Genomic DNA, 128,185 nt, shown 5'->3' with positions numbered 1-128,185 from the left:
TAAAGGCAGTGGACACTATTGGTAATTACTCAAAATAATTATTAGCATTTAACCTCACTTGGTAAAGAGTAATGGGGAGAGGTTGGCAGTATAAAACATCGTGAGAAACGGCTCCCTCTGAAGTGGAGTAGTTTTCGAGATAGAAGTAATTCCACGAATTTGATTTCGAGACCTCAAGTTTAGAACTTGAGGTCTCGAAATCAACCATCTAAACGCACACAACTTCGTGCAACTAGGGTGTTTTCTTCTTTCATTATTATCTCGCAAATTTGATGACCTATTGAGCTAAAATTTTCACAGGTTAGTTATTTTATGCATTATTATGTTGAGAAGGCTAGTCTTTGACAATTACCAATAGTGTCCACTGCCTTTAAAACTTAATTGCCCCTGTGGTTAAAAGTAACAAAATGCATTTGAGGACACACATGAAAAGGCAATTTAAACAAAAAAATAGCAAGGGGCAAAAACTATTTTTCAAGCATGATCTTGGTTAATCATAATTATAATAATATTATTTCTTTGTTTTTTTGCATCTTTGTGAGTGACAACTTTTGTAATGTTCTAGGGATTATTTAAAGGCAGTGGACACTATTGGTAGTTACTCAAATAATTATTAGCATAAAACCTTTCTTGGTGACGAGTAATGGGGAGAGGTTGATGATATAAAACATTGTGAGAAACGGCTCCCTCTGAAGTGCCATAGTTTTCGAGAAAGAAGTCATTTTCCACGAATTTGATTTCGAGACCTCAGATTTAGAACTTCAGGTCTCGAAATCAACCGTCTAATTAAACGCACACAACTTCGTGTGACTAGGGTGTTTTCTTCTTTCATTATTATCTCGCAACTTTGATGACCGATTGAGCTCAAATTAACAGGTTAGTTATTTTATGCATATGTTGAGATACACCAACTGTGAAGGCTAATCTTTGACAATTATTATCAATAGTGTCCACTGCCTTTTAAACAAAATTTAAAGCGATTTTGATTTAGTAGTTGGAAGGGACTTCTCTCTTAGATAGTGACATGGTGTGGTTCGTATTGGGGATAATGTTTGTTTAATTTCACTGTTTATTCTGTTGCGATTTGTATGTCTAACCAGAATTAATCAAAATCACCCAGCAGGTGGATCTAATAATTAATTCCAACTCAATTAACTTTGCGCGGGAGACTCTACAATCCGCCAACAGAGGGCGCGATTCCTATTTTAATACCTAGTCAGATACCCTAAACCAAATTCAACGCTGAACGTATAGGTGAAGTCAGGCTTGATAAGTCCCATTCAGAAACGCATGCTGGATCAGAATTTCTCAAATACATGAGCGGAGAAAAGTTATTTGCTTCTTCGAGAGAATTTTGCCCGCAATTTGGCTCCATTTTACCGTTTCCTGAAAAAGGAGCGGTAGCTATGAAATGCAAGACATGTCCTCACAAAGTAAATGCAAAAAGTAAGTTTGGAATATATATATTTATTGTGGAAACCGGAGCTTGTAAATTTGTGTGTGACTGATAGCCCCCTTGACTTGTGCGTTATTTATAGAAGGGGTAGGCGGGGTCGGGACGTGGCCAAGGAGGCGGTGGGGGAGGATGCTGATGCATGATCGCAACACTCAGACTTTGAAGTTTAAATACATTAAATACATTAATGCAAATTCAGCTTAAATACTTTTAGTCTGATGATGTAAATGACCTGTGACTGATAATTTTATAGTTTTAAAACAAAACAAAAATGAATATTTTTTTAATAAAAAAAAAATATTTATAAATAATTTTTTTAGTAAACAAACTTTTCAATATTAATTTTGTACTTTACATTATATCGACCTACTTCTACTAGGCCTGTCTGTAGGATTAATGATTGCCTTTTATATCATCCTTTGTAATGATTGCATCCTGGTGGATCCTAGTGGATCATCCGCCGTTGTTTGGTCATGTTATTATAATTTATATAAAAAAATTATTTATAAATAAATTCAAAATCTTTTTTAGTTGTGGTTAAAAAACCTAAAAGAAATACCCTTGGCACAACCACTTTTTGATTCGATAAAAATTAATATAGTATCTAATTTACCTCAATGAGATATCCCTATTTGTAAAAATTAGTAAAAAAGTGATGGCACCATACGGAAAGTTATCCCCATTGACTGTCTGACTTGTCTTTTTTGGAAATGAATGTTACAGATTTTCAAATCTTGAGAAGGCATGGTTTGTGCTTTGCAACCTGCTGCGCTGTTGCCGGACACTCGTGATTACAAAATCGATCACCAACACATTTTTTTTAAAGTAAAAATTACATTCCTTTCACAGATTTTCAACAAAATGTAACACTTGTGTAAAGTTGTGTTTATTAATATTATCAGTGAATTTATTCTTTGTATCAGTGGTGACCGAATTTAAAAAAAAATTTTTTATTATTTATAAATATTAATTTATGTTTCCTTTCCTGCAAGCTAGGTTTATAATCAAATCGAAACAAACTAATCAAAGAACACAATAAAACTATTTGTTTTATCCTAACAAAGGAAATGTTATCAATATTCTAACATTTTGAGGTGCAAAGCAATGAAAACTAGGCTTAGAACTAGCTATAAAGGTAAATTAATCAAAACTCGCCTTTTTGTAAAGACAACAACTATCATAAGCACAGACAGCATATTTTTGAATGAATGAAAAGTCACTTATTGCCTTCCTTCTCATTACAGCTGCATTACATGGTGTGGTCTATCATTCATACCTGCGTCTCAACTCTCGCAAGACTGTTGAAGGTCGTCACAAGCAGCCACGAGGTCGTCAGCCAGAAAGACCTAGGACCACTGGTGAGTGAAACACTGGAGTTTTATCTTAGGAAATATCCAAATTGTTTAGGTTTTTATCTTGCTGTTCAGGCCAAGTAAAAAAAGAGACATGTTTAGCATCCTCACCCGCTTCATTTTTACAGGCCGCCTCCTTTTTTTTGTTTTATTTTTTATTTAATTTTTTTATGCACATTTTTATTATTATTATTTTTTTTTTTTTTTTAAGGGTTATTTTAAACGATCTCAGCTTAAACAATCTGAACGTCTTGTCTGAATGTCTTGACCAAAATGTTTCATTTATGTATTGTGTGTTTCAGCAGTTGAAAAACAATGGATATTTGACATTTAAAAAAGAATGGCAGCCATCTTGAAAAAAAAAAAATAAAATAAAAAGCCCCTCCTCCTCCCTTTTTTTGAGAAACCCGGACGCTACAAGTTTCTTTTTTTTTTCTCGGCCTAACCTCCAAAACATTTTGTTTTTATTTTTTCTTTCAGAGGTTTCATCATTTATATTTAACTCTGAATGAATAAAAACAGATGTACTGTTAAAAATCTGTGAAAAGGGTTCACCACCCACAGGGAAACCTCCGCCATTTTTGAAATCGGTTTATGACAAAAAAGATGCACAAAAGATGAAATTTATTAGGTGATTTATTTCATGTGGTTTCTTTTGAAGAATATTACCTCCAAAATATTTAGGTGCACAGTTTTATTTTATTTCAGGAAAGAAACAAAAACAAATCATTGTAAAGGGTTTGCCACCTGTAGGGGAACCTCTGGTCAATTATGAAATTGTTTGAAAGTAAAATGCAAAACTTTGTTTTGAACAAAAGGTGGTTTATCATTTGGTAAACTTTGAAAAAAAACCAACCCTCATAGTTCTTTGTTTGTGCTTGTTTATTTTGTTTCAGAGGTTTTATCCCTCTGAAAACATCAAAATTGAGTGACAATGGGTTCGCCACCCAAAGGGAAACCTCTGACCAATTTTCTAACTGTGTTGAATTGAAAAATGTACCACTTCATTATAAAAGGCGATTTTTTTGTAATTTTTTGAAAATTACCCTCCCCCCAAATATTTGGTTAGAAATAGTTGTTTTATTTCAGAGGTTTTATATTTAGCTCTTAAGACATGTAAGCAAAATTCAGTGATATGGGTTCGCCACCCGTAGGATAACCTCTGGCCAATTTTCTAACTGTTTAATTGAAAAATGTACCACTTCATTTAAAAAGGCTATTTATTATTTTTTTTGTAATTTTTGAAAATAACCCCCCCCCCCCACCGAATATTTGGTTAGAAATAGTTTTCTTTTATTTTAGAGGTTTTATTTGTAACTCTTAAGACATGTAAGCAAAATTCAGTGATATGGGTTCGCCACCCGTAAGGAAATCCCTGGCCAATTTTTTAACAGTGTTTAATTGAAAATTGCGCCACTTCAAATCAATTGGAAAAATAATGTAAACTCCACAAATATTTTGATGTACGAATAGGTTCGTTTTATTTCAGAGGTTTTATATTTTACCTGTGAAAACAGGAGCAAAAATGAGTGACAAAGGGTTTGCCACCCGTATGGAAACCCCTGGCCAATTTTTTTTTCAATGTTTGGAAAAAGCAAATCTAATTTGTTGATGTATCGAGATCTTTACTTCGGATGGATTCATCGCTACTGTGACAGGGTTTTGCTTTGTGTTTTCTCAGCAAGTAGAACCAGTAGACCTATTTTGCTAAACTTTCACAGTTTTATTTCATCTTTCTATATTTTGTTCATTAATCATTGAAAAAAAAACAAAAAAACTTATGGCCCTACTTTTCATCACTTCTTAACTTCATTTTTGTAAATTGTCTAGATACAAAAATTTCAAAATCTTCGTCCCTCTAATAATAATAATAATGGAGTCTTATATAGCGCCAGTATCCGCCACAAAAAGGCGCTCATGGCGCTCGCTCAGGATACAAAACAAACAGTTCAAAAGAAAGGAACAGAAAAAGTTTGTAGAGAGTCGCTGGTCATTGTTTAACTGCAAAGAGGTGGGTTTTGTGGACAGTTTTTAAAGAAGATGTTGTATTTGCAGTCCTGATGTGGTAGGGAAGACTATTCCACACCTTCCCCGCAGTAACCAAGAAAGAACGTGCTCCCCATGGGTTCTTTGCCATATGTTCTACGAGGAGACGTTGATCGGCTGATCTTAGGTTACTGCGGATGGCGCCATGTTGTGCGATGATTTGAAGACCAGGAGACCGAGTTTGAAGACTATCCTTTGCTCAACTGGAAGCCAATGGAGTTGCTTTAGGATAGGGGTGATGTGTGAGCTCTTGGGTGACCGAGTTACCAGTCTAGCAGCCATATTTTGCAAACGTTGCAGCCGAAAGAGCTGTGATTTGTTTACACCATACATGAGGGAGTTGCACATGTCCAGCTTTGACATGACAAGGGAGTGAATGAGTAGTTCCGCAGTCTGTGTGTTTATGTACTTGCGAATTAACCCAATGCTGCGAAGAGACAGACAAACTGCTTGCGAAACAGCCGAGATGTGATTATTCATTTTGAGCTCCGAATCCATGATGACACCAAGATTTTTCACCTTTCCAGATGGGGTTATGATGGCTTCACCAATCCTTAGAGTGGGGTCTGTTATTTTAGACCGATGTTGTTTGGATCCTACAATCATGAACTCTGTTTTGGTTTCATTGAGTTTGAGGAAGTTGCTTTTCATCCAAAGGCATATCTCATCTATGCAGGCTTCAACACGCTGTATAGCTCTTTCTACTTCTGTTTGGGAGGGGTCAACAGCTAGGGGCCACTCACCTTGCAGTACAAATATTTGGCGCTTTGTATCCTTTGGAACAGGCGCGTTATAAATACGTTTGTTATTATAATTTTTATTATTGTTATTATTAAAGCACAATATGGGTACAAGTGCATCCATCAGCAAAACAGAAACCAACAAAACATGCAATTGGATCTTGCGAAGGATCTGCCGTGAACTTTACAAAGAGTTAAGACTGGTCTTATGTTGTTAGGATAAGTTACTCGTCTACCTTAGGACTAGCCCTAAGTTAGGACCAGTCCTAACTCTTTGGGAAATCAACCCCAGGATCGTTAGGTTTAAAGGTCCATTTTTAATGTAAAAGTAATTTTTATTTATTTACAGGCATCAATAAGTTTGAGTACTCCAAGAGAATCAATATCTTCAGATCAGTCTACACTGAGAGGAACTCAAGGCAAGAGGTCACTGGAACAAGGAGATGAAATTACCACCGACGACGACGACGACCCGATGCCTGAGAGATGTCTTACTGATGAGGAGGCAAATTTTTTGGCTGTGTTTATTCATTGAAAAATGCACCACTACATAGAAGGTGATTTAAAAGTTTTGAAAACAAGCCCCCAAATATTTGTTTTTTTATTTTTAACTCTGAAAACAGAAGAGCAAAAATTCAGTAACAAAGGGTTCGCCACCCGTATGGAAACCCCTGGCCGATTTTTTAACTGCGTTTGATTGAAAATTGACAGTTTACATTTAGTTAGGGTCAAAGGTTCATTTTTGATGTAAAAGTAATTTTTTTATATATTTTTTTATATTTACAGTCATCAAGAGATTGAGTACTCCTGAAGAGAATCAACATCTTCAGATTGGTCTTCACTTAGAGATCTCAAGACAAGAGCTCACTGGAACAAGGAGATGAAATCACCACCACCGCCGACGACAATGATGTCTTACTGATGAGGAGGCAGATTTTTTGACTGTGTTTATTCATTGAAAAATGCGCCACTTCATAAAAGGTGATTTATAAGTTTTGGAAAACAAGCCCCACACTACTTGGTTTTATATTTTTAACTCTGAAAACAGAAGAGCAAAAATTCAGTGACAAAGGGTTCGCCACCCGTAAGGAAACCCCTGGCCGATTTTTTAACTGTGTTTGATTGAAAATTGCGCCACTTCAAATTGAAAGTTGACATTAAAATTTTGAAAAATAACGTAAACCCCTCCAAATATTTTGACATACAAATAGGTTCCTTTTATTTCAGAGGTTTTATATTTTACCTGTGAAACAGAGCAAAAATCAGTGACAGTCTGTAAGGAAATCCCTGGCCAATTATTTTTAAATGTTTGGGGAAAAATGCAAACATAGTTTGTTGATGTATCGAAATCTTTACCTCGGATGGATTCATCGCTACTGTGACAGGGTTTGCTTCTTTCTGTTTTCTAAGCAAGTAGAACCAATTAACCTATTTTGCTGAAACTTTCACTGTTTTATTTCATCTTTCTAACCATTTTGTGAAATCGACCCCAGGATGGGGAGGGTCAAAGGTTAATTTTTTTATGTAAAAGTAATTTTTTTATATATTTTTGATATTTACAGGCATCAAGAGATTGAGTACTCCTGAAGAGAATCAACATCTTCGGATCGGTCTACACTTAGAAGTCTCAAGACAAGAGCTCACTGGAACAAGGAGATGAAATCACCATCGGCGACGACGACAACGATGACGACCTGATGCCACAGAGATGTCTTACTGATGAGGAGGCCGATTTTTTTACTGTGTTTATTCATTGAAAAATGCGCCACTTCATATAAGGTGATTTATAAGTTTTGAAAAACAAACCCCACACTATTTGGTTTTATATTTTTAACTCTGAAAACAGAAGGGCAAAAATTCAGTGACAAAGGGTTCGCCACCCGTAAGGAAACCCCTGGCCGATTTTTTAACTGTGTTAGATTGAAAATTGCACCACTTCAAATTGAAAGTTGACATTGTAAGTTTTGAAAAATAACGTAAACCCCTCCAAATATTTTGATATTCAAATAGGTTCCTTTTATTTCAGAGGTTTTATATTTTACCTGTGAAAACAGAGGAGCAAAAATAAGTGACAAAGGGTTCGTGTCCATATGGAAACCCTTGGCCAATATTTTTTTTTAATGTTTGGGGAAAAAGCAAACATAATTTGTTGATGTATCGAATTCTTTACCTTGGCTTCTGTGACAGGGTTTGCTTCTTTCTGTTTTCTCAGCAAGTAGAACCAATTAACCTATTTCGCTGAAACTTTCACTGTTTTATTTCATTTTTCTAACCATTTGTGAAATCGACCCCAAGATGGTTAGGGTCAAAGGTTCATTTTTTATGTAAGAGTATTTTTTTATTTACTTATTTTTTTATTTACAGACATCAAGAGATTGAGTACTCCTGAAGAGAATCAACATCTTCAGATTGGTCTACACTGAGAGGAACTCGAGGCAAGAGCTCACTGGAACAAGGAGATGAAATCACCACCGACGACGACGACCACTACCTGATGCCAGAGAGATGTGTTACTGATGAGGAGGCCGAGCATCCACCCCAGTATGGGTACTTAAATAAGATAAGGATCCTTTATTACTGACAGTGCCATCAGGATTGTCTCAAGAAACAAAATGAGGCTTGACAACAAAATTAAGTCTGGTTCCTTTTTGTTAAACTTTGAGCGTTTCGAGCGGAATTTGATCGGTACACGGGAACCAGACAAAATGGCCGAACTGTGGTAAAGGTGTTTTTAAACTGTCAGTGTTGCTTACATTAGTTTGCGATAACTCGTGCTTTATAGCTTGTTTCAAAAAATGAGTGTATGAAATTGAATAGTTTACCGTCATCAATTGTTGTTATTGATTGATCCTCCCCTAACCCCTGGGGTGGGTTGATCGATTGAAAGAACGAACAAGAAACTTGAATGCACACCTTTTATGATAAATAGCCTTCTAGCTCTGGTTAGGATTATGGCAAACTTAGTAACTTATGGGTCATGACAAGACTAAAACTCCCTTTTTCCTGAGAGTTGGTCATTGCACAAATGTCATCCTCGATACTGATACTACAAAACGCCTGATGCATTACGGAGGCAACATTGCCACTGGTCATTGCCTGGGTGCCCCTTGAAATGTTCTTGCAATTATTCCATAGAGGTGCCCTTTACCAAGAAAAACCACCTTGGTGCACTTGCCCCGTTTAAATGACTGAGCTGTCCTTTTCTGCTAGGGGTTTGCGTCATAGCAAACTAGGAACCTATCAACGTGTTCTCTAGCAGTGGCTTACTGTTGTACCACTACCATGGTGCATGACTTTCATCCCTTTCTGCAAGGGATTGAGTCACAGCAAACTTAAAAAAGTTTTACATTAGTGGCTTACTGTTGTACCACTACCATCACACATGACTTTCATCCCTTTCTGGGTCACAGCAAACTTAGTAACGTTTTATATTAGTGGCTTACTGTTGTACCACTACCATCACACATGACTTTCATCCCTTTCTGCTAGGGATTGGGTCACAGCAAACTTAGTAAAGTTTAAGTTTAGTGGCTTACTGTTGTACCACTACCATCACACACGACTTTCATCCCTTTCTGCAAGGGATTGGGTCACAGCAAACTTAGTAACGTTTTACATTAGTGGCTTGCTGTTGTACCACTACCATCACACATGACTTTCATCCCTTTCTGCTAGGGGTTGGGTCACAGCAAACTTAAAAAAGAATAACATTAGTGGCTTACTGTTGGACCACTACCATCACACATGACTTTCATCCCTTTCTGCTAGGGATTGGGTCACAGCAAACTTAGTAAAGTTTAAATTTAGTGAATTACTGTTGTACCACTACCATCACACATGACTTTCATCCCTTTCTGCTAGGGGTTGGGTCACAGCAAACTTAAAAAAGAATAACATTAGTGGCTTACTGTTGTACCACTACCATCACACACGACTTTCATCCCTTTCTGCAAGGGATTGGGTCACAGCAAACTTAGTAACGTTTTACATTAGTGGCTTACTGTTGTACCACTACCATGGTGCATGACTTTCATCCCTTTCTGCAAGGGAGTGAGTCACAGCAAACTTAAAAAAGTTTTACATTAGTGGCTTACTGTTGTACCACTACCATCACACATGACTTTCATCCCTTTCTGGGTCACAGCAAACTTAGTAACGTTTTATATTAGTGGCTTACTGTTGTACCACTACCATCACACATGACTTTCATCCCTTTCTGCTAGGGATTGGGTCACAGCAAACTTAGTAAAGTTTAAGTTTAGTGGCTTACTGTTGTACCACTACCATCACACACGACTTTCATCCCTTTCTGCAAGGGATTGGGTCACAGCAAACTTAGTAACGTTTTACATTAGTGGCTTGCTGTTGTACCACTACCATCACACATGACTTTCATCCCTTTCTGCTAGGGGTTGGGTCACAGCAAACTTAAAAAAGAATAACATTAGTGGCTTACTGTTGGACCACTACCATCACACATGACTTTCATCCCTTTCTGCTAGGGATTGGGTCACAGCAAACTTAGTAAAGTTTAAATTTAGTGAATTACTGTTGTACCACTACCATCACACATGACTTTCATCCCTTTCTGCTAGGGGTTGGGTCACAGCAAACTTAAAAAAGAATAACATTAGTGGCTTACTGTTGTACCACTACCATCACACACGACTTTCATCCCTTTCTGCAAGGGATTGGGTCACAGCAAACTTAGTAACGTTTTACATTAGTGGCTTACTGTTGTACCACTACCATCACACATGACTTTCATCCCTTTCTGCTAGGGATTGGGTCACAGCAAACTTAGTAAAATTTTAGTTTAGTGGCTTACTGTTGTACCACTACCATCACAATTGACTTTCATCCCTTTCTGCTAGGGGTTGGGTCACAGCAAACTTAGTAAAGCTTTAGTTTAGTGGCTTTCTGTTGTACCACTACCATCACACATGACTTTCATCCCTTTCTGCTAGGGATTGTGTCACAGCAAACTAAATGTTGAGGTTCATATGTACATACATGACCTTTTCCCCTTCCATGGGGGAAATGACTGGTACTTTATGTCAGAAATGGCCACTTGCCAATTTACCTCTGCCCCCAACCTTCCCACCTGGGGTATTTGTTGCAATAACACAATGATAAATCTTGAATCATGTTTTGTGAATTGTTTCTATAGACCAACAGGCCTGTATGCTTCTTTTTTGAAAAGGCAAGGGCACCAGAGCATTTTCTCCTTGGTAAAACGCACCCTACGAGGAAATTGTAAATCTGTACTGGATCATTTCAAGGGCACCAAGGCAATGACCAGGGGCATTGAGGCTATCGCCTTCGTTGCCTCCGTGAAGTATCAGGCCTGGATTTATTCATGATTGTGCATTTGACTGCATCTGTGATCCAACTTCACAAAAAGAAGAAGACAAATCATTACGTGAAACATTTCGCTTATCATTCTTTGTGTTGGCCACACATGCAAAATAAATTGTTGTCAATCAAAGCTGTGCTTAATTTTGGCTTTAAACTTAATTTTGGGAGAGGAAATGCGACAATGCGAAAAGATTTGTCCTTTTTTGGTAATTTGGGTCACAACTGCAAAATAATTGTGTATTTTACATAAATTATCTTAACACTTTATTGAGACATTCCCACGAAATGAGTTCACCTTACTTTGTATACAAAATGCGTACATCTTTTATATAGAACGTTCGACTTTACTTACCAAAATAATTTTATTTTATTTTTTTTTTTTTCCTACTACTTTTAAAACTTTGCTCACTTTGAAAACTCTTCTTTTCTAGATTTTTCCCAGAGTTGGAATATCTTAGCAAATTTTACAGAAATGTTTGTTTTCCTGTTTAGGAAAACAAAACTTTCTGTAAAATTTGCTTGTGACTCAAATTGTGGGAGTGTCTCTGGTTCTATATTGATACTTTGATGATTGTGAAGCGAAGTACAACCTGCACTCAATACAATTAATGCAAGCGGAACACATCCTAAAGTTGTATTCTTGGGACCAATTTGACATACAAGTATGTCATCATTTTAACTGAATTTATTCTATTTTGGCACGACATGTTTTGATAAGTGTGATGCATGCACACCTCTCTAAACTCAAAATGAAATACGAGTACGTTGTCAATTTAACCAAATTTATTCATTTTAGGCTTGACATGTTTGGACGAGTGTGATTTACACCTGTCCAATTTCAAAATTCAAACAGTCACAAACTTCATTTGAAAATGTTGTTTTTCTTCTTTGCATTGCTGCGACAGTAATAATTAACAGTTCTAAATTTTATTGAGTTTTTTTTTGCATCAGCTGATACAAAAAAAAAATTATTTCAGAGATAACTTTATTTCAACTCAAGGATTGTAAATGTTGTACTTGGCTGTTTTTATAATTTGAAAAATGATGTTGTAAATTAATTGGTTACCATTCATTAAATGCTGTAGAAAGCACCACTGAACTGTAGAAGCAGCAGAGTTGTGCAAACGTGTGTGCCGGTCGGTGTGGCCAACTACTATCTGGAAAGTGTGACGACCTAATGATCCAAGAGTTAATGGTTGGGTAAGCATTTTATTAAGTGAAATCTTGTTAATGTGGCACTGGTAGTCTGTCTTACCGGTGTCCTACCTTACATGATTGACAAACTATTTCAACTTTCTCGATCTCCGACAAAAAAACGAAACCTAAGAAAGAAAGGATTTGGTTGCCTGTTGAAGTCTTTGGGGGCCTGTATCAAAAGTGTCAAGGACTGAGGACCATTGCACTTTTTTGCACATTTTTTACCTGATCATTTTGTTATCCTAAGTTGGTACCCGTCTCTCTATACTGTTCCTGTGTAAACGGGTCTACTTTTTGAGCAACTTCTCTACACTTGACATCCTCTTCTGATCTGAGGGAGCCTCTGAACTTGACGGATGACGGAGACTTCTACCCAGATGTTGGTGCGAGGGTCAGAGAAACGAGATTCTGAACATGGCTATTCACATTTCAATCAGGTACTCAGGCTTTTACATTGGTTTCACTTGTGTTAAGTAGTTTTGACTGTATCAAAAGGAGATATCAAAGATGAAATTGGGATTGTGTATGAAGTTAACAGGGTCCTTTATAGAAGAAACATCGTCGCTTAGATAGATGCCGTTGTGCATTAGGTAATTGTGACCGGTTCAATTCTCAGTCACAGTAGGTTGTATGTACACTCCTTCGTCAGTTAGAATAGTGTTTAGATTTAGTTAAAACCCCTATTGAACTGGTTGACAATATTCAGTCTATGACGTTAACTATTGGTCTATTTCAGTGACCAATTAACTAGGTTGTTCATTGTAGGTTTTAAGTGGTCAGCTTTATGACAGATTCTACAGTAGGTATGTTAACGACAGTCAGTTGAGGAAATGATTTACAAATGATGTTGACCAATAGACATTGCTTTTTTAACAAATACTGCCACTGTGGTGTGCATGATTTGTATACATTTTTCATAAACATAGTAGTTTAGCTGCAGTAGGTGTTTTCAATCCTTCAGGGTATTAATTATTGATAATTGTAAACAGTTTTTACAACTGGTTAACCCTTTTCCAACTGAACATGGAGACGACACTCGGGCGATTTACAAACACTCACAAAATTTGTTCAGCCGCAATGTTTGAATCTTGTTTCTCTAGTTATTTAGGCTGTTAAAGTGACAAAGACACTTGGTCATTAATATTTTGACCGGTTCTAAAAAGAGTTGGCAAGTTTAAGATATGTAACCCATAGAACTGTTGGGAACAAATGCAACCTACTAGTCAGTACAACAATTGTATTTTTTTTTTTTTTTTAAGATCTCTTTGAAACGAGACAAATTTTGTGCGATGTCCATCAATTATTTTATGGTTAACATGAGAATGTCTTAACATGTACAATAGCGAAGTGTACAATGGATCAAACTAGGTGTTTATTAGCGTATTAGCAGTATTAGTGTAGACTTATTCAGTTAAATAACCTCAGAACAAACATAGTAATTTGTCACATGGCTAGGTGGTTATAGGAAGCATAAACACTAGTCCAGTATTAGTGTAGAATTATTAAATAAATAACTAAATTAGTTATTTCTCAATTTGCTTGTTAGATTGATTTTGTTATGAATATTATGCCAAAAAGACACAGCAGGAATAGGTAATCTAAATAAGACGTCACTTTGTTACTTTAGTCATGCACTGTTTGCAGAATCACAGGTGTCTTTCTAGATGGAAAATACACCAAGTTATCAGCGATCTTATCGTCACTGATAACACGTTAATTTTCCGTCATCGACGTCAGACTCATTTTTATGCAAAAACATTGTAGTTTATAATTGGTACGAAATCATTAGTATGCAGTGGTTGGTTTGCAGATTTACATGAAGTTAATCAGTAGGAGTAGTTGTTGATCCTAGATGTTCAATACTTTATTGGGACTTCATCAGTAATTGGTAGTTCCGTAGGATTTGAAACTTTGTTGTACTTAGGATCTTATCGTCACTGATAAAACCTAAATTTTCCGACATCGACGTCGGACTCATTTTTATGCAAAAAACATTGTAATTTATAATTGGTGCGAAAATCATTAGCATGCACTTGTTGGTTTGCAGGCTTACATGAAGTTAATCAGTATGAGTAGTTGTTGATCCTAGATGTTCAATACTTTATTGGGACATCATTAGCAATTTGTAGTTCTGTAGGATTTGAAACTTTGTTGTACTTAGGAGTTTAGAATTTGTTTAGAGATAGGTTATTTTTTTTTAAGAGTTTTTTTTTCTCAGTCTAGTTATCCTCCATAAACCCAATGTCATCTACAATATCTCCTGTAATGATACTCAATGCAATGAAGATGCAAATCTGATGTTTGTGTATAACCTCATTTTTGACTTTGAAATTTGACTTCATTTGAACGTGTAATCACACACACTGTTAAAATGTTGCGATGTTTTAACAAATCCAAAACTTATGATTGATTTGAAACAAATTTATGAAAAATTTTAGTACTTCTAATGCAAGTGAAACCAATACATTCCTGAGTATGCTGTTCTGTTTTTTGTGCTTGTCACAAAAATTCACAAAATTTTTCAAGTTCAGTCGCCATGTTGGAATCTTGTTTCTCTGATCAGCGCATCATCATCTGGGTTGAAGTCTTCGTTATTCTGATGGTACAGGACACAATCGGTGACGGAGTGGAAGCGTCCTTTTACACTTCAACCAAAATTCAAACTTGAAACTTTACTCCAAGAACTTAGCGACGTGTTTGCCCGAACAGGGGGAGACGTCCGATGGTACACTTGATACAGATTCATCAAACATTTTAACGGGCAACAGAATCCTTTCCGACTTTTGTTTTGGACTTTGAAAAAAAAAATCTTTAGTTTGTTTTTGGCTTCGGACTTTTAAAAAACAATCTTTTAGTTTGTCAATCATGTAAGGCAGGACATTGGTAAAACAGACTATCAATGAAACATTAACTTGATTTAACTTAATAAAATGCTTTCCTTCCATTAATACTTAGATCATTTAGTCGCTTCACTTTCTAGATAGTAGTTGGCCACACCGACCGGCACACACGTTTGCGCAACTCTGCTGCTTCTACAGTTCAGTGGTGCTTAAAAAAATCAAAAAAATCCCTTAAAAAACGCCTTTTTTATATAGACTAAGTCAGCCAAAAATATTTCTCGTGCCGTTGTACGGTTCGAAATTAACTGCGTAAAAAGTTTGGCCCTACCCCCCCTATTATTAAAATATTGATCAACCAAGTGCACCCCCTATAGGGGTGCAGAAGAGACTGTATCCCAAAGTAATGTACACCAACAATGTAATCAACTAGAAATTTGCACATGACACTTATACAAGGCGTCAAATTCAAATTACCATTAGATTATATAGCTAGGTACATCAAAATGGAATACAGCCCCTTTTTAAAGGTATCGTCTTATAGCTTGTTGTGACTTTAAATAACAATAAAATGGAGTCCCATTGTGGACTTAGTCATTTTTTGACCAAATCACTAGCCATTGTTTGTACTTAGTCATTTTTTGAGCAGAAACTCATAGTCAATGTTTGTACTTAGTAATTTTTTGGACTTAGTCATTTTTTGGACAAAAACGCTTGGTAATTATTGATTTTCTGTGTCCTATTGTGGACTTAGTCATTTTTTTGACCAAAACACTAGCCATTGTGTGTACTTAGTAATTTTTTGAGCAGAAACTCATAGTAAATGTTTGGACTTAGTCTTTTTTTGGACTTAGTCATTTTTTATTGTGGACTTAGTCATTTTTTTGACCAAAACACTAGCCATTGTGTGTACTTAGTAATTTTTTGAGCAGAAACTCATAGTAAATGTTTGGACTTAGTCTTTTTTTGGACTTAGTCATTTTTTGACAAAAACACTTAGTAATTTTCGACTCTCTGTGTGGACTTAAAAAACTTTCCAAGATTGAGATTATAAAGTCACAGAACAAGCTATAAGATGCGGCCTTTACAGAAGATACAACATTGGTAGTTACGCTATTGTGAATTGAACTTATAAATTTAATGCGGGAATTTAGTGAACATGCATTACCTTCAATTTTGGTAAGCATGCAAGTAAACATTCATCTAAATGTCCACTTGATGTAAAAACTGTATTGAGTTAAACATTAAATAAAGAAATGTGTTTTGAAAACGCTGCAAGTTTGAGATAACGTTTTTTGTGTCAAAATTTGTGCACTCTATGCAGTATATGAATACCAATGTTGTACCTTCTTTATAAGTAAGAAATGCAACCTGTAAACCATAAAGGAGTCAAAATTAATTAGATTTGTTAAAAAGAAACAAAAAAGCGCTTTGATTCTGTAAATATTCTGAGTTCTTGTAAAATGAAGAAAAAGCAAAAAAAAATTGTTTGCAAGTTTGCAGAAACCAAATAGTTAATTCATAAGACTAGTTTTTTTGTTAGCCATGTGGACTCCTTTTGGATAAAACAGGTTACATTTCTTCCTTGGTTGATCATTTATATTTCTTAGCTATGGTTGTCATTTGCCAGCTGATATTTCTTCTCGAATAATTTGGGGATTTAAGTTGAATTTTGAAACTACACATTTTCAATAATTTTAATTAATACAAGTATGAATTAAAAGCTGTATTTGTTTTTACAAATACAATTTTTGAATTGTGGCACTTGACAATTGCATTACAAAAAAATGACATTTTGAAATAATTTCAATGAGGTTTTCAAAAAGTAATTATACATCAACTGGCATATTTCCAACCATCAATTTAAGCAACTATCAAAATGAATAGTAAGGAAGCAATAGGAGTGCCAAAGCACCCACAAAAACAAAAATTGTTTTAATTAAAACATTAAGGAAACATACAGCATAGTCATAATCAAGTTCTTGAGGTTGGGGTGGGTGGGGGTAATGTCTAACAGTGTGGATGCACTAATTGAGTGTTATTGTTTTCTTTCTTTGGAAGACACTTAAAGTTTTTTCAAATAAAGTCTTGGAAATTCAAATAAACAATCTAGTCTGGTTTGCTTATTATTTTCGGATGAATCCTAATATTTGGACTTTTCTTGGTGTTGATGAACTAATTAAAAATAACTTTTAGAAAATAATTAAGAATGGGGATACTTTTGGTAATTATCAAACAACAGTCTCATCACTTGGTGTGCCTCAATAAATAAAAATAATAATTATAATAAGACTTGTAATGCGCACGTATCCACCCTAATGGGTGTTTAAATGCATAAATAACAAACCAATGGAAGTTTTGCCTCAAATGGTCATCAAAATTGAAAACAAATTATCAAAGAAAACCTCACATTCCATGCATGAAATTGTGAGCTTTCAGATGCATGAGAAAGGCTTCATTGGGGGGTGAAAAAAAAATACCACTTTCCCTAAAACTACATATTACTTTAAAGGGTGTTTTTCCAACAACATTTTTGTAACATCAACATGACCAGTGCTCTAACGTTTTCATGGTAATTAATTTTTGGAGTAACTACCAAGTATCAGATAAACTGTACTGCTATTTAAAAGGATGCATTATTATAAAGCTAATTTTTTTTTCAAAATCCTTGGGAGCTGACCTAAATGAAAGTTTTTAATAGAAATTTAACTGATTCTTCGGAGGCCCCACAAAAACAGAAGAAGTCATAAATAATGTGGGTCTTAGGAGAAAAAAAAGGTACTGGAGAGAAATTTTGCCAAATGTGTTGGTATAAATTATTCTGGCCCTACAGCTAGTAATAGAAAAGGATAACTTTCCGTATGGCGCCACCACTTTTTTACTCATTTTTACAAAAAAGGATATCTCAATGAGGTAGATTAGATACAATATTATTTCATATCAAATGAAAAAGTGGAGGCGCCATACGGAAACTTTTCCATAGAAAATTATACATTTTGGTTGCCTTACAGAATGGTTGAGGCTTTGTACCTCAGTGACTGCTGTTGTGGCTGGAAAGACTGCTAAGATGCAGGGAGAGGCGGCATACACTTGATGAAAGGGAAACATCAGATTCCACGAACTCTGAAAAAGAACAAAATTATATTTAGAATTATGGATGTAAATTAGTGTTCATACAAATGAGGGGATATAGAAAGTATAAGGCATTGGGAAAATTACTTCAGGACAGCATGTTCAGGGGGCCTTTAAATTGTCTCCACATATACATGACATGTACAGTTCATGTCGTCAAATCTAATTCCCAACACACAAGAAAATAATTCAAAGAAAACTATGTGCGCCTTGTGATTTTACTCTAAACACTTGCATTGAAGGAAGAAACAAAAAACGTGTAGTGCATGGCAAAGCGTTAGAATTCATCAGCAAAATCGATGTGGGTAAGTTTCAACAACAATAATTGTCCTCACTTGTATTGAGCGAGAATTCAGTGGTTGAATAAATTTTAACACAATCTACGTTTCTTCGATTTGTCTTGGGTTATATCATTAGCTGACAATAATTAATTTGACTGTATTGCCAAGACAATCTTGTCTTTAGAAACCCCCTCAAATTTCCTCATTTGCATCAACACATGAATCACTTACCTGATTTAGAAGATTCTATGAACATCTGTGCGGTTATCATTGTGGAAGTTGTTGAATTTTGATGTCGGTTTGCGATGTAAAATGTTGCAGAAAATCTGCTTTTTCACCACACACGTGGAGCTATAAACATACGATGCCCGCGCTCAGAAAAAAATGGCGCGGGGCGTAAAGGGGTGCACCAACCTCGTTCCCAGGGGTGATCGAGCATGCCCCAGCATGCCTTGCTCGATGTGCATGCGCGTGACGTAGTACGAACCGCGGCATCCTTTTATTGGCCGAAAATTTGAAATAATCATCACTTTTATCAACTTATGCCAATTTTGTTTAAGGTGCGATGTTGTGCTCTCATGATGCAGTAGGCTTTTTTGAAGCCCTTTTTTATTGAACAGAAGCCAATAACAATAATTATTTGAAGCAATAATTAGGAAGTTGTGATTTTGAGACTTGCTCAATCTATAACTAAATGTTTATTTATATTTTTCTAAGAATCAAAGTGATTGGACAAGCAGACTACAAAAGTCGTTTGTTAATATCCAGTTTCATGAACTTTATTGTACATTGTAACAATAGCTTGATAATTTGGTTAATATTAAAATTACAAGTGTGCACTGAGCAAAATAGTTACTGCAAATGTTATTTTTGTCAAACCCGATAGGTTTGCAAAGTATTTTCATTTTGGAAGAACTCTTAAAAAAACAGTTTTAATTTCATAAATAAATCAAATTAATTTTTCAAATAAAATTTAACAGGTATGTTAAAGGAACACGTTGCCTTGGATCGGTCGAGTTGGTATTTAAAAAGCGTTTGAAACCGTTTGTTATAAAATGCATACGGTTAGAAAGATAATTTAAAAGTAGATCCACACAAATTTGCCTCGAAATTTTCTTTTACTTTGCTTACTAACACGGTCTGCCATTTACACGGGAGTCAAAAATTTGACTACCCCGTAGCTCTCTCCCCAAACCCATCACCTCCAACCCCCCCAAAATATCCTTCCTTCCAAAAATGTGACTCCCATAAATGGCCGACCGTGTTAGTCGACGAGGTACAAGGAAAACCATGCAATTTCGAGTGAAACTTGTGTGGATCATTATATTCTACTTTTAAAATATCTCTCTAATCATATGCATTTTATAACAAACGGTTACAAATGCTTTTTAAAGACCAACTCGATCGATCCAAGGCAACGTGTTCCTTTAAGAGGAATCAATAATAGACGTACATTTTTGGAAATGCTTCTTAGAAAAGAACAAAATCAATATACAAGTAGCAACATAAAGCCCTCTAAATGTAACAATTTTGAAACTTTTTGTCTCTGAACATCTTAAATGAAACATTTTAAAAACCAAGAGAAAAAAAGGGATCTGAACATTGGACCAATGGATAACTGTAAGTGTTGTACCCCTAAACTAATTGAGCCCTGTTGTACTAAGGCGTCAATGTTTGTTTACTGCATTACTTACATGCTATTACTTGGTCCTGAACTATCTGAAACGCAGGACTCCTGCGTTTCAGACAATTATGCAGAGGTGTGGCAAACATATCAAAGTGGCAAAGAAACTTTGGCATGAGTTTAGCAGATAATAAATTTGCATCAGGTTAAAGAATATTATTTTATTTTTACCTGCAGACTGATGTGTATCATCATCAGAACCAAGGTCTATTATTACTAGAGAGACAGGTCTGCCAGCTTCATCCAAAATAGTTTGGGCAGAACTAAAATAACTAAACATGAAACTTTGATTTCAAAGCCAGAGTGATACATTTAATTAAGTAAAACAACAAGCATCAGACACTAAAGTAAACTTTAAAAACCGTAACTTAACTAACCAGATATTGAAGGGGGAAAAACAAACAAATGTTACGATTAAAAGAAAAGTGACAATAACTATACCAAGTCCAAAAAAACAAAAAATTATTACTAGGGTTCAAATTGTACATTTGACCACAGAGCTATTTTAATTCAAGCCTTGATTGATGAAATCAATTTGTGTCTACTGCATTTACTCTTCTGTCTGAACAGGGCCCATTTTCATAGATAGAGAGATGCTTAAGCAGAAAATATTGCTTACAAAATTTCTGCTCAGCAGAAGTAGGCAGAATACCAGTTACAAATTGTACAATGTGACATGGTAGTTTGATAGGTAGCCTTATTTTGGTAAGCATGGTTTACTTGGCCTACTTTTTGTTGTTTACATTCAATGTGTTGGAAGTCATTACAAATCTCCAGTTTGGAACTTATATTCATATGTGACGTAGAGTCGTCTACAAAGTAGCAAGACCATAATAATGGTCAAGAATACCATCAATACTAGCGCCCATCTACCTCCAGAATTGTCCTGATTACCCCTTGGGTTTCTCTGGGGGTCCGTCCGGGGTTGTGTCGTCTGGTTTGCACCCTGACTCGTCACACGTTGTCTTAGCTCATTATTATTCACCACTTGGGGTGCTGTGCTCTGTGATTGGTTAGCTGCAGTTGAGCTGTTTTCTGATTGGCTAGGTTGGTTGGTCACCTGACTGGAAGGAACAGTTGGTTGATTTGGAAAGTTCTGTGGATATTGGAACATTGGTTGCTGGAATTGCATTCCCATAGCTGCAGCTTGTTGACTGAACGCAACGTAGGGATTAGTGGTACTGGGGTTAGCTGGCGAGGTACTGGGATTAGCTGGCGAGGTACTGGGATTAGCTGGCGAGGTACTGGGATTAGTCGCTGACTGAGCTGAGGCCGAGGCTGAGGATGGATTACTGGAAGCATTCCCATCAGACTTCTTGTCATCTTCTTTCTGTGAGGGAGGGGATTAAAGAGTTAACATTTAGAGATGCACATTGTCTTAGAATTTGTAAAATGTTGGTTCTGGAAGAAATTTATTTAAAGCCACTGGATGGACACCTTTGGTAATTGTCAAAGACCACTTGGTGTATCCCAACATATGCATACAAAATGAATCTGTGAAAATTGGTCATCAAAGTTGCAAGTGAATAAGGAAAGAAAAACACCCTTGTTGCACAATGTGTGTGCTTTCAGATTCCTATAAAAGTCTTCAAGCATTTGAGTGAGAAATTATTTCTTTCTCAAAAACTATGTTGTTTCAAAGGAGCCGTTTCTCACATGGTTTTTATACTATTAACAACTCTCCATGGCTCATAAGCTGTAAGTCTTTATGCTTATAGATATATTTATTTTGACTAATAAACATGTCCAGTGCCTTTAAGAAACATCTTAAAGAAAGCAAATCTTACCTTGAAGCTGATCTGAGAAGCAATCTCGGCGGCTTCTCTCTGAGTCTCTCGAGACTTCTCTGTTGATGTTTCTTTTGGAAGGATTGCTTTATTGGCAAGCTTACAGGCTGGGCACATCCATTCCTGGGATCTGTAAAATCAATAATAATAATAATAATAATAATAATAATTCACTGGGATCTGTGTAAGAAGTATGGTGTCAAAGTACTTGCGAAATGGTACGACCATGTTCCGGAGAAAGTTGTAGAGAACGACCAGGTCAAGATCCTATGGGACTTTAACATTCAGACCGATCATGTTATACAACATAGGCGTCCGGATGTTGTGCTATTAGATAAGACGAAGAAGATGTGTCATCTCATTGACATAGCGGTGCCAGGTGATATAAGGGTAGCTTCGAAGGAGATGGAAAAGATCGAGAAGTACCAGGACCTGGCCAGGGAACTTCGTAAGATTTGGCAGGTAAAGGTAAAAGTAGTCCCCGTGGTGGTTGGAGCACTTGGCACCATTCCCAAAGCACTGGGGAAACATCTAGATGAAATAGGGACAAATGTGAGGGTAGATCTATTACAGAAGGCAGCGCTTTTGGGAACAGCGAGGATCCTGAGAAAGACCCTTGAGATCTAAGGCTACGGGACGTAGCCCGGCTCGAGGAGTTACCGGCACAAAGGAAAATGAGATCTTTCTTTTGCATGCTGTGATAAAATGAAATAATAATAATAAGACTTGTAATGCGCACATATCCACCCTGCTGGGTGTTCAAGGTGCAGTAAAACCAAAAACCAAAAACCTAAACAAAAACACAAGAAGATTATCAAATCATTACAACAAGAAAGATGTCAGAACAGTAAGGGGTTTCATTTGACATTGTCACATTGTGCAATGCCTTAAAGGCAGTGGACACTATTGGTAATTGTCAAAGACCAGTCTTCTCACTTGGTGTATCTCAACATATGAATAAAATAACAAACCTGTGAAAATTTGAGCTCAATTGGTCGTTGAAGTTCCGAGATAATAATGAAAGAAAAAACACAAAGTTGTGTGCGTTTAGATGGTTGATTTCGAGACCTCAAATTCTAAATCCGAGGTCTTGAAATCAAATTCGTGGAAAATTACTTCTTTCTCGAAAAACTATGGCACTTTAGAGGGAGCCGTTTCTCACAATGTTTTATACCATCAACCTCTCCCCATTACTCGTCACCAAGTAAGGTTTTATGCAAATAAATATTTTGAGTAATTACCAATAGTGTCCACTGCCTTTAAATAAAAGCTTGTTACTTTATTGAATATTATTTTTGATTTTACTCATGTGTGTAAGCACTATATACTTGGTACTTTCCCCAACTCTGTGAAAGAAATAAGGTGAGACTCGAACCCACAACCTTTGCAACTCTAGAGCAGTGTCTGACCAACTAGACCACCAGATTGCCCGGTAGTTAGAGGCAGTTCGGATCCTATATTTCACAGTAGTGGGTACCATCTATTAAAAGTGAAGCAAAGTTTTCAAGTCAAACTGGCCAAACATCAGACCAAACTACCCTAGCCAAAGAGATCCAAGTATGGCTATGACTACTGGCTTAACAGTTATATTGAAAGTCATAGCCATTTATAGCTTCATTCTAATGTCACCTCTTAGCCAGAAGTTTCCGTTCCTCTGGAGTGTAGTCTAAAGATCCAATGGCACCTTCTCCTTTAGTTGGCATAAACCCAATAATGGCAAGCATAACGGTCCGAACTGAAAAACAAACAGAATTTACATCGGATCAAATAACTTGGATCAAAAACAACCTTGTTCAAAACAACAAAAGTAATTTAACAATAAATATTGTTATTAAGAACTTACTGCTCCAAGATGGCTGCCATGTTTCGGGATGATGTCCAGATATTGACAAACAGATCTTGGTATTCACTTCAAATCTACCTGTCGGCTGAGAAATAACAAACATACAAACATCAATCAACGCTGCAATTATACCACAATAAAGCACTTTACAGCAAGGCTCCCCACTATATCTCAGAACTACTTCAAGTTTTACACTCTGTCAAGGAATTTTCAATCCAGTTCCATGCTTCTCAACAATGAACCCAAGTCTCTACACTCCTGGCGTGACAGGTCTTTTTATTCAGCTGTGCCTCGCATCTTGAACTCTCTACCAATTCATCTTAGATCTTGTCTATAAGGTGATGTGGTTTCCTACTTACCGTTAGGAGCATGATACTTGGTGGTTTCATGGGGTAGTCTGGTGGTAGAGTGATCCGTCCATGGTAAACCCCGCCCTGGAAGTCCGAGTCTGGTGTACCTCTCACTGTAAAGTGCCATTCAAATAAATTGTCCTGTACAATGGAAAGAAAACAAAAGTACTAGAATGATAGATTTCCTTGTCACAGATATGAAAACCAGGGACATGTTGCCACCTACTCCTGGGGCTTACTGCTGGAGTTACCCCCTTCACAGTCAGTCTGTATTAAGTCACAGTCTGTAGGAATGTAGGCATGGGTTTAACCACTATATGAGCCTGGTTGGTCAATTGGTAGAGAATAACGCACTACCTTCCCTACCGAAAACTAATTCCCAGTACAGCACCATGCAATGCCTCTAACTCTATTAAGCCATGTGGGTTAATTTATTTGTTTACCTCCAACGGTTGTGCAAAACATTGTTCTGTCGGTTCACTCAGCTCTTGAGCTTCCTTCATTAAACGCTTCACAGCTGGGAATAAAAAGAAAGCATCCATTAAATCTTTACTACAATTTATCCAAATGTTTTTGTCTGTGCCTACTACTCATTCCTAAATTCCTACCTTCGATCGTTTTCACAGTGTTCAGTTTTTTTAAATTTGTATTCCCTGCAAGATTAATTTTGTATAATCCAATAAACGATAAATCATCATTTAAACAAATTGTATAATTTTACATATCTTATTTCGTGTAGCCCCCCTACCAACTTCTGTGGAAATCTGGCACTGTAATTATGATTAATCATGTTATATTGTTAATGATTAGTTGAATTTTGAATGATTTTGTAACTTGTTTGATTGAATGAAGTGTATATGTACAGATGTATGCAACCAATCAATGGGCATGATGATGGGTGGTCGTTTGTTTACAATTATTACATGTATCATTTACAGTTTTGGGTGTGTACTGACTGTGGTGTGGCTGACTTGTAATTGATTTCGGTTTAAGATCTGAACATCCCTTGGCCATAAATTATAATCAAACACAAATGCATTATTACCTGGACTTCTCCTTGAATACTGCCTGTCCATCTCTGTCCTTTTGGTTTCTGGAGTTGTGACAAAATGACAATTAATTACTTGCCCATCGTCATTCCGTCCATTGGTTTGTGTACAAATTTGACAAAATGAACAAGTAGTCTGCTACTCAACAATGTATATTATTTACTAAATATCCGTACACATAAAATGGGTACCAGACATACTGTAAATAAAATGACGTGTCGTAGCGTTCTATAACGCGGCTGTTGATTGGTTGGTTTGGTAAACGTCAGGGAAACTGGAGAAGTAGGTTAAAGTGTAGAGGTCAAAACAACAGACACAGTGTGAACACGTGTTTTATCATCTCTCCTTGAGCTCGGCTTTCTTGATCTTTTGAGGTCACTGGGTCAGAATGTCGTTGTTGCGGTATGGGGCAAGTTTTCTTCAAGGAAAAGGAAAAGCTTGTCATGTGATTCATGTTCCAAGAAGGTGGAAAAAAACTAAGAAGAAATGGCATGTTGTAAGTCTTAAGTGTTTTTTGTGGTTTGACTTTTCAATGCATTGAATTCGATTTGTTTAGGTAACACACATTGAAAGTAGACAAATAATGACAACTTTAAAAAAGTCACCCATCATAATCAATTCTAAGTAAACTAATTATAAAAGTAGACCCGGTAACTTGGGCACTGTACTCCTTTTTTTTTAAAGTTTGTCATTATTATGGAATATCTGATAATGATCAATTTCATAAAAAGGACAACAGCGTCCCAGACTCCCAGTTACCAATACCAGTTACCAGTTACTCACCTCTCATACATACGGGGTCTATTCATGGAGCTATAAAATAAAAGTATACTTTCACTTTTTTCAGCTGTGATTTGAACAATGTTAAAGGACTTCGGGGTTGAACAGAGACCAATTGACTACAGTGGGACTCGAACCATATCAACAACCTCCAGATTAAACTTGCCAGCATTCTACCATTTTAACCGGGTCGCACTAAATACCGACAACTCACGACCCCTCACGACAACTCACGACAACAATTTTTAAATGCACTTTAACAGAACAGTTGAACTGTTAAATATATGCGCAAGAGTCATATGCACCCAAATCACTTTCAAACTGTTGATTAATTGTCTTTTTAACTGTAAAAAAAGGTGTTTTTTACCCCGAATTTAGTAATGAGTGGTAATATCCGCCATGTTGTCTTTCAACGCACTTGGACAATTCTATTATATCGCAGGGGTGATACAATTTTATATGCAAGATGATTATTTACCTTTTAAAAAAATGTATTTCATGGAGTTTAAAACAATATTATATTTAAGTTTCCCCTTTTAACTTCGAATTCCAGAGTGGCGGCTTAGTTACTAACAAGAAAGAAAAAATCAGCAGCTAAAACCAAAACGAAAAAATAAAACTCAGCCCTCAGAAATTACCTCGCCCCCTGCGGTGTAATAGAATCGTCCAGGTACGTCGAAAGACAAAATGGCGAATATTTCCGTTCGTTACTAAATTTGGGGTAAAAAACACCTTTTTTACAGTTAAAAATACGATTTTTTCAACAATTTGAAAGTGATTTAGATGCATATGACTCTTGTGCACATATTTAACGGTTGAATTACGTCCAAATGTTCTGTTAAAGTGCATTAAAAATTGTTGTTGTGAGTTGTCGTGAGGGGTCGTGAGTTGTCGGTATTTAGTGCGACCGTTTTAACCAACTGAGCAATCTACATGTAGCCTATGTTGGCTAGTTGCGATAACGTATAGCTGGCGGCAGGAGGGTTACGATATCACAACTAATGTTGGCAGTCTGTTTGGAGTGAAGAGGCAGCCAGGGGATGTATTTATAAAACAACTGACTTTCTTAGTTCAACCCCAATTCATTTATAAACATTTACCCGGTCAGATTCTGTTGTGGTGTCTAATATTTAATATAAAACTTTTATTAAAAGAGAAAAAACAAAACTTTATTATTCTTATTCAATATTGTCTGACAGCCACATACACAAAGGAAGATGGAGCCGTCCTTTAACGCTCTGAAACATTTTGACGATAACTACTGCCATCAATTTGGTGACGCTTGGCCCTCCATAAGACTTGGTTTACTTTCATCTCAGAAATACGGTGCTCTTATCAACAACTATTGTCTTTTGGAAGAAACAGAAGAACTGATGAAGAAACTTGGAGCGAAGGACTTTATTCAACCTGTCGCAGAAGAATTAGAGAAGATGCACATTCAAGACACAATGGAGGAAGATTCCTTGATATCAGACTCTGAACATACGGACTTAGATTCCAATCAAGTCTTGGAAGACAGTTCTAGTTTATTTCAAGAGCACACTGATATAAATAGAATTGAATCTGAGAATTTGACACGGCAAGAAACTATGCTAGCTGATAAACAGTCGTCTCTGGAGGAACAATACATCGTTGCTCCCGGATACGAAGCAAAGATGGAGTTCTTATTAAGCTCTGATGCCATCAGAAATACAGAACTAAACACTTCTGTAGTTCCGGAAACAGAAATCAAACGCATACAGAAACCATTATCGATCAGTAAACATCTAAGATGTTTTATCCCTGAGGATATAAACACAAACCGATTCCCAGCATCTAAGATGGATTCACACGGTGTCTTCCTTCAGTATTATGCAATGGATGCAGCATCTGTTTTACCTGTGATTGCATTGGGAATATCGCCTGGAGATGTTGTATTAGATATGTGCGCAGCTCCTGGGGGTAAAACATTGGCAATTACTCAGACAATGTTTATAGGTAAGTTCACAATACTTGAAGGCACTGGACACTCTTGGTTGTTATAACGCGCTGAAAATGTATCAATTTTGATGTAATAGGTGTGTGCGTATACATTGTAAACCCATCAATATAATATACCATGGTCGTGTTTACATTATTAGCAGAGCTCACAGTTGAAGTCTGTAAAATAGGGCCCTTGAACATGAGTACAACAGGAACGCAAAGAAATTTAGTTCACATTTTGACAGTTTTAACCATTTGTATTTCATGAAAAGGTATTCATTAATGGGAATAACAGTGTGAGGACCCGGTCTTCACTATGTGGTAAAGGACCGGGTTGATGGCTGGCCGCTGTAAACGGACCAAACCGGAGTCGGGTTCGTTCACAGCGTCCATCAACCAACAAAGGTCCTCTCACTGTTATTCCCTTATTCGGCCGGGTAAAACCAAAATGAATATTCCTTATCCCTGATGCAAATTTCTATCAGTGAAACATCTTACCTACGTGTAGCCCTATGCACCATGAGTTGATAATGATATTTCTTATTCCTCTTGTAGGAGGATTAGTCGCTAATGAATGCGAATCTTCAAGAAGGCGTCGTCTTAAGTCAGTCCTGAGGTCTTATATTGGATTCGATGAGAGTAATCTAGATGTAAGAATAACTGCTGAGGATGGATGTGAATGGGGAACCATGGAACCAGACACCTATGATAAGGTATTTTGTTATACCATTTGACATGATTAACTAACTTTGACTTCACAAATTTGACCCATATTTTCACGTACTGCCCTCATTGTATTGTTAAGAGCGTTTGTTGAGCTTTTGATGATGTGATGTTCAACAGGGGGCACTATTGCAAAAATTTGAGAAAAACACTGTTAAACCCGTTATTAAAAAATTATTCTGTGTACCTAAGGATTAACATTATTCTTGATTCTTTTGACAATCAACATTGCTTTTCGTTTGAGCCCCACATCTAGGGTTCCTCGTTATTATGTCTGCTTATTAACAGTAAAACATTTCAAATAATTATTCTTTTCAAATTGATTGTTCTGCCTTAAAAAAAAAAACTTTGTCCTTTGCATTAGCCCTATAAAGTCAATCAAAAAAACAGACAATAGATCATCAAAATAGGATTTGCTGTTTACAATTTATCTTTATCTTATCTTTGTTATTATTTGTGCAGGTTTTGGTTGATGTTCCTTGTACAACAGATAGGTTATCAGCCAGTAATAATACTAATAGTATCTTTGCTGTAAATAGAACAAATGAACGATGGCAACTTCCTAAACTTCAATCGGATCTCCTCTGGTAAATAGAAACTTCTTATTTATTTCCAAAAATGTTTTGCTAGAAATGCACTGGACACTATTGGTAATTACTTAAAATAAATGTTTGCATTAAAAATCAATTGGAAACGACCAATAAAAAGGCTGTTGACAGTATAAAACATTGTGAGAAACGGCTCCCTCTGAAAATATTTTTGTGAAAGAGGTAATTTATTATGAAAAAACATTAAAAGAATTCAGGCTATTTTGCGTTAAGGTATAATTATTGTCAGTGATTCATACAAATGTTCAATCTGTATAAATCTTCTTCTTTTCTTCAGCGCTGGTTTACAAGCGGTGAAGCCGGGTGGTGATGTCATCTATTCAACTTGCTCATTATCAAATCAACAGAACGATGCCGTTGTAGAGAGCGCCCTCTATCATTGTCAAACAGAGATCAACATAGAGGTTGCTGTAGTTGACCTCTCACCTTTGACCCAGTGTCTAGGTCACATATTTCACTTCAGTGACAACATAAGACACGGTCAGTTGGTTTTACCAAATTTAAAGAATAACTTTGGGCCAATGTATTTTTGTAAACTACACCGTGTTGCTTAAGGGCCAACAGTCATTTTGGTACAACAGTCATGATTTATCTATTTTTTAATTAATATCAAATACTGGACTTAATTTTTGGAAAAAATACACCATAAAATAACAAGGCTATAGTTTTGCTTGAAAGTGTAACAATGCATCAAATTTTGGCCTTAAATGCACAAGGCTATAATCTACATTGCATTTTACTTTTAGGGCAAAATTTGATATACCCGGGCTAAAGTACATACGCCTTGTACACGCCTTGTGTACTTTTCAATCAATTCAAGAGAAAAGGTGTACATGAGGCTATTGGTGTATAGCGCAAGTTTTGCCTGAAAATTTGTTATGCATTATTTAAGGCTATAGCTCATAGCCTTGTGTACTTTTACTTATTTTGACTGAAAATGTGTACAAGGATAGCCTTGTGTACTTATGAATTTTTACCTGGAAAAGTGTACAAGGCCAATATAGCCTTAGCACAATTAAACAGAAAAAAAAAATAGCATTCTTATTCATTTTGATGTTTCATTATTATTTTGGTATGTTTTGCTAACCGGAAATTTATGAACATTATTGTATTTGAATTAATTACCATTATAAATCTGTACTGTCAAGTTCTACATTTATTTTACAATCTGTGATTTTATCTTTAGTAAAACTGATGATTAAATTACAGGAAATAGAACTCGTGAATGCTGTCTCTTGAATGTTTCACCCCCCCCCCTGACCGGTAAAAAAAAAAGTGTTTGAGTAGAAAAAAACGTTTATTTTGAACTGTTTCCAAAGTCTTCTTTAGTAGTATTTGTTGTAAGGCCAATAATAATAATATAATTTACTCAAAACAAAAATATTTGTTAATGTTTGGGGCCAAAAATCTGACATAGCATCTTTAAGCAGAATGAACTTCCTTCAAAAAAATTAAAACACACTGAAAACAGGTTACTTTAATAAACTTTTTATTTATTTAGAATAAGATTGACAAATCTTTCCAGCATTGACCATTTTAAATTAGATTTGTGCGAAAAATTCCTTTAGAGGTTATAAAAACATTTACATGACATTTTGCAAGGTATGAACTAATGATTGCAGGTAAAAGAAATAACAAGTAATAAATTACTGATGTCATTTGAGACAAGGGCCCAATTTCATAGCACTGCTTAGTGATAAGCAAATTTGCGTGCTTACTGTAGCAGAAACATTTGCTTAAGCCTTAGTGTATTTCACAGGTTAGCAGAAAATTGGGCGGCCATATTACGTGTTTACCATGGATTTGCATTGTGATGTCATTTATTTTTGTGTGGTAAGCACCGGAAGGTTAGCATGCCTTTTACCGTTTACTGCAGTGCAAGCCAGGGATCACACCCAAGTTAAGACACCGTACAACCTGGGAAGCGGCAGCCAGGGGATCACCTTTGAAGTAGACTCAACTTTTTATTTCAGACGTTTACGTTATACACCATAAAGGAAACTGACTGGGTAAAATGATTTGGGGTGAACAAATAAAAATTTACTAGAGTGGGACACGAACCAGCGACCTCCGGATTAACATGCCGGCGCTCTACCAACTGAGCTATCTAGCCCTATGTTGACGATCCCCTAGCTGCCCCTTCCCAGGTATCGTAACTTCGGTGTGATCCCTGGCTACACGACGGCAGTTAATGGTTGCATGGCTTCTGACCAGCAACCCCCGAACAAAGATATTGACAATAGAGAGAAACAGCCAAAATAGGGTTAGATAGCTCAGTTAGTTGAGTGCCGGTGCGTCAATCCGGAAGTCATTGGTTTGAGTCCCATCCTATCCCAGTAAATATTTCTTTGTTTGAACCCCAAATCATTTTAAACAGTTTACCCAGTCAGTTGCGCTTGTGGAGTATAGGGTAAAACTCACAAAGAGTCACTCTTTATAGCATTCATTAGGCCTAAATGTTTGAGTTTAGCCAAGGCCACCAGCCTTCTATCTTGCCATTGTCCTCTCTCCTGTAGTTGATCAAAGTGAAATCTTGCAGCACTTTCTGCAAAACTTGCATCACTTTTTTCTACCTTGAAGGTTGGAGATGGTCCAAATGATGAAGTGACTCTGTTGATAGTGGCACCCTGACGTTCCATGTAGTTGGCTGTACCTGAACGAGTTTAACATTAATTTATCAATATCAGTGTCAGATTGTTAACCAGAAAGCCTTGATTTTTTTAAAGACTTTTGCATATCTTGTTCACGAGGAGGGCCAAAAAGTATGTCTTGTGTTTTTGTTGTCTTGTGTTTTTGTTGTTGATAGTTCTTACCCTCGGCGTTGAGATGAATTACTTTAAGATGGTCCAAAAACACATACATTGTACACTGTACCCCACATTATGAGGAAACATGCTAAATTAATATCAATAACTGATGCTATTCAAATTTTGAAAAGGGAATCTTTGGATCTCTGCCTGCCGAGTGAGCGCAGCGCAGTGACAGTGTTTGCTTACCTTCCTTGTGATCAATTCTTTTTTGGGATTCCCTCGTGAAGAGATGGTACTTTGTACCCACAGAAATGGCAAAAGTTCTGCCAAAAAAGTGAAGAAATTATGAAGAAATTCAAAGTTTCAAAATTGAAGTTGAGCTGAGCTGCTAGCTTGTAGACTGTGTTTTTAATTATTGCACCAACACAAAAAAAGAGGGCGCAATGCTGGTTTAACGGTGGTATTTTGTTTGCAGGTGAAAAATTAATGGTTGTGTTAAATACCGCCGTCTTACGTGTGTGGACAACTGCTGCTTTACGATTGGTCTGTTACGCGTAAGTTAATAACCAAGCTTTATGATTGGTCTGTTGCGCGTAAGTTAATAACCAAATTAGACCTGGTTGTGTTAAATATCGCCCTCTTACGTGTGGACAACTGCTGCTTTATGATTGGTCTGTTACGCGTAAGTTAATAACCAAGCTTTATGATTGGTCTGTTAAGCGTAAGCTTACGCTTTTAAGCGTAAACAGACCAATCATAAAGCATGGTTATTAACTCACGGGTAACAGACCAATCATAAAGCAGCAGTTGCTTTTAATGAGGGTCAGATATCACATGGATTTAGGACTTTGTTTAAATAAACTGATGCTTTCTCAACTTTAGTACTTGCAGCTGTTTTCCTCTTTGTTCACAAACATTTTCACGGGCACACGCTCGTTTTAAAAGACCAGCCATTGAGGTCTTACTTAGATGTAGGACATCCATGCAATATTATGTACAAGCGAAGCTATAGTTGGCAGGAAATACTGACATTATTTCTAGACTGATTCGTGAGATTATTATTAATATTAAAAGTGAGCTCCATATGATGGTAGAACATCATTTTTATTTCCTATCGCAATTACAAAATCACGCCGCACGGAAATTCTCCGTTTCGGCATACTATGGGTGCGTTCGTTTAGCTTCCCTGGGTCGACCCCTATGTGTGGTAGGTTTTTTTTCTAGGACGAACGTGTGCAGATAATAACCCAAGTTAGTCCTGGAAAAAAATCCGCCACACACCGGGGTCGACCCAGGGAAGCTAAACGAACGCACCCAATGTACGTTGTACGGTACGAGTTGACTTGGGTACGAGTTGACTTGGGTACGAGTTGACCTGGGTACGAGTTGATTTAGGTACGAGTTGACTTGGGTACAATATTTTGGGTACGAGTTGACTTGGGTACGAGCATTGATCTCCATTATACTGACTGGATAGGACAATGCTCGTACCATAGAGCTCTATGGCTCGTACCCAAGTCACTCGTACCCAAGTCAACTCGTACCCAAAATACTGTGCCCAAGTCAACTCGTACCCAAGTCAACTCGTACCTAAGTCAACTCGTACCTAAGTCAACTCGTACCCAGGTCAGTATAATGGAGATCAATGGGTACGAGTTGACCCGTTTCGCATCTGGAGACCGTAATTGATGAACAGCGCCCTCTCTTGGCAACAAATAGCAAACTATATTCTATCCAATCAGATCATAGTGTTTAGTCATGTGAACAGCGCTGTATTTAAAGTCGGTAAACAACAAGTTGGATTGATGGTCGGAATTGCACTTTTACACCATTTGGCAAGGCTCCAAAATCCATCATGGGTAAGTAACATACTTGTTGAGTTTTACCTCGTCCAGGATGATGCAATTTGAAATTAAAATAAGTCGCCCTGTTGAACTAAAATGATTAATATTTTCATTAATTTTCACCGTGGAATCGGGACATTGAAATTACGTGCAATAACTCACTGCATTCAATGCAATGCCACTTCCTGAGTTGAGTAATTCAGTCTAACTTGCTTTCCGTTAAAACTCCCCAACATATGGACAAAAATGAAACGTTTCTCGAAATACTAGGCGGAAACTATCTTTTTAGGGTACTTTTCTTTTCTTTTCACGGAATTTCACTCTTACATTTCCATTCAAATACAAAACCAAAAACTTAAAAAGGAAAACGAAACTACTTTTACATGGCAATGGTTTATTTATTTTATAAGTTATTAAAAAATAGTTTAGAAATCAAACAGAATTTTAGAATGATCGATTCAAAGATGTGCGCAATTTATTTGCAGATTGTGCAAATTAATCTGCTACACAGTAGAAAATACGGAAAAGTTTCCAGATGGCGCCACCACTTTTTCATTTGATATGAAATAATATATTCTATCTAATTTACCGCAATGATGGAGATATCCCTTTTTGTAAAAAGGAGTGAAAAAGTGGTGACGCCATACGTAAAGTTATCCGAAGATACGAGAAATTACTAGATAGAATACGTACTGTAGTGTTTGCTCCCACCCCCCTCGCCAGAACAAAATGTGAACGTAGTGTTGCATGATTTTAATTATCCTAAAAACATAGATTTTTGAGGGGCAAGATGACTTGCTAGAATAAGAATTAGAATAGTTTAAAAAATGACATTTTATGCAATCTGGAAGTTCCAGTGGAACATGAACACCTTCAAAGCTCAAGTTCAACTCAAGTTCATCCACAATGTTCAAAACCAAATTCATGTATGTTTTAATTTCTTGTGGTTTTGCGTTTCCAGCAAAGGCTTTGTCTGTACATAGCTTGGGTCCCTAAGGGTTGATTGATTCAATCAAGTCATATGCTATTTAAAAATTTACCATTTTAACATTTGTTTTTGATATTTTCAGATCAAACAACGCAAGTGAAGAGGATAATAGAGGCTGGTTGCCAACCAGAAGACTGGCTGGTCTACATCAACATGCTTGTGAAGGATACGCAGTTATCTAATATCACTAATAGATATAGATTACTGTGTAGTGCTTATAACAACGCTCTCAAACTTATCGACTTGGAAAAGAACAATAAGAATCCAGCATATGCTCAAATTTGTATTAACTTTGCAAAGTTGAAAATGTAAGAAATTGCCGTTCTCACAAAAAACATTAAAATGTGTAACGAATGCTTAATCTGACCCAAAACACAATCCAAGGCTGTGTCCGAAGCGGTGACTTCGGCTACAGCTACAGCTAGATCAGCGCATCTGCCAGTGTTGAAGAATTTATAAGCAGACGTGCGCGATCTACATACATGTAGCTGTAGCTTTAGCCGAAATCAACAGTTCACTTTCATTCAGTTGACATACTGAATTATTTGAGTGTGCTACATGTTTGACTGTCACCAGATCTGGAGTAAGTACTTATAAGCCACAAGCCCATGGCCTTAGTTGCCTCTGGTGTTGGCCTTGGTGCCCCTTCAAAAGTTTCCAATTGACTTTAAGATTTTCCAATGGAAGTGGCCTTTACAAAATGAAAGTGGCCTCGCCCTATCAAACAAGAAAGTTCAGGCCCGTGTACTGCGTAAGATTTACTCACTTTTGATCTCTCATCTTTTTGATTAATGTTGTTTTTTACCAGGACCCATGATTTTGACGATGCTCGGGTGGTTTTCAAATATGCCAGAGCAAATATCAAAACTCTCGCTATTGTCCATGTAGAAGCTGCCCAGCTGGAGCTCACTAGAGGTAAGGACTTCATTTATGTATTTCTTCACATTTAGTACAGTTTAAAAATAGTTAAAGGCACTGGACGCCTCCCATAATTTTGGTGTTTCGGTCATTCCTAAGGCAACATGCATAAAATAACAAACAAGAAAAAAATTAAAGAAAAAACACCCTCGTTGCACAAATATTTGGGCTTTCAGATGTCTAAGTATGTCTTCAGGCCTGAAGTGTTTTTTAGATTCAAATATTTTAGTAAGAAATTGTCTTTTCCTTAAAAATTAATATTGTGCAACTTTTTATTTTAAATTATCAAGTGATTAACCGGTCCACAAGGGAAACTGTCTAGGTTTGGCCATCCCTTTGCTGCCACACCCCAGTTTGATATCGCATGTACAGGTTGAATGGCTTCTGACCAGTGACTGGCACCCCTGACTGTACAAAGATATTGCCAAAGTAGAGAGTCCGCCAACGTAGGGGCCAGATAACTCATTTGGTTGAGTGTTCACTGTTGATGCTTTCATAATACAGATGTCGGAAGTTCTAGTCGGTCTATTTTTAACCCTAAATTATGAAAATTTACCAATAAATTTTGTGTGTGTTTATTACTTGATATTTGGAATTAAAATATGGACGTGTTTATTTTCAGGAGATGAAGACAAATGTTTGGACATCTTAAAGAAAGCACGGAATCTAAAATGTGAACCGACTCAAATGGTTGAAACAGCCATGGAACGATTTAACAAAGGTCTAAGTAGTCTACAAGCTGACAATGAGTTTACCATCCCATTTTCTGATCATACTAAGGAGCAGAATACATCTGAGTCTCGATCGTTCTATACAGGGGTGTCCGTTACTCAGAGTGCATCTAAGATTAAGAGATTGAATACTCTATCAACACCGGATTGTAAGAGTTTACCTGTTCCTGTCAGTGCTAGTGTTGGAGCAAGTGCAAGAGGGAAAAACAGGTAATAATTTAATCAACTCAAAGGGTCATGTCACACGAGGTATTTTACTGGCTTTGGATTTGAATTTTCTCAACATTTTCTTAGGGAGTATAAGACAATGACTAATTTGCTACCAAAGTGCTCCTGTAGCATGCACGATAGTTGGTTGCCTCCAAGTTGCCTGTAAAAGTTGCCTGTAAGATTCTTGCAAAGGTTTTATCCGTCTTGGATGAAATTGTGATTAAATTCTGCAAAACTATAAGGTTGCTGAGCATAACATACTGGGAAGAAGTGCGCATTCAATCATTTAGTCCTCTAACACTATTAATTGGTAATTACTCATCAAAATAATTATCAGTATAAAAACTTTCTTGGTCATGAGCAATGGAGAGCCGTTGATAGTGTAAAACATTGTGAGAAACGGATCCCTCTGAAGTAAGAGAGTTTTTGAGAAAGTGGTCAAATATTAAAAGACTTCAGGCCTTGAGCCTTTTATTAGGAATCTGAAAGCACACATAGTTGTGCAGCAAGGGTGTTTTTTCTTTCGATATTATTCTCTTGCAACCGCAAGGATTTTTACTATTGTTGTTTAGTGTTCTTTTTCCGTAAATATGCCCTTTTATCTGTCTGTGGTTCACTTTTTAACTCTGTATTTTAGGCCCACTATTTTTCTGTGGTAAGGTTTATCCCATTTTTAACAGTGTACCCTTTTACTGGTGACTGTATTTTTATGTCAGCAATAAGGCCACAGGAATTTCCCTTGCAGGGACAATAAAGTTTTATTGTATTGTATTGTATTGTATTGATACACCAACCAAGTGCAATATTAACTTCCAGCTTCCATAAAATGTTCTTTTTTTGTGTTTGTGAAGGCCAAATTATGGACTACCACAGAGAGTGAAGCGCAGAGTTTTGCAAGTGACTGAGGTACCTCCATCGAACCCTGATGATAGCGATGATGATTATCCATTGTCAGACATCAAACCACTCGAGAAGACAACGCCTCCAATCTCCGATAATCTCAAAATTGAACGTCTTGCTTCTATTGTTGAATCACCTAAAGTTGATTCGAGTGATTCTGGTGTTGCGATGATGGAAACACCTTCAGTAGAGAAACCACATTTACCCTCCAACAATTTCAGTTTAGACACCCCCATGCAGAAAAGTGTACCATCCCAGATTGCGCATCCACGAACGGACATTGAGCAGTTCCATAAGAGTGGTAGAGGGGTGAGCCAAGAGACTGAGGAGCTACAACACAATGGATCAGTAAAGTCTGAAAGGTAATAATTTCAAAGTAAATTTCATTGCGTAGTCTTTTTACAATTACAAGATTATTCAATCCCTTTATCTCAACAGCACATCTTTTTTGAATTGAAATATTAAATGCAAGTTATCAATTTATTTATTTCAATTCATTCCCTAGTTTGAAGCCACAGAGTTTATTCAACCCATCATCAAATGGAACGGTCCAACCACCATCAACAAATGGAATTGTCCAGCCACAACAGCCACAACAGCGTCAAGCTCCCCCTGTTGCTAATGGATCGTGCCATCAGCCGCAACCCGTTAGCGTTGTACCACAAAATTGTGTTCCTCAGTACAACCAAATGGTAAGTCATTAAAGCCAAAAGGTCTCATAATCTTTGGATTGGTGTGTTGTGGCTGAGCGGATAAGAGCACTGGACTCATCAAACTCTGGTGTTTCTGATTAGCAGAGTGTGGGTTCGAGTCCCGATCTTGACTATTGTGTCCTTAAGCAAGACACTTTTTATTTGTTCATCCTTTGGATGGGACGTAAAGACGTTGGTCCAATGTGTGGTGTAACACACGTAAAAGAACCCAGTGCACTTATCGAAAAGAGAAGGAGTTAGCCCCGGTGTTCCTGGTTTGATTACTTAGCCCCACAATAAATGTACACAGTGGTTGTATAGTGTACCCCACCCCCCTCCCACCCTTAAACCTGGCCCATGGAAATGTGCAATTTCCATTTGAACTCTCTGATGATAATGTTGACGTTTGAATCTTAGAACCCTGCTATGATGCCAGTACAGACTGTCCAGAGAAAAGATGTCATAACAGTCAACAAGATTAACTATCGAATACTGAGAGTAGTTGGCAAAGGAGGCTCTTCCAAGGTAAGACCACACTCCTTCTGGATCCATCACTACAATCTAGGCCCAAATTATAAAGCTGTTTAGCAGACAATTCTACTTGACAAATTTCTTTGCTCAGCAAAAATTGGGTGGGACACCAGTTGCAACAGTGTAATCTTAAAGAGAGTTTGGCTAGTACCCAGTTTTTGCCAAGCAATATTTTTCTGTGCTGAGCTGTTTTTTGTGCTTACATGCTTTATAAAATTGGGCCCTACTGACAAACTAATAGCTGATATCTGAATCTGAATCGGAATAATATAGTCTGAAAAGCATCCAATGGAAACATCTCATCAACTTAATGTAGAAAAGATAATGAAGAAATTTCAGTTTTAGATGTGGGAGGAAAATCCCTATAGGGAAAACCATGCAAACATGTAGGGACTGAAAACCCAAACCAAACCAAACCGGGGTCCAAAGACAAACAGAGGTGAAAGGCAGAGACAGAAACCACTGAGCCAACCTGACTGACTGATATCTTTGGTTTTAGTTTATATTACTGTTCCGTTGAATATTCAACAGTCTGATGCCTTCATGTGTCTGCCATCTTCCCTCTGCAGCTGCATGCCTGTGTATGGTTAAGTTTGACCACATTTGATAGTGATTGCTTGCTTTACCCTAACACCAATGTTACTTAGCACTCAGTACTTTCCAGAGTTTTGTGAAAAAACAAGCATATTACTCGAGTGTGATTCGAACCTTTGACCTTTGCAATTCTAGAGCAATGTCATACCAACTAGACATTTGATATTACGGATGATTTCTTTTCAGGTATATCAAGTTTTCAGTGAAAGTAAGAAGAAGGTTTTGGCCATCAAGTACGTGACATTAGAATGTGCAGATCAGATGACAATACAAGGCTACATGAATGAGGTCACATTACTTCAGAAACTACGCAAGAGTGCAAACATTATTCATCTCTATGATTAGTAAGTAGTAACCGTAGCAATCATAATAATAGTGGTTTGTTATAACGCGCTCATAACCGTCACTCAGTGACACTCAAGGTGCTTCAACATTCAGTATTTTCTGCAAATAATGTGTGGTTACGTTTGAAGTATGAGACCTACTCCTTGTACATAGCAACATGTAATGGTTTACAAGGTGCTGTGGTACAATATGTTGCCAGTTAAACCAGGGACACCGGGGTGACCCGTTCTCTTTTTGATATATGCACTTTTTTTCTTTTTTTTTAAGTGCGTTTACAACACATGGGACCAATGGCTTAACGTCCCATCCGAAAACACGAATAATAATAATAACAATAATAATCATGACCTGTTTTTATAAAGTGCTTTTTACACCCGGAGGGCGACCCAAAGCACTTCAATCATGAAGCAATCATGGTTAAGTGTCTGGCTTAAAGACCAAGTGTCACGACTGGAACTCGAACCCACACTCTGCTGATCAAACACTAGAGCTCGAGTTTTGTGCTCTTTACCGCTAGGCCACCACCTGCAACGACACGCTTTGACTTGAGATAATTGAGTCTGTGTGTGCTTGGTTAATCCAGTACAGACAACTGTATAGTTTTTAAAAGTTAAAGGGTCACCCTTCCAAGGGGCTATACAAAATGTATTTGTTATTTTATGAATATGGTCGGAATGTTGGCAGTGTAATGAACCACATAAATATCCCTCTAGAATGTGTGAGCACATTTCACCTGTGTAGGTACATGTTGTTCATTGTTGCTCTATTTTTATTTTTCTGTACAGTGAGATAACAGATTCTCACATCTACCTTGTAATGGAATGTGGATCGATTGACTTAGCTTCATTCTTAAGTACCAAGAAGATTAATGCTCAAGATATGAAGTTTTACTGGAGGGGAATGTTAGATGCTGTGGATGTCGTACACCAAGCAGGTAATTCTCAGTTAATTGATTGATCCCACACCCTTACCCTAAACACTAACCCTTTTACCTAATACTAATAAGAAGATAAATGCGCAAGATATGAAGTTTTACTGAAGGGGAATGTTGGATGCTGTCAATGTCGTACACCAAGCAGGTAATTCTCAGTTAATTGATTGATCCCAAACCCTTACCCTAAACACTAACCCTTTTTACTTTTTACTAATACATCAAATTGACAGCCCATAAATCCCCAAAGCACATACAACAAGAAAAAAGTTGGTTCTTTTTAGATTCAACACTTCTCAAAAGAGATTTACACATGGTGCTACTGCAAACCCCACCTGTTTATACTCCCTACATGCAAAGCTTCAAATCCTACTTACTGATGTTATGCACTATCTTTAACTTCGGAACTAATAATTTTGGTGTTACCCATCTATTAAATGCTTGCGGTACCCGCCTCAAAAACATAGGATTCACACTGCCTTTAGCTACCAAGCAATCTCAGTGGTCTTGTTGGTAAGAGACTGCTCTAGTATTGCAAAGGTCATGGGTTTGAATCCCACCCGACTAATATGCCTGTGGTGAATTTTCATAGAGCTTGGGAAAGTACTGAGTTTACAGTGCTCACACACATCGGTGTATATATGGGTAAAACCAAAATTCATAACTACTTAAGACAGTTTCGCTATTCCTATTGGTCGAGATGGCGTCACGGGGGTGTTTAAACCTTTGATAATGACCAGTAAAAAGTGTTGAAACATGGGCGGACACGCAAGCTTTTAAGACAATTTTTTTATTCCTATGGTCGACAGCAACGGCCGGAACAGTTGTGCCACCATTTCATAGTTGGAGGGGTGTTGTGTTGAAAGAGATTATTTAACAATTATAATTTTACTTTTTGACCAAAAAGTGTTGATGTTTTTTGACCTAAAAGGTATTTATGAATGGGAATCAAAGTGTGTTGAATTTTTTTCGTGGTTTGAACCCGCTGAGGCCTGGTTCTTGATAATTTTCCTCGACTTTGTCTCGGTAAAATTATCAAGAACCAAGCCTCGGCGGGTTTAAACCACTAGTTGAAAACCTCTTCACCACACATTGATAAATACTTAGTCTTTAAGCAAATATGTACAAAGAAAGAAGTTGAGAGTAGTTTTTGATGTTTCAAATCTTTCTCTTCCTTAGGTATTGTCCACAGTGACTTGAAGCCCGCTAATTTCCTGTTTGTTGAGGGTGCTTTAAAGCTGATAGACTTTGGTATTGCTAATGCTATCCAGACTGATAAAACCAGCGTGATTAGAGAGTCACAGATTGGAACCCTTAACTACATGTCACCTGAAGCCATTCAAGATGTCTCGGCAACACCTAGCGCTGGTGGGCAACGGAGACCGAAACTTAAGGTTGGTATCCATTTCTTTTTGATAAAAAAATTTGTTCTGAAAGAGTATCAAGTAAAATGATATTACACGCTGTTTGAGGTAAAAGACTTTCCTAGGTTTTTCCACAAACTTGGAAACCCTCTCAGACTGCCGATTACTTTTGTACAATGCATAAAAGTATAATTGTTTATGACTTAAAATAAAATCCTGATAGGTTATTCATGTAGCTTATCCATTAAGGCTCAAGTTTATAAAAAAGAAAATTATGTTGAAGCATATTAATTTTTTTTTTATATATATTTATTATTTATAAGATGTAAAATTTTGTCTTCTAAATAATTTTTTTTTAGTACCCTTCCACCATTTATATCAATGGGTCATAATCTGGTTTTGACGTCAGATTGAATTAAAAGCAAAAATGAAAGTAATGTTTTTTTTTAAGTATTAAAATACTAAACGAGCTATAAATTCATACTCCAAAATAGGCAGATCATATTAAAAGAAAACAATAAATTGAAAGAGTTGACTTGAAAGTACACTGACATATCAGTCTGTTTGCTTGGTTTTCATGTTTGGATTAGACCACAGGGGGACTGATAATAGATATAATCAACTTCCCATCATGTCATTTGATAAAGGATCAAGTTTAATTATTCAACCCCCCCCCCCCACACACACACACTCCCCCCCCCCCCACACACACCACAAGGTAACAACTCTTCATCCATTCCTTGCTCTTTGCTTTATCTTATTATGATCCTTGAATACTGTGGTACTGTTTACCACCCCCCCCCCACACACACACACCACAAGGTAGCAACTCTTCATCCATTCCTTGCTCTTTGCTTTATCTTATTATGATCCTTGAATACTGTGGTACTGTTTACCACCCCCCCCCCCCCCACACACACACCACAAGGTAGCAACTCTTCATCCATTCCTTGCTCTTTGCTTTATCTTATTATGATCCTTGAATACTGTGGTACTGTTTACCACCCCCCCCCCCCCCCCCACACACACACACACCACAAGGTAACAACTCTTCATCCATTCCTTGCTCTTTGCTTTATCTTATTATGATCCTTGAATACTGTGGTACTGTTTACCACCCCCCCCCCCCCCCACACACACACACCAAAAGGTAGCAACTCTTCATCCATTCCTTGCTCTTTGCTTTATCTTATTATGATCCTTGAATACTGTGGTACTGTTTACCACCCCCCCCCCCACACACACACACACCACAAGGTAGCAACTCTTCATCCATTCCTTGCTCTTTGCTTTATCTTATTATGATCCTTGAATACTGTGGTACTGTTTACCACCCCCCCCACACACACACACCACAAGGTAGCAACTCTTCATCCATTCCTTGCTCTTTGCTTTATCTTATTATGATCCTTGAATCCTGTGGTACTGTTTACCACCCCCCCCACACACACACACACACCACAAGGTAGCAACTCTTCATCCATTCCTTGCTCTTTGCTTTATCTTATTATGATCCTTGAATACTGTGGTACTGTTTACCACCCCCCCACACACACACCACAAGGTAGCAACTCTTCATCCATTCCTTGCTCTTTGCTTTATCTTATTATGATCCTTGAAAACTGTGGTACTGTTTACCACCCCCCCCCCCACACACACACACCACAAGGTAGCAACTCTTCATCCATTCCTTGCTCTTTGCTTTATCTTATTATGATCCTTGAATACTGTGGTACTGTTTACCCCCCCCCCCCCCCCCCCACACACACACACCACAAGGTAGCAACTCTTCATCCATTCCTTGCTCTTTGCTTTATCTTATTATGATCCTTGAATACTGTGGTACTGTTTACCACCCCCCCCCCCCCCCCCCCCCCACACACACACACACCACAAGGTAACAACTCTTCATCCATTCCTTGCTCTTTGCTTTATCATATTATGATCCTTGAATACTGTGGTACTGTTTACCACCCCCCCCCCCCCCCCACACACACACACCACAAGGTAGCAACTCTTCATCCATTCCTTGCTCTTTGCTTTATCTTATTATGATCCTTGAATACTGTGGTACTGTTTACCTTTGAGATAATGTTTCGCTCTTTCACTAATGCTAGGATTATTAACTTCTATACCGTTTTCTCTGCCGTGGTTTGAGATTTTTCATCTATACTGGTCTGTAGTATGACTGTCCGTTAAATGACATGACAGGATATACCTTGTGAAACGGGAAGCCGGTTTGATTGTCGACAAACCTCGCAGAATGGCAAATTCAATGCTGAAGTCCAATGTGCACTTTCTCGTCGTCGATTTAGAAATTGAGAAATTGTTTTATTAGCCTATAGTCTCGCTGCGTTGTTTAATTTAAAAACATGATATGTGGACGCTGTGAGATAAAGGTGTGCTTAGCTAAGTTTCAATAGACTGTCTTGAACAGGTTGCTAAGAAAGACCCGATATGGAAGGAAATTAAAAGAGCTTTTTAGTCAACCCCACTGGGTTTGGTTTCAGCTCAGCATTTACTTCCAAACAAAAGCTCCCTCACCGCGAAGAAAGTGTAGTTGAAATTCAAGCGCTCTGTCAGACGACTTGAGCCTTTAAACCCACAAAACTGTTTGTCAATCCTCGGACAAGGTAACAAACTTCTCTTGTTCAAGCTTCTTGAAGCTTCCAAGTCCACATTGAAATCTTGGAGAATAAACATCAGATGATGAAAAAAACAAAGCAGCGATCGTTTTACAATTTCACCAGACGCCCACTATGCTATTCAAGATTATTCTAATATCACCACATAACTCTTGGTACATCTTTCACTTTGAAAGAAAAGCAAGAGAAATTTAATCCCCCCAAGTTTTTCTTAATGTTTTTCAAGCACACGTGTTAATTTTTATTAAAAGGTGTAAGTACATATCAGAGCTTTCTGATTGGTGGAAAGATAAACCAATAATGTGATATGTTGTGTTCATGAGAAAGTGAGTGATTCAGGGGTAGCTACACCCAAATAACTAACGGGAAATCTGCATGGAAGGATTACATTAACAAAGCAGGCTTTGAAACTTTGCATGTTGGGAGTATAATTTGGTAGTGTTTGCTGTAGCACCATGCTGCTGCAAACCTGACCTAATAAATAAAGCTGTTGTGAATTGTACAAAACTAAAGCTGTACATAGCGTGGGGTTCAGGAAATGACACACAGTAGGGTTAAATGATACTCTGTGCACAAATAACAACAAAAGTAAAATAAACAATGCAACTTTCTGGATGTCCCCTGAAAAAATGCAGAGGCTCAAATTACTTCGCATTCAACAAAAGTTGAGTATGAAATAATTTCATCACAAAAATTTCAAAGAATTGTTCAAACAAACAGTTTGGTCAATAATTTGGTCAATGTTTCCGGATAGCTTGGAGGCAACCAACTGTGCACTTCATGCAAAAGGAACGCTTTGCTAGAAATTGTCCGAGTTCATCAGTCTCTCAGAGAAAAATATGTTTAAATCGATATGTAATAAGTATCTGTATGGAGATTGTCTGAAACAGATTACCATTAAATAGTTTCATGTGAGATGGCTCTTAGAAAAATATCCCTGATCTTTGGTTTATTGGAAAATTTAATTAAATTAAACCAGGCACACCATTTAAAAATCAATACTAGTATTTTAAAGAAGTGGTTATTGTACTTTTGGATTTTTGTTTCCCTGTTGTAGAATTGATTCTTGTTTTATGTTTTATACCTGGGGCTAATTTGAGATCCGGTTGCCACAAAACCCTTCTTAAATTTGAAATTGAAACCATTTAACCGAAGAATTAGCCAGATATGTGTACATGTGTATGGGTGTTTACTGGTCAATCTGTTTCCACTCTAAGTGTGTGCAGGCCTGATACTTCACGGAGGCAAAGAAGCCAATTGCCTCCGCCCCTTGGTCAACGCCTCCAGTAGATATTTACAAATTCCTCATAATAGGGTGCCCTTTACCAAGGAGAAAATGCCTTGGTGCCCTTGCCCTTTTCAAAAAATGAAGCATTCAGGCCTGTGCGAGTTTAGTCTTCCGCTTATAAGCCTACGTAAACTGTATTAGAAATAAACAATTTGGTACACCTGTTTTTTAATTTTCCAGAAAGTTTGGCTTAGGTAATATCATAGATTTGCTTTTATTGAACCCAATCTTTCCTCACAGTTTTTACTTCTTCACAATCTCAGTCTTTTAATATTTCTTTATTTGTATTTTTTTTCTTCACAGATAAACTGCAAGAGTGATGTATGGTCTTTAGGGTGTATCTTTTACTACATGGTGTATGGCAAGACACCATTCCAGCACATAACATTCAGTTTAATGAAACTACAGGCCATCTGTGATCCAAGGTATGTAACAGACATCATATTTGTTTCCCAGATAAGTCAGCAACTGTTTTATAAAACAGTCGGACAAGTCTATTCTAACCTAGGTCAACCCTTGCCTAGGTCAACCCTTGCCTAGGTCAACCCTTGCCTTAGTCAACCCTTGCACTCAATAGAAAGGTCCTACTTGTTTTCAATGGGCCTAGTACATTATAATAATACCTGAAACAAATTTACAACTGAATAGAGAATGCTTTCATCCAGTTTGCACTGCACAATATTTACACTGTTGACAGATTTGTGCTTTACTTGAAGGCAGTGGCCACTATTGGTAATTGTCAAAGACTAGCCTTCACAGTTGGAGATTCTCAACATAAGCATAAAATAACAAACCTGTGAAAATTTGAGCTCAGATGGTCATTGAACTTGCGAGATAAGAATGAATAAAAAAACACCCTTGTCACACAAAGTTGTGTGCGTTTAGATGGTTAATTTCGAGACCTCAAAATCAAATTAGTGAAAAATTACTTCTTTCTCGAAAACTATGGCACTTCAGAGGGAGCCGTTTATCACAATGTTTTATACCATCAACCTCTCCCCATTACTCGTTACCAAGAAAGGTTTTATGCCAATAACTATTTTGAGTAATTACCAATAGTGTGTACTGCCTTTAATATGTGATGAATTTTTAGGAGCAAATGAAGCATTTTGCAATGCAAGGAAAATTGTTGCTTTCCATTGCTCGTTACTAAATAACGTGTCTAGTCCATTTCAACATTGATGTTATTTATAATAATAATAATGATTAGAACCTTATTTTTATTGTGCTTTTTTACAAAGTGGCTACAAAGCGCTTAAGAAATACAAAAGTAACCAGAAAGAAAAAAATAGAGTACGATCCGAGAGTTAAAACCAAAGGTTCTTTTTTGAACCTCCCCAATTCATTTAGATATTATCATTACATGGTGTTGCTGCAAACCTTTTTTAGATTAGAGAACAATCTTGTTTAATGCATTGATTGACTTCTTTGTTTGTTTATTAAATTAAGGCATGTGATTGAGTTCCCAGCCGTTGATAACCCTCACCTCCTGGATTTACTCAAGAAATGTTTACTTCGTGACTCAAGAGAAAGGCCATCAATTCAAGAACTGAAGAAACATCCATACTTCCAAGCAGATCCACCCCCTCCACCAGGTAACGGGAAAATCAAAATGTCAAAATTAAATCTGTAATGTTTATCATGCTGGTATTGAGTCTTTGCAAGTTGCAAGCGCACAATGGAAGCAAAAATAACCTTGTTGCACAAATTTGTGTGCTTTCAGATGTCTAATAAAAGGCTTCAGGCCTGAAGCATTTTATTACTTGAGTGTGAAATCACCTCTTTCTCAAAAATCACGTTACTTCAGAGGGTACCGTTTCTTACAATGTTTTATACTATCAATTGCTCTTATCAAGTAAGTTTTTATGCTAACAATTATTTTGAGTAATTACCAATTAGTGTCCAGTGCCTTGCATTGAACGATGAACCATACATTTTGTCCTTAGATATGTCTTGGTAGTTTTTCCCTCAAGTCAGATTTATCATTAATAAGGGAATCAATGTGTGGTGGAGAGGTTTTCAACTAGTGTTTTAAACCCAACAATGCCAGGTTCTTGGTAATTTTACTGAGACAAAGTCGAGGTAAATTATCAAGAACCAGGCCACGGCGGGTTTAAACCACTAGTTGAAAACCAATTCAACATACTTTGATTCCCATTCATAAATACCTTTTCGGTCAAAAACATCATCACTTTTTGGTCAAAAAGTAAAATAAATGCAACAATTATAATTGTTAAATGATTTCTTTCAACAAAACACCCCTCCAGCTATGAAGTGGTAAAGCCCTCCGCTGCCCTCGGGTTAACAACTCCTTATAAAGGAATGCTGTGCGCGTCACGCGTATCGCGTGATGTGGCACAACTGTTTCAGCCGTTGCTATCGACCAATAGAAATAAAGAAACTGTCTTATAAGAACAGGTGCAAGGTCGCGTGTCACGCCCATGAGTTAACACTTTTTACCGGTCATAAACAAAGGTTTATACACACCCACGTGACGCGCTCTCCACCAATAGGAATAGCAAAACTGTCTGAGGTATTTATGAATACTTTTTTAATAATAATTGTTTATTTGATTTTGTTTGTTTAGAACCGAGTCAGTCAAATGTTCCTAATCTGACAGAGGAACACTTGAAGAGTTTAATATCCCAGTTACATGTTAGTCATGCTCAACTCAACTCACCAACGAGTATATCAGCTGTCTCAAAGGTAAGTTTACTATCGCGTCAGTCGAATACTCAATACTATATTTCAGAACTTCTTCAAGTTTACACTCCATCAATAAATCTTCGATCAAGTTCCATGCTTCTTCTCATTGAACCCAAGTCTCGACACTCACAGGGTGACAGGTCTTTTTCTTCAGCTGCGCCACGCATCTGGAACTCTCTACCTCTTAATCTTAGATCTTGTCGTTGTACCACAGCATTCAAATCTCTTCTCAAAACTTATCTTATGTCACAGGTTTTCAAAGACTAATTTTGTTGGTCTGTTTTTGTTCTTTTCTTTTTTTTTTTCTTTTTTTTTGACTGCGCCTTGAACACCCAGCAGGGTGGATATGTGCGCATTGCAAGTCTTCTTCTTCTTCTTATTGTTATTATTATTATTTTAAGATCATTTGCCGATGTAACGTTTTTAATCAGTCATAAGTTTTATAAGACTATAATTTACTTTCAGATCAGAAGCAAAGATCCAAACTAACAGCTTATTGTCTCTCAATCAATTGAAGAAGAACTATTGTATATTTATGAGGCTTGACTACACCTCGGCCCAATTTCAAGACTCGGCTTACCATTAAAGCAAAGAGTCACTTCTTTTTTTTCAGGGGACAGGCCTGGAGTTTCATCTTCAGAAGAGCAAGGCCATTTATATTTTGCAAAGGGCACTCCCATTGGAGGGGCACCAAGGCCAAGACCAGGGGCAACCAAGGTTATGGCCTGTGTGTAATTCCAGGCTTGATAGGTCAACTATCATGCTTGAGCCATTCATGTTTTGTCTATGAATAAGACAATAAATCTATTATTCTTGATTGAGCCAATAAATTTATTTTTATTTGCTTGATATTCTGCAGACTCTGATGGAGCAGCTACAGTCCGGTCAGCAATTGGATATCTCAACTGCTTTGAGACATAAACCCAGGAATTACCACCCAGTTCTACAACAGGTCAGCAAGATGTTTCATTCTCAAGTCTGGTTTATTGTAGATGTTTAATTTGATTCAAAGGAAAATAACATTACTTTGATTCATTAGCTACAGTGCTACTACTCTAGATTAGCAAAAGTTGTTGGTTTGAGTAATACATGTATGCCTGTGATTTTGTTTTAACAGAACTCAGGAAAGTACTTAATAATCAGTGCTTGTACACACATCTGTGTAAGGTTAAAAACGAAAAAAAATGATTAATCCCTGATACAAGTTTAACATCTATTAAATTGTTGCTGTACCCGCTCCTAAACAAAGGATTCGAACTACCTCCAACTACCGGGCAATCTTGGAGGTCTTGTTGGTAAGACTAGTTGGCAAAGGTCGTGGGTTCGAATCCCGCCGGATTGGCTCGGTGATGCACAAAGCCACGGATCAGCAACAGGATAAGTTGGGCTTAGTGCGGTGAAGCATGTAGGCTGGAGCTGGGACTAAACCTAAATTTAATCAACTGAAACCTACACTACTCAAAAGAGATTTTCACATGGTGTTACCGCAAACCTCTCTTAGTTGTACTACTCCCACCAAGTTTTAAATCCTACTTATGTTTATTGTTCTCCTTATCATGTCTCTTAGCATCCTCCTAAGCCTCCACCTCCTCTTCCAATTCAGTCTCATCCAGCGCTTCGATCTCAACCTTCTCTTCTACCTGCCCAGTCTTGTCCTCAAGTCATCAGAATGCCGTTACAGATTGTACAAATGGAAGAGATTCAACATGCTCAGTCTGCTCTACAACCACTCTGTAGCTCTAAGAATATCAAGTATATGAAACAAGAAAGTCAAGAAAAGGTAAATCACTTTAGTTGAATTTTAAGTTTAAATTTAAGTTTCAGCCTATGGTAGACCGTATCGAATAACCCATTTGTTGCTATGAAAGTGGCCATGAAATTTAAGTTTCAGCCTATGGTAGACCGTATCGAATAACCCATTTGTTGCTATGAAAGTGGCCATGAAATTTAAGTTTCAGCCAATGGTAGACCGTATCGAATAACCCATTTGTTGCTATGAAAGTGGCCATGAAATTTAAGTTTCAGCCAATGGTTGACCGTATCGAATAATCCATTTGTTGCTATGAAAGTGGCCATGAAATTTAAGTTTCAGCCAATGGTAGACCGTATCGAATAACCCATTTGTTGCTATGAAAGTGGCCATGAAATTTAAGTTTCAGCCAATGGTAGACCGTATCGAATAATCCATTTGTTGCTATGAAAGTGGCCATGAAATTTAAGTTTCAGCCAATGGTAGACCGTATCGAATAACCCATTTGTTGCTATGAAAGTGGCCATGAAATTTAAGTTTCAGCCAATGGTAGACCGTATCGAATAATCCATTTGTTGCTATGAAAGTGGCAATGAAATTTAAGTTTCAGCCTATGGTAGACCGTATCGAATAACCCATTTGTTGCTATGAAAGTGGCCATGAAATTTAAGTTTCAGCAAATGGTAGACCGTATTAAATAATCCATTTGTTGCTATGAAAGTGGCCATGAAATTTAAGTTTCAGCCTATGGTAGACCGTATCGAATAACCCATTTGTTGCTATGAAAGTGGCCATAATGTGGCCATAGAGTTTTGCCTGAAATGTGATAATTATGAGAAATGCGTTTAAAACAGTTTTGATTTGGCAAGACCAAAACTTGATGTTCAGAAAATATTTTCCCCTCTTGTTTTGTTTGTCCATTGACCTCATGCACATAATATAACTTTAATTTCTCACCAAGGTAAACACTTTTGATGGCAAAAGTTTTGCAAAAGTTTTGCACAATATTTGCACAATATTTTCGGTCACATTGGCTCATAATTGATCTTTTATTCCGATTGCACCTGGTGACATTGCTACATCAGATTGCACTTGGTGACATTGCTACATCAGATTGCACTTGGTGACATTGCTACATCAGATTGCACCTGGTGACATTGCTACATCAGATTGCACCTGGTGACATTGCTACATCAGATTGCACCTGGTGACATTGCTACATCAGATTGCACCTGGTGACATTGCTACATCAGATTGCACCTGGTGACATTGCTACATCAGAATGCACTTGGTGACATTGCTACATCAGATTGCACCTGGTGACATTGCTACATCAGATTGCACCTGGTGACATTGCTACATCAGATTGCACCTGGTGACATTGCTACATCAGATTGCACCTGGTGACATTGCTACATCAGATTGCACCTGGTGACATTGCTACATCAGATTGCACCTGGTGACATTGCTACATCAGATTGCACTTGGTGACATTGCTACATCAGATTGCACTTGGTGACATTGCTACATCAGATTGCACCTGGTGACATTCCTACATCAGATTGCACCTGGTGACATTGCTACATCAGATTGCACTTGGTGACATCAGCATAGTGTTGACATATAATCACTTTTTATTTTGAATGTCCTCATCTTCACTCTTAACAAACAGGAAAATCGTGATTTGGAATCTGTTCTGAGAAGTCAACTTGCCAACAAATATCAGAACGCAATCCCCGTTCAAAACACAGAGGAACAAACATATGGTAAGCATGTTACTTGCCTACTGTGAACATGAAAACAAGATGTGTGACAACAACCATGCACCTGTTACATTAGGCTTAATTGAGTGGTTGGTATTGTAACATGTTACGATACATCTCAAAACATATCTATTTCAGAAACCATAGCTTTCAAACTTTGTTTGGCTTTGTGTATTTAGCAGAGTTCTTGTTTTTGTTTTGCACCAGGAGTGTCATCATTGACAGACATGTTACACATGTTCAATACTAGGTTTTTTTGATACTTTGATTTGACTGTGTGTATGATGAAGTTGATGATTTTATCAATCATCACTCTATTGCGTCTAAGTTAATTAGAGCCAGGAGTATGAAGAAGTTAGGACTTATGAGAAGGTGGGATTAGATGGAAATCAACCTAGTCTCTGTCTAGTTGCTTTCACACATTGGAATTAAGATGGCCTAGTTTGTAATTTCTAATCTAATTTGGATAGAACACTGATCTTTATCTCTAACTCACCCACTAACCCACCTACCTTAATATATTTACATGCATGTTTATCTAACTTTTAGTTTGTATACAATAACCCATATGCAAATAAGTTCTTTGGAGGATGTTATTAATAAATATTGAAACAAACAGGCCTGGGCCCAATTTCATAGAGCTGCTTAGCACAAAAATTTGCTTAGCATGAAATATTTTGCCTTGATAAAAACAGGATTACCAACCAAATTTCCGCGTGATTTTCAGGATGAGCAAACAACAGCTAAGTACCTATGACAAGCAATATGCAAGAAATGGAAATTTGGTTGGTAATCCTTTTTTTATCAAGGAAGAAATTTCATGCTAAGCAATTTGTTGTGCTAAGCAGCTCTATGAAATTGGGCCCTGGTCGTTCATGGAGGCCACTGAGGTCATTGCCCCCTTGTGCCCTGGTCTTTGCCTTGTGCCCTTTAAAACTTCCACATAGATTTTACAATGGAAGTGCCCTTTTCAAAATAAAAATGGACTTGCCCTCTTAAAGATGAAATTCAAGGCCAATACCAATAAAACAATCAAACAGTTCCAAGATATGCTTTGCCTTTAAGATCTTCAGAAAGTTGTCTCATTTTAGAATTAATTTCTTTTATTTTTATGATTGCCTTACAGAGCAAACTTGGGGAACAGAAACTTTAAAGTAATCGGACTGCATGGCTTCACTAACAAGAACAATAAAGTAACTGATTTCCATGGCAACATATAAATAACCATTTCAAATATCAAATGTATAGATCTTGTAACATTGGATACAAAATAGATACAGCTCTTTTTTAACTAGATTTAACTTCTGTTTTGATAACAAAATATAAATCATGTCTGATTTAACATTCTTGAAAAATTGCTAATAATTTATAATGACAGTTCTTGTAGCTTTTAGAACTTGGCATTGAATAACTGACTTGATGGACTTTTTGGTTCTGAATTACAGTCCAGCAGAATAAAAAATGTTTGCACTCATACTTAGCCTGGTTATAAATAAATGTGCACTCAAAGAATGAACCTTACACAAAAATGACAACTCTATGTTGTATTAATTTTTGTATTTTCTTGCATATCACAGAAAAAAAAAATACCTGGTATGAACTGTAAACAGTCACCTATCAGACAAAAATTAAACTATGATTTTTATCCTTAATCCTCTAAAATACCTATAAATACAGTCCTTGAATACTTTCGCTTTCATGTAAATACTGCAGTGATGGCGTGGATGTCAAGCATTAATTGTTTTCTAGTTTGTCCAATATTTGAATCTTATCATACATGGCTGAGTAGATTTGTGGGTGCAAGACAGCACAGCCCTACCGAATCGGGTTATGGATGACACTATATGCCAAGGTTTCAGACAGTGTTGTCCTGCAATACCAGTAGCAAACCAGTACAATGCTTAAAGGCAGTGGACACTATTGGTAATTGTCAAAGACTAGCCTTTACAGTTGGTGTATCTCAACATATGCATAAAATAACAAACCTGTGAAAATTTAAGCTCAATTGGTTGTCGAAGTTGCAAGAAATTAATGAAAGAAAAAACACCCTGGTCACACAAAATTGTGTGCTTTTAGATGCTTGATTTCGAGACCTCAAATTCTAAACTTGAGGTCTCGAAATCAAATTCGGGGAAAATTACTTCTTTCTCAAAAACTATTTCACTTCAGAGGGAGCCGTTTCTCACAATGTTTTATATTAACAACCTCTCCCTATTACTAGTAATCATGAAAGGTTTTATGCTAATAATTATTTTGAGTAATTACCAATAGTGTCAACTGCCTTTAATGATAAATACAGAGGCAGTGATGTTACTTGCATGGTTAACTAATTTATATACATGTAAAACCTTGTAATTAACAAATACTAATGAACTTATGAAATTTTGCTTTTGCTGAAATGTATATATAGGCAGCACAGGTGCTAACTATGTGTATACATGCTGTACAAAATGTTAGCGCATTCATTTAGTTTGGTTTTCTAAGTATTTTTAATTTATTAATTAACTTTTCACAGTCTTTGTGCCTTCTTGTATAATATACCAACCTCAATGATTGCTGAATGCTTTCTTAGAATTGCAAAGAAAAGTCTTATTTGCCTCCCAAACATTTTAATCTGTTTCTCTTTATTGTCGGGCCCTTCCATGGCCAAATATCCCAACTCCAAAAATGATATTGTAAGGAAAGCAAGTTCAAATCTAAGCTGTTTTGCCAGAAACCTGGATGAAAGAAGTGTAAAAAGAGGGTGAGATAGAACCTGTTTTAATCACATCCATACACTAGCATGCCTTTGAAACTTTGAAATGGAAAACCCCCCACTCAATTTACCCAGAAATTAACTTAAAGAAGAAACCAAAATTGTTGAGTTAGGCTGTTTTGCCATGCGGAGTATTAGAGACGCAGTTGGAGGGGTGTATCAAACAAAACTTTGTTATTGTACAAGAATATTTCAAAAGCTGGAGGTTCAAATCCCTGTCAAACTGGTCATTGATTCATTCACTTAATATTGTGGAAATTCTTAATAAACCACTCTCTTGTATTTCCTGGTCATGGTGAACAATAAAGATGACAAAGTTCATACTAAAAGAAACCATTTTTGAATTGAAAAGAGTTTTTTTTTCAAACGATGTGTGTATTTCCCTTTTTATAAAAGCCTATTGTATAAATTGTCGTTTCATTTTAGTGTTTTCTCCTTTATTTGTTCGTTTAGTGCAGTATTTATTACAATGCGCACTCCGTGTCTGATAGTCTTTAGTAGTTTCATTTTCATTTGTCTGGATATAAGAGATGAATGTATTGACGTCACGCCGTCCTGTATGAGACCTTACCCGGAAATTACAGTCGCGATTTCTTGTAGTTTGAATTCCCCTTTTGCCTTTTAAGTTTTGAAGGAAAAAAACTTGGAGCACTTCATGAGTTCTTCTTAGTTTATAGTAGTGTCTTTTGATTGTCATTTCTTTACAGATACTAAGTGAAGTTGTTTTGTAATTCATTTCTACTCTGGGTTTTTCCTACGAACTTTTTACAAAGGACTGGTTATTGTTTCGGGTTTATAATTACCTAAAATTTACATCAATTCGAACAGGAAGTTGTGACAAAAAAGTTGCTTTAGAATGCACGAAATGTCGCAGTTTCGGGGTTTTTTTTCCACAGTTTTTTGGGGGTGATTAACTTTGTGATTTCAAGTGTGGCCTCGCTACACGAGGTAACTTTTGGAGGTAACCAACTGCAGTGCATGCTGCAGGACAACTTTGGTAGCAAGGGAGTCTTTTTTAAACAATGTCTTACGATCCTCAATAATAATAATGTGAATATTGAAATGTGAATGGATTCTCTTCTTAGAGATTGCCTTGAACTGGTTGCCTTCTTAGAGATCGCCTGGAACTGGTTGCCTTCTTAGAGATCGCCTGGAACTGGATGCTTCTTAGAGATCGCCTTGAACTGGTTGCCTTCTTAGAGATTGCCTAGAACTGGTTGCCTTCTTAGAGATTGCCTTGAACTGGTTGCCTTCTTAGAGATTGCCTGGAACTGGTTGCCTTCTTAGAGATTGCCTTGAACTGGTTGCCTTCTTAGAGATCGCCTGGAACTGGTTGCCTTCTTAGAGATCGCCTGGAACTGGTTGCCTTCTTAGAGATCGCCTGGAACTGGTTGCCTTCTTAGAGATTGCCTTGAACTGGTTGCCTGTGAATTGCCTCGTGTTACATGACTCTTTTGAAAGAAGAGCGACTCAGTAGTTGCAACCCATCAACCAATAAGGATAGGCCTTAAGGCCTTTGGCAAATTATGCCTCGAAGTTTCAGAATCTTAAAGGCAGTGGACACTATTGGTAATTACTCAAAATAATTATATTGGTGACGAGTAATGGGGAGAGGTTGATGGTATAAAACATTGTAAGAAACGGCTCCCTCTGAAGTGCCATAGTTTTCGAGACCATCCAAACCATGGTGCAGTTTTATTTCGGAAGACGCAAGGAGTCTGAAAATCTCTTGAATTATTCACATCTGATGTGATATTCTATTTATAAACTGGTTAGGGGGGGGGGGGCTCGGATGACAGGTCTGCAAGATACTTCTCAGGAATTGTCCCTCAAATCTCATCACCCTGGCTATGTTCCGTTTTGCTAAAATACCAGTATTGCGGGTAAATATACAAACACTACGTGCACATCTCTCTTAGATATTAACACATTTCAATACTGGAAAGGAAATCTGTTTTAGGATGAAAAAAGTTACATCATCTCTTTCTTTCGATTTCCACTTCGATAGTGTTCATTATTTGTTTCTTTTATTGTATTGTAGGATATCAGAACACTTTTCGCGACCCGCTTTTTAGGGAACTTGAAGCGGAGTATCAATTTTGTACAATAACTTTCACTTCTTGGGAAAATACCCTCTCGTTGTACATCACTTCATTGGCATTTGATATCTTTGTCCCCTTTTTGAAAGGGTTCAACAAGTATTGGTTTGGTTTGAGAAATACTCAAACAGGGGTGCACTCAAGTTCATTGAGTCTTTCCTATGAAAAATGGGCCCGCTAGCTAGCTGGGAACGAGTCGCACGCACCTGGTTTTAAACTTCCATAAGTCAACTGTTTGAAGATTGGGCGTTGATCAGTTCAATGTCTGCAAGAAACAAAATCTATTTAAAAAAAGGTCCCAGTTTGTTGACATTGTCTTTCATCAAAAATAAGATGGAAACTGCTTTGATTTGAGGTTTCTTCTAATTATTTCCAGATAGTTACTAACAAGTAAACATGGAGAGGACTAGAGCGAGTTCATTATTTCGTGCTGTGGGTTTTCCCATGCTCCACGTAAACGTAAACAGACACAGAACCTGGACGGACGTCGTACGTCCGTGTTGGGTCTCTATTTGGAAAAGAAAAAACCCCAGTCTCAAATATTATTGAAGTTGATTGTTGTCTTCACTGAATAGTTCGAACTCTATAAATAAGTGGGAAGTTTCTGCCACATGTGGTTGTACCGGGGTATTTAAAGAAACCGAATGGTTATTTGGTGGAACTTACCACGAGTTGCGTGGTGTTAGGACGTGTATCTAGCCGGTGGTAAAGACTAGTTCGCCCCCCCATTGGAGCCTCCATGTTGAATGTTCGACCCCGTCGTGCACTCTCCCCACCTGAAGGCAGTGGTTGTTGGTAGCCGCAGTACTGCAGTAAGTATTTTTTTTAAATATCAATTTATCTGGAAAGTGCTGCTGTATTCACTTTCCAGAAACATGCCAATATTCCTGCCACCACTTCATTCATTCTGAAATAGTAGTATCTAATACTCAAGTCAAAATTAAAAGAGATTCATTTTGGTTGGGGAAAATTTGTAAAAAAGTGGTAGCATTGGCAGGATTAGAGAATACAGAAAGTTTTCCATTTTCTTCATTTTCAGCTCTATTAAACTTGCCCATAGATGTCATTAATGGCATATTTAGGTTCAAGCAATTTCCAAGAAGAAGAAGCCAAATTCACATTTTAATGTTTTCCTATTTTATTTGTGGATCAAGAGAATACAAGGTTTAAAAAAATGGCTTAAAAACCGACTGCAGCATGCACTGCAGTTCCTCCTCCGAGTCCAAGAATGGAGGAAGAATTCCATGCTTCAAGATCAAGTCGCCTGCAAAAGTTGCTCCTTGTGACAAGGCTCTTAGATTATAAGGATAGCCTTAACGCCACAAATAATATTTTTAAAAAACAAATGTTTTTCTTATGAAGCCAATTTGCAGGAAATGAAACCTATGTTCCCGGAAATTTAATCTCAACATTATTTTTGTTTTATTAAGATGATATGAAATGGTTTATTCACATTCACAATTAAAATGGTATTAATGCACCCACCCAGACAGATACAGGCCTATTAATTTCTTTCAGAATGTTTTACTTTATTAAGGCAGGGTTGTCTATTTTCTACTCCTAGAATTTTTCTCCAGGAAATAGCCTACGATTTTGCTTAGTGTGGGAAATTTAGACAGAACTTTGATGACTTGAGGTCCAGCATTTGTGTCAACGCAGTTCATGTAGTAGGAGTATTTTATACCAATAAATGCCTTGCTAAAATGTTTACACAGTGTGCATCAGACCATTGACGATGGTTTTGGTTACGATATAGATCAATAGAAGAGGCTGTAATTATAATATCAGAGTACCAGTAGGTCTACATTGTATGCTACTAGTTGACTCCATGGTTTCCATGGTACTTGGGATGACGTGGTTTAATAAGCCACAACACAACACCTGTTGTAGATTGATACTAATTGACCTGCGAGGTATATCTTGGCCTGGTTGACCAAATGGCCTCATCAATGGTGCATCTAGGAGCGCTCAAATGGCCTCATCAATGGTGCATCTAGGAGCGCTCAAATGGCCTCATCAATGGTGCATCTCGGAGTGCTTGTAATTCTTTGAGGTTTAAATGTGGTATTTTCAACCAGAACCCCTTCTTTTGAAAGCCTGCCTCTCGCACAGTTTTACAACGTACCTTTGTGAAATTAACATTGGCAGTGGCAGGTATTCTTGGAATTTCCGGGGGGTTGTATTTGGAATTGGTGGTGTGCTGGGGTTGTGTGAAATAGGCATTGCTGCATGGCTTTAAAGTCACCTGGGGTTCATAACAATACAATACAGAGATGTGATTTTTAGGTTGGCCCTTGTGAACATTAGCCCTGGGTAACTAGTGCGACCAGTAGAGTACAGTACTTAGTCCAGTTATCTAGGCTTATGAAACATTCTGAAAAATGGAGTAAATAACTATTTCTACCTCCATGATAACACTAACAGGTGAATGCATGTATCGTTTAGTTGACTGGCCTAGGATAAAGCGCAAGGACCATTGGTGTAATGCACAGGCCTGATGCATACATGGTATTTCACAGAGGCAATCAAGGCAATTGTCTCTATGCCCCCTTGTCATTGCCTTGGTGCCATTGAAATGCTCCAGTAGAAAATTACTTCATTGTGCCCTTGCCCTTTCAAAAACGAAGCATACAGGCCATCTGTGAACTTCATCCAAGCAAATTAGTGCAAAAAACCTCAACATCAGGAATGTGTTGTTATGGTCCAAATTAAATGTTACAATCAATGGCAAGTGATTAACCAATGCCATGTTCAACCGAATCGGTTATTTGTTTACAAGTTTAGTACCGAGGTTTTGCACCCCATATGCGCATTGCACAGTCTCTTGCCAAGCCAAACTCAAGTACAATATATGTACTATCGTATTATTTTCATTGTTTGCAAAGATAACATTACAGTCAGTTAGGTTTTGGAATCGTGGAATGAGTACAAAAGGTTATGGCTCAATGAACAATGCTCCACGCAGAGAGCTTCATGGAACTGCACTTGCTGGAAAGGCATGAATGGCTTTCCACTTGAAATCACACAGTAATGTGACTGTACACACTGCAATATAGGTTTATTGATGCCTTTTAAAGGCTGGATATAGTGTTGGTAATTACTCATAATCAATTTTAGCAAAACTTACTTGGTTACGAGCAATAGCTGTTGATGGTATACAACATTGTGAGAATTGGCTACCTTTGAAGTAACATGTAGTTTTGGGGAAAGAGGTATTTTGTCACTCACATATTAAGAGACTTCAGGCCTGGAGCCTTTTTAGGCATCTGAAAAAAACACCATAATTTCTGCAACAAGGGTGTTTTCTTTTGTTGTTTTCTTGCAACTTCGATGACCACTTAATTCAAAATGTTCACAGGTTTGTCAGTTTGTGCATTATGTTGACTCATACACCAAGTAAATTAACAAAGGTGTCCCAGTGCCTTTAAAACACAAAGTACAGGAAATCAGTTTTTCAAAACCAGAATTGAAGAATTTCAATTGGAAAGCTGACCTTGATTTAATTCAGACCAGATTACCAATCCACTCTTCAGGGGCCTTAGTTTTCCTTTCCTTTTTTCTTTTCACTACAAAGAAACTAAAAATGTATTATCACAGGTTCTTGGCTTCTATGTTGATTTGGAACCCCACATGACAACTTGTACTCATCTAAAGTTTTGGTGTAGGCCCAATTAGTACATTTTTTGTATAATCCAGTCACAAGAACATCATGGGGGACTCATGAAAACTAATAGTTAAAACCATGGAAACCATAATTGTGTCTAAAGTGTCTAAGCTATTAAAAAAGAAGAGACATTGGTAGTTTATAAATTAAACAAATCTCTTGCATTAGTTGCTTCAAGCGTTATTATTGCAATTCTATGGGGCTTTATGGTAAGCTATACATTGGTTATTAATTATACAAATTGGTACTTATAAATTTTATACATAATCTCAAGATTGCATTAACTCCTTCAATAGTTATATTTGCAATGTTTATAGGCTTAAATGGTAAGTATACATTGCTTTGGGCGATTTAATAATGTGTTTTAATTTTTTTCCTAAATCCTTAAACAGGAAATTTAAATTTGAAAGTATATTTTTTATAATGCACTCTCAAGGTATTGTTGTCAGATAATCAGACTAGATCTCAGTGATTGTTTTAGCGAGTTATTGTGAACATTCAGTTTGAAGAGGAAAAAGCAATCCATGTGCCTATCTGATCGGAAGTGAGATTTACATTAAAGCCCATAAAACACTGTGATTTCCTTTGGAATAGAAGAGGAAGGAAACTCAAATAATGTGAACAATCGGAGATCAACGATGTTTGCAAATTGCAGCAGATAAATGTAACTACGTACTTTCACTTAGTGGGCAGTACAGACTTTTTGTTGAGGATTTAAAGTCTAATTAAGAGCAGTTAAAAAAAGAAAGCAACACAAATTCTCAAAGAACAAAATCTACACAGCAGACTAGATTATCCACATAGGTGTTAAAATCGCAAATTGAAAAGGTCTGTATGACCATGCAACGCCTTATAACACACACACTAGGCCTACATCCATCAGTTGCAAAGTTTATTATCGGCACAAATATTGGGTCAGTTATAATGATTTGTCAAGCTACATTGCTTAGGATAAAAGATTACACCAATTAACTTAAATTTACCTTGAGAATTAACTGCAAATTAAATCTGAATTCACAAAACATACTGAAACCATGGCCTTTTACGGTTCTTGATTTTAAAGTTGGGACTAAGATAAATACTACTGGGCGTTTTTATCCTGAGGCGCCTGATTTGCACCCTCTGAAAAACACCCACTAAGAAAAAGAAAAAAACGATATTGGGAAAATATCAAAATTGATTTTAGAATTAAAACAATTAGTTGTATAATTAATCCTTTCTATAGTATTAAAAAAAAAAAATAATAATAATAATAATAACTTTGTTTTCTAAATAAAGTCATGTGAGGTGATACAGGCAAACCTGCGAAAAGTAATTTTTGTAAATATTGTTTTCATATTTTCCTCCAATTTCTACTTCCCTTAAAATATCACAATTAATCAAATAGGGCCCTATGTTGTATTCATTACTTTTTGAATACAATATAATTAGAAATATACCCCATAAAATAATTCAGAGTGACATTTTTTTCTAACTGTGGAAATAAAGAAGTCAAGTGGGCATTTTGACCACATGTGCGTTTTTAGCCCAGTTTACCTTTAGAACAATTGAACTACAGGTGTGTCTGTATGACTCATGAATGCATTATTGTACATGGCGACTGTTGGTCCGCCTTCTTCAATGCTCGTTGATTGTGACAATTGGGATACTATAATACATTCTTTGTTGTGTACTAAAATGTCAACAGTGAAAGACAAGTGTACCCTCAATGCTCTCTAAAAAGTTCAAAATGTGAATTGCTTCATTTCCGCACACTTTCACTTTGTTGATACTTGATGTGACAACCTTAAAAGTTAACTGAAGTGAAAGCTTTTTCAGGGCATTGTGAATATTTTGACACCTGGAGTTTTTACTGTAATGTTCGTTTCCCTCCCAAAGAAGGATTTTGTGAAAGTTACTGATGTTAACTTGTGTCCGTGTCCAAACTAAAGAGATCAGTTCATAAATCAATGCCAGGTGGTTGTATTTGTGATGGCATTATTTTTCATTTATTCTTTCACTGTTAGTTCAAAGTCAAATTGCGCAGTTGATGCCATATTGTTTTAACAGATTTAATATGGTATTTTTATATTTTCATTTATTTATAGATTCTGTGCAAGTTTGCAACGACAACTTCTACCGTGTCACTGAAGCACTTGATCACCAAAGCTACCTGCTTAATAATTGATTGGCCAAGCTAGTGACTGATGGTTCGGGATGGTTCTATCTTACTCGCTAATGAGGGGCTAAATAACAATTGCAACTGGATTTAGTAAGATGTTAACAATGAGGAAACAAATCATTAGACAGAATGCTATTAGCATGTGCCCTGACTTAACTCTGGAAACTGACAATAATATTTCAGACAATAAGGACCATGATCCTCAACGCCAGGAAACACAGACTCAACGTCGAGGTTTGACTGCTTCGCCTAAAGAGTCCAAAAATGTAAAACTCAGTCCTACCAAAATCACTTCCGTTGATAAAGAACGACTTTTAAATCGTTGCAACAAGAAGTTAAAGCGTTATGAGAAGCAGCTTTTGGAAAAGAGAAACAAAGAGAAAATATACTTCTACCATGACAATCTGTGGAAGAAGAATGCATCTCAACACCAAGACAACCAACTTGTAACTGGAAAAAGGGATTCCTCAGATGGTTTGCCTGTCGACTCTGGAGTCTTGGCTGAGACGTCAAGCCTTAAGAATAATAAAGAGGACTTAACTGCTGAGAAAAAACCCACACAGAACAAAAACGGACATGGGTTCTTCTTAGATGCCTCGCAAGAACTTAAGAAATCTCCAAGAAGCACTAATCTCCGTTCATCATCTGGTGATGAAGGGTTCGTAAATGGTGATGCCAAAAAATGTCTATCTCTCTCATTAGACTTGAATGACATTCCTGAGGACGGAGCTTGTGCTGTTCCAAAACTCAAACTGAATGATGAAGACAAAAGTATTTCATTAACTGGGAAAAAAAAAGGTGATGGCTTCCGTCGTTCAAGTGGTTATGGGACTGGAGGTAGTGAAGAAGCGCCAGACGATGAATATAATTCAAATCTCAGTGTTTTTGAACGATCATTTTCAAACAATGACATTAAACCCATTTCTGGGACTGAATTACCTCTCGATGGTGAGCAAGTTTCAAATACTGCTGGAGTAGTGACAGAATTATCAGATCGGATTGAAGAAGCTCTTGGCAGAAGGCCTTCACCTACCAATGGACAACGCCTTGTAGAATTGAAGAATTCAAGCCTACCCCCTGATGCACGTATCTGGAACTTCAGCCAAAATATAACAATTAAGTCGGATGTTACAAGGAAGTATGAAGATGGAGTTAACAGTGAATTGAGCCCATCGGAAATTGCAAAAGATCTATCAAACATAATGAGAGATAATCAACAAATAAGAATGCCGAGAATGAGAGATTGTTTACAACCTTCTGCTGATTCTGATGAATTGTTTGACTCGGACGATGTCTGTGGGGAAATTGGGCCATTAAGATCTCAGGATTTTTTGACTGACGACGAATTTGAAGATGACATAGATCTCTTACTTTCAGAAGCATCAGGTAAGATATCAAACTCAATGTCTTTATAAATTACACATGTAAAATTAAATGCACTGGACACTATTGGTAATTCTCAGAATAATTGTTAGCATAAAAGCTTGCTGGGTAACGAGCAATAACATAACATCTCCCTTTTGATGAAGTAAAGTAGTTTTTGAGAAAGAGGTAATTTCCCACTCAAATAATACAAGACTTCAGCTGTAGCCTTTTATTATGCATCTGAAAGCCCCCAAGTAAAATTGTGAGAAAGAACTCCCTTTTGATGAATGAAGTAAAGTAGTTTTTGAGAAAGAGGTAATTTCTCACTCAAATAATACAAGACTTCTAGCTAGAAGTCTTCTATTCCTCTCTGAAAGCAAACCAATTTGTCCAACAAGGGTGTTTTTTCTTTTATAAAACTTAGATGACCAATTGAGCCCAAATTTTCACAGGCTTGTTATTTTATGCTTATGATGGGATACACCAAGTGAGAAGACTGGTCTTTGACAATTACCAAACGTGTACATGTACAGTACATTTAACTGGCAAGCTTTTCATAGATAATTGAAATAGAGAAAGAATCTGGCGATTGATGGAAAACACAATTAATCTTTAACTGTCGCAGAAGACAGAAGAGAGACTTTGTTATGTTTTGATGAGACTTCCAGGCATGGAATTTCATATTTGAAAGGGCATGGCCTTTTCATCTTGAAAAGGGCACTCCCATTGGAAAATCTAAGTTTCAGTAATTATTTCAGTGAACATCTTGTTCAAAATTGTGTTTTCAGCTGTAGCCTTTTATTATGCATCTGAAAGCCCCCCCAAGTAATGCAAGTTTCTATAATTATTCACAAGGGTGTTTTTTTTTCTTCTCTTTAATCTCTTGCAAATTCGAAGACCAATTGAGCCAAAATATTTACACGTTTAATCAATTGAGAACATTGGTCTTTTACAATTACCAAAGGTGTCCAACAGCTGATTTCACGCAACACTAGGATTAATCCTATCTCGAGTTAGGACCAGAAATCACCCTAAGTAGGATGGGTTCAATGCGTCCTCATGTCTATGGATACGGAACTTAACTCGTCCTAAGTCCTAAGATTATTCCTAAGTTCGAAAGAGTTTGGTGTAATTAACTTCACAAAAAGTAAAGACTAGTCTTATCTCGAGTTAGGATAAGTTACACGTCTTAACTTAGGACTAGCCGTAAGTTTTTAATATCTATTAGGATTGCCAAGAAGCTATAGGTAGTGACCATCCTATATTAATTGTATAATGTTGGTATCCTTTTAGTTCTTGCAGAGGTGAGCAACGGGAGGAGATCATCAGAGAGAGATGTAAATGGCTGCTCCGGGGGCTTTGATGAAGTTGATGGAGCAAGGTGTTCCACTCCAGAAGTGAAGGTAACATCATCATTATATTTGGTTTGCGATAACACACATTCTTGCCAAGTAGATTTCGTTCTTTAGAGAACTGTCTTACTATTCTACTACCGCAGAGTAGATTGTCGGAATTTTTGCTTGTGCCTTGTGTACTCAACATTACTAGGCATTCTATGCTTACACAGCTGTATTGCAGAATTTGGCACTTGCATGTAAGTGGAGAATGGTGATCGTAAGAACAGAGTTCAGCGATAAGCAGAGACATGAAATTAGGCCCAGTTCTTTTGATTGAAATACTACTTGAACCTTTGTCTGACCAGTACAATCTGTTTTTCATCCACAGAGATTATCCCAGTGTCTTGAGCGAGCTGTATTCTGCAAGAAACTAAGAGGATCTTGTGAGGACCCTTTGTGTGTAAAGGTAAGAAACCAGACTTATATCTTAGCCTGCCTCTTATTATGTAAGGCCTCATCTTTACAGCCAATAGTTTGTGGAGTTTAATTTTCCATCTGTGTCATGCAGTCATGATTTCAACTGCCTGTCAGCCTGTTGCTTAACAGTTTTTTTTCTACACTTTGGTAACCAATTTGAATACCGAGTTTTACTTGATAATTGCCCAGTAATGCTGTGTTACTGTTCAATCTGTTTAAGACTTTTTTCTCTCTTACATTGCTAACCTGTCTTTGCTTGTGTTTGTCTGCTGTTCATTTTTTAAAGTTTTGTCCATTTAACTACTTTCATTGGTAGCAGTTTGTGCATTGAGCTACTTTCATTGGTAGCAGTTTGTGCATTTAACTACTTTCATTGGTAGCAGTTTGTGCATTTAACTACTTTCATTGGTAGCAGTTTGTGCATTTAACTACTTTCATTGGTAGCAGTTTGTGCATTTAACTACTTTCATTGGTAGCAGTTTGTGCATTTAACTACTTGCATTGGTAGCAGTTTGTGCATTTAACTACTTTCATTGGTAGCAGTTTGTGCATTGAACTACTTTCATTGGTAGCAGTTTGTGCATTGAACTACTTTCATTGGTAGCAGTTTGTGCATTGAACTACTTTCATTGGTAGCAGTTTGTGCATTGAACTACTTTCATTGGTAGCAGTTTGTGCATTTAACTACTTTCATTGGTAGCAGTTTGTGCATTGAACCTTCTTGAATACATCTGTCCTTTTAGGAACATTTGTCCTACTTGGAGTGGTATCTTCCACAAAACATCAAAATAATCAGGGACCCATAACCATACAAGCTGTGCTTCTTCATGGGTACCTACACAGTTACATAAACCTCAATGCTTGTTCTTTATTTAAGTCTTATGTTACTCTTAACTTCCAACTTCAATTTTTTATTTTATTTTTGATACTGTGGAAATAAACTGATCGATTGGTTGTAATGTATTGTATTGTTTTGCTAACATTGTTTCTGCGCCTTAAACAGAGATTGATATGGTGCATTACAAATTCATACTTATTTGTATTGATATTACTATTACTAATAGCATCTCATGATACTATTTCTGTGCTTTTTTATATGCCCTTCCTTGCCTTAATGTATTTTCTGGGATTAACAAGACAGTTGTTTTACTTTTGTTCTTATAGATATTTTTAATGTGTGTACATTACTTGGAAATGTGTTTGCCCGAATAGATATTATTATTCATATTATGATTATTTGTTTTGTTATTTCTCTATGCAGGGGCGGATGCATATTTGTCAATTGAAAGATTTGATTCAGAAGGGAAGATTCCGTGAATGCAATCCAAAGATCTTGCTGTTTTTGTCAAGTCACATCAAGGAGTGTACTGAATTCCAGTGTGTGGTACCACTGTGTGACTCAATCCGACAAAGGTTGGTTTTTAGTTTGACTCTTACAGTAATAAGTGCTTTCCCTGCCTGCCCCCAGTGGTGTGTCGAGGCTGAGCAGTCTAGTTCACCGGACTCAAGCTCAGGTGCTGTCAGCAACAGAGTGTGGGTTCGATTCCCGGTCATAAAAAGTTGGTAAGGTAGTGCCTTCTGCTCTACCAGCAAGGCTCCTAGTGGATGACACCCAAGCCTATATCCTTAAAAACTGTGAAGGGAATTACCCTGTTTCAGCCCAGGGAGTAGGTGGCCCCTAGTGGATGATACCCATGCCTACATCCTTACAGACTGTGAAGGGGTAATCCTGTTTCAGCCCAAGGACGGACTGTGAAGGGGATTACCCTGTTTCAGCCCGGGGAGTTGGTACAGCTCCTAGTGGATGATACCCAAGCCTATATCCTTAAAGACTGTGAAGGGGGTAACCCTGTTTCAGCCTCAGGAGTAGGTGGCTCCTAGTGGATGATACCCATGCCTACATCCTTATAGACTGTGAAGGGGGTAACCCTGTTTCAGCCCTAGCTGAGTAGGTGGCTCCTAGTGGATGATACCCATGCCTACATCCTTATGGACTGTGAAGGGGGTAACCCTGTTTCAGCCTCAGGAGTAGGTGGCTCCTAGTGGATGATACCCATGCCTACATCCTTACAGACTGTGAAGGGGGTAACCCTGTTTTAGCCCCAGGAGTAGGTGGCTCCTAGTGGATGATACCCATGCCTACATCCTTATGGACTGTGAAGGGGGTAACCCTGTTTCAGCCTCAGGAGTAGGTGGCTCCTAGTGGATGATACCCATGCCTACATCCTTACAGACTGTGAAGGGGGTAACCCTGTTTTAGCCCCAGGAGTAGGTGGCTCCTAGTGGATGATACCCATGCCTATATCCTTACAGACTGTGAAGGGGGTAACCCTGTTTCAGCCTCAGGAGTAGGTGGCTCCTAGTGGATGATACCCATGCCTACATCCTTATGGACTGTGAAGGGGGTTACCCTGTTTCAGCCCTAGGAGTAGATGGCTCCTAGTGGATGATACCAATGCCTACATCCTTATGGACTGTGAAGGGGGTAACCCTGTTTCAGCCCAGGGAGTAGGTGACTCCTAGTGGATGATACCCATGCCTACATCCTTATGGACTGTGAAGGGGGTAACCCTGTTTCAGCCCAGGGAGTAGGTGGCTCCTAGTGGATGATACCCATGCCTACATCCTTATGGACTGTGAAGGGGGTTACCCTGTTTCAGCCCTAGGAGTAGATGGCTCTTAGTGGATGATACCAATGCCTACATCCTTATGGACTGTGAAGGGGGTAACCCTGTTTCAGCCCAGGGAGTAGGTGGCTCCTAGTGGATGATACCCATGCCTACATCCTTATGGACTGTGAAGGGGTTACCCTGTTTCAGCTCCAGGAGTAGGTGACTCCTAGTGGATGATACCCATGCCTACATCCTTACGGACTGTGAAGGGGGTAGCCCAGTTTCAGAGTAGGTGGCAACGTGTCCCTGGTGAGAGTTGCTGTTTTTGACTGCTTAATATTTTTGTATCAATAACTTGGTTTGTAGAACTTTTGTAATTCAACTTTTTTGTCTTGTGTCTTGGCTTTTCAGACCGTCACTGGAGCATCCCATACAATTGATGCTGGAACAATCTCTTCAGCCAAAGACTAACGAACTTGCAGTCCTAACGCAACGTGTCTTACAGAATGGCAACTTTCATATAGTAAGTGACTGATATGTTATGTGTTTTATGGACGGTAGCACTGCGATAAGTCTTGGTGCAAGACATGCTTGTTGGGGCCTATGTTTATGTTCATACACACAACACTACACTGTGACAATTTCACCAATAGAGTGCGTTTCTGGAAGCTGCGAACCTGTGTGTGATGTGTTTGGGTGATCTGGAAGTTTTGCTTGCTATCGTTTGATAGTAATGTGCGCGCCGTGGTGTGGAGCCGGGAATCATATTAGTTGAGTGATAATTAATCTAAAAATGTCATACTCCAGGACAAGTTTTTATCATAAAGAACTCCAGACTCAAACTCTGGCTGTTCTGATCAGAAGAGTGTGGGTTCGAGTCCAACCTTGACACTTGTGTCCTTGAGCAAGGCCCTTAACCATGATGGCTTTGTCCTTCCGATGGATCAAGCTTTAGGTAGTGTGCACTAGGATCCCTTTGTGTATGTTTTTTACACTGTATAGTTATTTATTTCTTATGTATATCATTTTACTCTATTGCACTTATTGCCTATGTTTATTGTATATTCTGATATTAATTGTTTTATCTTGTTGCATTTAACTAATCAATTTGAATCTACTAACAAAGATTGAATTGAATTGAATTTGTGAATGTTATACTTGCTGGATGGTTGCCTTCATTTATTTCTTTAACTGTAAATATTTTGTTCACTCTTCTTACCCATAATTTGTTTAGGGCCTACTCAATCACCGGTATAAATTTGTTTGTTTTCTATTGCGTTCTCTTTTGCCTTTTTCCTTTCTTCTTCTTCGTCTTGTATTTGTCCTTAGTAATTGTGTTTTGGTCAAATACATAACAATAAGAATATTTGACAAGATGATGATGGGTGCAATTGACATTACTAGAGAACTATTGGTTTTACTGTTTACCTTAGCACTTTAAAATATTGCATATTTCTATATTTGTTGTCATTTATTTCGGTTGAAATTGTTTTGCTGATTTTAAACTGATTGTTATTCCGTTCTTGTTAATTCTGGTAATTATGACTATGTGTTCGAAGGGATTTTTTAAATGTTACTCTGTAAACACCATGGAGCATTGTGTTTTCGATGGATTGTGCCCAATATTTTTTTAAATTATTATAATTAATATTATTGCTTTGATTTTTCAGTTGGACAATGATCGGTCTGATGCGTTATGGAAGTCAGCTAAGGTTCAGTATGTCAGTCCTATGGGAGGTTTCTGTGACTCCAACATCCTGCGAGTTTGTTTGCAGTTAATGCAACAGTCTGGTGCTTCAGATGAAGTTCATGTTGTTATCAAAAAGGTACGGTTTCTTGGAATCATCATGCAATAGGGTGTCATGGCTGAGTGGTTTACAGCGTCAGATTCAAGCTATGGTGGTTAAGTCATCGGAGTGTGGGTTCGGGTCCCAGTCGTGTCACTTTTGCAACATGCTTTACTATAATTGCTTCACTTCACCCAGGGGTATAAATAGGGTTACTGCGAGGGTAGAGGTTGGAACCTTCGGAGTGCCACGGCAGCTCAGGGCTGTATACCCATGGAGCTCACTATTCTAGACACAAGACCCAAACAATTAAGTGGTTTTTCTCTGGCCTGTTCCTGATAAGTAATCCCAGTTTTAGTCTGGTCATTACTTGTTGTTATAAAGCTTACTTCATTAAATAACATCAGTTGATGTGTTTTATTAATGGCTGGCATGTTTAGTTACTGGTTCTAACCAAATGAACACGTATTCAATTTCGAATCTTACAAATCAGTTAATTAACTAACTTTGTTTTTACAGGCTTTGCAAGCTAGCTTAAATTATTATTCAAACCAGTTACTATTTTGGTTGTTTGTGTTGGCAGGCTTTGCAAACTGGCCGGAATGAAAAGAATGTCTACCTTGCAATTCAGAAACCATCTCCATATTTAGTGAGGAGCTTCTGGTACAGTGAACTACAAGATGATACAATGCTGGTGTGTTCTGTCTATCATACAGATTCAGGTAAATTATGCAGATATTGTAGCTTTTCAAAGTTAAGTAAAGGTTAAAGCAGTTTGGCGTGTCGTGGCTGAGCAGTCTAGTTCACTTGACCTAAGCTCCGGTGTTGTCAGCTGCATAGTGCGGGTTTGAATCCTTGTCATGACATTTGTGCCCTTGAGCAGGGCACTTTCTTTGTAAACATTTGGGAAAGAAGTGAGTTCTGCTCTACCAGCGTGGCTACTAGTAGATGATACCAATCCCATGCCTACATCCTTATGGACTGTGAAGGGGGTAACCCTGTTTCAGCCCCAGGAGTAGGTGGCTCCTAGTGGATGATACCCATGCCTACATCCTTATGGACTGTGAAGGGGGTTACCCTGTTTCAGCCCCAGGAGTAGGTGGCTCCTAGTGGATGATACCCATGCCTACATCCTTATGGACTGTGAAGGGGGTTACCCTGTTTCAGCCCCAGGAGTTGGTAGCTCCTAGTGGATGATACCCATGCCTACATCCTTATGGACTGTGAAGGGGGTAACCCTGTTTCAGCCCTAGGAGTAGGTGGCTCCTAGTGGATGATACCCATGCCTACATCCTTATGGACTGTAAAGGGGGTTACCCTGTTTCAGCCCAGGGAGTAGGTGGCTCCTAGTGGATGATACCCATGCCTACATCCTTACAGACTGTGAAGGGGGTAACCCTGTTTCAGCCCTAGGAGTAGGTGGCTCCTAGTGGATGATACCCATGCCTACATCCTTATGGACTGTGAAGGGGGTTACCCTGTTTCAGCCCCAGGAGTTGGTAGCTCCTAGTGGATGATACCCATGCCTACATCCTTATGGACTGTGAAGGGGGTAACCCTGTTTCAGCCCTAGGAGTAGGTGGCTCCTAGTGGATGATACCCATGCCTACATCCTTATGGACTGTGAAGGGGGTTACCCTGTTTCAGCTCCAGGAGTAGGTGGCTCCTAGTGGATGATACCCATGCCTACATCCTTACAGACTGTGAAGGGGGTAACCCTGTTTCAGCCCCATGAGTAGGTGGCTCCTAGTGGATGATACCCATGCCTACATCCTTACGGACTGTAAAGGGGGTTACCCTGTTTCAGCCCCAGGAGTAGGTGGCTCCTAGTGGATGATACCCATGCCTACATCCTTATGGACTGTGAAGGGGGTTACCCTGTTTCAGCCCTAGGAGTAGATGGCTCCTAGTGGATGATACCCATGCCTACATCCTTACGGACTGTGAAGGGGGTTACCCTGTTTCAGCCCCATGAGTAGGTGGCTCCTAGTGGATGATACCCATGCCTACATCCTTATGGACTGTGAAGGGGGTTACCCTGTTTCAGCCCCATGAGTAGGTGGCTCCTAGTGGATGATACCCATGCCTACATCCTTATGGACTGTGAAGGGGGTAACCCTTGTTTCAGCCCAGGGAGTAGGTGGCTCCTAGTGGATGATACCCATGCCTACATCCTTATAGACTGTGAAGGGGGTTACCCTGTTTCAGCCCCATGAGTAGGTGGCTCCTAGTGGATGATACCCATGCCTACATCCTTATGGACTGTAAAGGGGGTTACCCTGTTTCAGCTCCAGGAGTAGGTGACTCCTAGTGGATGATACCCATGCGTACATCCTTATGGACTGTGAAGGGGGTTACCCTGTTTCAGCTCCAGGAGTAGGTGGCTCCTAGTGGATGATACCCATGCCTACATCCTTATGGACTGTAAAGGGGGTTACCCTGTTTCAGCTCCAGGAGTAGGTGACTCCTAGTGGATGATACCCATGCGTACATCCTTATGGACTGTGAAGGGGGTTACCCTATTTCAGCTCCAGGAGTAGGTGGCTCCTAGTGGATGATACCCATGCCTACATCCTTACGGACTGTAAAGGGGGTTACCCTGTTTCAGCCCAGGGAGTAGGTGGCTCCTAGTGGATGATACCCATGCCTACATCCTTAGGGACTGTGAAGGGGGTTACCCTGTTTCAGCCCAGGGAGTAGGTGGCTCCAAGTGGATGATACCCATGCCTACATCCTTACGGACTGTAAAGGGGGTTACCCTGTTTCAGCCCCAGGAGTAGGTGGCTCCTAGTGGATGATACCCATGCCTACATCCTTATGGACTGTGAAGGGGGTAACCCTGTTTCAGCCCAGGGAGTAGGTGGCTCCTAGTGGATGATACCCATGCCTACATCCTTATAGACTGTGAAGGGGGTTACCCTGTTTCAGCCCCATGAGTAGGTGGCTCCTAGTGGATGATACCCATGCCTACATCCTTATGGACTGTAAAGGGGGTTACCCTGTTTCAGCTCCAGGAGTAGGTGGCTCCTAGTGGATGATACCCATGCCTACATCCTCAGGGACTGTGAAGGGGGTAACCCTGTTTCAGCCCCAGGAGTAGGTGGCTCCTAGTGGATGATACCCATGCCTACATCCTTATGGACTGTAAAGGGGGTTACCCTGTTTCAGCTCCAGGAGTAGGTGACTCCTAGTGGATGATACCCATGCGTACATCCTTATGGACTGTGAAGGGGGTTACCCTGTTTCAGCTCCAGGAGTAGGTGGCTCCTAGTGGATGATACCCATGCCTACATCCTTACGGACTGTAAAGGGGGTTACCCTGTTTCAGCCCAGGGAGTAGGTGGCTCCTAGTGGATGATACCCATGCCTACATCCTTAGGGACTGTGAAGGGGGTTACCCTGTTTCAGCCCAGGGAGTAGGTGGCTCCTAGTGGATGATACCCATGCCTACATCCTTACGGACTGTAAAGGGGGTTACCCTGTTTCAGCCCAGGGAGTAGGTGGCTCCTAGTGGATGATACCCATGCCTACATCCTTGTGGACTGTGAAGGGGGTTACCCTGTTTCAGCCCCATGAGTAGGTGGCTCCTAGTGGATGATACCCATGCCTACATCCTTACGGACTGTGAAGGGGGTTACCCTGTTTCAGCCCTAGGAGTAGGTGGCAACGTGCCCTGGTGACAGTTGATCTGGGTTGATAGCCCAAATCAGTTAAATGTTGCCATCACCTTAAAGTGGCTGTCTGGCCTTGTTAAATGGGCAAGGTACCTTATACAAAAAAAGAAAAATTAAAAAATGTTATCCAAGTTCTGGCCACCGTGTGTAAGATTATAAATATACATGGAATCTTAGCATTGCTATTCTTTCAAACAATCAGTAAGTAATGAATGTTTGATTTTTTCTTAATATTTTTCTGTAGATTTTATGGAACTGGAGACACTACTCTTCCATGATACGACCCTTGACCTCTGCCGTGCTATACTCAGACAGGCTGCTGAAGCTGCTAAGTATTTACACTCACTCAATGTAGTGTATCTCAGCTGGAAATGTAAGTTCAACCCAAAACCATTCCCTATTGGGTGTCATGGCCGATATTTGTCCATATTCCACTCTCGCTTGTGTGATAACTTATAATAATAATCATGTGTGTTATTTTGATATCTTTATTGTTTCATTGATTGTGTAAATGATTATATGAATTCTATCATAACACTGTTTACTCATGTTCTTGTTGCTGAATTGTGTCCATAAGTTGCTTCTCCTCACCCAGGTATGTTATTTGAAACCTGTGAGTGTTGAGATAATGTTATAAATAAATCTCATGTCCAACTTAAGATTCCTGGATGGTTTTCTCATGAGTTGAGAAATGTGTCAAGCGCAATATTTGTCCATATTCCACTCTCGCTTGTGTGATAACTTATAATAATAATCATGTGTGTTATTTTGATATCTTTATTGTTTCATTGATTGTGTAAATGATTATATGAATTCTATCATAACACTGTTTACTCATGTTCTTGTTGCTGAATTGTGTCCATAAGTTGCTTCTCCTCACCCAGGTATGTTATTTGAAACCTGTGAGTGTTGAGATAATGTTATAAATAAATCTCATGTCCAACTTAAGATTCCTGGATGGTTTTCTCATGAGTTGAGAAATGTCTTCAAGATTGTTTTATGTCTGCCATACTGAAGTCACTTCACTGGCTACCAATTGTATCTTACATTCCTTTCAAACTTCTGTTGCTTATCTTACGTTGTGTACATGGTTCCGCTCCTTTATATAATATTTCTTTGGTAATACCATATACTCCTTAACGATCTCTTTGATCTTCTAATACTTGTTGTTATAACATGTAGAGCAAGAGCTCTATGCTTGTTACATGTTCCAAAGAGTAGGAAATCATGGGGCGATATGTCGCTTTCCCATGCTGGATGATCTGGAATGACTTACCACTTCAAATTGTTAATATTTCTAGTGTTGATACTTTTAAGATAAGTTTGATAACTTGCTTGTTTAAAATAGCTTATCTTTAATTGTTCTGTGTCTGATTTTCCTTTTTCTTTATACTGTTTGAGGATTCACTCTCGTGCTCCTTGAGCCCCTTCATTTGGTGGATTCTGGCGCCTAATAAATACTCTTATACTCTACTTTTATTATATCTTATGAGCAAGGTCTAGTGTAATTTAAAAAAACTACTAACTATTAATCATTTTTAAGGTTCTGTGCTTATTTCAAAATCTCAGTGTTGGTTTTTTAATATTTATTTGTGAAACTGTAATTTTTGTGATCCTTTCTATTTAGGGCAATGTAGTAATTGCTGCATCCAAGTTGTTTAGTTTGTCTTTTTATTTAAATAAATTTCATATATTTTAAATATAATTAGACCGTGGTTATTGTCATGTGATGATATTTAAACAATAGGCCTATTGGATATTAATTATAGTTATTCTTCTTTTGATCATCTTGAAAGTAAAATGTGATTTTTTTTATTTTCATTTGAAGGTTCCGGTCTGTTACTTGATAAAAGGAATCAAAGTGTGAAGTTATGTAACTTCAGCCATGCCATGGTTTTAGAGCAAGGCGTAGTAGCGACAAGTCCAGATAACATTAGATCAACAATTGATCCATGCTATGCTGCACCAGAGGTAAGCTGTTCATTAACATAACCCCCAACCCCTTGGAAATTGTTTATTTGAATTCAATGGGAGACTTTTGGAGACGCTGGCGGCAGCAGACATAATGGCCCTGTTTTGCTGCTCTGAGCGTGCACACATGCTCAGTATTGCGCACGTTTGTCTGAGCACGCACACTACTGGCGAGAACTGTGAAAAAGGAACGTCCAAAAGTCTCACATTGCGGTTGGAGGGAATAAATTGTTTTAGAAAAAAATGTGTGCTATGTTTTGGATATGTTATTTGTCATGTAAAGTAGTATGAAACATTTTGCCTGTGTTGCAAATCTTTCTGCTGATTTTACTTTTGAGTTTTAATAAGGCAATGTAAGTGACTCATTTTAGAGTTTTGATAAATGAAAAGTCGAGGGTGTTATATGGTTTATTGTGTGTTAAATTGAATTGTTTATTAGAAATGTAGATTTTGTGTGATGAAGCATTTTTACTCCAAAGGCTGGGAAGTTCATTTTAAAGACAGAAACAAACCTTAACTTAATGTTACAGTTTTACCAACTTATCTGGGGTTTGACTGCGAATTTATTGTTTTGATTTGATTGCTATGCAGGTTCTGTGTGGTGAAGTGTTGTAGTTTTACCAATCTATGTACAGATTTAAGTATCACCTTATCATTGGTGTTTTTTTGATTATTTTTTTAATGTCGTGCAAGTTTTGTGTTATTAAGTTTTGTTGCTTTACCAACCTATATCTAGGTTTTTGACTGTAACTTTCTCATTTTTATTCCATTTTGATCTGATTGTTACTATGCAGGTTTTGTGTGATGATAAAGCGTTGGGATTTTACTCGGATGTTTGGGGTCTTGGATGCTTGCTTTATGAGTTGCTCCATAAGAGTAAACCCTTTCCTGATTATTGCCATCGGTCACCGGCAGACATTAGAAGAATGGTCAGTGTTTCAAAGTATTTTGACTCATGTGTAGGGCGCCCTCAAGGGTACTCGGCAAACTCCCACAAAGGGATATAAACGCCAAGATGGCAAATTCCTCTCATACAAACATTGGGTTATCAACTATGATTATAAATCGCACATAATTGTGATTCAGTAACTAGATAACAATTCTTGATGTATGCATTGTGAAATCAGTTAGCTTGGTAGGGTTCGAACCCACAACTGTAAAAAAAAAAAAAAAACTACCTACAATGTAATATTTACAAGAAATATTGAAGGTAACATCTAAAAATTACAAAAATATTGTTTTTTAAAACTTTTAAAGACACAACAACTACTTGGGCATGCATTAAAATTATAACTTCAACTTTTTCATTTCCCTTCAGGTCTGCCAGAAAGAATTTCATCCCCCTTACCCAGAACTTCAGATGGATATTTTTACTCACTGCTGGCAGCCAGTTTCAGCTCAGAGGATTACCATAGATAATCTCTTGGATTTGTTAGCTGATCCCACTGATGTAGATAGATGAAGATTCTAGGTAACAAACTCAATAAGTGGTCCGGTTGGCGTAGGGGTAACTTTCCTCGCCTTCAACCTCTTGGACCCGGTTTGAATCACTCTGTTGTAAAAACTAATATCATAATTCAGTGGGTTTTTTAATTGTAAGGATCTGTAAAGATGAATAGTTCTGTTCCTTTAAACATTTGGGGAGTATTTTGCTTATGTAGAGTACTAGATGAAGTGGTTAACAGCTCAGTGGTTGGGGTAGTGGTAGGTTCATCGCCTTCCACCTCTAGGACCCAGGTTGGAATCACACCGGGGGCACTAGGTGAAGTGGTTAACAGCTCAGTGGTTGGGGTAGTGGTAGGTTCATCGCCTTCCACCTCTAGGACCCAGGTTGGAATCACACCGGGGGCACTAGGTGAAGTGGTTAACAGCTCAGTGGTTGGGGTAGTGGTAGGTTCATCGCCTTCCACCTCTAGGACCCAGGTTGGAATCACACCGGGGGCACTAGGTGAAGTGGTTAACAGCTCAGTGGTTGGGGTAGTGGTAGGTTCATCGCCTTCCACCTCTAGGACCCAGGTTGGAATCACACCGGGGGCACTAGGTGAAGTGGTTAACAGCTCAGTGGTTGGGGTAGTGGTAGGTTCATCGCCTTCCACCTCTAGGACCCAGGTTGGAATCACACCGGGGGTACTAGGTGAAGTGGTTAACAGCTCAGTGGTTGGGGTAGTGGTAGGTTCATCGCCTTCCACCTCTAGGACCCAGGTTGGAATCACACCGGTGGCACTAGGTGAAGTGGTTAACAGCTCAGTGGTTGGGGTAGTGGTAGGTTCATCGCCTTCCACCTCTAGGACCCAGGTTGGAATCACACCGGGGGCACTAGGTGAAGTGGTTAACAGCTCAGTGGTTGGGGTAGTGGTAGGTTCATCGCCTTCCACCTCTAGGACCCAGGTTGGAATCACACCGGGGGTACTAGGTGAAGTGGTTAACAGCTCAGTGGTTGGGGTAGTGGTAGGTTCATCGCCTTCCACCTCTAGGACCCAGGTTGGAATCACACCGGGGGTACTAGGTGAAGTGGTTAACAGCTCAGTGGTTGGGGTAGTGGTAGGTTCATCGCCTTCCACCTCTAGGACCCAGGTTGGAATCACACCGGTGGCACTAGGTGAAGTGGTTAACAGCTCAGTGGTTGGGGTAGTGGTAGGTTCATCGCCTTCCACCTCTAGGACCCAGGTTGGAATCACACCGGGGGTACTAGGTGAAGTGGTTAACAGCTCAGTGGTTGGGGTAGTGGTAGGTTCATCGCCTTCCACCTCTAGGACCCAGGTTGGAATCACACCGGGGGTACTAGGTGAAGTGGTTAACAGCTCAGTGGTTGGGGTAGTGGTAGGTTCATCGCCTTCCACCTCTAGGACCCAGGTTGGAATCACACCGGGGGTACTAGGTGAAGTGGTTAACAGCTCAGTGGTTGGGGTAGTGGTAGGTTCATCGCCTTCCACCTCTAGGACCCAGGTTGGAATCACACCGGGGGCACTAGGTGAAGTGGTTAACAGCTCAGTGGTTGGGGTAGTGGTAGGTTCATCGCCTTCCACCTCTAGGACCCAGGTTGGAATCACACCGGTGGCACTAGGTGAAGTGGTTAACAGCTCAGTGGTTGGGGTAGTGGTAGGTTCATCGCCTTCCACCTCTAGGACCCAGGTTGGAATCACACCGGGGGTACTAGGTGAAGTGGTTAACAGCTCAGTGGTTGGGGTAGTGGTAGGTTCATCGCCTTCCACCTCTAGGACCCAGGTTGGAATCACACCGGGGGCACTAGGTGAAGTGGTTAACAGCTCAGTGGTTGGGGTAGTGGTAGGTTCATCGCCTTCCACCTCTAGGACCCAGGTTGGAATCACACCGGGGGTACTAGGTGAAGTGGTTAACAGCTCAGTGGTTGGGGTAGTGGTAGGTTCATCGCCTTCCACCTCTAGGACCCAGGTTGGAATCACACCGGGGGCACTATGTGGATGTGGTTTTCAGTCCCTTCCTGACTGCGTGGGTTGACCTTAAAATAATTCCCTGGGGTTTTCCTTACCACATGTAAAGCCCTTTTCACACTACAGAGCCATGTCCCGGGAAGTAAACTCCCGGGAAGTAAACTCCCGGGATTCCTGGCAGTTTTTAACCCCACTGCCACCCAAGCAACCGTTCTCACCATCCCAATTGTAACTCGCGGGAGTACTATTTCCCATGAAAATGCAGGGTCCTTTCACGATAAAACCCCAAGAAATGTGGTAAACCTGTCAGCCCATGCGACTCTCAACAAAATGGACGTAAAAGTTGGGGTAAGTTAAAACCGCTTTTGTTCTCACCAGCTGCTTTTTCCTCCCGGAAAAACGTCTTACCCTGGGGTTAGCTCTCATGCTTAACCCTACCCCTGAGCAGGGTTAATTTTTTGTAGTGTGAAAAGATCAATAAAGTCCCGGGAATTTCCTGAGAAATAACTGTAATGTTGAAAGGGCTTTGAACTGAAACTTGATTCCTGTCGTTGGGCTCTCGGTTAGTACAGTGATTGAGTTCATTCTTCTGAGAGTTATTGGAAAATAAATAAGATCTGCTCTAATAACCAAACAAACACATTATCAAAAAAATTTATTGGGGGTTGACAGTTGTTAAAAATTCGATTACATTCCTAGAAGTGTAACAATAGCACAAGAGAAACAGGTTGTACAAACTATTATCTTATTTGAGTGGATTTATTTTGATTAGTCAGGATCTATGAAGAGGAATAGTTTTAAATAGTTCCTTGAGGTTCATCTGAGGTACCTAAACAGAATGATGTAGCAGTACTAAGTTATTGTGAAGATTGTACTTTGTGGATGTCATGACCATACTGTTCGATTTATAATTATTTTTGATTTGAGTGAAAAGCATGATTCTGTCAAATAAGTCTACCTCTTAACATTGATTATTTTGTGATTGTTTGTTGAGTAGACATAGTATAAATGATATTAGATGGTTGTCTGAATCTACTTGCCAGGTAGATTATGTTTTTTTGAGAACTTGTCTTGCTATAGTCTGCTGTCGCGGAGTAGATTTGTTGGATCATGAGAGACTTGTCAAAAAAAAACTGTCATGCTTTCCGTGCGGAATGTAGACAGTTGGGCGCGACTACTACTTTCGCCTTGTGGATTTAGGGGACTAACGTCACTGCCGTCTAGTGAGGTTTTGAAAATTGTGTTTTGGGGTTTTTCTTCTCGAGTAAAAATGTTTTTCATATTTTGTGTACATTTGTAAATGTGGCTAATAATTGAGTAGTTGTGGTTGTCTGATGTGGCGTGTAATTATTGCGGAAAATGATTTTTCTGTCCATCTGAAGATTTTTTTCTATCAATCAAAAAGTAGAATGACTTTGATAAATTTGAAAATAATGCCGCCGCTATGGGACTGTCGATTTGGGTTGAGGATTCCGAATAAATGAATATAACTAAATCTGAAGAAATATACAAAATACGTTTGTTTTTTTCCTGCCTGTCACAATAACATGGAACTAAATGGAATATTACCATGTAAATAGAATCCGCAAAATCCTTTTTATTAGGCCTGTATTTTTGACAGTAAACTAAAAACTTTAAAAAATAAGTTTAAATTATTATTATTATTTTTTTTTTGGAAGCCCATCCACAACCAATTTACAGACTATAAGTTTATTCCTTTTTTAAATAAGATTTTTTTTTATAGAAATTAAAATGAACTGCCGCATGTTATTTTATGTTTTAAAGACAAAACTATTTTGCCAAGAATAAATTATTGACCAAAAGATTTCTCCCTTGCCCGGATCTTCATACTGATATTAAAGGGAACACAGTTTTTTAACTGTTGGATTAATGTATTGTGAATATAACTAGACAATTTCATTGCCAAAAAAATAGAAGCGTTTTTGAGATACCGCCGAAAATCAGGAGGGGTTATAATTTAAGTTAAATTTGAATACATAATCTTAGAAACGTATCTGACGGAAACGTTTGTCAGATTCAAAATGTTTTCGATTTTAAGTTAGGTTGATAGAGTTTACAGTGTTTATATATTTTTAGAATGTATTTTTGTAAAAAGAGTTCTTGCTTTAGAATTGGTTACTTTATTATGGGTGATATGGGTGTGTTTTGCGTTTAATGTTTCCATAAAGTATTTATTCGTGAAATAGACATGATCAAGTATGTTCTGTTGTGATTTACTGAAAGTCTGTAGAATAAAATTAAATATAGTTTGAGTGAAAGATGTTAAGAAGTAAATATTTTATTCCTAGGTTCCCCCAGAGGAAATTCACCATTACCAAAGCCCCAATGATTGCGAATGGCGGCGAGATTGCCTCTCTCGGGAATTCATTGAGCCAGTGACTTTAGGGATCATGAGACTTAAGTGCATTCAACGAGCTTTAAAATTAAATCTCAAACATTCCAAGATTATAGAGTGTCATTTTGAATGTATAGATCTGAAGATTGATTCAGAATTTGCATTGGATAAAGGTTTGGTTTCGTTGTTGTTAACCATTACCATATACACCGATGTGTGTTAGCACTGTATACTCTGTACTCGAGCTCTGTCAACCCAAATCACAGGCATATTACTCGTGTGGGATTCGAACCCACAAAATATTTATAGATTGACAATGTGCAAGTTTCGGCTTAGGCATGTTACTCTGTTTGATGTATTGCTTTGAGAAACGGCTTGACCCTAAACACAGTCGGTGTAACAAAGGCCTACATTTAGTTTAGCAATTGTGGAATTCAATACCTGATAGCTGCTATGAAACACTGAACTCACTTGAATCCTACTTTGATGTATTGGACATTCATTTTGTGCATTAGGTAAGTGGAGGGTTCTGAATGGGCGACCCTGTTAACGCCACTGGTGCACTCCCTAGGAATGAGGACTTACCTAAAATTAAAAAAGAAATTAGTAGACTAGTATAGAAACGTGACCGTTGGGTGACACTTTGCAGAAATTTCCCATTTTGTAGTTTATTGATGAAATTGAATGAAAGTACAGTTTTGGCATAAATGGAGTGAACCCAAGATGTGTGTTCTGTTAATCTTGTTGGATCTAGTCTAGAAATTGAGATAGTTTTCTGATCACAGTGTTCAATTCATCTTGTCACGTCTGTCGTACATTGGATGAAATCTACCCATCTGTCTATGCATAGAGATGTATAAGGTAGCATAAATCCATCCCTTTAGATACCACAGCGCCTGACGATGTTTCTTAGCTCACAGGCTTTATGTTACTATGGTAATAACATCCGGCATGTTATCCGCACCAGAGTTTAGAAATTCTATAAATAGATAACGTTTCTTTCTGTAACCATAGTAACCACCTACCGGTCATTGTCCTAGAGTGTATTGGTCAATGTTACTTAATCCTGCTTTGCTTATTTTGGGTGAATATTGTTGATGTTACTGATGCTGGACTTGACACTTAAGCCAGTGGTCTTTGTCTGTGGCTTCGCGTCGGAAAGTGATCGAGTTTTTAGCAACCCGTCTCGACCTCGGAGTAACCCATTAGATGTAGTTCCATCAACCTGCTACTGAAGACTGTCCTATCTATACAACGCACTGAACTTAAAGGCGCTGGAAACCTTAGATTATTGTCAAAGACCAGTATTCTCACTTGGTGTATCAACAAATGTCTGAAATAACAAATCTGTGAAAATTCTTGACTCAATTGGTCATCGAAGTTGCAAGAGAATAGTGAAAGAAAAACACCCTTGTTGCACATTTTAGTGCTTTCAGATGTATAATGGCTTCAGGCTTGAAGTCCTTTATTATTTGAGTGAGATCACCTGAGTTGATTTTTGGATCGATCGCCGCAGTAGACTTGACCATCAAATTTGATTAAACTTATGTTGGTTTGTGACATTAATTTATTTTAAAATGATGGACGTGGGCTTAAAAGTACAAATGACTACTTTAATCTCCGCCACTCCAAGCTAAGTGTGTCTCTCTGTCCATATGAAGTAGGCCTAATGTTTTCTTCAGTCGCTTAAAGGCACTGGGCATTATTTGTAATTAGTCAAAATAATTGTGAGATAAAAAACTGACTTGGTAAAACCATGGAGGTAGAAATGGTTAAACGAGCAACGGAGAGCTGTTGAAAGTATAAACCATTGTGAGAAACGACTCCCTTTGAATTAACGAAGTTTTCTGAGAAAGAGGTAATTTCTCACTAGAATAATTTGAATCTGAGAAAGACTTTCAGGCTTGAAGCCTTTCTCGGACATCTGAAAGCACGTACAACAATGGTGTTTTCTCTTTCATTACTTTCTTGCAATTGTGATGATCAATTGAGCCCAAATCTTCACATGGTTGTTACTTGATGCATAATGTTGCGATACACCATGGATACACCAAGTGAGAATACTGGTCGTTGACCATTTCCAAACGTACTGTCTAGTACCTTTAACCGCGGAGGCAGTTTGGCTGTAATCTCCAGGTTGTCATCGATGCTTGCTATCTAAAGCCCCCCTCTCTCTCTACAGTCTCGCAGTCAATATACACGGCAGGGTCCTTCTGTCTTAACCACCCTCCTCTCGGATCATTTCACGCATTGTAATAACGAGCAATCTCCCCAACACTAATACTTTGTTTAAAAGAATAGTGTAAAACAATCTTATAGGATCAATACAATGCTTCAACAGTTGAGTAGCTTGCCGCCTATAGTTTGAAACCAAGCACCATGTCTTGTCAAGTATAGCCTTATATTGGTCAATGTTAGCATTGTACGTACCTTGTAGGCGTATCAAATTAATGGTCATTTACAATAGACCATAATGACCTTGTATTCATTGCTAATTGTTTCTTTACCAGATGTTTATCGTGTTAGAATTATAAGCTAGTGTTCAAGCGTTAGGGGAAATCTAGGAGGCAGTGTGGTTGCTGTCGACGACTGTTCTATGAGTGGGCGACTGCAGAATGATTTAAGTCTCTTTTATGATTTGAATCAAAGAAGTCTGACATTTGTTTATGTGAAATCTTCTACTCAATACTGGTTGTATACATGTCTAAAAGTTGTGTTTTTTTACCAACAAAACGCACTTTATAAAACAGCCGTCGGATCTAGTAAGAGTCGGCCTCTTTTTCAAGTTACACGTATAAAGACGTCGTAAATTGTCACGTTTCGATAAAGGCGGACATATAAACCAGCCCAAGATGATGTAACTAAATAACCAAGACACACCATTGGCAAGTTTTTATTTGGCTTTCAGGACTAATGGTCGTATAAACATAACTGTACTGGTGAGTAAATAACACTGAAGATGACTTTGGAGAATTTATGAGCATTTCTATTTGTACAACGCGTTGGTTTATGCTCCCACATAGATGTGTTGCTATGTATTCAAAAGCTATTTAATGTTAAGCAACTTTTTGTTTAAATGTTAATGGTGTCGAACCCGTGGCTTGACGGTGTTAGTTAGGGGTGACCATAACTCACCCCATTTCGCCAAACAGTCCAAGATCATGCGCCGAATTCTAATCAAACATTGGAATAAACAATCAAACCGCTTGCCATTGTTACAAGTCGGAAATACGGCTCTGAACTTTTCCTGTAAACCGGAACACACAACACAATAGTCAGCAGTTGGAGGTGTTGATAAAATGGGCAAACAGCAAACGCGTATAACTTGGAAACCCCAACGTATCTTTGAGCATGGAGGAGAGTCAGGGTAGTTTCCCCTCTTGGGTGTAAGAAGCAAGGAACATCGAGAGAAGGAAATCAACTGATTTGGTTAGATATTTTGAGCATCTCTTTTGACTTAGAGATTCCAATACATTTTTACCTGGACACTATTCATAAATGGACTCTTATTTGACCGTCTTCTCCATGTGATCATAGAGTAAGGACTCTGTCCTTACTCTATGATGTGATAGTACCAGACATAGAACCGTTTAGTATCTGAACTGAAATTCCAGGGTTTTGTTTTTGGAAATGCCAATTTTCTTGAGTTAGCTTTTGACTCGGTAGATCATTGTCTAAATCCAACAATGCCTGTTCAAGGAGGAGGAACGCTTGTTCAACGCCTCCCGCACATGTCACATGCAAGCACCGGACTTCGTCATTTATACGAGAAAGTTGAGTCCGGAACCTTACCCACCGTCCAAACTAAAGATGCTCTATGCCGTCCAGCGCGCGACAAGACGGTACGGTATCCTCATGTGAAGAGGGTCGGTCCGTACTTACTCGGAAGAACCATTGGTGAGGGAAGCTTTGCAAAAGTCAAGGAGGCTCTTCATAGTGTTGTTGGTGAGAAGGTGAGTCAACTAATTGGAAAGGTTTTAGATTTGTAGAACGTACAAAATCTGATCCTCCGATTACATTAATTTGCAAGAAGTAATAATTACATCTCTTAAAAAGTGACACAACATAAAATCAACATTTTAAAAGAATGTATGAAACACATTGTCTTTACTATTTTTTTATATTATTTTCAGTGAAGGAATAGTTGTTGTCTTCAATGTTTGTAATCAATTCCTTAGAATGTGTATGAACAAGTTAATTACTTATCTATAAATAGCTTGTATCGATGAACAAAATGTCAACTTCTTGAGCATTTCAAGGAGCGCTGCTTGCAGCAACTTCCTTTTTGAAGTATCAAGCTTCTTTAAAAAACATTACTTATTAGGTTTCAGTCTTGAAATTGAGTAATGTTTTTCACTTCAATGCATCTCCGTTATGAAACAACTTTTACCACTTCATGTTCAATTCAGATGCATTATGTACATATACATTTCTCTTAATGCTTTTAGTACTATTAATTAAGAGAAGTTCTTAAGAAATTAGCCTTAGATAAGACAGGTCCATTAGTGACGCTGTTCATCCATAGTACCTTGTCAAACTATATGTACACTATGTACACAAGAACTCAATCCAATTTCCTTTTCTATAATCGAAACCATAGAGCAAGGGACAAGTCGTAACAAATTGGTGATTGGTGTTGTTTCTAGATTGATGTTACAGAAGTTGTTTCTTCTATAGTTTACACTCCAGTGAAGTGTATTTGCCTATTTCTATACCCATCTTTGGTGCCAAATATATAACATATACATTCATCAAGGTGTACATGTATAGAGTTATTTTGGTGGGAACTAAAGTTGACTTGACTCTCAAATGCACTGGTTATAGACAAAACATTGCTCTGTTTACATTTTTTCTAAGAAGCCATAGACAAAACAAACTCTTGGTCTTAGATTAAAACGATATCTATGGGTGTGTTAGAGTCTTCGTTTTCTGGGATCTCAAGAGCTAGGGATAAAAAACAATGTATTGAGTTACATCCACGGGCGACGAGCATGAAAACAAAAGACTAGAATAATTCAAAACAATGCAATATAATAACAACAAATAAGATCAAAAAGTGAAAGGTCGTGTGTTATGTTGTCCAATCATAACAAGCGCTTTGACGTGAACACAATACAGGCTTACGTTACGAATTCGAAAAGTATTCTCTTCAAAAATAAATAACTAAATTATATTACTAAAAATCGCCTAATTTTATTGAAAATCGTTAACATCACTCTTGCAATTTAAAGTGTGACATGATTACACTTTGCATATTAGATTGTAGAGTTAAGTACAGTTAAGATCAATCTAAGCTTTTTGTCGCATCGGCCCCCTGGAGTGTTCTTAGCCTACCGTTATTCCTTATAGAATATAATAAAAAATAAATAAAAACATAATAAATTGCATAATTATCTTTACCTTCGATCAAAGTAAATATTATTCAAGATAAATGCAGAAATAAAATGTAAACTTGAGAATGACAGATCTGATTAAATCATAAATCATTCCACAGGTTGCTGTTAAAATCATTGATAAGAAAGAAGCACGTAAGGACCCATATCTACGAAAGAACATGCGACGGGAGGCCAGTCTACTTCAGTCATTACGTCAGCATCCTAACATCATCTCGCTTTATGAAGTCATGGAAACTGACAACAATTTCTATATGGTAAAACAATCTCAACATTTTAGTGTACTGTTCATATTACTGATGTTGTTCTTGTTTGTTTGTGAAGTGCAATGGTAATTTTTTGAATTGCGTTAAAGAGCTATTATATTATTATTATTCAATTGAGAAATATGAAGAACGGTACTGGGTTAAAGCCATTTCAATTGTATCAAAGTATCTAATTCAGAGGTTAATGTTACGCCTTTTGTTACAACAAAACGGTAATGACCATATTTTGACAATTAGCTAAAATAAGCCAATCGGATTCCCTTGTTGTCTATTATTTGATATCTGAAATTAAATGTTGCATCCACTTTAAGGTGATCCTCTGCTGTCGATTCCCAGCTAAGTTTTGTGTGTGATTCATATTCCTGGCTACATGGTAGTTAGAATCTGTTGTATAGCTTCTGACTAACACCCACAACAAAGGTGTTGACTATTAATAGAGAGACTGCCAATAATATAGAGCTACCCTCAGTTGGTAGAGCGCCTGTACGTTTATAACATTGTCGTTGGTACAGATCCCGCGCTAATTAATTGTCTTTGTTAAATCCAAAATCATTTATAATTTATCCAGTCAGTTTCCCTTGTGGTTTATTATTTTGATATGATCCAATGCTGTCTAAAATGTGTCTATTTTTGTTGAATATTTGTCTTGTAGGTTTTAGATCTGTGTACTGGTGGTGCATTATTGGATCGTATATGTAGTAAGAAATGTCTTCAAGAGGATGAGGCAAGACGCTACGTCAAACAGATTGTATCAGCTGTGGATCATATTCACCAAGCCGGAATTCTACACAGGTAAACAACAACAACAATAACAACAACAACAACATTAACATAAACAACAACAACAACAACGACAACAATAACAACATCAACATAAACAAAAACAACAACAACGACAACGACACTAACAAAACAAGCTTGACACTAGACTTTCTGCTTCTTCTCTCACCCATACACTCATGATTTGCTGAGATGTAGAACAATGAGTCATTCCAAGAGATGTAGAACAAGGAGTCATTCCAACAACTTTCTGCTTCTTATTGGAACTCATTGCCTGGTGATGTTTCCCTCCATCCTATAATCTAAACTGTTATTAGAGGAAAATCAATTCCTACCTTCGGCTCCCATGAGCTATTTTTCACCCAGTTTTCGTTCCTGTAGCTCCTTACCAAGATTGTTTTGGCAAACTTGCCTTAAAAAAACCCAAAGAACAACGCATGGTGTTTTCCGACAAAATGTTTTTCCATTATCTTAACATATTTTGTTATGGATGCAAAGTTTAGATAGTTCTGTCTTAAATCTCTTTCACTATGTCTTATTTTCAGAGATTTAAAGGTTGAAAACCTCCTTCTGGATGAAAACAACAACATCAAGATTATCGGTAAGTGTTTGTTGTTTTTCCTTCAAAACGTCTAGAGGTTAAATTGCAATTCTAGCAAGATCTAAACTCAATATTACTCTTAAAAACACACAAAACACCCAAACCATCAAAAAATAAAAACAACCACCATGCTCTCTTTGATACTTAGGTTTTTTTTTCCAACATACATTCATTGTTTATGCATAATCCATATGTTGCATTTATTGCAATAGCTATGATATGAAAGTACTGACCTTTCCTTCAAATGATTTGATCACCAGCGCCCTCTTTTGTTTCTATGACAACTTCTGTTGAATGCAATAAAATGGATCTTTGTTAGATAGTATATTTAAACAACTTCAAAATGATCAATAATGAGCTTGCCAGATCTCATAAAATATATGAAATGATTTCAAGACAACCGCCGACGATCGGGGGCGGGGGTTCGTGGACGAGATGTTAACTGCCAAGGAACCATGATGCCGCAAAATTATGAAATTGTATTGTCATCTGCCTCCCAAATTTAAATTTTGTCCAATGCTGACGTTGGAAATCTCGGGAAATCAATCAAGAATACCTCCTGATTCAAGAAGACTGATAAGTTGTCTTGGCTTTTCTTTTGTTCATTTTTGTTTTGAAAACCAATTTTCAATTTCATGTTCTAGATATGTAATAAATCTGATTGAACAAATTGATATCCGAGAGATATTCTCTGAACAGATGTTTCACCTTTGACTTTAAGAATAAAAATGTAAAAACTTGCCGACATACAGTTGATGTTATTATACACAATCCTAGACGTAGGCCTATTGTGTTGTTTTCGTTTACACCATTGTCTATTCTACACGCCTTCCGTCAAACATTGCAATCACTAGCTCAATTGCATCACCGAATCTTCAATTTCATTCGGAAATTAATTTTGTTCTCATCGTTTGAAATAGTCAGTCAACTATTCCGAGTTCATTGCACATAAATTAATAAGGTAAAAATTCAAATTCACTCGGTCGCAATGAACCATTGAAGCTATTAAAGCATGGATGGTTATTTGATTATCAATCATTCTATAGGCAATATGGATGCCATGTTTGTATACATGTGTGTTCAATGTTTGTCTGTTTGTATTTGCAAAACGCATACAACCAGATTCCCTGGTAGTTTCAATTGTACACTATTGTTCCTTGTGTGAGTTAATTCCTTTTTTGAAACCCGAACGCCCAAAATATGGGTCTTGATTTATTCTAGAAGAGTTATTTATAAATAAAGTTGAAGGCGGAGTGGGCGAAGAACAATGCTTCCTTTGTTGCCTTCCAACTTGGTTTTAAGTAACCTGAGCCAACAGCCGGGAAGACGACAACAATGACGTTACAAAATATTATGATTAATTCATTGAGCAATTAGATCTCGATGCTATAACCTGCGAGCTGAGACGGGCTTTCAGGGGCAATAAAAACCTTTGTTTTACGTTCTGAAAAATGTTGTCTTGTTACAAGACGATAGCAATGTGCGCGGCGAGTAGAGTTAGACCTACTGCTGTAACCGAAGTCTACACTCATTTGCTTTCTGTCGAGAAACCATGTCAATTACCATTCCTGGTCCACGGTCTGACGTCATTATGTCGTCATGTGTTAGGCATTTGATATTGTGTCAACCTTGATGGAGATTTAATCTCATAAAAATACGTCAGTTTAAAAACATTTCAAGATTTATGCTGAAATTGTGGAAATATTAGAAGAAGACAATAGCAAAAAACTGGATGAGTTTGTAGTAAGAAACCTCGGTTTGTGCAGACTTTATCCAGACTTGTATGCAATTTAATACGAATAGGAAATGTAGGTTTGTAAGTGGGTCGGGGTAGATCCAGTTTGATTTCAGAAAAGGACTAGACTTTATTTACAATTACATAGACTTAAACATTTTCACATCTAATAATACCAATTTGATACCATTTGTCTTTGGATGAGGTAAAAAAAACAACACTGATACGGTCCCATCCATTTGCGTGGTTACTCGCACGTCGATGAAGATTCTTATAGAAGCTTATTTGAAAACTGTACAACGAAAATCCTGAAGACGATAATTTTTCCCCACTTTCTATATTATGTTCCCCAAATACACGAAGACAGTTATACTCTTGAGATGGTCTTTAGATTATGTAGATGTTGGATTGAGATAGCGAGGTTTTGTTGAGTCGTACTCTGAACTGCAGAAATTCAATGCAGTAATGTAACACTACTTTCATTTTGTTTGATTACAGAGTTTTGATTCAGTGTTTAGTTTCTTAGTTGTGTTCAATATTCTAGATTTGAGATTAAATACAGATTCCTTGTTTTTGGCTGATTACAGATTTTGGATTGAGTAACTTCATAGGGTACAGCAGCTCGTCTAGTACTAAGGGTACAGGCGTACGAGCCGAGTTCCAGGTACGAGCCGAGTTCCAGGTACGAGCCGAGTTCCAGGCTACTCAATGTGGTAGTCCAGCATACGCGGCGCCAGAGATTATTGCTAATAAGAAATACGGACCAAAGGTGGATGTATGGAGCATGTATGTACCACTTCAACTTTATTTGTTTTTCCCATCTTAAAGAGGCAATCCCATTGGTGTAAGACGTTTAATTGATGGATTACCCATGACGTCATTGACTGCCATCTTTTATGAGACATGCACGCGTGCAAGGCTATCATTGGCTGAGAGTTGTGCGCAGTTAGCGCGTACACACGTGCACTTTTCCATTGTTTTACATCATATATGGCGGTCGATGACGCCATGTTGAATCCATCTATACGTGTAGTATACATAGAAATATGGTAGTATAAGAACCTATAATGACTGCAAGTCGATTTTCTAAAGAAGACAGTGAACGGCTGGTTTTAAGACTAGTTTGTGTCTACTAATGAATATGCTTGTTTTGATGAGAAGCTAAAACAGGCCCCTGGCCAAAAACGTTTCCTTTTCTCAAAAGATTAAATCTTTTTGGAAAGATGAAAGTAAATTTAACGGAAATTGCATTTCTTATTTCATATCAAGCCAACATGCACCTATTGAGCTTGCGATAAGACTATACATATGGGGACTATAGAACTTGTAGTCTCTTTAATAAGGTTGCAGTAACAGCGTAAACATCGTCTGTCTGATGTTATTGAACCAATGGATGATGGTTGGTCGAGAGTTCAGACGCTGTTCTAGTTTAATAACATCGACTGCTCAGCCTGCTCTCACCAAACGTTGTCAGTATACGATGTAGTTTGGCTGGTAGGCCTCACAAATACTGCTCTTTAGATGCTAGGGCGGTAACCAGCACAAACATTGGCTGATAACCTTTGTGTGTTACTAATAGCAAGCTGCTTTCAAATTCTAGGGGGGGGGGGACCATTGAAAAAAATCAACAACAATAGACTAACAAACATCCCAAACAAACTACTGATCATGTTATTACAAACCATAGTTTCATTCAATAAACGGCAAACTCAGTCTTCTTTGTATTTTAAAGGAGAGTACATCTCAATATAAATGTCACACTAATTAACAAAATTGTCCTCAAAGAATGTAAAATACAATCTTTCTGTCTGCGCAAAAATATTCTTCTCGAAAAAAGTACCGAATGAAAAGATCCATGTGATTTAATTGAACTATGAAGGTAAATGTTATTAGACTGTAGGTCTGTTATGATGGATGAAATGGCTGCAAGGTATCTTTGCTGTCATGAAGACCTAGTATTCTGGATTTATATCATTCAACAAAATCTAATTATGTGAAGATGTTTAGGAAGCAAAGAATTCTCAGTCAATTGTTTATATTCTAGTAAGTCAAACAAGCAGGATACAGTCAAAAGTCACAACTGGGGTTCGCTGATTCTTTTGAGCACGACTGAGTGCTTAGCAATTTGTGTTTGCGTGAATTGCTTCAGGAAGCGTTGAAGACCTTCACTAATTTTGTAAAACCAAAGACATGTCCAGCAAAACGCTATTAAGTTTATGGTTTCTGCTCTGACTGACTTGTTCCAATTCGTACGAAACATTTCTATACATGTATGTGTTATGCAGTCTGTTCTTTTGTGATGCTCATGTGACGGTGGCACTCACACTCAAGATAAAATATGACAACATCACACGAAGCATGGCAACAAAGCGCAATTACTTCGACTATCATGTCCACTGACATCTGACAAACTCTCGTCAAATCTCGCGTTGTTATTAGTTGACCCTTTTTCGTGGTGATATCAGAGATGGGTTTGCCTTACTTCAGTAGATGAGTTTATCTTGATAAAGCTAGGCGTGTATTAACACGTGATGAGTGATATCCATAGATGCGTCTATGTCTGACACCCTGAGGTCATACACAGTAATGATATACTGTTTTGTTGTACAATAAGGGCCAGTCTAATCTCCCAGCCTCAGCCTGCTCGTCTCCTTTCATTCGTTGATTTTGTTTGTTCAATTCAATTTCAAATACACATTTATAATCCATACTTCCATGAAAAATGTAATAATTAACATTGCTTGCTTAACGCTATTCCAAAGAGTATGATCATAGTGCTTTACAATGAAAACATCGCGAAAAATATCGACAAGTACATAAAGTAAAGCAATGCAGGAACGTCATAAGTAGAGAATGGGGCTGTTTTGATAAAACCGTAGCTTGTGAAACACAACCAGACAGACAAAGAAAGAAAAAAACAGACAAACATGCAAACATTCGTGTAAAAGAAAAGATGAGGGTACATTTGACAAACTTTAAACACTGACTAAATTGGGAGATATCAAAATCTGTACATATCGAAGATCATTAAAGCATACCTTGGAGCTATTTGTATTTTAAGAGTTCTTCAATAATCAGGACATCTAGGGGCGTCGAAGGGACATTGTCGTTGGGAGTGTGTCTGAAAGCTGTTGGGAACTCGGGGAGACGGGGGGGGGGGGGGGGGGTGCTTGAAGCCAGTGTACTAACTCGCTGACTGTCCAACTATTTCAAATTGAGAAATGACTTTGAGTTTGACTGATGGACTTGCACTTCTACAAAACGCGCAATGCGTGTATTTAATTATGTCAGAGCAATTAACATTCTTTCATTGTTTAAATCAAAAGCAATAAATTTAGACGGCAGTGTGACTAAGTATAAATATGGTTGTCCTTGTTCTACCCTTTTCACAATGCCTGATTTGAGTCTCAAATGCAGACAGAGAAAGCACCACTTCGTGAGGTGCCTAGCCCTGCCCATCCTGGTACCCCTTACGGCACGCAGCTAGACCAGCAACTAGTCCACAATTTTCTCCAATGCCCCTAAAACAGACTTAAGTGTCCGTTAAACAATAATCCGATTATTTGACAATAAGTAGAAGTTTTCCCTGAAAGCAGAGTCTTAATCAATGTCTTCTTATTAGTAGAAAGCCAGCTCGTCTGCCTTTTCATCTTCATTGTTGAAATCGATCTTGCCTCCATCCTTCCAACCGGAGGGAGGGGGTGGGTCTACATCTGCTAAGATTTGACAGCAATCAAAATAACTGTTTGGCGATGGTTAAAGGGACATTACAGAATTTGTAAGAAAACAAATCGTCTAAGTTCCAAGATTTACATACAACTTACACAGTCTAATGATGTTGATAGAGGAAAACATCCATTGAAAGATTTCCGTCTGCAATGTCATTATTTGATAAGAAATAAATGAAACTAACTTCCCGTTTGAAGTTTATTGCTCAGTTAGCGTTTTAGCAAATTTCTTTTTATCGATTTCATGCAAAATGTGTAATCGTTTTTTCCATTATTTTCTCCTGACCCAGATGGCCGATTAATCTCAAACTTCTGAAGGTTTTGTCAGTTTATTATATTATGGATTACATAAAGTGCTTACACTGCCAGCAACTGTTTTGTTAGCAAAATCCAATTCTGTAATGTTCCTTTAAGGGTGCCATTGAGGGCTGAAGCCAATTACTTGATGGCGTCTGGAAGTATTAGAATATTCAGTCCAGCGTATCCTACAATACTGCAAACATAATTGAAATATGGGTTCATTTCCTTCCGTTTTGCAATGTCTCAGGCTGAGTAGTTGCCCAGTTCTCCTGAGAGTTGCTGTTTTCTTCATTTTTGATTCGCAGTAATTTTTGAAGAGTCATTAATATTGACGATGTCTTCTTCATCAAAAAGAACCCAATCGTAAGATGTTTGCTGTCTCGCTCAAGATTGTCTAAGATAAATTGTCAAAAAGAAATAAATGGAAAACCTGGATGTTTGACTCCTCCCTATAGAGACAACTTGATTAGACTGGTTCCCATTTTTATTGAGGAAACAGCTTTTAACAATTTCACATTTTGTTATGTTTTATTTGCTTATTCTCATGCCTTGACGTTCCTTTTTATACACAATGTTCATTTCGTCGTATCTACATGTATATGGATAAAGTTATCGGATTGTTTGTTCCTTTAATTACTTAAAACAGACTATTGCCAGAATGTTATAAATTGAATATCACGATAATGACATTTCTGTGTTTTGTTTCCAGTGGAGTCAACACGTTTGCTATGCTAGCTGGCTCACTGCCATTCACTGTGGAACCATTTAATATTAAACTTCTTCTAAAGAAGATTAACAACAGAGAAATGGCTGAGATTCCAACCAATTTAACTAATGGTAAACATTCATTCATTCATCTTCATTAGAAAACCAAATGTATTTAGGTTTAGACTTTATAAGGAATGAACAGTAATGTTCACAATTGATCTTTGTTCACGTTTGTCGCTACCGTGTTGTAGACTGTTAAAGGCACTGGGCACCTTTGGTAACTGTCAAAGACCAGTCTTCTCACGGTGTATCTCAACATATGCATACAATAACAAACCTGTGAAAATTTGGACTCAATTGGTCCTTGAGGTTGCAAGAGAATAATGGAAGAAAAACACCAGTGTGGCACAACAAAATGCGTGCCCTTTCAGGTACATACAAATTGCTTCAGGACTGAAGTCTTTTGAGTGAGAATTATTACCCCTTTCTCAAAGAACTACGTTATTTTTTAGAGGGAACCGTTTCTCACAATATTTTATCAACATCTCTTCTTAACCTGTTACCAAGTTAGTTTTTGTACTTAGTTATTAGGAGTGTTTACAAATAGTGTCCAGTGCTTTCCCTACTGGGCAAATTGATACCAATAATTTATAGTGAAATGAATTGCCTATTATTATTTCAGTGTTTTAGCTGCAAGGAGTATCAAGCCAGTCTACGTGCGTAGATTTAAGAAGTAAAGCTCGACATCTTACTGTCTTACACGATTCTTTGATGTTTGTTTTTCTCAGAGTGTAAAGATTTCATCAGAAGGCTCCTTCATCCCGATCCAAGAAAGCGATATTCCATCTTAGAGGCAATGAATCATAAATGGTTAGTTGGAGACGTGGATGCAGTCATCCGCCCCCGTACAGCAAGCTCCACCCACAGTGGTCGAATCAGTCGGATGGACCTAGAGACAGACATACTTGACTATATATGGGCCAATATGGGTTACAACATCGCTCACGTGACCGACTCCGTCATCAGTAAACGATGTGATGAATATTCAGCGATGTATTACTTGCTACTGCGCAGGCGTGATCGCCATCATGTTAAGATGTTGAAGCGTCTTGAGACCAAAGATGAAAGTGGATCAGATGCAAAGGATTCTGGGATAAGTGCTCCCAAACTCTATGATGAAGCGGTACGTATTAACATATTCATTATGTACCAAAGGTGATTCATGACAAATTTGACCATTATTAATTTGTGCAGGATGCTTCGTTTTTGAAAGGGCAAGGGCACCAAGGCATTTTCTCCTTGGTAAAGGGCAGGCACCCTATGAAGAAATTGTCAATTTCTACTGGATTATTTCAAGGACACCAAGGCAATGACCAGGGAGCATGGAGGGACTCGCCTTCGTGGCCTCCGTGAAGCATCGCACCTTAATGTAGGGTGGCCATTTTACTTTCTTTTCATTCAGTTGTAGCGAAACCGAGGCTGGAATGGAAAACAGTCTGGTGCTAAAATAAAGTAAATATCGTTTTGTATGAAGAGAGATGGGACACATGATGTAGAGTTATTTTAACAGCTGCCTAAAGACAGTGGACACTATTGGTAATTGTCGAAGACCAGTCTTCTCGCTTGGTGTATCTCAACATATGCATGAAATAACAAACCTGTGAAAATTTGAGCTCAATTGGTCGTTGAAGTTGTGAGATAATAATGAAAGAAAAAACACCCTTGTCACACGAAGTTAAGTTGTGTGCGTTTAGATGGTTGATATCGAGACCTCAAGTTCTAAACTTGAGGTCTCGAAATCAAATTCGCTGAAAATTACTTCTTTCTCGAAAACTATGGCACTTCAGAGGGAGCCGTTTCTCACAATGTGTTATACTACCAACCTCTCCCCATTACTCGTTACCAAGTAGGGTTTCGTGCTAATAATTATTTTGAGTAATTACCAATAGTGTCCACTGCCTTTAAAGTAAAGAGTGTATAGTAAAGTGCTTGGTTTTAGGTAATTGATATATTAAGATTGAAGATGCATAAAGTCACATGAGATTGTGTTATGAAGACTGAACCACATCCTCTAGTCTGGCCCCAGGCAAACAGGAAACCCAAGACTTCATCACTATCTCTGTGTCACAGTTGGATTAATTATTTACTCTTAAACTAGACGCATTATTGAAATTACAGGAACTTGATCTGTGTTGCAAACGCGCAATAATTGAATTTGTTTGCAACTCCCTCTGATTAGTTTTCCCTTTGCGCAGTTTGAGAAAAACAATAGAGTTTTGCCGACGGCGCACTTTGGTGACGCAGTATGAGGGTGGCCCTGACGTCACATGACCATTGTCATATGACCATATCACGTGGAAATGCGAAGTTGATGTATGGACAAAGACAAAATATACTTTTGTTTGAATTGGAGTCAGTGTAATATGGGTGACTTACCTCGATGTCTGGTTAGTTTTACGCAATTTAATAGAGTGAGATTTAAATCAACCCGAGACTTTTTAAATATTTTTACAACAATGTATTATTTCTCCATGGAAGGAAAGGCAGCTTCCATTTTATATGACAAATTTGCACATTTTGTCTAGTATCATCCCTTTATAAGACTGCGTCTTCTGCGTGATGGTTGAAATAATTCACGCTATTCAATCTTTCAAAGTCTAATTCTCTAATCCTGATCATAATCTTCCCTCTCCTTTATTAATTGGAATTCCACCGACCGGTCATTCACATTAACCGACTAATAGTCATTTTGATTAGCGGCAAATCAACCGTCATTAAAGGCACTCGACACGTCTTCTCACTTGGTGTATCACAACATAATGCATAACATAAAACAACTGTGAAAAGGTGATCTCTTTGGTCATCACAGTTGCAAGAGATCAATAAAAGAAGATTCGTTTGCACAAATTTGTTCGCCTTCAGATGCCCGAGAAAGGCTTCAGCCCTGATTCAAATATTCGAGTGAGAAATTACCCCTTTCTAAAAAAAACAACGTTACTTCAGAGGGAGGCGTTTCCCATAATGTTTTATATTATCGACAGCTCTCCATTGCTCGGTACCAAATATGTTTTGATGCTAACAATTAGTTTGAGTAACTACCAATAGTGCCCGCCTTTAACAATTGGGGCTTGTAAGTAATGTTTCACTCTTTAATTGTTCTCTATGCAGACTGCGATGGAGCTAGCAGGTCGGAAAAATGGATCTCTTCATTTCAAAATGGCGTTGCTGTTGCAGCAAAAAAAGGAAGACAACGCCACCAACGACAACGACAGTGATGCAGGAGAACCTGAGCCAGAAGGTATCAATCAACAAGATCAAGAGATCCAAGAACCAATCAGTGGCAAGCACGCCATGACGTCATCAAGTGCTTTGCCAAACAAGGACCAAAAGAACCTCAGCTTTAAGTTGGATGTTGAAGATCCAAATACAAACAGATCGAAAACCATGGCAACGGAAGAGGTGCGAAGGGATTGGACCCAAACATCCAATAAAGTCACCCAAAGTATGTCAGATAATCATGCAAGTGTAAAGACAAAAATCTACAAACTTTCCACAGCACATCGAGTGAACCTAACGTTCAGACAATCAGAGTTAAAAACCCAAACATTTTCTGATCACTATAACTACCGGAAACATGATACGAAAACAAGTATGAGGGCTAGTCTAGCTCCTACACAAACTTCCAACTTATCTGTCGACATAAAAACCTTGCCTAGACCTACCAACATCTCTGTCGACACAAAAGCCTCGCCTAGACCTACCAACATCTCTGTCGACACAAAAGCCTCGCCTAGACCTACCAACATCTCTCTCGACACAAAAACCTCGCCTAGACCTACCAACATTTGTGTCGACATGAAAAACTCACGTAGGTCTTTCAACATCTCTGTCGACACAAAAGCCTTGGCTAGACCTACAAACATCTCTGTGGATCTAAAGACCCTACCTAAGCCTTTCTGGAGGCAATCTGATTCTATCGACACTAACAATCTGACCAATCGTATAGGTTGTATGGAAATCACACCAAGGGATGGATTTATTGAGATCGACAAAGACACCAACAATAACAAGATAAAAGATAAAACAGAACCATTCAGCATCCAATCAACAAATCCTTCACAAAATGTTGCGATTGTGAAATACAAAGGTACCAGACACACTCAACACGTCCCTATTGACTTTGCGACTAAAAGGCGAAAGCTGAAGATTGTCAAAAGAAGAAGCTTTGATAACTCCTCTTTCATTCTAAGACGACCTGTTAGGATAATTAAGAAGAGTAGCTCAAATGATAGCAAGATGATTGTTCGAGTTACTGGGAGGCCAAAGACCCCACTCGCCACCGAAGAAGGCATCAAAAGAAAGGGTTCAATCCAAACAGCCAATCACAAGAGAAAACAAGACACAAGCCGTGGATCTCAACGCAAGAAATCTGCATCTAAGAAAGATTGGGGAGCATGTGAAAGATGCAAGAACCCCTATAAGTGTGAAATGGAGAAGTCGGTTAAGAAAGACACAGAGCAAGATTCTCTGTCATCACAAGACGTGCCTGAGGCTTCTCCTCCTCTGACGAAACTGTCAAGAAAGAAATCTCCTCCTCTTAATCTGAACGCTAATGTAAGAAAGCCGATGTTCACTGCAGCTTCAGCTGAATCAGTTGTGTAATTTTATTTGATCTAAGAAAAAAAACCAAGCCAGTCGCAGGTATTGACTTAGTTATTTAATAATAATCACAATCAACATTGCATGCAGGAAAGGTATTAAACTTGTTAAAAGTGTTAATTTTATTATTACTGTAGTTGACTTTGGTGTGCGGATTGCTGTGTTGGTTGATTCATTTTGTATTCAGTGCACGTTAAACGTAGCGTCCTAGCTTGCATATTGGTGTTTATTCTTAGATTAAATTAATTACTTGGTGGGCTGAGGTCTCCTGCTTTCTCTCCATAAGAAAACTGCCTTAAAGGTTGACCACACACGCATGGCTATCTAATGTGACACATTCTAAGTTTGAATCATAAAAGCATGAAGGTATAGTGAAGTAATAAATAGTTATTCTGCATGAGTGTTTTGTGGTGTAGCCTGAACTAACATGTTTTTTCCAGCTCAAAAATAATTCCTTCGAAGGAAAAAATATTTTGGTGGAGATGTGAGCGTCCAATTATAGTTCTGGTTTTGCCAGCTGTTAACCACGATATGGATGGCTTCTATATGACCTATTGCTAATAGTGTAGTAGGGCTTTGACCCAAGCAAACCATGTAATATATCTCAGAACCATTTCGTATTTTTCTTTATAAGTTTTGCTTTATTACCCTGGTCAAGATAGTATCGAGGCATGTGAACACAAGACCTTATAGCATTGAATGCAATTAAATTCAACTTGCAGTTCTGTCCGATTGCGTTTTGTTTGTTTTTGTGTATATTTTGAACCTTGTATAAATACCCTAGGGGAATAGAATCTCAGTTTTTTGCCGAGCTGTTCCTAAATTGACAACTCGCCTGAGTTGCAGGACTACTATACCATGCATAGTGGTTCAATTCGATGAAAAGGTTATACAAACACGGCTATAAAACATTATTTTAAGGAACAAAATAGCAAGGTACCTGTAATGAAAATGTCGGGGACGAACTGCTAATAACATTAGGTATAGTGGTTCAGGAAAGGTTTAGGGTACTTGAATCATTGGTAATGAGAAGATGAGAAGGAATTGGAATTGTGGCTTTTTCACGAGGAATTAACATCAATTTAAACAATTTTAACATTAGTTCGTAAACTGTGGTTAGGGCTCCTTGAAACATTTTGAATGAGAGAGAGAACGAGAAATATAGGATTAATGGAATTGTTGCATTAAACCGCGGAATTGAACGAAGTTTAAACAAGCTTAAACACCCATTAGTAAACGTTATTGCGCAAGCCACAGAACTTCCATGTTTAAAATAAATCGTGGATGTACATTAGTTAACCTAAAACGTTAAACCGAATTCCGCTGCATGTTCTCTGCCTTTAAATTGAATTTCAACATGGCTGTGAAATGGTATGGTGTTGATACAGCAATGCTATGGGTCGTCAGCTGGTAACACAGCACTTAACTCAGTGAAAGATAACATTTCTACTTCTCATGATATCCAATTTCCTCCTCAAATAAGTTTATTTGGACTGACTTTATCAAGCACGGGGTTTGTCAATACGTTTACCCATGTCCTGGTTTGGTTTACACGATGATGCAAGCAACAGTTTGCATGAGGAAACGGGACATTCATTCCAATAGTCAAGTTTCAACATATGTTGGAGATTGCAACACAATATTGAAGTTTTACTTCTAGGGACATTCAGAAACCCATCAATCTGTTTTCGAATTTGTTTTAACCCACCCACACATCCCAAATTGTGATTGTTAACTTTTCACAGACTAATAATATACTGAAGAATAAAGTAATTGCTATAAAATGAAGCAGCTATTTTAGATCTGTGCCCGACCATGCTCAGGAGTTTTCAATGATTTGTAGTTGCTTCCATTATGCAACATTGTCAGTTTTTACAGGCAGTGGACTATTGGTAACTACTCAAAATAATTATTGTCAAAAAAACTTCACTTGGTACCGAGTAATTGGGAGAGGTTGATAGTATAAAACACTGTGATAAACGGCTACCTCTGAAGTGACGTAGTTTTTAAGAAAGAAGTAGTTTTCCACGTATTTGATTTCGAGACCCCCGATTTAGAATTTGAGGTCTCGAAATCAAGTATCTGAAAGCACACAACTTCGTCTGACAATGGTGTTTTTTCTTTCATAGTTATCTCGCAACTTCGACGACCAGTTGAGCTCAAATTTGTCAAGGTTTGTTAGTTTATGCATATGTTGAGATACACCAAGTGAGAAGACTGGTCTTTGACAATTACCAATAGTGTCCACTGTCTCATTTAACAGAAATTGAAATAACTGTCATCTCTCCATCAGTTGTTACCTTCAAACAAGGCTAACCAATTTCCAGCTCAGCTGCAACAAACATGAACGAAAATCTGGAAGGATAGGTTTCCCTTAAGTAAACAGTTCTTGTTTTTCAATTATTTTAACTGTAATTGAATTCCGGTTTTCGGAATTTTTTTGTTTCACCCACCTACCTACCATTTCGAATAATCGGACTTGGGTGGTAATTTACAAAGCATCCTCACTCTATATACGAACCTTAGTGCAGTAGGCCAAATATTGGTTGAGTTACACCCACAAGCCATTTATCATTGGATTCACAAAATGAAAAAATCCGGACGGCAAACAGAAAAGAAAAAGAAGTTTCTCCTTTACAATGTATGAGGATTTTGTTTCTATCCAAATATAGAATTTCATCAGACTTTTTTTTAAATAACTAAAGTATAAATGTATGAGTTAAATGCAAAGTACACTTCTCACATTCAAATATTTGGGCATAGACCTTTTTATCGTTTACCCAACCACGTATACTTCGAAGTGAAACGTTTCTTGCTTAATTCTACCAAACGTCGTGAGTTTTTGTATTGCCACTTAGTTTTAAGAGTGATTAACAAACGTTAAATGTACACTGAACGACCACTTTTTATCTTACACCAGAACTTGAGAATGACAAACATAAACTTAATATCTCTTGGCCATGGTAGAACGCATTATGTTACTGACGTCATCAACCTTGCATCTTTTCTTGTCTTTTTCTTAAAAAAGAGAGAAATGAAATAAAACACTGAATATAAAGGAGGAGAAAATATAATTAAAAAACGATTTGATATTTGTTCGCGATGATGAACAAAAATATAAACTGTTTTGTTGTTACCCCTACATCGATGTCTATACTAAGCACTGTTTACTCAATACTTTCTCGACCTCTGTGAAAGAAAAAAAGGAGTCTTTTGTTTTCTTAGTAATTTTCTTCTGATTAATGTTTGTTTGTAGTTGCTTGGCACCTCAGAAAAACAATGTTTTCCTGAGAGGTTTCCCCGGGATAAAGAAGAAATAAATAAATTTATAAACATTTTGTAAGTTGTCTCGAAACCTTTTCCTATGAGAAGCCTGTGAAACAATATAAAACACAAGTTTCATGAACTGAAATTATGTCTTATAACACGTCTCCATAAAAACATAATGTTCAATTGCTTGTTAATAAGTGTCTCCCCTCTTACTTAATTATTATCATCCATACAGAAGAATTTGATTAGGTGAACACCGTGAACATTAAAGGAATTAGGTAGCTTTGGTAATTGTCAAAGACCAGTATTCTCACTTGGTGTATCCCAACATAAATATGCAAATTAATTTGTGATTTTTTAAAATATTATATTCATTTGGTCATCGCAGTTGCAAGGGAATAAAGAAAGAAAAACACATTTGTTGTGCAAACCAGTGTGCTTTCAGAGTCATGAGAGAGGCTTCAGGGTGCAAACCAGTGTGCTTTCAGAGTCATGAGAGAGGCTTCAGGGTGCAAACCAGCGTGCTTTCAGAGTCATGAGAGAGGCTTCAGGGTGCAAACCAGCGTGCTTTCAGAGTCATGAGAGAGGCTTCAGGGTGCAAACCAGTGTGCTTTCAGAGTCATGAGAGAGGCTTCAGGGTGCAAACCAGTGTGCTTTCAGAGTCATGAGAGAGGCTTCAGGGTGCAAACCAGCGTGCTTTCAGAGTCATGAGAGAGGCTTCATGGTGCAAACCAGTGTGCTTTCAGAGTCATGAGAGAGGCTTCAGGGTGCAAACCAGTGTGCTTTCAGAGTCATGAGAGAGGCTTCAGGGTGCAAACCAGTGTGCTTTCAGAGTCATGAGAGAGGCTTCAGGGTGCAAACCAGCGTGCTTTCAGAGTCATGAGAGAGGCTTCAGGGTGCAAACCAGCGTGCTTTCAGAGTCATGAGAGAGGCTTCAGGGTGCAAACCAGTGTGCTTTCAGAGTCATGAGAGAGGCTTCAGGGTGCAAACCAGTGTGCTTTCAGAGTCATGAGAGAGGCTTCAGGGTGCAAACCAGTGTGCTTTCAGAGTCATGAGAGAGGCTTCAGGGTGCAAACCAGTGTGCTTTCAGAGTCATGAGAGAGGCTTCAGGGTGCAAACCAGCGTGCTTTCAGAGTCATGAGAGAGGCTTCAGGGTGCAAACCAGTGTGCTTTCAGAGTCATGAGAGAGGCTTCAGGGTGCAAACCAGTGTGCTTTCAGAGTCATAAGAGAGGCTTCAGGGTGCAAACCAGTGTGCTTTCAGAGTCATGAGAGAGGCTTCAGGGTGCAAACCAGCGTGCTTTCAGAGTCATGAGAGAGGCTTCAGGGTGCAAACCAGCGTGCTTTCAGAGTCATGAGAGAGGCTTCAGGGTGCAAACCAGTGTGCTTTCAGAGTCATGAGAGAGGCTTCAGGGTGCAAACCAGTGTGCTTTCAGAGTCATGAGAGAGGCTTCAGGGTGCAAACCAGCGTGCTTTCAGAGTCATGAGAGAGGCTTCAGGGTGCAAACCAGTGTGCTTTCAGAGTCATGAGAGAGGCTTCAGGGTGCAAACCAGTGTGCTTTCAGAGTCATGAGAGAGGCTTCAGGGTGCAAACCAGTGTGCTTTCAGAGTCATGAGAGAGGCTTCAGGGTGCAAACCAGCGTGCTTTCAGAGTCATGAGAGAGGCTTCAGGGTGCAAACCAGTGTGCTTTCAGAGTCATGAGAGAGGCTTCAGGGTGCAAACCAGTGCTTTCAGAGTCATGAGAGAGGCTTCAGGGTGCAAACCAGCGTGCTTTCAGAGTCATGAGAGAGGCTTCAGGGTGCAAACCAGTGTGCTTTCAGAGTCATGAGAGAGGCTTCAGGGTGCAAACCAGCGTGCTTTCAGAGTCATGAGAGAGGCTTCAGGGTGCAAACCAGTGTGCTTTCAGAGTCATGAGAGAGGCTTCAGGGTGCAAACCAGTGTGCTTTCAGAGTCATGAGAGAGGCCTCAGGGTGCAAACCAGTGTGCTTTCAGAGTCATGAGAGAGGCTTCAGGGTGCAAACCAGTGTGCTTTCAGAGTCATGAGAGAGGCTTCAGGGTGCAAACCAGCGTGCTTTCAGAGTCATGAGAGAGGCTTCAGGGTGCAAACCAGTGTGCTTTCAGAGTCATGAGAGAGGCTTCAGGGTGCAAACCAGCGTGCTTTCAGAGTCATGAGAGAGGCTTCAGGGTGCAAACCAGCGTGCTTTCAGAGTCATGAGAGAGGCTTTAGGGTGCAAACCAGTGTGCTTTCAGAGTCATGAGAGAGGCTTCAGGGTGCAAACCAGCGTGCTTTCAGAGTCATGAGAGAGGCTTCAGGGTGCAAACCAGTGTGCTTTCAGAGTCATGAGAGAGGCTTCAGGGTGCAAACCAGCGTGCTTTCAGAGTCATGAGAGAGGCTTCAGGGTGCAAACCAGCGTGCTTTCAGAGTCATGAGAGAGGCTTCAGGGTGCAAACCAGCGTGCTTTCAGAGTCATGAGAGAGGCTTCAGGGTGCAAACCAGTGTGCTTTCAGAGTCATGAGAGAGGCTTCAGGGTGCAAACCAGCGTGCTTTCAGAGTCATGAGAGAGGCTTCAGGGTGCAAACCAGTGTGCTTTCAGAGTCATGAGAGAGGCTTCAGGGTGCAAACCAGCGTGCTTTCAGAGTCATGAGAGAGGCTTCAGGGTGCAAACCAGTGTGCTTTCAGAGTCATGAGAGAGGCTTCAGGGTGCAAACCAGTGTGCTTTCAGAGTCATGAGAGAGGCTTCAGGGTGCAAACCAGTGTGCTTTCAGAGTCATGAGAGAGGCTTCAGGCCTGAAGACTTTTAATTGATTTTTGAAGTTGAACTATATTGACTTTTAATTGAATGAGAAATTACCTCTCCTCAAAAACTATGTTACTTCAGAGGGAGCTGTTCCTCACAATGTGTTGTACTATCAACAGCTCTCCATTGCTCGATATACCAAGTATGTTTTTATTCTAACAATTGTTTTAAGTAATTCTACAGTGCCTTTAAGACAATCCAGACAAATGCAATGAATATAGGTTTGAGTATTCAGTCATGTATGTTCATAGAAGCAATGTACTTTTATGTTGTGCCTCGCAATGTCAAATCAAGCTTGAGCCAATATCCGTGATGATCTAGACTTCATAAAGACCCACGGCAAAAACAACGTCTGTCATTTCATGATGTCTTTGGCTTTTGGTGTTACTCTATCACAGGAGAGTTTACTGTCAAAGTTAAAATCTGGAAAGTTGTGGAAAAAATTCGATTATGTTTTAAACATGAAAAGAGAAACCAAAAGCTGGAGAGGGATCGAGTACAATGTGTGTCGAAAATGTACAAACTTTGATTTGTAACATTTATGTTAACTTCAAGGTATGTTTCCGATGGGCGATACAAGACGTACTGTTATTTTATCAGGGGTGGACTGAAAGAAAAAACTACACTCGGCAGGCTCCATTTCCTATGTATTATTGCAGCTGAGACTTGTTATGACGTCACGGTGAGAAGGAAAGGTTCATGTTGATCTAAAGTAAAGTATTTTTTTTTAGTAGAATGAATCAATATGTAAGAAATTCTCATCCTTTCAAGACTCTGCAAGGAATGAATGCAATCAAGAAACAGGAACAAATAGGAAGCAAGTGGTTATTACGTGACCGACCACTGTTTGGAGGTTGAAACAACACTTCTTGATGTTATTAACTAATCTAAATGTAATAATGTGTAATGTGGACACACCTTAGCGAGCTGGAAAGATTGAGAGTTTGGGCACGAAGAGGAAAAGGTTGATGAGTTGGTCATTAATCTCTACACAACAAACATCAAGGCTGCAACACACACAGCCAGTGACTCAGCTAAGACCTTTCTGCAGAAAATAGATGAGGACAAATGTGGAAGTCTGTGTAGAGATTTCTTAAGGGATAAGATGAGAAAGAAATACTGGAACAGAATTCCAAATGGTTGGATGAATCAAGACTAGCATAAGGATGGTCAATCTGCTAATTAATTGCGATTTGCAAGAAGGACGACCAGAGAGAATACTGGAGGTTCTGTCTTAGACTGCCAAAAGATGGAGATGTATATAATTTGAAAGAAATGGAACAGCCTGCGGGAACTAGATGAGTTGACCACTCGAGTTTCTCGTCTAACATGATAAGAATATTGACTCGGGATTACAAATTGGCCTAGAATTCTGAATGCATTGGGGGTAGAGACAAACAAATACACAAACACAGAAAGATAGAGTTGGAATGTGTAGATATAGACACAAATGAACAGAAATCGTCATTCGTTTCATTGATCGTGCATGGCGTAGCTACAGGGCTTTGGCAAAAGGACATATTGCAAATTCAACTTTTTCCATTTGATTAGTTGCAAGAAAAATACATCAGGTGTACTCTGAAAATAAAATTAAAGAGCGAGTTATAACATTGCACTGGCACTTTGGGCGTTAGTGACGTAGACAGGTTTCTTGATTTTTACTTTTTAAATTTCATTATATGATAAAATATCTAGGGGTCTATCACATTTTTCCCTGTAGACGACAGTGGTCAATTATAGTAGGTCATTCCTCCTATAGCGTATCAAGCTATATGGCTCTTGAAACCACAAGTTTTTAATCATCTTATTGGAAATTATTCAACCTCTCTTCAAGGGTGAAATTGAATTAATTTCGAGTGGAAAGCTGTCCATATGACACAACACAAGTTTGCCTAAATCTACGTTTGGTTTGAGTGGACTTTGCTCAGTCCAGAATATGTTGTTATTCGGGTCGCCACTGGCTTTGCTTTTGTTTTCCCTTTGTCAAATCCCCGCAATACTATATTTCTTATCAAATCATCGATAAATGTCATATAATGCCCATTCTGTGTTTGGCGCAAATTCACATGTGTCACTGGATCGTTGGAACAGTTGTAGATGACGATGGTATAATTTTTCGTCTGAAATCTTGACTTTAGGAAGTACTGTATTTAAGGTATACAAACCTATCATGATTGGAGATGCAGAACTTTCCATCATTTATCAAGCTTATTTTGATATTATTAGAAAGGATCGTTGAACTCACCCAAGACATTAGACTGTAAGATTAATGGTCCTAATTAGAGCTTGTAATGAATCGGTAAATTCACTGAACTCTGGAACAGAGTTTGTTTGCCAATGAGGAAAACACAGGACTTGTGAAAGTATGCAAATTTAACCTGTCTCTGATCCTGACAATAGATTACCTATCGAGTTGAATTAGTGAAGATCAATATATCATCAATATAAAGATTGTTTCCACTGGAAACGAGAGAGTAATCTTTAAATTACTAGAAGCTTTGGACACAAACAGAGTATCATAAAACGCCTGCAGGTTCGGTAACCTTTGGCGCTCAAACATTTGTTAGAATCTGAAAGCTGCAGATTAAAAACAAACACCAATTCAGAGTCGGGGATTGAAGGTAAAGGTACGACTTGAATAGAAAGAGTCACAAAGTGCGTGAAGACTAGAGGCTTGGCAAATCAATCTATTCAGATTCTATATGGCAATGGGGTTCGTGCTCGAGTGAGGTTTAGTTGTAATTTGTTTCCCATTTCAAGTTCAATATGAATGCATATTGCAGTTTCCTTCAGTAGTTAAAGGTAAGAGATGGGGTTTTGTCGAGGACTCCCTTTATTACAGTCAGTGTGAGCTAGCAATACAAAGGTGGCCATCACAGTGTATCATTACAGGCAATAATCTTCTTAATGTTTAAAGGCACGTCATGGAAACCTTTGGTAATTATAGTAATATCGAAGACCAGTATTGTCCAAGACCAGTATTCTCACTTGGTGGTTCCAATATGCATAAAATAGCAAACCTGTGAAAATTTTGGTTCATTTGGTAATCGAAGATGCAAAATAAAAATTATGTGCTTTCAGATGCATAGATAAAGGCTTTAGGCCTGAAAACTGTTAATATTTGAGAGAGAAATTACCTCTTTCTCAAAAACAGCATTACTTCAGTGGGAGCAGTTTCTCACAATGTTTTCTACTTTCAACAACCAACTCTGCACTGCTTACCAAGGTTTTTTGCTAGTTCCCAAATGTCAATATTAGGGTGTGTGGGGATCGCATCCCAACAGTAAGACATTAGACTCCATTTACCTTCTAGTCTATCTGTGCCAACAAGATGCTGGAATAAGAAAGAGTTATTAATCCAGTAGTGCTACGAACACACTTACGAAAAGAAAATGATGAGAAATAATTGAGGCAAAGGGGCGTGAATGACTAGTGAATTTAATAACAGTTTGTGTATGGATCCATGCAAAATGAACACAACGGTTCAAGCAACTATGGAGAGTGAGGTGACGGTTAAAGGATGAAGTATTGTAACTCAAGAAAGTCAATATTTGCCGTAGAACGAGAATAGGAACAGTAGAAAGAAATCTTACCGCTAAGAAAAACAACGGAAAACCTCTTATAAAACGCAAAGTTTTCTTTTCCGGATGAATTATTGAAGACCGCCACGCTGTCTTGAGTTGTCGCCTTCCCCTAGCGAGTGACTTCCGTATAAGTCAACAACACTGACCGACCATGGTTGCTATATTTATTACCAATTGATACCATGCACTTTAGGCTTTGTGGAGAAAGTTAACACGAGAAAAAAAGAGGCTAGGTAAACACATTTCAAGACTGAAAAGCACTTATTCAAGTTTCTTTTCCTATTGATCAAAATAATTGTCGGTGTAAAACTGACTTCCGAAATCCATTTTTTTCTTTCTTAAAGATGTGGATTAGGAACCCTGGGTTGAATTACACAGTATAATGGTATACAAATTAGAGCTGTCTAGTTCCCAGGGGTTTAGTATGAAAGTCAAGTACATGTTACTATGCACCAGACGCGTTTGCGTTCGTGCTGAATGACGAAGCAAACATAGGACAAAAAATTCCGAATCAAAACCGCAGAAAATAGCGCTTTGGAAAGAGGAAAATCTTGTTGATTCGAGAGTGAATGCGCAGGTGAAAATGGTTTGGTATCGATCAGAGAGCGTGTTATAAAGCTCTATTCTAACAACTCTGACATTTCGCATTGCAACATGTGAAACTCTTCAATGGTCTACAACCTTTTATAATATCGTCAGTACTTGCAGTTTAATACCTTCTTGAATGTGAATGACCTGTCTCTAAAAAGCGATAACTGAACTTTTCTGAAAAATGTATGAGTTGTTTTTGATCGGATACAGTTTTCATCTTTCGAAGATAGAGAGAGTACAGGCAATGATTTTTCGTGATGAAATTTGTCATGGAGTAATCTTACTTGTGATGTTCTATTCCACGAGTTTTCTCATACCAGATAGCTGAAGTTGAATCGGAATAGTGGCTCGCTGTAGGGAGAAAGTTGTTTACTGAACGCATTCTATTTCACAGTAACAGAGTTCTGAATAATGACTCATCAAAATGAGTTTGGTAATTTAAGAAAGTGAAACCTGCCCCTTGGAGGGACAAAGTGCCCGCAGACAGCACTTAGTGTTATACACGGCAATTTGTGTGTTTTCATTAACCAAACACGATAAATAATATATGCAGCGTAAATTTATGGTTATTTGGGGCAAACGTATACGTGTAATTAAGTGTGTATAAAGAGCCTGTTTTCTCTCCGAAATGGACTAAATTCATTATCTCATGAGCTTTTAAGGGACATTATGTATTAGTCTAGAGTATAAATACTAAGGATTGATACTTCGCATGGTGCTGTGGTGGAAGTAATTATTATAATTGTGAGGTTTTCAGTCACACCAAGTGAAACATCTCTTTTGAGTTGTGTTGGTTCTGAAAATAATGGTTTGGTTTAGAATTTATGGTGGAAGTATTACTATTAGGTGAGGTTTTCTGTAGTGTAAGTAACACAATATGAATATCTCTCTTGGTAAGTGTTTGGTCTGGGGGAAAAACGGTGGTTGAAAGACAACTCAACGTTTCGATCAGCTCGCTCTGATTGTCTCCAGATAGGAGAAATGAAGACAATCAGAGCATACTGATCGAAACGTCGAGTTATCAACCACCGTTTTTTTCAGAACCAACACTACTCAAAAGAGGCTACCCACCTCTAATTAGAGTTATGAATATTGATACAAACCACTATTATCACAGCAAGGCTCTCATTTTGATGCATTATAGTGTACAGTTTTACCGGACTTGAAGGGATAAACGCCTCCGTGTTAAAACATGAAGATTGATTCAACAGCAAGATGCACCTGCTAAGATAACCTTGGACGGTAAAGCAGTGCATTCAGTTATGCAAACAGCTTACTTGCGCTACTAACTCAACAACCCACGACTTCTATCGATGAAAAATGATTAAAATAACTCGAGTGTGTAACAGGTGAAAACTGAAAATGTTACAACTCAGTTGGATTTTGGACTGAGGTACGTTTGGTCAAACGATAACAGTGTACAACCTGAACTTGTTAGAGTCCAGGCATTGTTTTTCAAATGCCCAATTTCATAGAGCCTGTAAAAACAAAAGCTTGCTAAGCGCAGTAAGACTTTCTTAGCAGAAACAGGTTACAATCTAATATTACAGTAAGTTTGCGGTGTTGAGGCTGATGCCCTACTCAAAATTGCTTAGCAAGGCATTGTCAAGCAGTATTTTCTGTTTAACATCAAATTGAGTTATCATTTTCTCCAACAGATCTTAAACCCAAGACTGGGTTTTTAACATTTCACGATAACTAGACATCAGGACCAGTAGCCAATCATTAATTGGTCAATTAGAGTTTCCCCTGGTCCAAATTTGTAGATTTCCTTTAGCTGCATTTCAGACCACCAAAGCATCTGAATGAAACATTGAGTTGTCAACCAACGGTTCTTTTCAGAACCAACGCTACTCAAAAGAGATTTTACTCACGGTGCTACCACTAACCTAAAATGTGCATTACTTAATTGAAGTAATTCGAACAATCAGTGGTTGACATGTATAAATGACAAGCAGCCAGCTAGACCAGGCATGTACTAAATTGTGAGCCATCTAATTGGCTAGCAGACCCCTTGTTAAAACACTCAGTCTGATTTGCAATGTTCGGTTGCATTTGTGAGTGGGTGGAAACAGAAAGCAAGAGCGGTAATTCGATTTAAACAAGTCTACTGTTGAAGCGCTTACTGCGCATGTCGAAGCTCTTGAAAATTTCAACTTCACGATATCGTAATCCGTTCTTGCATGTGGTTAAATTGAGCGTTGACAATGTAATAATTCCTATGCTATATAATTTATAATAATTTCGCCATATTTGTTCATCCTGATCGAATGTGGGGCTTAATAGTAAGCATCTTAGAAAAGGTCGGAGAATGGATAACACCTCATGCGTTAAAGCTCTTGAAGAATTCAGCTATATGGAATTGTCATCCATTCTTGCATGCGGTGAAATTGGGCGTGGACAATGTAATATTCATGTGCCATTTAGTGGCATAGTACTTGCCCATTATTTGTTCATCATGGTCGAATGTGGGACTTATTTGTAAGCATCTTAGACACGATCAAAGCATTAGCTGTGGGATGATCACAGCTCTAGAGCTTGCGTTGAATGTTTACTTTTGCACAGGACCATATAGAGCTATATAATATAAGAGTATTATAGCTCTATGCATTGAGCAGACTAATAAAGGAGATCGGACACCAACGTTTTGAAGCATTGAATAAAGTACATCATACTTCTAATACCATTCGATTGCATTATTTGTGGTGAAGCATTGAATTGAATAAAGCATGGAGGAATAAATCTAATTTATTCCTCCATGAATAAAGGAACCACGGATGTGGGCGTCTGACACTTTAAAGCACTGAGTTAAATGCATTTTTAGTACCAAGTTTTAAATAAATGTTTGTTTACATGTGGAAGACTTATTGTGCATACTTTGATAGGGAACCATTGTTTGAACAAGTTTTGTACTTGAACAAGTTTTGTGTGCTTTGAAGCACTGATTTTATAAGCGGTTAGTGGATCTTGTGTTTTGGTCTCCGAACGTTTCGACTAGCCTGCTCTAGTCATCCTCAGGAGACTGTTGTTTTCAAGCATACAAGTCTTACGGGTCTGTTTTGAAGCGTTGTACATAAAGGTTAATCTTGTTTGTTTTAATGGATGCACTTTACGAAGCTAGTTATTAAAACGTGAACCATACCAGACACTTAACTGACTTGTTGTTTAAATCTTCGTCTAACACCGTCAAGACGTCTCGTCTCACGATTGTCGGTTTCTATTCTAGGAACTGTTGAACAGTACCAAAATGACAGTCCATTATTTATAGCCCATAGCCAATTTCGATTCCTACTCATTAAGGTTTCATATTTCACGCCTATTTCGTTTTTCGATCGAACGTCTCTTAATAACGTAGCGCCTGAAGCAATTTTATTAAACTTATATATCACGTACCATGCACTTCATATAATTTCCGTGTCAATGCTTTGGGATAAATCAATGCTAAATGCATTACAACCTTTTATACCACAGCTATAATTGAATTAATTAAATGTAATGTTTAGTTCATCAATTTGGAATGAATGTATTGCTACTTGTCCAGCATTGCTTTCAAAGTGAATGTAGATGCTCAATATAATGTTTAACAGTGGAATTATTGTCCAGCATTGCTTTCAAAGTGAATGTAGATGCTCAATATAATGTTTAACAGTGGAATTATTGTACGAGGAGAATACCATTATGTGTTGATGTTAGGTCAATTTCAATCTTTGTCTTGTAATTCAGACCTGTTTCTTTTCATGATGGGGCGGTGTTCATTTGATACCCTAGTTCTATTAAAACATGTGTACTTGTTTTCCCCTCTGGATGTATATTAACCGATGAATATATACATGAGAGAATTTAGCTGCATCAAAGGAGATCCCCGTACCTGTAATCATAGGAGATAGGTGATAATTGGAGTTAATCAAGAAGCTTCTGAAGAATGGCCGCTAAGGGACATGTCCATCTGAAAGGACGCTCATGGGACGCACTTGGGTGTCCATCAAGCGATTGTCATGCAATCTGAAGGTGCAAACGTGTCCAGAATCAATTTCATGAAATGTTGAACAGCTTGGCACCACTCAACTAATAAAGAGAGGGGGGACCTGTAAACCACATAGCTGTAGGGATTGAAGTAATTGCAAAGGATTTATGATACAGCAAGTAGTCACGCAGTAGCATCAACCAGAAAATGGATTCAGATAATGCCCTGTCGTGATTGGTGGACGACTAAGTCGCTTTGAATTCCAGTTGATTGGATTAATTCAAAATCTCTGTGGCGGTTCTAATTGCCTAGATAGGATCCTTAACCATTGTGATTGATCCTATTGAAACGATGTGCTTAAAGGTGTTACTAGTCCCTCTATAGTCAGTACCCATACTTCCTTTATGAGGATAATGCATACACATAGCGTTAAATGAAGCATAGGAACCGTCCTGGGATGAAAGATGTCGTCATACATAGCCGGGAATCAATCGATGTAAGAAAACGAAGGCAATGAGGTCTAGAAGAGTCTATGCAACTGGGTTAAGTGGTTTTTATTATTAGCTTGATTTATGTCATTATTTCAATCGGAAGAAGTTCCTACCTAGCTCAAAGCGTACCCTTCTACTGTCTTGACTGAATCACTTTCTAAGGCAACCATCAACCAATCAACTCCAATCAACCACTTAATGCCATTTTTACAAACTACAAGATTTGTTACAACTTCCAGATTTAGTTTCTTCTCTTTATAAAAACAAACTGGTGATGTACCGGGGTAGAGGGATCCCCAAAGGCTTCGGTCTGTTACTAAAGAAACATCATCCTCTACTTCTGTATTTGTTCTCGTGGGTATCTGCTAGCGATGATGATTTTTGAATATAAACTGACAACTGATCCCCTAGTGCGTATACTGTTGACATCGTTTCTTAGGGGCTTAAACTATAATACAGACCAACTCTCTCTATGTCTCTCTATCACCTGTGATTGTCTTACCTGGCAGGAATTGCAATATCCGAAAGGTAAATCATTTACAATATGCGCCAAAATTAAGCATTAATTCACTTTACTCCCAAAGATAAAAGGCGTAGGAGGGTGTTGCGTTAAAGGCACTGGACACGTCTGGTAATTACTAAAAATATATTAGCTTAAAAACTTACTTGGTAACGAGCAACGGAGAGCTGTTGACAGTAGGCAATTGACATTGTGAGAAACGGCTCCCTCTGAAGTAACGTAGTTTTTGAGAAAGAGGTAATTACTCACAAAGATATTTTAATATGAAAAAGACTTCAGGCCTGAAGCCTTTCTCAGGAATCTGGAAGCAAACAAATTTGTGCAACAAAGGTGTTTTTGCTCTCATTATTTTCTTGCAATTTCGATGACCAATTGAATCGAAATGTTCATAGATTTGTTATTTTATGCATAGATTGGGATACACCAAGTGAGAAGACTGGTCTTTGACAATTACCATAGGTGTCCAGTGCATTTAAAGCTCATTGTTTTATTATCATGCATTTAATGATTGATTGGTAACGCTCGAGCGATAAAAGTGTCGATATTTGACAAGTTGCTTTGAATCCACTGAATGATATACAAGAATTCCAACTACAACCTAATCATAATTATTCCTCTGAAATACCACAAATGTTGGAGACAAAAATGTACCATGTTATTAGTTCTATATCTGCCGTGAAAATAAGCACTTAATGAAACACCGACCGGACTTATTCCGTTATATGACGTCTTCTAGAAACCCAAACCACAAAATGTGATAAGATGTTCACTGGAAGTGTAACAGTGTCACGTAGTTCCTTACTGTATTACTCGCACAAATAGTTTGGTTATTTTAATTTAATATTTCCCAAGAATGGCGTTTAAAATAACCATCACTGAGACATCTGAAGCTGAAACTCATTCATGCTTCAGTTCTAATGTTTCTTAAAGCAGCATGAATGGCACAGTAGTTATCTTAACATTATGGCCTCCGTATATCCAATTCATCCCCGTCGCAGTTTGTTTTGCCACACGTCTGAAATTAAATATTTTTACACGTTTTCTTTATGGGACAGTACAGTGTTATCAATCATTAATAGAACTCGGTGGTTGTTTTACACGTGCCATTCCACCATAAAGATTCTCAGTATATGTTTTTGTGAATAAATCTGAACGAAACTTCTTCTATGATTGTCGTTAATGGGACGTCCAATCGAACTATTAAATAAAACGTTCGCGGCAAATTGTTTCGCACGACCTTTATCGAATGTTCAATTTGTCAGAACTAATAACGTTCATCTCTTTTGAAATTCCAAATTTCATCTCATCCAGCACATTTGCCAGCAGTAATTGAATGTTTATCTTGTAGTAGAGCACGTACCCCAATATGAAACAGGCATGCAGTATAGCACATCATATATCGTAATGGGTGGGGCTGACAACCATCGAAAAAATCTATACTACGCACGTGACATGTTGGAGGTCAGTTTAGTTATCTGAAACGATTTATCGATTACTATAGGACAGATCCATCAATTCATCAATATGTAAGAATGATTTCTATGTGTCAATTATTGCGTTTGTAATGTTGACAGTTCATACATTCAGGGAAATAGAAGAGACTCAAATTTAGATTTTTGCTCAGGTTAAAATTGCTAGTGAGGGTGTTTGTATTATTCTGTTTTATTTACCATTAACGTGTTTGTGTGCTTAGATTTGATTGGTTCCTAACCGTATTTTTGCAGCTGTTTGTGTTCTATGGTGTAGACTCTAACTCCAGACTGACATTGAGTGATGCATGGCAATCTTTACTTCAAGATTAAGACATAAGGAGGACTTGTAAATCAGGTCAAGGAGACAACAGTCTTGTGATTGCATGCATCAGTAAATCTAGATCAGACTTTACCAGGCCGTTTCTCTCAAGAACCTTGTCGTCTTGTCAGTCTTAAGAAAACAAGGAACTATTCCAGTCTAATCTTAGAGTTCTTGTCATGTTATTGATAACAGCAGCGAAGACACTGAGGGCTGGGATGGGGGGGGGGGAGGGGCTGGGTGGATGGGTAAGATGAGTATTAGGGACTCCTCACCATCTTTCAATTAAATTATGAAGATTCAGATTTCATTAGGGGCTCCTTTGCTGGCTGTGCGAAGATGCAAACATCGATAAATACCCTACCATTATCAAATTAATAAGTACTTCTGTTGAATCAACGTATTGAGATTGGTAGATAAACATAATTGCAATTCTACAATTTGATTAAAAGTACATTTCTTGAGGGATTAACGTCAAGATAAAATAAAGCATGGAGAATACCTCAAGTGCGCTGTAAAAACTCTGTTTAGAAATTTAACACAATATTGTACTTTCAAACCATGTTTAATTGATAAAACATGCTTATTATTTTGAAACCTGCTCAAACAGTTTGTAGTATTTAACCACACACAATAATCTAAACATGTTTATGGTCACGACACACTCATGCTTAGTGATCTGTTGAAGTTCTAAACACTGTTTTACAGTGTGTAGTTGTGGTCGATTCAATTATAATAATTTTGTGTACATGGAATCTTTGCTAAATTCCTCGCCATTAGTTTATTCTTATAGCCGATTGTATGTTGCACAAACAACGTAGTAGTAGCGTGATGCACTACTTAATCATCTTAGCCACAGGTTATCTGTCTTAACTCTATATAAGAAGCTCTCTGCTCTTCAGAAATCTTATCCCGTAGCTGGTCTCCTCCATATGTCGCCTCCTGCCAAGGGGCTGGTGTCACATGGCAGCATCTTCAAGACTAAAGGCGGAAAAGTCAGTGGCCACTACTGATGTAATTGCGCTACCTTCCTTCTCTGTAAATAATACATTATTTCTTACTTTATTGTAATTTCTTAAGATATCAAATTTCCGAGGATGCATCATCCACATGTCCTTTTCAGCCTTGTAAAAGTCAAAGGGTTAATGTTTGTCAGTGTGCACAGTTGTTAATGTTTGTCAGTGTGCACAGTTGTTAATGTTTGTCAGTGTGCACAGTTGTTAATGTTTGTCAGTGTGCACAGTTGTTAATGTTTGTCAGTGTGCACAGTTGTTAATGTTTGTCAGTGTGCACAGTTGTTAATGTTTGTCAGTGTGCACAGTTGTTAATGTTTGTCAGTGTGCACAGTTGTTAATGTTTGTCAGTGTGCACAGTTGTTAATGTTTGTCAGTGTGCACAGTTGTTAATGTTTGTCAGTGTGCACAGTTGTTAATGTTTGTCAGTGTGCACAGTTGTTAATGTTTGTCAGTGTGCACAGTTGTTAATGTTTGTCAGTGTGCACAGTTGTTAATGTTTGTCAGTGTGCACAGTTGTTAATGTTTGTCAGTGTGCACAGTTGTTAATGTTTGTCAGTGTGCACAGTTGTTAATGTTTGTCAGTGTGCACAGTTGTTAATGTTTGTCAGTGTGCACAGTTGTTAATGTTTGTCAGTGTGCACAGTTGTTAATGTTTGTCAGTGTGCACAGTTGTTAATGTTTGTCAGTGTGCACAGTTGTTAATGTTTGTCAGTGTGCACAGTTGTTAATGTTTGTCAGTGTGCACAGTTGTTAATGTTTGTCAGTGTGCACAGTTGTTAATGTTTGTCAGTGTGCACAGTTTTTGACATATAACACCCACACCGATAACCTCTTTTTAAACTTAAATAATGTCTGACGTTGTTCATTTCTTCACGATAAATTACATTCTACTTTTCTAAATTACTTTTCCGTACATTTTCCACTGAGTCCTCTTAGATTTTATTCCGTCCACTTTTTATAATTTCCAGATTCCTCTACAGATTTAATTCCCAGCAGCACTGTCATGACTCTCAGTTCATTGTCCTTCTCAAGCAAATTCCCCTCAATCTATTCTCAAGATTTTCTCTTTTCATTCTTATTTTTTTTTCATTTCTGAGATTTAATACAAGAACCAACACTATTCACAGGCTGTATACGTGCTATACTTAAAGATGCACCTTTGAATCCTCTTTGCATGGTCGATAAAGGCTGCTAGCCTTGTTTCAAGTCTGTCTGCATAAAATCAGCACCTCCATCTATTCTCTATACTCCCTTTTCTTTCGGATACTTTTCCTGGCAGAGATTTTCCATTGAAGAACCAATACCATTCACAGGCTGTTTGAAAGATGTGTCTTTGAAATCATCATTGTATGGTCGATATAAGCTTCTATTCTTGATTCAAGTTTGCATAAAGTCACCCCACCCCTCCTTCCAGTTATCTTCAATGTGTTCTTGTGGTCGTAGCATCGACCTTTTCACATCTTCCACAACGCCCTCTTATCTTACATGTTTCCTTGATGCACCTTAGCGGCTACGATTTATTCTCTGGACTCATTTTGAATTCAGATCGTACCGATCTTTCTTTCTCCCGTTAAGACGATAGTTTTTTCATCGTTATATATTTCTTGATTTAGTTTATATCACCTCTGATCCTCAATGATACCAATTCGATCATCATCCTCTCCCTACCTTTCTTATTTCATCAATCTAGCTCTTCTTGACACCATCTATCGGCAGCACATTATTATTAATGTCGCTACTTTGCAGTTTATTGGCTTAAAATTGTTATTAGATGAAAAGTTTGTGTCATTCTTGATCAAATGCCTTGATACAATCTTCCAATTTGGTCAAACTCCTTCACTGTTCATTTGCTATTGTTTCTATTAAAATGCATCTTGTAATTCCGTAAATTGGTCTCGTTAAAATAATTTTAACATAGATTCTCTTTAAAATCCACCTTTAAAATGAAATGTGAGAGCTCTCATACTTTTGCCATCACCACGTAACATTTTCTCTTAGATAGCAAACCTTTCCTGCTTATCCTTTCAAACGGTATTTCCATCTTGTCGACCCCTCCTCTCTAAGATGCTCTACATCTTATTGATGTCTTTCTTCTTTATCGATAGATGCTCGTAGTCGTGTGATTGAGACTGTTGTTGTTGACATTGTATAATGCGTATGGGTCGGGTTGAGAGTCGGCACCCTCGGAGATGTGTACTTTAAAACATGATACCTTTTACCTACGCCATTCTGGATTTACCTTTTACCTACGCCATTCTGGATTTACCTTTTACCTACGCCATTCTGGATTTACCTTTTACCTACGCCATTCTGGATTTCATGTTTATTCCCGGTGGACATGCCTTTTCACTTAAAAAGTGTTTCATGTTAACCTAATATCGAATTACGGTACATTTATTTGCCGACTAGGTTTAAAGGCACTTGATACTATTGGTAATAACTCAAAATTATTGTTAGCATAAACATTTACTTGGTAACGAGCAATGGAGAGTTGTTGATAGTAAAACACATTGTGAGAAACGGCTCGCTCACTTAAAGTGAAGATAATAATTTTCTTTGGAAGTATTGTGGTTACGGATTAGTATCAATTTCCCCCAAAGTTTAAATCTGAGAAACATTACTGCCAGAAACGTTTATCAGATTATGTATTGCAATTACGGATTATTCTTCGTGCCTGTCACCGCTCCAGATTTTCGGCGATATATCTCGAAAACGTTTCTGGCAATTTTTTAAATGAAATTTTCATACCTTAGTTTATAGAACTAACAAAACGAACGGTTCTAAAAACAAAACAAAAAACCAAGGGTATATGTTCCCTTTAAGATATTTTGCAGTGTTACTTTCAAACCGGTATCTCTTAGATTTTTGAGCTGTATTTGTGGGATTTTAAGTAGGGTTACTTTTGAGGAGAACTTTGGTTCGTTTCTTACACCTTAGATAATAATATGTAGATAAAGAAACGTGGTCATTATGAAAGGGCATTTATTATAAAGGTTGAAGTGCCTGAAGCAATGTTATCGAGACATTTTGAACAGCGATAATGGCGTCAGTTTGTATTATACATCCGTGTTTGAATTCCAAATGCCATGTTTGTTTCTTGTCTACGCTTCTGTGTAGTAGAGACCTAACTAGACCCCTAATGGTGTGTTACGATAAGTACAAGTACCCGTGTAAAAGGAACTACATCGTTGATTTGGAAGCACACTTGTTTAAAGTTTAATTGGTTTTAAGGAGTTGTAAGGTTATGCATACTGAGTAACGAGTCGAGGATGGAACGTGGTTAGGTGTGTATTGATAGGGTGCCTGTGTGTATATACATACTCTATAGGGCGGGAATTCAAAATCCATTTATAGTGTCAGGGCTTTCTGTATAGAATATTAATTGCCTGATTCATTAGATCTGCTTAAGCAAAGTAGCTCAGATCAGCACAACACAATTATGCTTTACCAGAATAAGAACGCCAGCCAACAAACTACACATGACCCAATTTCATGGAGCTGCTTAAGCAGCAAAAATGTAGCTTAGCACAACAACATTATGTTTACCAGAACAAGGTAACTAGCCAAAATACCTTTCCACTAAATCGGTGACTGATGTCATACTTTTTTCGCTAAGCAGACATTTGTTAAATACCAATTTCTGTTTTAGCAGCTCTATGGAAATCGGCAGATGGTTAAACAAGAAATTCTGTGTCACACAAATACACACGCACTCGTTCTGCTCCTTTCTTATGTTCCTTCTCACTAACGAGCAATTTCCATCCATTCATTAACTCTTAAGAGGTTGTAATAAGAAGGAAACAAAGAACGAAGTATAGATTTATGAACCGCCTTTGCTTCTAGAGAAGTGTCTATGACTTGATCAAGTAGAACCGAAATGTATTCAAATCGTTTTGACCGAACGAATGAAAAATAATCCGACTCTCGTATTGTTAATGTAACTGAGTTGTAAGACCAATTATATTATATTGTGACGTTGAAAGATGAATGGAACAAGTCAGATAAACGGTACCTTGAAAGTTGGGGACCATAATATTTGAATAAGCGTGAAGGAAAGGTGTGTATTGGCCCCTGAGGTCTTGTTTAAAGATCAGAACGAGTGTCAAAAGATGAATTATTCAACACCTATTATCGCGTATCCCGTTTGACACACTTGTAATTCCTTGACTTATTTTCCCGCGTAGAGGACTTGATTATGGTAATTTTAATTTGCAGGTGTCACTAATGAGATTCCGTACCTCAGCAAAGAGTAAACGACTATCATTATGGAATAAATTACTACACAGGAAGATGGGGTTGGTAAAATCAATGTTACATCACATACTGTATGAAAGTCTGTTCCAGTTATCTGAGCATGTGGAGCGGCATTTCTTTAAGAATTGCTAATTGAAATGTCGAAAACTGGTAACTGTGTAGGTGCACATAGAACTTCTCACTCTGGAAAATGACGTGAAAAAAAGGGGTTTTCAAATCTTATTAGAGGTACAACCGTTGCAGGGCACATATTCATAGAGCTGCTGTAGCAGAAAATAATGTTTACTAAACTATGCTAAGCAACAATAAGCAGGCTACTAGTCACATCGTGTACATTTGAAATGGTATTTTAGCTGGTAACCTTGTTATGGTAAGCACAATTTTGTTGTGCTTAGCTAGTTTTATGCTAAGCAGCTCTATGAAATTGGGAATGCATTTTGGGGCAGGAATCACGGCTTTCGTCATTCTAGAGTTATTAAGTTTCTAAGTGGATGTCTATAGCACCCAATGTCCATGTTGGTGAAGTCGATGGTGAAGTAGTCATGTGAAGTGTTTATACAGGTCTCTCGTCCATTTCCTACTTTCCCCCTTTCATACTATACAAGTCCTTCTTCACACTTACTGTTACATCCATCCCATTATATCTCTTCAGTTTGTGAAATCCGATGTAGGTCGAGTGGTGACAATGTACAAGAATACAGACGTTATAATATTAATGATGTTTCGGTTGCACTCGAGTTCTTTCCTGCACTTTTAGTAATGAAACAAAACGTGGTTCCACTATTGACACGCTATCCATTTACAACGTTAGCATAGTGCATTGACTTAACACAAGGCAGAGGGATTTAAAGTAGCGAGCAATCTGGATTCAATCAGAACTTGTTCATCCGATTTGTGGATAACAATTTTGATTTGATCAATAACCCAGCTGAAATCATAGGAGGTCTTATACTCAACTTGTAATCATAATAAATAAAAGTGATGGTGTAAAAAACCCCAGGTTAATTCAAGTCCTTTGAGATTTGTCTTCATACCAATAGGTACGTGTAACGTTAATCAAACCTCACCTATTGATACACGTCATCAGCATTGCCGACAACCTACAAGTTAATTTGATCGGATTTCGGTTTTTCTTTTTATCTCTATTCATATACTCAACATCCCCGGGGCTTGGTATTCTTTTATCTCCATTCATACACAACATCCCCGTGGTGAATCTTCGGAGTATATAACAACAGAGTTACTTAATGTAGGTTTTCATGTGTTGTGAGTGTATCTTCCTGTATCTCAACATGTCCAGGGAATTTATTTATTATTTGCAGTCCTACAAGGTAGTGTAGTGTCACTCATCTTGAAATTTGATCGCTCATTGTTCAACGTTAAGATACAGATTGCTTTCAAACCACGACCTTGACATTTCAGATAGATTGTCTAGTCTCTTTCTCTGTCTCAGAGATATTACTTTTTGTGTATTATTTAATATAGAGTCTTCAGATTGATATCATTAAAAAGGTTCAAGGTATCGTACAGCATTTGTTTCCAATCCCTAAGTTTTTCACAGACTGAAACCTTTTTGAAAAAGCTGACATGTGTCCCGAGATAACGGTATTGTTTGTTTCTTTGAAAGGTTTTTTCTTAATGGAATTATGCTAGGGAAAACCTCTGTGGACATTTAAGCTAAAGCTTACCTTTAAACAATCGCCTTATAACGCAAGGCTGGACGGCCACTTCAATGTAAATGGCTTCACTTAACTGATTTATGCTGTCAACCCAAATCAACTGTCACCAGGGGCATGGTTGCCACCTATTCCTGCGCTGAAACAGGGTTACCCCCTTGACAGTCCATAAGGATGTAGTCCTGGCTACCCGCCACTATATATGAGCCTGGTCGCACAAGTGTCATAACCAGGATTCGAGCCCATCCACACCCTGCTGTTGACAACACCAGGGCCAATTCATGGCCCTGCTTACCGCCGAATTCTGCGCTTACGATCGCGATTCCCCGCTTACGTTACGATCGCGATTCCCCGCTTACGTGCAAGCGCCGAATTTCTGCGCTAGCCTTGTAAGCGTAGAATGCCTAGTAACTTGGAATACGCATGCGCAGAAGCCCAAATTCGCCGCTAACCCGTGAAATACGCTTGCCGTAAGCACAGAATTCCCTGCTTCCGTAAGCGCCAATTCTGTGCTTACGGATAAGCAGAGCCATGAAATTGGGCCCAGAACTTGTGCCGGTCGAATCTGCCACCACACGCCGTAAACATTGGTACACACTGTTCTCAGTAATAGTGGTATCTTTCTTCTCTTTCCACGTCTCTTCAGTCCCTCCCTGAATGAGTGCGTTTCTCGGGAATATATCTCTGGAGTTTCTCTTCTACTAATTTATACAACCAAGACCCCTTTCCTCGTCTCTTTCTTTATAAGGTTCTTGGCTTAAGTATAATGATTAAGTTCGCTTTTCTGAGAATCTTTGGCGCCACAACCGTAATAAACAAGTTAATTAATTAAACAATTTAATAAATACCCGTCGACGATTAGGTTTTCTTTTAGAAGAAAATTATTTTAAATTTCATTTCGTTCTGTCCAATGCATTTCCCTCTTTGATATGAAGACATTTTCTGAAAAAATACTCCCTCTTAAAAGATAACTTTCCACGGTAGGTCTATTTCTTGAGCATCATCTACTTCCCCAGCATATGGGTTGCTTAAGTCTACAATCCGTTACATAAGCATGAATCATTAAGAGCTACCTCACATCTGCTGACCCATCTTGAATTCTAGTGATAATAGTCGATGAGATTCTAACCGGTGTTTCTGGGCACCCCACACATCTTAAATCAGCAACTACGTCTTGCTTAGTCAACATGTTAAGGATGCATGAGATCGTGTATGCACTGATGGTTTAAAGGCCCTCGACACGTTTTGGTAATATTGTCAGAGACCAGTCTTCTCACTTGGTGTATCCAAACATTATGCATACAAAAACAAAGCTGTGAAAATTTGTTCTCAATATTGGTCATCGAAGTTGCAATAACACCATGGAAGAAAAACATCCTCTTTGCATTATTGTTTGTGCTTTCAGATGCCCTAAAAAGCCTTCAGGCCAAGTCTTTTTCATCACAGCTTCAAACATTAAACCTAGTGAGAACCTTTTCTCAAAAACTACATTACTTCAGAGTGAGCCGTTCCTCACAATGTTTTATACTATCAACAGCTCCCCATTGCTCGTTACCAAGTCAGTTTTTGCGCTGATATATATTTTGAATAATTACCGAAAGTACCTTTAATTACCTTTAACACATCATAGGCACTTTAGCTTCTGTAGAATTGATCAGCTTGAACCAGCAAAAATAAACAGGTTAAGTGTCTCAAAACATGAATGTTATCTGTTCTGTTTCTCTAACACATCAACACGAACTGTTTTTCCCTTCTCAGTATAAGAAAAACTTAATGCTGTGCATGGTGGAAAATACTAAGTAATGTTTTCGGTGACACCATGTAAGAATATCTTTTGTGGGCAGAAAAACTCAGAGCCACCACTACATCACACAAGAGATTTGTATAATATAGTGCCACAGCAAACCTTACTTACACTTCCAATAGAATAAGATGCGTGTAAGGGTTGACGTTATAGTTTTGCCTTTGCTTATGCATCATGGCGGATCAATAATGGTAATAATATCATAATATTGTGGTATGAGCGATAAATGTCATCATTGTTTTTCGGTTCAGCACACAACTGCTTGCCATTGTTGGGCAACTTGTGGTCCATTGAAGATACATGTGAAGGGATATTATTCTGTTTGCAATAATGTGGAAATATCAGCTGTCCATCTGTCTGTAGCTTGACGGTTATTGACGGTTATTGAACCACACACAAAAAGGTGAACGCCTACCTGTTTGTTTTAACATGTTGTCAACGGGTCCGGATCCCCGGATCTTGAAGCGACGGGATCCGGATACCATCCTGCAGCGATTGAACATGACACCTTAGAAAACCAAGGTTTCACCTACTATAAGAAACTGTCTCCCCTCTCTTCATGATTGCTCTAGAACTTCCTGCAACAGCCTTCGAAGACATCTTGTCTAGCGACATTTCTTACATTGAAAAGTTTCTAATAATCGGAGTGTTGTTTTCTTCGTGTATTCTTCCTCTTTCTTGGAGACTTCAGAACCTGAGGCCTTTAACACTTTTCTTAAAGACTAAGATATGGGATTGCTTACACTTCATGAAACTAATCCTCAAGAGATTGAGGTGTCGGATTTTGTTTCAAGAGATGTTAAAGATCGTGTTAGATTCAAGTTATCCCATACAATGGCATGATCATCTTCTGCAAAATACATTTCTTAAGAAATGTTGAGATAAACTTGATATTTTTTTTTTACAGAAAACTTTAAAATCTTACCAGCAAAAGAATTTACACAGGTCAGAGAATTCCAAGATACACATTTTAAAAAGAATGTGATGATGGACAAACAACAAAATGAAGTCAATATAATGGAAGACTGGCAACCAAAATGTGAGGAAAACGAAGACTTTAAACTTCAGGCGGCACCAAGGGAAATTGACATTAAAAGCCTGCGCCGATTAATTGCGTTATATTGTACTTATTTGATAACTTAATACTTTTAAGATAATATCAGTAACGAGTCCCAAGAAATGCAAGTAGTATTTTAATAAATTTCTTGGGAATCGAATTGTTGGTTTGACACAAATATTCGATCTAGAAAATCTTGTTCTGAGTGTACTTGGTTTCAACTCAGGTCGAAACTGGACACTCAGTGAGGCTTATCAGGCCATTCCGCGGTTATTTTTATCTTTTTATTCCTTCAGAGGCTTTAAAGAAATGTTTCTTTAATGGGTTTTATCAGCGTTTGCAGAAATTGATCTGGAAAAACATTTTCGTTGTATCTCTCTTCAGAAACACATAAATCTTTAATTGAAATCCTAACAGCAATTTTTGTTGAAGCCAGACATGCTAATAGAATTAAATGGAATGCCATACGTATGGCCCATTGGAACATGATGAATTATGAGTAGAAGGGAGGGGGGAGGGGGCGATACAACCTCATTCCACCCACCCCTCCGCTCTCTCTCAATGCCCCTATAAGCATCGTGTCTGACATTACCACCTCAAGACTCTATCATTATCAGTGAAGAGGTGACACCCAGCGTAATATGGAGACCATCTTAATAATAAACGTGTTATGTGAAGACTTTAAATCGCATATCTCAAGTTACTATAGACAGACATAGATTATCAAATTAATGAAACTTCATCTTCCAGCTGACTTATAAAGGCTTAGGAATCTGACCCAAGACAACTATTTTCTCTGAAGTGATACAACAGTAGCAAATGGGTGTTTCAGCATAGTCATCTGGTGTTTGTTTCTTTCTAGTATATTTTTTAATTGAAACCAAAGATTCCCGATCTGATAGCATGACTTGAAGAAGGTTCGAGGCGGTACCTTAGTGTTGTAATTCGTCTCTCCCATGACAGACTATTTATTAGCTACAAAGATTGTATATGATAGATCACTATCAAGATATAGTAACAGACTCGTTTGAGATGTTTATGTTTCTGTAGACAGAAGTATGGATTCTGCCAATGAAAACCTCTATTAGCTACAAAGATTTTTAGTACAGATAATTTAAGATAAACAGAATCCTTTGAGATGTTTATATTTCTGTAGACTTAGGTATTGATTCTGAGTTGTCCTCTTCCGGACAATTTGAAGGAATAGTGGGAAAGTGGAAAGCAATCGTTGTGAAATAAGGAATAGTCTGACTTACGGTGTAATCAAGCACACAGAGCTATACCAGATCTCTATCCCAGCCTGTAAGGGTTATTTGGTCTGGCGCCGGGCTCACTATTCAACGATCAAGGAGGGAGCAGGTGCTAGTCTTCCCCTCCAGCACGCTAACAGCTCTATG

The 128,185-nt window shown here is 38.1% G+C and overlaps 7 protein-coding genes across 7 annotated transcripts; 4 read left to right on the top strand and 3 right to left on the bottom strand.

The window, feature by feature from the left end:
- Positions 1 to 20,752: 20,752 nt before the first annotated feature.
- Positions 20,753 to 25,229, bottom strand: LOC117297033 (ubiquitin-conjugating enzyme E2 J1-like). Its single transcript, XM_033780154.1, has 7 exons — positions 25,109 to 25,229; positions 24,507 to 24,580; positions 24,073 to 24,204; positions 23,714 to 23,798; positions 23,500 to 23,605; positions 21,871 to 22,000; positions 20,753 to 21,413 (listed from the first exon to the last, which is right to left on the bottom strand). Exons 1-7 carry the CDS (start codon positions 25,137 to 25,139, stop codon positions 20,847 to 20,849), a joined length of 1,125 nt encoding a protein of 374 aa, XP_033636045.1. The 5' UTR covers positions 25,140 to 25,229; the 3' UTR covers positions 20,753 to 20,846.
- Positions 25,230 to 25,423: 194 nt separating this feature from the next.
- Positions 25,424 to 30,165, top strand: LOC117296587 (5-methylcytosine rRNA methyltransferase NSUN4-like). Its single transcript, XM_033779606.1, has 5 exons — positions 25,424 to 25,608; positions 27,092 to 27,869; positions 28,410 to 28,567; positions 29,040 to 29,164; positions 29,463 to 30,165. Exons 1-5 carry the CDS (start codon positions 25,501 to 25,503, stop codon positions 29,737 to 29,739), a joined length of 1,446 nt encoding a protein of 481 aa, XP_033635497.1. The 5' UTR covers positions 25,424 to 25,500; the 3' UTR covers positions 29,740 to 30,165.
- Positions 30,166 to 31,303: 1,138 nt separating this feature from the next.
- LOC117297088 lies at positions 31,304 to 32,978 on the bottom strand. Its single transcript, XM_033780222.1, has 3 exons — positions 32,813 to 32,978; positions 32,182 to 32,258; positions 31,304 to 31,838 (listed from the first exon to the last, which is right to left on the bottom strand). Exons 1-3 carry the CDS (start codon positions 32,917 to 32,919, stop codon positions 31,603 to 31,605), a joined length of 420 nt encoding a protein of 139 aa, XP_033636113.1. The 5' UTR covers positions 32,920 to 32,978; the 3' UTR covers positions 31,304 to 31,602.
- A 696-nt stretch (positions 32,979 to 33,674) lies between these two features.
- Positions 33,675 to 54,102, top strand: LOC117296756 (dual specificity protein kinase TTK-like). Its single transcript, XM_033779800.1, has 17 exons — positions 33,675 to 33,794; positions 34,850 to 35,075; positions 35,576 to 35,682; positions 36,308 to 36,626; positions 37,478 to 37,888; positions 38,032 to 38,218; positions 38,636 to 38,743; positions 39,530 to 39,687; positions 40,474 to 40,622; positions 41,799 to 42,013; positions 46,220 to 46,341; positions 47,366 to 47,511; positions 48,504 to 48,622; positions 49,482 to 49,574; positions 50,190 to 50,402; positions 52,045 to 52,138; positions 53,262 to 54,102. The coding sequence occupies exons 1-17, from the start codon at positions 33,791 to 33,793 to the stop codon at positions 53,291 to 53,293; spliced, it is 2,703 nt and encodes a 900-aa protein (XP_033635691.1). The 5' UTR covers positions 33,675 to 33,790; the 3' UTR covers positions 53,294 to 54,102.
- A 3,361-nt stretch (positions 54,103 to 57,463) lies between these two features.
- Positions 57,464 to 77,518, top strand: LOC117296442. The gene is made up of 12 exons (XM_033779381.1): positions 57,464 to 57,801; positions 62,741 to 64,200; positions 65,473 to 65,582; positions 65,905 to 65,982; positions 67,255 to 67,406; positions 69,017 to 69,128; positions 70,276 to 70,431; positions 70,976 to 71,114; positions 74,311 to 74,439; positions 75,895 to 76,037; positions 76,832 to 76,966; positions 77,356 to 77,518. The coding sequence occupies exons 2-12, from the start codon at positions 62,910 to 62,912 to the stop codon at positions 77,497 to 77,499; spliced, it is 2,589 nt and encodes an 862-aa protein (XP_033635272.1). The 5' UTR covers positions 57,464 to 57,801; positions 62,741 to 62,909; the 3' UTR covers positions 77,500 to 77,518.
- A 108-nt stretch (positions 77,519 to 77,626) lies between these two features.
- LOC117296754 (mucin-5AC-like) lies at positions 77,627 to 79,873 on the bottom strand. Its single transcript, XM_033779798.1, has 2 exons — positions 79,856 to 79,873; positions 77,627 to 79,435 (listed from the first exon to the last, which is right to left on the bottom strand). The coding sequence occupies exons 1-2, from the start codon at positions 79,871 to 79,873 to the stop codon at positions 77,627 to 77,629; spliced, it is 1,827 nt and encodes a 608-aa protein (XP_033635689.1).
- A 5,616-nt stretch (positions 79,874 to 85,489) lies between these two features.
- LOC117296885 (serine/threonine-protein kinase MARK2-like) lies at positions 85,490 to 100,670 on the top strand. Its single transcript, XM_033779984.1, has 8 exons — positions 85,490 to 85,756; positions 87,298 to 87,453; positions 88,115 to 88,254; positions 88,788 to 88,843; positions 91,166 to 91,364; positions 95,316 to 95,443; positions 96,103 to 96,497; positions 98,483 to 100,670. Exons 1-8 carry the CDS (start codon positions 85,490 to 85,492, stop codon positions 99,974 to 99,976), a joined length of 2,835 nt encoding a protein of 944 aa, XP_033635875.1. The 3' UTR covers positions 99,977 to 100,670.
- The last annotated feature ends 27,515 nt before the right edge of the window (positions 100,671 to 128,185 follow it).

The sequence above is a fragment of the Asterias rubens genome, chromosome 11 (assembly GCF_902459465.1).
Source record: "Asterias rubens chromosome 11, eAstRub1.3, whole genome shotgun sequence".
Taxonomy (NCBI): Eukaryota; Metazoa; Echinodermata; class Asteroidea; order Forcipulatida; family Asteriidae; genus Asterias; species Asterias rubens.
The sequence above is the reverse complement of the archived record's forward strand: the minus strand, read 5'-3'. Positions and strand labels throughout refer to the sequence as shown.

Excerpts from the sequence above, each read along its gene's own strand:
- LOC117296442 (XM_033779381.1), top strand. The coding sequence starts at position 62,910 with ATGTTAACAATGAGGAAACAAATCATTAGACAGAATGCTATTAGCATG. Across the intron at positions 69,129-70,275 it reads AGAATGGCAACTTTCATATA|TTGGACAATGATCGGTCTGA; the intron begins GTAAGTGACTGA and ends TTGATTTTTCAG. Across the intron at positions 76,038-76,831 it reads CATGCTATGCTGCACCAGAG|GTTTTGTGTGATGATAAAGC; the intron begins GTAAGCTGTTCA and ends GTTACTATGCAG.
- LOC117296587 (XM_033779606.1), top strand. The coding sequence starts at position 25,501 with ATGTCGTTGTTGCGGTATGGGGCAAGTTTTCTTCAAGGAAAAGGAAAA. Across the intron at positions 27,870-28,409 it reads TACTCAGACAATGTTTATAG|GAGGATTAGTCGCTAATGAA; the intron begins GTAAGTTCACAA and ends TTCCTCTTGTAG. Across the intron at positions 28,568-29,039 it reads AACCAGACACCTATGATAAG|GTTTTGGTTGATGTTCCTTG; the intron begins GTATTTTGTTAT and ends TTATTTGTGCAG.
- LOC117297033 (XM_033780154.1), bottom strand. The coding sequence starts at position 25,139 with ATGGACAGGCAGTATTCAAGGAGAAGTCCAG. Across the intron at positions 24,205-24,506 it reads GTTTTGCACAACCGTTGGAG|GACAATTTATTTGAATGGCA; the intron begins GTAAACAAATAA and ends TCCATTGTACAG. Across the intron at positions 23,799-24,072 it reads CAAGTATCATGCTCCTAACG|CCGACAGGTAGATTTGAAGT; the intron begins GTAAGTAGGAAA and ends GTTATTTCTCAG.
- LOC117296885 (XM_033779984.1), top strand. The coding sequence starts at position 85,490 with ATGCCTGTTCAAGGAGGAGGAACGCTTGTTCAACGCCTCCCGCACATG. Across the intron at positions 87,454-88,114 it reads CTGACAACAATTTCTATATG|GTTTTAGATCTGTGTACTGG; the intron begins GTAAAACAATCT and ends TTTGTCTTGTAG. Across the intron at positions 96,498-98,482 it reads CCAAACTCTATGATGAAGCG|ACTGCGATGGAGCTAGCAGG; the intron begins GTACGTATTAAC and ends TTCTCTATGCAG.
- LOC117297088 (XM_033780222.1), bottom strand. The coding sequence starts at position 32,919 with ATGGATGTCCTACATCTAAGTAAGACCTCAATGGCTGGTCTTTTAAAA. Across the intron at positions 32,259-32,812 it reads AAACAGCTGCAAGTACTAAA|AACTTTTGCCATTTCTGTGG; the intron begins GTTGAGAAAGCA and ends CTTTTTTGGCAG. Across the intron at positions 31,839-32,181 it reads AAGAATTGATCACAAGGAAG|GTACAGCCAACTACATGGAA; the intron begins GTAAGCAAACAC and ends AAACTCGTTCAG.
- LOC117296756 (XM_033779800.1), top strand. Across the intron at positions 37,889-38,031 it reads GGATCAGTAAAGTCTGAAAG|TTTGAAGCCACAGAGTTTAT; the intron begins GTAATAATTTCA and ends TTCATTCCCTAG. Across the intron at positions 38,219-38,635 it reads TTCCTCAGTACAACCAAATG|AACCCTGCTATGATGCCAGT; the intron begins GTAAGTCATTAA and ends TTTGAATCTTAG.